Source organism: Lampetra fluviatilis, chromosome 2 (genome assembly GCF_964198595.1).
Source record: "Lampetra fluviatilis chromosome 2, kcLamFluv1.1, whole genome shotgun sequence".
Classification (NCBI taxonomy): Eukaryota; Metazoa; Chordata; class Hyperoartia; order Petromyzontiformes; family Petromyzontidae; genus Lampetra; species Lampetra fluviatilis.
In genome coordinates this window covers 7,044,775-7,166,670 of record NC_136276.1, presented here as the reverse complement: position 1 = coordinate 7,166,670, position 121,896 = coordinate 7,044,775, and the positions used below count along the sequence as shown (strand labels likewise).

Below are 121,896 nucleotides of genomic sequence, written 5' to 3'. Positions count from 1 at the left end.
TTGTGAATATCAATAGGACCGTTTTCACTGTCATAATGTAAAATGCCGCTTTCTTGACTAAATACCGTAATGTTATTCCAGCCAGACTTTATTATATTTTTTTGTATACATCAGTTCCGTTATAAATCGTTTAAGATGTCCTTTATACGTGCATTATTTTACAATCACTGAGAGTACACTGCGTGTTTCGTTCATTAAATTACAACATTGAGAAGCAAACAGCAGCATATGCTTGGCATTGTGATTTAGACCTCTTAAATAATTTCGTAATTGTCAGTATAGTGCTCTATTCGCTCGGTGTTATTTTATAAAAAAAATTCTATAAAAAAACATTAAAACCGAACTGCGTTACTTTTAGATGCAATAGTCGAACATTGCTAACACAAAACGAGGGGGATAGCTTAATATAAATAAACGGATGAGTACTGCAATTATATATGCAGTATATACCTCTTCATGAACACTATTCTTATTTCCCAGTTTGTATTCGGTCGACATCAAAACAATAATTGGCTTTGTTGTGGAGAATATAAGTTGCAAGTTAATAAGTAGACAACAATAATGCCTTCTTCCCATGTTTCTCCCTCCGCATAACATGAGAACAGACATAGCAAGGATGATTATGTATTTGGCTAAGTGTACATAAATGTGTTGGGTTATGGTAATGTTTTATTACCCGCCTCGGCAGTAAAACCTAGAGTTAACCTTTTTCGTATTTGCTGTAAAAATAAATCCGTGACAAATCGCACGGCGCACACTCGCTGCGGTCCGTTAATGATTAATGCGTCTCTAGTCAATTAAATCTGTTTTCTTTGTTGAATCTAAGGGGTTTCACTGTGACGACCGACCGCCACAGTGTTTGTGTTAGCACAAGTACGTTTTACACACTGCTGTGTTGTACCGCTAGTAGTAGACAACACATCTTTTGTCACTGCGAAGCGGTTGTGTGTGGCGTTCGGAGTTTAGAATATATTTAAACTGAGCAAGCCAGGACTTTAATTCTCCTTGGACGCTAGAAAACGGACATTACCGAGGACTTAAACCGTGTGTTGAATATCAGCATTGATGTTGAAGCTCAGGCGTGGCCCTGTTGTACTTGAGCAAGAGCACAGCAAGGTATAGTATACATTAAAACTAAAAATAGACTTACTCATATTATTTGTGTCTTTCGGTAAAGTCACGTAGATCGGTTAAAAGAAAATAAAAAAAAAACTAGACATACAATACGCCACTTTGCATGTTTGTGGATGATAAAGTCTCGTGTTGAATTTACAAGTTAAATGTTATTTCTAATAACTTGGTGGACAAGATAAAATACTTTTAACTGTCGGTCGTTTCATGACGAGTCGTTAAATGTCAAAAATAACAGCCTTCCTGGCACAATATTTGTTGTTAGCGTTGATATTTTTTGTGCATATGTTTGATTTTCCGCAATATATTTCATAATATCCTCATTTATCGGAAACATTAAAACACGTTCCTTCGGAGTGGGCAGGTAGGAACTTGGTTGGACAGCGCATTCGTGCACGACAGCCAGACAACTCCTACCTGGTGGGCAGTGTGGAACATTGTTCCTACCTGTATAACGTGTTTAATATTATTGGCAGAGGTGGGACAAAGTCATTGTTATGCAAGTCCAAGTCGAGTCGCAAGTCATCAAATTCATGACTCGAGTCTGACTCGAGTCCAAGTCACATGACTCGAGTCCACATCTCATAGGTGGGACAAAGTCATTGTTATGCAAGTCCAAGTCGAGTCGCAAGTCATCAAATTCATGACTCGAGTCTGACTCGAGTCCAAGTCACATGACTCGAGTCCACACCTCTGATTATTGGTTCTTTCGGTAAAATCACGTAGAAGGGAAACAATAAAATCATAAATAATATGAATCCCTGCAGTCACGAAAGCTTTAAATAAGAATGTAAAGTGTTTAATGTTGATAATGCGGGACATGTTAAATACATTCGTTACATACACAGCATTGCCAAAAAGTAAACATAACTAATCAAACACAGCGATGCTTCTTTTGAATGAAGTTATGCTTTCCAGTTGATGATATTCACTTGTTTCACACAATATGTTCGTTTTCCATTCCTTTCGGAGGTGAATGACAGATAGCCACTCACACTGCAACAGTAGAAATTACTACAATAATTATTAGAAATTTACCAGCAATTGCTGCGCATTATAGTGTTGTCTTTTATTGAATGTTTTCAGATTTTTTTTTGGTGCGGGACAGCTGCTACATTAGTGAATGCTTATTTGCAATCAATAAAATGCTGAATGAAGGCCTTCCCAGGCCATGAGAGTTGTTTGACCATACTTCACCAATCTGATCATCGTGGGTTGGTATAGAACGGGATCGAGGGCCGGTTCAGACATCACTCGCCACTGATTTTAACCGTGACTGGGAATCGAACACAACACAGTGAATGTTGGTGTGGTGATAACGTTTCTGCGGTGTTTTGTGTGTGTGTGTGTGTGCGTCAGCGGGCAACGCAGCTATGGAAGGTGGCACGCCAGGTGTGTGTGCTGTCCCAGGTGTGCCGACTCTTCCGCAGCAGCAATAGTGCCTTGCTCACGTACGAGGCGGTGGATGCGTCGTGTGCAGGAAAGCCATCCGCCTACAAAATAAACAAGGTATACATACACTGATCTCTACGGGGAGGTATACGGTATTTACGAGTATCACTACCTGACGAAAGTCAAATGAGTTTGAGCGAAACGTCCTATGCGTCATGTTAAGATCAGTCCTGAAAAGTCTTAAGCCAATGGCGAGGAGCTTTATTGGTCAGACTTTAAACAATACATTGGCACGAATAAGTCATATATTTGAGAATGTGACCATCTTGCAAGGGTTAATAACACTAATGATGGCATAAAACTACCATGTGGCCTAATCAAAAACAAATATGGATAAATGGATACACAGTGCCAAAACTTACATAAGAGCACTTGTGATGCGTGGAAGATTTTCATAGTTGCATGAACAATTGTGCAAGGAGCTCCTAAAGGTGTAATTCATTTATTCATATTGAGACACCAATTTTAGCTAGGTCGATGAAACTATACAAACACTTGGTGGAATAAGGATTTTATCATCCGAGATTGATTGTTCACACCTCTTAACCTCCGCATGTCTGTGCTGGCAAGACTCTTCGTATTAAGATTTCAGAGAATCCCAGGTGTTCAACAATCCACGTCTTAGGTGTGATTGTTTCGAATGCTTCTGTTATGTACTGTTGCATCCATTTCTCGAAGTGCCTCTGTGCTCGTTGCACATGACAAGGGTAGACACTGAGATGTTTACACGCGATTTAGTGAACTGTGCTATGAGAAATACCTAGGTCGATTCACAATTACTTAACAAAGGGTGAAAAACGTATGGCCACCCTAAAAAATATTAAATAATAACAAACAGTTCGGGTAGATTGTGTTATTAATGATTGTTACCACATCTCTTTCCCATGGCTTCTGTTGGCTCTCCAGACACCTGAAGAGCAAGATGTATCTGGAGATGATTTGCTGTTTGATCCAAACAATTTCAAAAGTCTTTATGAGGTTTGTAAGATATATGTTGCAGTGTTTAACAAAGGTTTTCATCTACAGTATTACCTTTAAACTTGTCTTAAATTGGCCTCACATACGGGAAAAAATATTTCCCATAATGAATAGCTACCAGTGACACATACATGACTGTGATACTGCATGCACATAGATTATGAAAAAGTATACATCAACCTAATGTTAAGTTTTATTGGAAAGGTCACTGTTAGACGTCTGTAATTGAATATTTACATTGTCAATCATGGTTATAATGTTTGAAAGTACAGTTTAATACAATATCACTCTAAATTACATTAATGTGGGGGACCAATACTGAAAATTGACTCCACTTATCCATAGGTAAACATTTGCGGATACTATGAAGTATAGGGCCATCAATAATGAAGTCTTGCAGACCCTACAGCTCCCCACAGATAATAGGAGTCAGGTGTAATAGAGTCGCAGAAAAGGATTCTCCTGTACCTTGTATTTTTCAACTCGAAGTTTTTTTTCACGTCGTTCTGGATTGCTTCGTATTTGTCTCGTGTTTCAGTTCACACTCCCAGAGAAGGCGGTGCGTGCGGCCCTTAAGCCACCCGGCGAGCGCTCGGACACAGAAGTTATCTTCTTGCGAGGGCTGCTGCGTGGCCTGAGCAGCTTCCGCCGATACACTGCGCACCTGCAGCTCATGCTGGCCGGTGTCGTTCGCTACGAAAAGTAGGGGCCTTGCCAGGGCTGCACAACACCTGCATCGACAGCAGGAGCCTTCGGACCGAATAACATGAGCTCAATTATTGTTGCTTTCACTCAAATAATGAACTTATGCATTTACTATTGAATATCAATTTTTTGGTGGAATGTTGTACAAGTGGGCAAGTAAACTCTTGTTCAGGCGGGAGTTTAAAAACGTTTGGTTAATTAAGGCTTGTGGCCAAATAACTTGATTATTTAACATTGGTTATGAACAGGGAATCATTTCAGCCAAATCTCTCCAGGTTGGAAACCGGGAAAATATTTCCACCACTGGCACACATCACATCCAGTATTCCTCTCGCTATGGCTGTGGTTACTTGTCACGTGTCTACTTTAGCCTACCAACGACCCTGAAAATATTCAGTGGGAAAATAGGCCCTGGTTATGAACAGTTTGCTAAGAACATAAAAGTATTTGTTTCATCACTTTCTAAATATCGTGCAATATATACTCTTATTTCATTCTATCAGGTTTGGCAAGAGACGCGCTATTGTGACACACTGAAGGTTGTTCATAACTAAAAGTTTTTTTAGCATCCGAATAGCATAAAAACATCTCCAATTTGCATGATGAGTTAATAAAGCAAATGTGCAACCTAGATTTAAGCTTCTTTATCACACCCTGTGTTCTAACCTCACAACATTGCTATGCAGGTTTGGAAGGCGGCGCGTGATCGTTAAAAAGGGCCACTACGGGCGGCGCTTTTACTTCGTGTTTTCGGGGCTCGTGGCCGTGACCAAAGACAACGATGGCAGCAGCGCGTTCATCGACCCCGAGCCAATTCTCCTGCGCAAGGGGGCTGGCTTCGGGGTTCGTCGAGTCTGCCCGTCCGACTGCTCACATTGTCCCACCGGTTCGAAAAAAACTGTTCATGAGGAAGATTGTAATACGTGGAAGTCAGCGGCCATGTGCATCAATCGTCAGCGATGATAATGATGATGATGCGAGATAGACATTCACCGTGGGAGGCAAGCAACACAAATCCGCTCTGGATTGTGGGAACGTGTAGTAAGCAACTTTAAACATGCAGCCAAGGTCTAGCATGGCACACACGTGTACCAGAATTTTCTTAGGATATATAATGCCAACATGCAGCATTTCATTTTAAAATAATTGTATAGTCCACAGCTCTTTGTCCATTATTTACTGGATAGACTCCCCGTGCTGTATCAGTCACGGAGGCTGTTTTGCCATACTTCACCACACTGGTGAAGGGTGTGTCCAGGACCAGTGCAGATATTACTTGCCACTGATATTATCCATCAAATTCAGGTCACAGGGTTTATAGCACAGCGCAGGGTCCACTGCACCACCACCACCCCATAATTGAATAACAAAGGTCAATGCAAGGAATTATTCTGTGCACTTCCTGAATGTCGTCCTCACTCTCCTGTGCTGACAAAGCATCCTGTGTCACTACAACACAGGAGATCGCCCTTCTGAAGGACCTGAGCAGGAACGCCACCATCGTGTGCATGGAGGAGACCGAGCTGCTGGTCGTCGACAAGGAAGATTTCTTCGCGTATAAGTTGGACCAGGAGCTCAGAAAGGAGTTTCAGTATCGGTACAACTTTTTTAGGTAATTTGTTTACATTTTGTTTAAGATTTCTTTAAAATGCATCCCTTGCTACACATCACTGATGGGGGAGCTGCTGTACCTATACCGTGCCATCATTTGTCGTGACAAAACTTACTAATACACAACATGAAACAAATCGTTTTTTAACGCTGTAATGGTTGGGGGGGGGGCACGAGAATCAGTGATCTGGATGACGGGGTGTGGGTGGTGGCTACCATACCAAAACGGTTGAAGACCATTGCATTAGTGTATTTATAATATTTGGTCAATTATATGGATTGTGTTTCAAATTCAGCGTAAGTAAGTAGGCTGCATTTCGGTCTCGTCATGTGCAGATCGTTGGAGCTCTTCTCCACGTGGTCGGACGAATCACTGGAAACGATGGCCGACCACTGCAAGATCGAGGAGTTCAACCATGGACAGGTGGTGACTGGCGACACCAGCGAAACAAAGAGCATCATCTTTGTAATCAAGGTAGCGTTGTTTATGGTTGGGCAAATCTTTATTGGCAGTGAAACAATTGCGAGTCATTTTTTGAGCATAAGTGACTTAAATTGTTATATAATCTCGTACAATATCACATTTGTGTACAGCCATATACTTTATCACATAAATGTACATGGTCTTTATGTAAAAGTGAGCATAAAAACCCTAACATGTGGGCAGTGTTAATATTATTTATTAACACTGCACTATGAACCTGATGAGTTGTGTTCATTTCCTGGCTACAGCTGACAATGGCAAATGAAAACCTAAACGGACTTTGGGTCCCCCCTTTATCAACCCACACTGACCGAGCAATGTTGTCTAAATAATCCCCATTACTTACACGGCATGGATAAGCCTTCATCAAGCGGTGGATTGACAAAGGGCTGTTTTTTATTATTCATGTGATTTTATCAACTAATAGCAGTGTACATGCCCAGTCAAATTTGAATGATGCTATTGTGCCTAAGCACCCCTGCCACCCTTCTCATCTGTTTCTTCAGGGCTGCTGCGATGTCTTGCGTTTAGTTGACCTGAGTGCATGTCCCAGCTACCACGACTGGCTACAGCAGCAGGTCAAAATACAGGAGAAGAACATCGCTGGTACACATTTTAATGTTTACTTACATGATGCATCTTTTTAAAGTCAGATAAAATACAATTAGTCAAACAAAGTCTTGCTCACTTAACTTGTTAACTGTAAAACTTATTTCCCATGTTTATCTATACGTCCACAGATATCTATATGGATACCAGGTCAATGCTGAGGGATGGATACCGAAATGAGTATAAGGAGCCTGGTTCTGGAGATGAAGATGAGTCAGTCTTTTAATAAGATATTCCTGTTCTCTAGATTTACCAACCTCTTCAGTGTAATGCCACGTTGTTTTGAGTGATAAAATCCAGTGACATGTAAATGCCGCTGGCGATATTTAATTGTAATGTATCAAAAGGAGTGAAAGCTTAAAAAGAAATAGATTTAAACTTCTCTCACCCTCCTCTCCCCAAGCAAACATTACTGCAGAATAAAGGGACCATTCACAAACTCCACCAAGACAAGACAAAGTAGTGGCAGTGATGAGAATTTAAAGTACAGTGTTATCACTGAAAGGTTACAGGTCATTGAACAGACAAGTAAAACAGTGAACGCAAACACCATTAATACGAACCCAGCATTAAACCTGTCAGGTGCAGATGCTCAGAAACGTAATGGCCTTCTGTTTATTTTTTGCAGACCCAGAAGGTTGTCTCTAAAGAGTGTTGGGTATGGCCCCAGCAGCCTCCAGCCACCTGCTACATTATTGGATGACTACAAGGCAGCTGTTTACATCAGAGTGGATGCAATTCGGCCTGGGCAGTACTTTGTAAGCACGGAAACCGATGAGTTAATTTGTCGCATTCGCTACTTGGTGCACGCGTAATGCAAGTGTTTTTCTTGGGCGAACGCAATGTTTATCCATTCATTTTGTTAGCACAATGATATTTGCACCTGACCTTTGTTTTGGGGGAAAACAAATACACCTTTTCCCACACACATTAGGTCTGTTTCATATCATTACTGTACATTAATCCTGTAAAACTTTACAGAAAGGTGTCAACATGAACGTACTTGAAGACATCCTGGAGAAAGACGGAAAGCTCGTGAAAGAGACGGTAGGGATGGCAGATGTTTATTTCCACCACGCGTTAACATTCTGTTTAATTTTTGATTTTACACAAAAAAATATATTTACAATTAGTTTGTACTGCAAAGTGAGGGAAGAATCCTGCACTGAGTACCTAAGAAATCACTTCAATCAATTGTTTTTCCACAGGCAATGCCTGAAGAGTTATGCTCTAGTATTTTAAGAACATGTATAATAGGTATGTCTCATTACACTTCCCAAATTACTTCCAAGGCCATAATTAACTCCCAGGCAGATTGTATTTACAATAACAAAACATGGCTCAGGCACAATCTTTACTATGCAGGCCTAAACCTCATCTAAACCTCTTCCTCCATACACAAAACACTCGCGTGGATAATCAACTCAGGAATAAAAAAATAAATTAGTTTCAGAGCTCAACAATGCACGCCACACTGGACAAGGCAATGTAATAATAAAGACCTACGGTGCATTATTCGAGGACATCAATTGCCAAAAAGACACTTGGGCAGGAATGAGGTCGAGGTTTGTAAATGCCGTATGTACGGAGAGCGTCGTGTTTGTCAGCAGGGCTTGAAGCAGTTCCTCGTTCCGGAGTTCCACAGAGACGGCCGACCGATGGTGATCACCAGCCAAGGGGCAAAAGTCCTGCGTGTCAGGCTGGACAAGTTCGGCGAGCTCATGAACGACGCCACCTTGAAGGAGTTGAAAAAGCAAAGCGAACCATACCCAAAGTAAGATGCCACATTGTGCATAGGGTGGCCACCTGTCCTGGTTTTCCCAAGATTATATTCTTCTTTAAGGTAGTTGTAAAAGTGTCAGTTTTTGTTCGTTGCACAGTTATATAACACTCAAGACGATGCATGCTATGTCCTGATTTTTTTGTACATTAGAGGTGGCAACCTTGCAGTGTGCCCAACCCAAAGATATACATTGGTGCTGTGTGTTAAGGGTTTGAGGAAATACAAATTAAAGTGTGTTGCTAAAACAATATCACCAACAAATAGGGTTGTCAGTAACAAAGGGCCTGTCTGCCTGTGTGCTGTGTATCTAGGGATGATGCTCTTTGCCAGATATTCTTAGAGCAGAATCAATGGAAGCTCTACAAGCGTGAGCTTGCGTGGGCAGCTGCCAAGGGAGGTAAAAGTGACTGGAGGCTGAGGGCCAGCAAGAAAGAGGATGCTCGCCACAAAGATCTGTATTCGTAAGTGCTCTTATTTGCATTTCCGACACTTCATGCTTATTCAAGGTCACGATAAATGATGGTAGCATGACTACCGGCTGCAGGGGTGCGTGAACCACTTACAACTTATTTTAAAAAAAAACATTAATTCTTTACACACGTGATTCAATGTGTGTTTTGTGGGCTTGAAAATGTTTATATGCCTGACAGCCAGAATTCTACGAAACAAATTTTTTTTTAATATTAAGACTTGATTGAAAATCCCATGTTAACATAACTCTTTTATATTCAGTGCATGAGGGTCAAATTACTGGCAACCTGGGCACCCAGCTCATTAAGGGAGCCTCCAGTTTGCTTGTGAATATGGCTGTGCAAAACAGTCAGCAGTTGTTCATTGGTTTTGCTATAGGGCAGATCTTTTTTAGATTTTTTTTTTATTATCAAGTGATTCTTAGTAGTACAGAATGAAAAAAGCACAGCAGACATACATGCATCGACTTATGCAAGTTTCAATTGCTGAAGTCGAAACTACTGATTTGATTAAACATCCACCAATGGCTGCCTTACAAAATAGGTGCAGTAATACTGAATTTAATGTATCTGGGCAGCATGGTGGCATAAATACTTTGCCTGGTGTACAGATCGCAGATTCGCTCCCAACCCTGACAACTGGATAATTGGAGTTTGCATGTCCTCCCCGTGGCCGTGTGAATTTTTCTCCGGGTCTTCGTTTTTTTCCACATTTAGAAACATGCGTTTATAGTATTTGGCTGCAATACATTTCCACATAAGCCACTTCGTTGAGCTATCATTTGTGGCCAGATCGCTTCTGAAAAAGAGCTGTATAGCCAAGTGGGCCTTACCTGATAAAATTCCAATTGGTTTATAGTTTAGTAGCATTTTATTTTAACTCCTAATATCTCATGTGTATCAATTTACAAAAAAAATGTGTATTAAAAACAGATTCAAAACACTATTTTAAAATGTTTCTTAAAAGCAAGCAGAAAAATAATTAAGAAATATTATGCGTGCAGCGAGTGGGATGCAGAGAGTGCTGGAATAATGGAGCTTGGCTCGCCACTCGACAGTGGAAAGAGAGTGTGGATGGCTCGGTCCACTGTCGGCGACCTCCTATCCGCTCAGGCTGGGGGCAGAAGAGAAATGCGACTGGAAACAGCTGAAGAGGTTCCAGATGCCGGGTCAAAACGACACGGTCCCAGGCTCATTCACAGCATACTCGTCAAAGGCCCCAACTATAGATAGAGTATACTACTGTTATATATTAATCTTACATGAACGTACTGCTCACCAAATATTGGGATATGGACTATACAGCAACGGAATTACAGCAAGGGTCACAGAATCCTGATAATTACATTTACATGTTTGAGAGTTGTATCTGCTGTATCCTAACACCTACCTTGTTCTTGTGATTTACTTCGTGGAATTGGCCATTTATGAAATTCTTCATCAGTATTGGTCAATCCACTGCTCGATAAATGCCTCCCAAAAATGCCACTCTCTAAAGATCCTGCAATGCAATAACCCATCCAGCACGTGGCTACTATAAATTAACCGTTTCGTTATGTATGCCTTCTTTCGTGTATTATGGTCTTCATTTACATGTATGACTCTACATTCATTCGGCGTTGCTATAGTTTTATTGAACTACATACTAGTTAATATTCAACTAAAAATACACAGATCATTAACCAGTTACTGAAGGAACATTTGGGGTTCCACATCAACAACGTTGTATACTGTAACACACTCAACCCATGAAAAACAAGTACTTTTTAATATTGTACATTTTATTTCACAAGAATTAAAGAATCGCATGATACCACATTTCCATTCACCAAGTTAGAGAATACACTTTAATCAATTCGGAATGCACTGTAATTTATGTGAATTAATTTTTTTAAGAAAGTGCTTGTTGCCACATGCATTATTTAGATAATTTGGACTTGCAACTCAACTGTAAACAGTTACAAATCTGCTGAAACTACACAGAATGTTCACTCATTTTTGCTTTCTCTGGAATATGAACGTTTTACTGTGCTTGTGTCCAAAATCAGTATTAACATTAATAAACATTGATTTGAGAGTTATTAAACATGAATTTAAGTCTAAAAGGTGTATGTCATATGTAAATAATGTCAAGGATGTAAAAACTATAATTGTACGTTGTTTCAATGTATGTTTTAAGTATTAGACCACGTATAACATCCGTATACAGCCTTTGAATACAACGATCTCATTTTGGTGCAAACTGCTGTACAGCAATAAACGTATTAGTTTCAAAATAACGTATTGAAAAAATTATAATTATAGTGTTTAGCAATGAACATTCCTTAAACTCCAAAAATATAGCAATTCAAGATTGGTTGATGAATTTCATTTCAAAATAAATGTTAACACCATTAGCATAAACAACCGAGAAACTACACAAGTGGAAACTGCAGCCTACTTTAATTGTATCTTACGGCATAGATGATTTGATACTGGCTATGCATAGTGTGACACTGGTTGGATTGTTCCTGTCGAATAATTGATGGAGAGTTATGAAAGCAGTGATGTTTTCAGAGAAGGGATGCAATGCTCATTTATGGGCCAGCAGGAAGCTGAAGTCTGTGCCAACATCATGCTCTGTGGGTTCCTTCGATCTGGATACAAGAAAAAAAAATGTATATTTAATACAATGAGTCAATATCTATTGTAATACATTTGGCACATGTTTCCCTTGCATACTGCTCGATAGAAGTGACTGCTGGGAAATGCTTTCCTTACTTGGGGCCAAATAGAACTTCCAAATACCTTTGGCAGGCTACACATTAACAAACACCTGAGTCACCTCTGTCAATGCAAGATGCCCTTAAAGTAATATGTGACTGAGCATACTAAAATTATAAAAACAAGTTTTGCCAGATTGAAAAGTCACCCTCTCATACCAGTTTAGTTGGGTCACGATGCTTGTAGTGATGGGATATATAGCTTTTTCTGGCTGTTTTGAAGTAATCAGCCACATGTCGCCATAGGCCATATGGAATTAAGCCACGAGCCAAATTTGGTTTGTGGGTTGTAGGATTTCCCACTCATGCCCTACAGGACCCTGTCCTTATACATCACCTTAAAAAAAGTCGTGCTTTAGTACAGCCGAGCAGTGTGGCTTTGTCACCCTCCACGAGCAACATGCAACCTTCACGCAAAGCCTGTGATAAGACATTACAAATGTTAATCATTCTGAGATTTCCACCAATTCAATAATCATCAATGTAACAGCTATACAAATGTGTTTAATCACCGTAATTTGTAATGGTGCACGCCTATTACTCCGGTGTGGATGTATGAATGTAGGACTAACCAGTACAGGTGGGGTGTCAGGCTCCTCATGATATTGCACAATTCTCTGCTGTCGAGTTTCCTTTGGGTGAAAAGAACAAAAAAAACATCCATTGATGGTAAACAATAAAAATATGACAATGTATATTTTGCTGGAATTGAAGAAATACAATTTTTAAGATCTCTCAAATACAACTTTTTTACTTTCACGTTCCACAAGGGCTCAGTTTAGTGCTGAAGGTTCGTGTTCAATAAATAATGGTCAGGATAATCACCACGGCAAGGGAAGGCCCTCATCCTGCATTGGATTGATAAAAGGGCTGTACATGTACATACCCCCATGTGCTTGCTGTTGAGGTCAGTGTCCAGGTAGTGTGGGTTGATGTTGAAGGGCACCAAATCGAGAGCATTGAGTGAAGGAGGGTACACGATGGGCATGTCATTGGTTGTGTTGATGCCGACTGTTGCAACATTTGTACCAGCGCTGGAGCCAATGTAGGGAATGCCATCCTGCAGAGGACAACATTGCAACTGGAATAAGAGGGTGCAGTAAATGTTCAAATATTATGGTTTTAAAGGTCTCAAATATCAGAAGGAAAAATAAAAGTATGATTTAACATAACTCTATTTAATCTGACAAAAAAATAAGTACTCGATGTAATAAGCATTGCACATGTATTTGGTTTGTTGCACAACAACACAGATGCGAAGTGAATCGGGTCGATACGGTACCTCAAGGACACGTTTCCTAATCTCGGCAACGAGTCTTTTGTCGTATAGCATTTTCAAAAGGCGGAAAGTGTTTCCTCCACCTGCAGTAGATAAAACAAGCTTTAAAGAAATGAATCGTGTTGAGAGTTATTTTTTTATCTCAGTGCTTTGAAAGTGCACTGAGTGATGCGACGCAACTGATGAGATCAACCAAACTTGGCTCGCTGGAATAAAAGGCTGTGCAAGTCCCAATTATGTTGACAGAGAAAGTCAATCTGAACGTGGCGTCCTCACCTATAAATATGCCTTGGGCATTTTTCACTGCTTCCACAGGATCCGCTGCTTTGTGAATGCCGTCGATTTCGTAACCTGAAAAACAAATGTACCTCATGCAGCAGCATACAGTACGATAAGAGGTTGATGACAACTGCAATTGACACTGGTTACGTTTGAAACGTTTATTTAACAATGTGTAAATGTTGCCCTCTTATCATTTCACCTTCATAAGCTGCTGTAATAAAAAAAAAAGAGTACTGTACACATTTTCTACCCGACTCGATATTCAAATAATTCAATGATACCGCCAGGAGATGGTGGTAAAGAATGGAATTCTTGATTTTGTGCAGAGTTCCAGTACACCATTGTTATGTTATGCATGGTGGGTATTTTTTTCCGGCTGCTCCGGTTTCTGCCACACGAAGCCAATGACGGACCTAGTCAAAAGGCTCTAAGCAAGATTATCCCTCCTGAAAAAGTACTGCAACTCGGTGAGAACCTTTTCCTGAGTACTTCAAATGGTGTTACAGTACAAATCGAAATAACTAATCTGCCAACCAATGTACAACAGTGGAAATTGCACCTCGACACACATCATCTTGCACGTTAGCCATTACGTGGACATTGAAGTTCAAAGCACAAGCGGGTAAAATACTGACCCAAACTTTGAAATTTTGTTCTGGCCGTGGTGGTGTAGGCATCGTGATCCTGCAGGGCGTACGGAATGAAGAGCACCCTGCTTACAGCGCTGCGTTCAGAAAGAGACAAAAGCCAGGGCCTTGAACAAACTGTTGGCGGGAAGTGCTGTTAGCGAGGACCAATTCAGGTCTCCGCGACACAGAGGGGGATGGCGTAGCCAGCACCACGCCCGGCCACCTTTGTCTCCCCAGTGATGCTATTTACACACCGCACCAGGTTGAGTCGACCGAGGGAAAACCCAGAATCGGATTGGTCGTGAATGGGAATCGAACTCAGGTCACCGGATTCCTCGTGCAGTGTGCTAACCACTGCACAACCACTCCCCATGAAAAGAAAACACAGGCCAGACAGAACACGTATCTGTGAAAGTCAACTTTTTTGTGAAACACGTCAATGTCATGTCAAAATTTAAGATTGTCATGAGAATGTTCGCGATGAGATCCTGTCATGTGCAGGAGGAGTGAGATGGATGGTAGCAGAAACTTGACTATTTTGTGTTCTTTCCCCGAGCACCTTACAATGTGCAATTTAAAAAAATCTAATTTGGCCCCACGATGTAAAGTGCAGTCTCCAACGCATATCAAATATATCCCTCTGGCCTCTCGAGTTATGTGCTATGGTGAGAAAGAGCCGTTGCCCGAAACGTCGCACTTGTATTATTGACGAATACGTTCGAGTGCTTTTGTTCCAAGATCATCGTCATCATCACCGGGAGATCCTATTCCATACCTGTCAACCCCCTTATCAGTGCCCTACCTTATATTGAACAATTCAGACCTTATTGGTCACCGCGTGCCCTTCTAAATCTCAATGTTCATCCTACAAAGTCCCATCCACAAGGTGGAAACACAAAGTCTTAGCACAAAGTCTTAGCCCGTATTGAAACGGCTGTACGGTGTATGGACCTGAAAACTCAAACACCCTGTACAAGAATACGCGGTCAAATCGTATGGCTATGACAATGCCAATGGTATTGTCCCCCTGGTGATTCCGGCCAGGAAGTGACATTTTTGGGGTCTTGAGAGGCGTTAAAAGAATGAGTTGGGAGACTCGTGGAGGTGGGGGGTGTCTATATTCAACATTTAGCTCAAGCCAAATCCATTTCGCCCACTCGACGCTCACCCTTTTGCCTTTAACGTGCCAAAGAATAATAAGTAATATTAAAAAAAAACTTTTTTTAAACACGCTTTAATGAAATGTATCGTACTCGTAATGGAAGAACTCCACGACTCCAGGAAGTGGCCACGAAGCTTGCCATAACCTAAGGGGCCCTGATCAATTACAGCCAACGTCAATTTCCCGTGGACAATTAGACCCAAGCCGAAACATAACATATAAAAAATGTTTTTAAAAAAATATTTTATTTTTTATATTGTGAGCAGTATGACATAAGTATACCAAGTTTGCAGTCGATACCACATTGGGAAGTGGGTTAAAATTGAGTTACAATATTTGAGGATACAACAACAGAGTGAGTTAAATAAAAGCATGTAATAATAAAAGCGTGTCAAATAAAAAAAGAGTGCGAGACGGGCAACGCACGAAATCGGCGCTTCTCGTCATCCATCCACCCTCCTCGTCTCAACTCCTTCCCTTCTTCTCACCTCCCCAAGAAGTCTCGCAGCTGCTGCTCGCAGTGGTCCAGGTAACCGCCGCCGTGCAGCGTCGAGTTCGACACCAGCAAGAGGCGCCGCATGTTTCACCGTGAAATCCGCGGCGGGCGGCAGCGTGTGGCAAAAGGAGGTCGGGGGGGGGGGGTCCAACCAACGACCTCGGGGGGGAGGGGGGAATGGGGTCCAACCAACGACCCCGGGGGGAGGGGGGGGGTCCAACCAACGACCTCGGGGAGGAGGGGGGAATGGGGTCCAACCAACGACCCCTGGGGGGGGGGGGTCCAACCAACGACCCCGGGGGGTTCGGAGTTGGGCCTCGGGGGTTCAAAAGTTCACCCGCCCGTGGCGCAGGACGCGAGGTACGAGAAGGCCGCGGAGAGCAGCAGCATCAGCGCCGCGTTCACCAGCCCGTAGCGACAGGCGCCGTCAAGGATGGCCACGATGTCCGCGCGGCGCGCTCCCTGCGATGCCCTCGTCCAGCAGCGGGTAGAGAATGAGCCGCGCATCGCACGGAAGCATCGGGGGGGGGGGGTGGTGGGGTGGGGGGAGGAAGGAGACTTTGAAACTTGGACGGACGAAAACTTCCTCCGTGAGTCGATTCGATGTGAAGGGGTTGTGCGATTCCGATTTGCTGTCAATCGGAATGTGAACTTTATCTTGGAGGAATCCGATGAGCTGTGAAGCTCTTCCCCGCCCCCCCCCCATAGATGTCCAGTGGAGATCAATGCGGTCCATTGCGTGATGATGTATTACAACAAAAATTGAAAATCGGATTCGGTTCCCTTTAAAAAATAAATCGTTAACGAAGCTTCCACCCGAGCGATTTCGCGATCCAGGAATCGGTCCTCGTCTCGTTCATGTCTCGCGTCTCGTTATTCGCGGTACGACGTGCAAAATGTATTTCGTTTTCCCACGAGCAGAAACGTGCAATTATTTAGCACGAGCTGTCCTACCCGGCTTCGCCCGGGACTTGGATCCACCACGCCCGGCCGCCTTTGTCTGCCCAGTGGCGATGTTCACACACCACAGCAGTTACTCGTTTGAGGCTGAGTCGACCTAGGAGAGGCCCAGGACCGGTTCAAATAATCGTCACCGGTGGTGGCCGCGAGCGGGAATCGAACTCGGGTCGCCGGGTTCGTAGCGCAGCGCGCTACCCACTACACGACAATGCGCCACGCTTCCACGTGCGCGGGTCACGTGACAGATGTGACGTCGCAGGTCACTTGCCGTGCAAAAAAATATATGCATTATTGAGCTCCCCCCCCCCAAAAAAGTGTATTTTTATAATTTTTGCATGGTGTACAGTCTGGAAAGTACCCACATGGCAAATTTCAAGTTTGTTGCATGTCGGGAAGTACGCTAAACATTTTGAACAGACACACATAATCACAACTTTGCCTTTTATATATATGGAGATATCCCTGGTGCACAACCGCAATGAATTTGAACGGGGACGATCTTGTGAACTTATCCGAATTTGACAATTTCATTCGATGAATGAACGCCTCAGATGCCGGGTCTACTCATTCACAGATTTGAATGAATATGTGGCTAATGGTTGAAAGAGATCGTGAATGTTAGCTCTTGCTATCTGGATACCCGTCAAGCCCTTATTGGTGCTTACTTTCTTACAGACCAACTCAGACTTTCTTGGTCACCCCGTGCCCTTATAAATCTCAACGTGCATCCTACAAAGTCCCATCACAAAGGAGAAACACAAATACACATTTGTTTTTATTTGCCCGTCTTGAAACGGCTGTACGCCGTATGGAACTGAAAACTCAATTTCCCTGTATAAAAATACGGATACACCGTATTGGTTTGACACGGTATGTCTGTAACATTGGGTCCCCATAACTCCCATAAAGATGAACATTTATCGTGACCCCCATGTCACAGACAGATGGAAAGAGTGAACGCAGTGACATTCATGTTTGTATAAGGCTGTGATGCTATCCGGTACTTGTACGGTACTATAAAAAAAACGCCAGTCAATAACAATGCATTACACGGGACAAATATGAATAAGTGACGTTTTGGGCAATGGCCCTTCATAGCACATAAACTAGATAAACGTGTTGTAGTTTTTATTTGCATGGGTGTGTGATCGTGCATCATTTCCAAAGCGGCACCACCAAATAAATGCATATAAAACCAGCCATTTTGATCAAAAGGTTATCCAATACTTTGTATAAAAGACCCAAAAACAATGAATAAGCCTTTTCGACCAAGGCGATGATGTCACACGGCATGCTACATTATTATTATTTTTTTAAACACCGTTGCCGAGCACGGGCCTAATGGGTCACGCAATAAACTGCACTGTCCAAATTTTAACGTATAAGAGTTTGAAATCAGAATATTTATACTGGAGGAATCTGATGAGCTATAAAGCTCTTTTTCACAGATGTCCAATAGGGGCGGATAATAACGTTACAAAACAAAACAAAAACCACGATAGCAGTGCAAAATACAAGCTAAACAAATCACCCAAAAACATACAAATAAAACGAATCCATCCCCATCCTACCAGGTAAAGCCCAAAGGTATTAACTTATATTTTAGAAGCGACCTGGCCACAAATAAAAGCTCAAAGTAACTAATCATAGCTTTGGAAAATATACGATGGGAAGAAATTACAAAGTCGAGCAGTGCAAGGGGAAAATCAGAAAGACAAGTGTTGTGACCTGCAGTGTGGAGGTTGAACATTGTGGTGTGGATGAGATGAAATTACAAAGTCGAGCAGTGCAAGGGGAAAATCTGAAAGGCAAGTATTGTGACCTGCAGTGTGGAGGTTGAACATTGTGGTGTGGATGAGATGAAACAGTCCGGTAGACCCGAGTCCCCAACATGGGTGAATAAATCCATGAAAAGTTTAAATAAAATAGTAACCAGAGTAGTTGTGACAGAAGAGTAATGACGCATCTGACCGCAAGAGACAAGCATCACTGCAAGTGATTGTAGTGAGTGATGGATTATCAACCTTGACTGCTATACATTTAATTATATTACAGTTAGGTAGGAACCGGGTGCTTCATCCCAGAAGACAATATTCTAACTTCAGCTGATTTTTTTACATTGTACTCTAGCAATAATTGTTCAGAATTAGAAAAATGCTTTGGCACAGGAAATAAAACCAAGCTTCTTGAATGCCTCCTTGGTCAGATTATTCACAGACCATATAAAATGCATGTGCCAAACAGATTTATGGTTTTACGATGGATAACGTCATTCTAAAACAATACGAGGAACTGTGGAATTGTCAGTAATACTTTATATTATCGTTGACCAAGCTTTTCTTTAGTTGAATGCAACAAAGATTTGTCGCCCATATCAAAAATTGTATCAGTATTGGTGATGGATATTTCACAGCTTTGTCTCTCCCGAGTTGTCACCATCCCCTCAATGGAATAAATGAGCACGAGGCAATGAAGAGTATTGGCAGTCCTCTTGAGGCAGTCTAGTTTAAGGATTGCGATTTTCATTTGGCACAAATGTCTTACAAATACAATAAAAATACGGAACACTAATGGAAGAAAATATGGGAACAAGATGAAAAATAGCAATGCATTTTGAATTACGGAGAAAGTTAAAATGAACCCCCCCCCTCCCACACACAAAGCAGAGCAAAAGGCACCCAAGTTCATCACTGATGACATTTCTGAAAAAATTAGCAATTTGGGATCAAAGGCCAGTCCAACATGCTATCAAGTTGGCCATCCACATCAGCCACTCAATTCAATAAAAAAAACACGGCTCATATGCCTCTCCCTGTGCCCACCCCCAAGAACTGTTTCAACAGAGGCGAAATGCAGCACAAGCTGATTCCAAGCAGACCACATGCCACCACAAATATTGGGCAGGCCTCAGGGTCAACACTGCACCACAATGACACAGCTCAGGCCCTGCACTACTAACATTTAGTTCGAGCAGGCCCTGAAGAGACCTTGTGCTACCACACCGAAGCACGGGAAAGGCAGGAAACAGCCAGGAACTGGAGAAAACAAGGCCTAATCCAAAATAGCCATATATATATTTTTAAATTTGTATCAATTCAAAGTAGGGGGGGGGTAATCAGGGAAAAGTAGCTATGTATGGATACATAAACTTGCTCAAATCAAGAAATCAATTCATACCTGTTACGAATTTGATAGTGCTGTTTGTTGCTGGCTGTTTGACGTTTTGGGCTTTTGCTCAGCAATTGTATATATTTTTTATTTGAACCCAATGTGATATGGAAAAGACCCAAAAAGAAGCAGATAACAGGTATACCAACACGGCAGTAATCTCCCTAGTCTGACATGCAAAGAACATGACAGCAAAAGGCCGAATCATGTGTTAACATTCCTGCGGAGGGAGCTGGTAGGAACGTTGGGTTGCTCGGTCAATGGCCAGGGTCAACGGCGGCGTGGTGTATTCCGCAAATATGGCCGACTGAGGGCGGGCACAAGCCGGCTTGAGTAGGTTAAACGTTGAGTTTTATAAGGGCACATCGAGGCGAGCAGCCCCTCCCCACCCAGCCCCACCCTCCCCCTCCCATTTTTGGATGCACGACGGACGGACACAATAATCCCCTGTGGGCTGGTGTAACTAGGAGGTTCCTACCAGTATAATCAAGAATATACGTTTAACACAACAGTTCTGCTTTCCCACCAAATAGTGCAGCCTCACCTCATCTCCTGACTAGAAAGTCCACGCATGACCTTGTGATTGAGCTATTTTGCCATACAAAGATAATACATATCCACACGTTGCCTATTTAGCAACATGAGAACCCAGTGAAATGAAATTCATATTTCCATGTTTAACTGGATAGGATAGTTTAATACGTTTCCTTAACATGGGCAAAAAACACAGGGTAATTCCATTTGTCAGTTTATTTACAAAAAAATATAGCCAATGCCTAAAATCTACTGTGAAGACGTTACAATATTTACTGTAAATTGACAGAGATTTCAGTAAAAATTAGGCTCAATACAAATGCGTCAAGACAGAAATTAGTAGAAAGTGAAGATGCAGAATTTGTCATTCATTATGAGAATGCTGTGGTGCAGACTTTTCATCTTCATCGGAATTCCCCTTCATGTTCTGCTTTATCTTCTCCATCTTAGCAATCAGTTCTGAGGTGACAAATTAAACACATCAGACAATATTGTTAAACCAATTGCAATCACATTATTTTATCATGAACAATGAGGCCACCATAATGCTATTTTCTAAAATGAAACTAATTACAACACGACCAAGTGGCAATGTTTAAAATAACGTGTTAATTCAAACCAACGTTTTTGAATTAGCACAACAATATTTTAGGTAGTGTTAAATAAATATCATTGAGAACCTTTAGCTGGGTTGAACACTCCCATTGTTTGTTGTCCACATACAAAACACCTCTTGGACTTTTTGTAATGCTGAAGGGCGCATTTTTCACAAAAGTAATGCTTGCACCTGTGAAGTACAAACAATTGAGTAGAATTACACTGGTTAGGAATGAAATGGATGAAGTGCTCTTCACAATGAAAATGCACATCATTTATGTATTTTTAAATGTCACGTAATCATATACAGCATAACCATTAGGTTCTTGAAGGCAATGCAAACGTCAGCTTACTTTGTGATAACTGGGTGTTGGAATGACTCCCTGCAGATGAAACATTTGAAAGGAAGATCCTCATCCCCACTGCTGACTTCATAATTTTCTTCCGCTGTTGACAAACACAGGATTAAGTTGTCACAATTGTTGGTAGAAGTGATATTGCTCAATTTAAACGAATGTACGGTAATGCAATTATGACCAAAAGTTGCAAGCTTCCTCAAGGTTTTATTTTTAAACATAACCTGATCCTTAGGGGGAAATACAGAACAATAACCCATAAGAGAAATATAATCTTAAAATAGCGCATTTCCCTCTGTAAAAAATGCATTTACCCCAGGATTCAGACCAACTCTCAAATAAAGAGGAAGACATTGTAGATGCTATATGTGAAGTAAACTCTGCTCCTTTGTCATTGAATAGGGGAAAGCTCCTAGACAAAATGGTATAAATGTGGACATCCTCAAACAAGCAGGGCCAACTGCCGAAACAATTAGCGGACTTTTTCACGAAATGTTTACAGAGAAACTAAATACCGCAATCATGGAATGGTGTAGTGGCAGGTCCAATGAGGTGCGATGCGGGTTTTGTGCCTAGCCTTTGTAGACTTTGAAAATGCATTTGGCTAAGTAAACATTGATGCCTTCATCCAAGTTAACAAAAACAAAATATATTCAGAAATACTCTTTGGTTCTTTCGGTAAAGTCACGTAGGTGAGTATGGATTCCTGCAGTCAAGAAAGCTTAAAATCAAGATATTGAGAAATATATGAAAAAAATTGGATTGTATGAAGACATTACCAACATACATATTAAAAGGAGTCAGACAAGGTGACATGCTTTCTCCAAGGTGATTCACAGCAACAGAAGATAGTTTCCAAAAATGTAATAGGATAAACAAAGGCATACATAATATTAATGCGGCTAATATTGATCATTTCAGATTTTCTGATGACAGTCATTGAATGAGAACGAAATGCAGAAAATGTTAAAAGAACTTAACAGAGAAGGGTGCAAGGTTGGGCTCAGGATAAATGAAGATAAAAGTCATATACCATAAGTTCGTGAAACAATTTGAGATAATTTCCAGGGGGACACAACTGGAAATTACAGCAATTGAAATGGACTAAAATCTAAAAGAGGAGATAAAGAAGCGGTCAAGAGCAAGTTGGAGTGCCTTTGGAGAGCTGAAATTTATAATGAAAAGAAACACACCAATATGCCTAAAGAAGAACACGTTTAATCACTGTGTACTACCTGCTATGACAAAAGGTCAAAACTTTATTAATGGAAAATAAACATCGATTATATAACATATACAGGGTTAATTAAATCATCCAAACCATTGAGAAAAGTGAGTTTGGGCAGGATGTATTGCTATAATGGATGATAGATGGTGAAGAATAATAACGGATTGGCAACAAATGTATGGAACGTGCCTCAGAGAATGTTCAAAAAGATGGGGCAATTAAATCAGTTCCTGTAAAGGTTCTGGATGAACCGTTGCATCGCAAGATTATGAGTGGTGGTTGCGGCTTGGGAAGACATTAATCTAGCAGTGGATTGACCATGACTGATGACAATAATGACATACAGTATGTAGTATTATTCAGTGTAAATAACAAGACATTTGGCTAACACATTGGCTAAAATGTTATTATTTTCACCAACCTGTAGCTCCATAGCGGCCTTCCTCCAGCTCCCGCTCGATTTGCCAGCCATGCTTATAGTCTGAGCGGTCGTGCAGAAACTTGCAACTATCTGTGTAATGAGAGAATGACAAAGCAAGTGATCAATAAAGCTTCGCCATTTGAGTGTGTTTTAATGGACAGGACAACCACTGCCAAAAATATCAAATAACACAGCTCAGCAAATCACAGCAGCTGATGATGGGAACAGGCTTTGCAAAACTGCACAATCACACGCAATTTCCTCCACGCAATTTTCTGTATATTATTGATGAATGCGTTACGTAAAAACTTGGCCGCATCTTACCACCAAAGCCACAGAATCCAGTTTCCTTATAATCTTTACAGATGTCAGGTTGGTAGTCCCACCGTACTGTAGCTCGCAAGTGCTCAGGAGCCCGGATAGGCCCTTTTCTGCAAGTAATGAAAAGAAAAACATTACAGATAGAGCGTGTGTAATAAACAACATTCGATTTTAATACAAAATTATCAATGTCTACTTCATACATAGGTCTCTCTCAACATGAAAATAATAAAAGTATTTCTTACACAACCCATCAAGCTACACGGCCTTCCGGGAGTGTATAATTCCAGCTGCATTGATTCAAGACAAGCAAACTCTGGACCAGTTTCAACATAGTGTCTCATCAGCAGTCAGCCTTGCATCAAAAAATGCTGGTGAACTGCAGATCTTACAGGCAAGGACCCTCCCTTTCTGCTATAGGTCCTAGTTTGATGCAACATTCGAGAATACATAACTCAACATAATCATTAGTATTGTTATGGAGAAAAAAAATAACACGCTAAATAAGCTTGTCTTTGAAAGATCAGTCAAAAATTACCCTGCTGATCTTTTCAGACCTTGCAGCTATACCAAATTAAATACAAGCACATGTTTTGGTTGCAGCTCACATGTTGGCAAAGGGCTATTTCAGTCTGGTGGAGCAAATGTAAAAAAACAATGCCAAGATGGACCACTATCAGGATTAAATGGTCTTGTGCTAACGTTTATCATGCCCATTATATTTGCAGTCAGTGTTGAATTGTCCAAGTCACCAACGACTCCAAAGTTGGTAGTAAATGACCACTAGTTGTTACTTGGTTTGGCAACCAGCACTACAATCTATGATTTGGGTATTACTGCACTCTGCTGTGAAACTATTGTGTCCTTTCAAATACACTGCTGAAGGAAATCACTCTTGTTTTTTATATTCACCTGACCATGCCAGACGATGCATTTCCCATTGCCGTTTCCTTCGGTTTGATGAATTTTGTGTAGTTATGTATTCCACGGTAGACTTTGTCATCTTCTTTTCCTTTTATCTCCTGAAAAATACATTCTGCAATTAATCCTTGTATGTAATGTTTAAATCAAAAGGACTAAAGCTGCACTCCCATATTAGGTGTAATTGCATAAAAGTTGCCCAAATATACTCCAATAGTATATGCAATCACACTATTATCAGCCGTGGTCTCGGGCTAGTCTGGCTAGAGACATACCTCTTGTATCTGTTGACTTCTCTCAAATATGGCCTGTGCATCGTTGACCTTCTCTGTATCCAGCTCATATGTGGCAGTGGCACCCATGTCATCTGGTCCCAGTGGTTTCTGTAAAGCAAATCACAGACAAGTACCACAACATTAGCATTATTGCAGCACTTGGGTTTCTAATCGTGTAAAAGGATTTTGACATATTGGCTTGTTAAGAGCAGTTTTCCAGATAACAAAAAAAAAGTCTAAATAAAATAACTTACTGCTGAGCGTGAAGACTTGTAGGCCACAGTTATTCCTCGATCCTCCTCGCTCTCACTGCTGCTGTACTTTTGCTTTTCACGGGTTACTCGCTTAGTCTGTAATGATTCAGAGTATATACAAATACAGTTAAGCAATTATATACTGTGTTTGTATGCACAAACACAATCGCGGACCAGAGGAACCGAGATATATTCAATATATGCATATGAACCTTATGGCGGGACCCCGGGGTCCCATAGTACCCCGGCTCTCACATAATGTCCGTGATGCAGTCATTTTTAGTCTGTTGATGGTCAGCGATGCGGCAATCGACTCATCTCGTCGCGCTGTACACGATGTACTATGGTGCATACGAGCATTCAGGGTTTCAGCGCAATTGTCCTCGCTGCGTTTCGACATCGCGGCGTAGCACTGATTTCGGATTGATTGGTACCCCAGTCGCAGAGTTGAGTACACCCCTGGAAAAAAGTGTCCCAGAAATAACATATTTAATTGCCTCAGCCATTTTGCATTACTTGGTACCCTGGGGTACCACCATAAGGATCATATGTCCACAGTAAATTCAGCGAATGTGCTCACCTTACAAGCAGGAATACAAATTTTCGTGACAGCTATTCACCAAAGTTCCTTTGGAATGTGTTTCAATGTTCTCTTTCATAACCGTACTTAAGAAAAGGGTACAAAACGCACCATGGGAACATTCACGTTGTTTTTAATTCTATGACCAAACCATTAATATATCAGATCTTCTAAGAGCTGAGAAGTTAAGCAGGTTTGACACAGGACATAATTTGGATGGGAGCTTCTCTGGGAATACCAATACCAAGTATTGTAGGCTTAGGCTGCAAGGTGACCAGGTTATGGTATAAGAGCAATGGGATCATGAGTCTATTTTTGCAGAGCTTTATATGTACCCCTTCTTATGGATTGGTTTTATCCATGTATGTCCTCCCACATGTCAATTTACTCCCACATGTCTCCACATATTAATGGAAGTGGCTGGACATTCCAATGCAGGACCCCACGTAAAAAAATATTTTGAGATTCAGTGAGGCTTCCCTGGGTAAATAGTTATTTAAAAAAAATTACATTTACAAATTATAGATTGTATTTTCAACCAAAATATGCTACATTTAAAAAATATATAAGTTGTTCAATGTTTTCATAGGATCATTTTTTTTGTAATATCTTAGAATTAGCTCCCTGTAATATACAATACTTATATGTCAGAACACACGGATGGGATGGCAGGCTATTTTTTTTTGTTTGTTTTTTTTTTGTTTTAATTTAAAGAGTGCCTACTTTAACAACAAATGTTTTATTTCATATGCACAGGTGTGCAAATTACTAATTTTCAACGAATGTTGAAAACATTTCGGCATTAGCTCTTTCCATAAGAGAGATCGAGTGGTGGGGGGGGGGTCACTACAACTCTCAAAGATGAAGAAACAACGTCTACCAAGTCTGTGTTTATATAAAGGGACTTCCAATATTTAAAACTGGGAAACATCAACCATAGGGTTGCCTAAACATAGGAGATACAAACTACTCCTGTATTTACAAAAAAGCAGATGCATTTGTCCCCAACAGCTAAACGTTGGTTTAGATACTGATAATTAAATACTGTACGTCCAAAGACAAAAACGAAGGTTGTAAAGTGTTAAATAATATAATCATTACCATTCGCATTTTCCCCCTAAATTGTTCTTAATTGTAAATTGTCCTGAGATGAAAATATTTAACAAAGCAAAGTCAATATATGGGCGTCCATGTGTATATAACATACAGTGTATGTAAACCACTGTAAATGTTGAGTCTATGCTGGCAGACGTATAAAATGTATAAAAAAATATATATTTGGGGGAAAAAATTTAATCGATTTTTTTATTATTGGAGCAAAAACTCGCATTAAAATCTAATTATATTATCACGTATGACAATCTGCCTTAAGAGGAAAAAAATATAATAGGCAACGTTTTGGGTAATGGCCCTTCTTCAAAGCACATACAAGCCAGAGGAGTGAATAGCACTTGGGAAACTGCACCATAAACCATGAGGCTCTGATGAAAATTTTATTTATAAACATTGTAGATATACATTTCCCTTTTAAGGCACTATTATTGATGGATATGTTGACTGTTATTTGTGCTTGTGCACCACTGCCAAAGTAGAATCACCAATGTTTGTACGATGAATTGCAATTATCTGGCATACAAACATAATTGGTAAATGTTCGCTTTCATTAGTTATCTACTGCAACATGTAATATCTGCAAATGCATTATGCACAATGTATTATGGATACAATATTAAACATTGTGATCTTAAGATGAAACGGCAATGAACATCTGCTGTTAATTTCCAAATAATAAACGAATGAATACTGCCCTATATACATTTATATCTGCACAACACAACAAATACTACGTATAGCATACAATATAAACTGCACTGTAGCAACCAGCAGTGACATCATGCAATGAAATTAGGATTCTGTGCACATAGATTTCAATTCGTGGAAGTAAACAACGCAGTCGCAGAGAAAACAAAAACCCACGTGTTAAACGCAGAACCTCTCCTTGGATTATCTTCAGCCGATAAAATGCAAAACCTTTCAATGTCAACATCGTATCGCAAAACCTAAAACACACGACGCGAAGAAACAGCATAAAAATGTTCAAATAAATCAAGTCTGCATACGATTAAGCACTGCTGCGCACGGATATGATGGAGGGAAGAAAAAAAGACTTACGCCTTGAACCATGGGGTTTGCAGCCTGCTGCTTTCGCTCAGGCCTGAACACTGCTGCGCCATCCTCATCGCTGCTCTCTGGTTCGGGAAGAATGCAGAAAATGTCCGAGAATGAAAAATCCATTGCCTACTGGCCCTATAGCAAGGCTTCAAAACAAGCAAAGAAGGTCAGTGGCGCACACCACGACGAAAGTGAGGTCCTCCCCCCACGCGGCACAGCAGCAGATGCCAAACAGAGGCATTGTGCGGTTGTCTTTTCCCCCCCCTCGATATTTTTTCCCCTCTTTGCTCTCCACCCCCTAGGAGCATTATTCATTTAGACAAATGCAGTCTCTAAATCAATTATCAATTTCTTATACCGCGCGACATTAGTGCGGGTTATTTATTTATTTTGTATTTCACAAGCACTGGCACAATGCAGCCAGCTGTGATTAACAAAATTATCTTTTTACAAAAAATTACATCAATAAAATGATTGATTTTAAAATGCAAAGCATGTAATACATCCTTTAGTAACACTTTTGTACATTTTCAATCACATTTGACAAAAGCAACAATGTGCAATAAAATAATCCGAATATTCCTACATTTAGGGTAGGCTTGTTGTATACCCATATCGAATCTTTATATTTTATAACCGTTATTATGCAGATCATCACATTTTGAACAATTATAAAAATCGTATGGCCAAAGTAAAAAAAAAAGGTTTATCCTTAGTGTAGTAACGTTATTACAATCAATGAAGCCAATAGGCTCATCAAGCGAATGATTTGGCATTTGTGCTAGCTGAGGGGGTCTGTGTTTTTGTCATGCGACATGAGAAACATGCCGATTTTAAACGATGCAGTCTCATACCTATGACATCACTACATGCACACCGGGATGAGCCCAAGCCTGTGACTTTTGACCATACCTGTCAACCCATACGGTTTACCCGTATTCTTGTGCAGGGAAATTAAGTTTTCAGGCCCATACGGCATACAGGCATTTCAATAAGGGCTTTTTAGAATGAACGTTGAGATTTCTAAGGGCACGGGGTGACCAATAAGGTCTGAATTGGTCTGTAATAAGGTAGGGCACTGATAAGGGGTTTGGCAAGTTATCCCACAAGCTTTATAGGATATATTACTAATTGTGGTATCCACAAAAGAAACAACAATATTTAAGAAAACGTGTTGATCATAACGTAATGGAACATTAAGTCTCATGCCACAAGATGTCACCGTAATCAATAAAGAATTTATATATATATACACGGTGACGTATCATGTCAATCGGAGGTTGGTACTGAAATATCAAAAACTATACAGTGCAGCCACAATCACCCACATTTAACACTATATATCCACAGGTATAACAGATCAGGCAGCAATAGCTACTCCTATAACTATTAAAAACATATTGTACTCTATATACCATACATTTATGTCAACATGTAAACATTGTGGTTAATGTGGTGGCGACTATTGGCTACAAGGGGTCATGTGAAAGCATTACAAACAATCCACATGAATACAAAAACATCGATTCATATACGTCTGATTTCACGGATATTTTAATAGCTTAGAATAAAGATTCACTGATAAATGAATCGTTACACCCCTACTTGGAACGCGTATGGAAACCTGTTGTGCGCCATATTATGATTTTTTCTTTATAAACGAGGGCATGTTTATGGCAGAGCTAATTCTGTTGCCCCACTATTTTAGATACCACAACATCTGAACGCAGATTCAGCTCAACTCCATTTGTATCTCTTACATTATATCCTCTGGCAGTGAGTCATCGTGTTTGTACCTGCTATGGAACACGATGAAATATTTAAAGCAGTGTTTATTTCCATTAACTATGAAATCTGTTAGTTTGCTCACTGCTTATTCATAACCATGTAGCACGAACCTCATTATAAAGTACACATGAACAGGTACTGTAATTTGAAAGAGATCAAATACAATACTGTAATTGTGTTTAACTAACTTATTAAGCCATAATTCTGTATCATTTTAAAGTACACTGAACCATAATCCTGTTTTGTTGAATACTAATTATATTTAGCCATGATCCATTTAACCATGATCCATTTAGCCACGAGCCATTTAACTTAACCTTGTCTTATATAACCATACACAATATAGCTTTAACAACGACCCACGATGATAACTTTATCACGGAACTCTAACCCATGTAACCATTACACATCTATTGCCATTACCCCATTTAACTCTAAGTGCCCTAACACAATCATTTTATCCTTACTCATCTCACTTAATCCCAACAACCACAATCATATCAATTTCATCCCAACCCTGGCCCATTTAAACCACAGCTCAACCACTATGGCTGATGGCTTTAACTCCAACACAAAACCTAACCAATATAACCAAAAACACAATCTAAATCCTTAACCAATTTCATCCCTCCCTGTAAATTTTAAACATTACCGCAACCCTAACCACTACCCCATCTAATTCTACCCAAACATCCATAAACACATGTACAATAACTCAAACTAAAGTCTTCACCCTCAAAAGCTACCGTAATATTTCACTTTGTGCAAAAAAAATTCACGGAATCTTATGAATATTTTTCAGAAACGTCCGGCATTGGGAAGTCTAGCCGATTCAATGCATGCATGTTGGTAAAATAAAGCCAGAGTACCCAGAGAAACCTCAAGAATAATAAGGGATAACATTGAAAGATCTGTGCATATGGATTCAATCCTTTAATGTACTGACATCTCCTGGCTTTTTCTAAAAACACAACTACAATTAAACCACAGTGTCAAAATGAATCCGAACCCATTTAATTCTAACACAACATCTACCCAGGACATCTTTAACCATAACCAATATAATCCTAACAAAAGAATAGGCCCTAACACGGACTACATTTTAACCCTGACCCTAAAGCAACCATAATCACCGACCACTTTCCAACCCTGACCCAATTCCGATGACCACTTTGAGACCCCTTTGACTGCAACGCAATACCAATAACTGACCCAAACATTTATCACATTATTATTGGCTACTTTCGCTCTAATCACGTCCCTAATAACCACGGACACTACAATACGAGCATCAATTCCCAATCAGAATATTTATTTATACTGAAGGAATCCAATGAACTATATACATCTATTTTTGACAGATGTTCAGTAATACAAAAACATGATAGGCGTGCAAATTATAGGCAAGGTAAACAAATCACTTTAATATATATACAAACAAATAAAACTAGTCACTGTCACCAAGAAATCAATTACCAACACCACCGTTACCACCAGTTTCATAAATCACTACCACCACAGCTACTATCACATGGCGAATACCACACGGCAATCAACAACAGCCAACATTCGCCACTAAGTGGCGGTGACGTCCCCACGGTGCTTGTGCCAGGCCAGGTGCACTTCGAGGCCACAAAAAGTGTCGGAAGGTTCGTTGACAGGATGTCACGAGACCCAGGTGCTATAGGTGTCCCCTACTGTACCAACTTTCTATATTTTATCCGCCCGGCGCTCTGTTCGTTGTTATGAGCGTCGCTCCTCTGCACTCCGCTGTTGTTGGGAGGGCGACTGCTTCCAACTATCCAGGAGCCTCCTCCATCACCGCCACAGCCAACAACAACAACCACATCACTACCACCATCACCAGATCACAATCACCACCACCTCCTACACCATTACAAGGCACCATCAAAAGATCACCCGTGTAGCCTCAACAGACTGTAGCAAGTGCCGTGTAAGCGAGCACCTATGAAGGCCGGCACGGCACAATTGAGTGCTCACCGAGTCGATCTAGGGGGAGGCCCAGGAACGGTTCAGGTAAATCGTCGCTGGTGTTGTTGACCTCGAGCCCGAATCTAACCCGGATGGCCGTGTTCGTAACGCGGCGTTGCACAAACAACTGCAACTATACAGCTCCACGCATCACACAAGGCACCACCACGAACCCCATTAACTACTACACCGCTGCCACCGATATTAGATTAAGATCGCAATCAAACTTCTACACCATTACAGCTCCCATCGTCGTACATCACCAACCACCGCTTCCACGTGCGCGGTTTGAAGCCGGTGGTGGTGGCAACACGCGCGATTCAACTTTTAATCACTTGTGCGTGTCGAACACCAACACAACACCTCCCGTTCGCGCACCCGTGCGGTCGCCGCTGGCTGGCCGCTTCCTCGGGTTGAACCTCCTTCTCCTGGAGCTGCTACCGCCGGCGTCTCCTCCACTCCCGCCGCCGACGGCCGCCTTGAAGCCGCGCTCCGCCATGAGCGACTCCTCTCCTCCTCCCCCTGAAGCCCCACCCCCTCCCCCTGAAGCCCCACCCCCTCCCCCTGAAGCCCCACCCCCTCCCCCTGAAGCCCCACCCCCTCCCCCTGATGCCCCACCCCCTCCCCCTGAAGCCCCACCTCCTCCTCCCGAAGCCCCACCCCCTCCTCCCGAAGCCCCACCTCCTCCCCCCGAAGCCCCACCCCCTCCTCCCGAAGCCCCACCACTCCCCCTGAAGCCCCACCCCTTCCCTGAAGCCCCACCCCCTCCTCCCGAAGCCCCACCCCCTCCTCCCGAAGCCCCACCACTCCCCCTGAAGCCCCACCCCTTCCCTGAAGCCCCACCCCCTCCTCCCGAAGCCCCACCTCCTCCCCCCGAAGCCCCACCCCCTTCTCCCGAAGCCCCACCCCCTCCTCCCGAAGCCCCACCACTCCCCCTGAAGCCCCACCCCTTCCCTGAAGCCCCACCCCCTCCTCCCGAAGCCCCACCCCTCCCCCTGAAACCCCACCCCCTCCTCTTGAAGCCCCACCCCCTCCCCCTGAAGCCCCACCCCCTCCTCTTGAAGCCCCTCCCCCTGAAGCCCCACCCCCTCCCCCTGAAGCCCCACCCCCTCCCCATGAAGCCCCACCCCCTCCTCCCGAAGCCCCACCCCCTCCTCTTGAAGCCCCACCCCTCCCCCCGAAGCCCCACCCCCTTCCCCACCGAATTCACACTCGCACGAAGTCCTTGACGCCAGCCAAATCCCTGATTGATTCTAGATTTGAAGCTTTCGTGACTGCAAGGATTCATACTCTTAGGTTATTTCGGTAAAGTCACGTAGGTAAAAAAAGAAGAAGAATAAAATGATAATAATAAATGAAAATAACTAAATTAAATCACAGTGATTTCATTTAGTTATTTTAAAATTAAATCACAGTGATTTAATTTAGTTATTTTAATTTATTATTTTTTTTACCTCCGTGACTTTTCCGAAAGAACCTAAGAGTATGAATCCCTGATTGGTTTGGCGGGCGCGTCACGATCCCGTCAGCCAATCGGCACGTAGATGCGAGTAACAATAACATGATCACGGACCTCATTAACATAATCGCGAGTTATAATTAGCATAAAGGTGAACGCAACCTTAATACTGTACCAACAACAACCGACAGCCGCCATTCGCCACGAAGATACTGTGACGTCACGGCCCCATGTGCCAGGCCACGTGCACTTTGAGGCAGCATTACGGGACAGCAGACCCAGCAGGTGCCATGGGTTGCCCGATTGAGATGACTGGCAGATGCACCAGCTGTGCCCCCTCCTATACAATGGCAACTTTACTTCAATAATATTTTAATAGTACTTTAATAATATAGTATATCGGCAAATAAACCTCGCCACGACCCGCACGACTTGTGGAGGCCTTTATCCCCAGTGCATTGACAGAAATGCTGCGCCATATGTTCCAGCAATCTAACACCTGCACGCAAGCTGATTTAATCGCTCCATCTCATTGTTGGACGTTCCTCTCCAAACAGGTCCATCCCAAGGCTGCCACTCCGTTATTATTCTTGACCAGCATCACACTAATTGTGTGGTTATATTATTGATTATGCAATGCTGTATTTATTTAACGTGTACATCATTAGCTCCCCCCCCCACCCCGCAACAGAATTGTAGGAATATCGAGTACAATAATAGAAGTACTTATGGATAAGCCTACCTTGTACCCGACTTGGCAGTGCCTTAGGCCGATAATTCATACTCCTAGCCACATACCTGTCAACCCCTTATCAGTGCCTGCCTTATTACAGACCAATTCAGACCTTATTGGTCACCTCGTGCCCTTATAAATCGCAGCGTTCATCCTATAAAGCCCCATCACAAGCGAGAAACAAACAAATATACAAACAAAAAAGTGCCCTATTGAAACGGCTGTACGCCGCATGGACCTGAAAACTAAATTTGCCTGTACATGAATACGGGGTTTTGTACTGGAACATCTAAAGTGAGAAATCAAGTCCTAAGTTATCATGCGCTGATTGAAAAACTTTCCTCGCTGGATGGAGTGCTGCTTTTTTAAATCCTTTATATTAAGTTCACTTGCTTGCTTGCTTGCGCGCTTACGACCGTGCAGATCTTTCGGTCGTTTTTTAATCCACTTCCCGTGATCCAATCGAGCTGACATTTTGCACACAGACTCGTTGTGCGTGACAATTTATTTTCGTGAACTTTTTATTCCAAAACTTTACACTTTTTAGGAATTTTTTTTTATTTTTAATTACCAATTGCTTAATGGTGGCAGGCAATCATCTGACCCATAGGTGGTATCCATCTCAAGCCGGAGGACGAGAGGACTCTAGCCGCCCGTTTCAAATACCAATGTGGGCTGGGTTGTGGCCCATTGAACACGCATATAAAGGATTTATAGTGAAAAACTTTGTTTTTACGGGTAATTTTTTTTACATTGCATTGATATGGCACATACTTAACATAATCTCGCAACCCCCCCCCCCCTCATTAACATGTTCTCGCGAGACTTGCCTGCAGTTGGCGACGCGCGGGTCCCGTAGCTTCGGGAGACGTTCTCCGAAAACTCCGCCTCACGCTGCCCCAGATTTAATTGTAAATAACAGTTAACGAGTCACATCAATCGGTTTCTCGTCCGACACCTCTAATCGCCTCAAGTAGGACGCGAGGTAAGACAAAACAAACTTCCCGCGCTTTTCTTCCCTTTATTTAGCACGACGCACTGAGATGAAGCCTTGCCTTGCCTGGATCTCCTGCCGGGGAAGCCAGCCCGAGGCCCGCACGGCCGCTAAGTCGAGATTCGGGGGCCTAAGCAACAAAGGCCTCCGAGTTTAGAAGACGCGTGTGCACTTGGATAATATTGTTCGTATTATTAAAACGTTGTTTAATAATAATAAGAAACAATTCAACAAATTTCAGCCAGTGGGGAGTGTTCGACTGAAGGAGGGAAGCCTTGTGAGGGGGGAGCGCGTGGGTAGTTGCACGGATACTGTGCAGGATAACTGTAGAATTCGCGCTGCGAACGTAAGCGTAACTTTTAGTATTCGTGCGTAAAAACGCACTCATGCACGACGTGAACAATTGCGTTACAGCGCGTTGACCAGAGGAGTGTGTGATTTATCTCGCTATCGTGTCCTTGGTAAACGTGGGGTTGGGGGGGGTTGGCTTGGGCCAGTGTTCTTCATTGGGGGGCCGCCATACCAAAAAGGTTGAAAACCATTGCGCTCAATTGTCGTGCACAGCTCATTTGTCAATCCATTGCTGGCTGGGGGCCTCCCCACGCCGAACGGGTCATGGAAAAGGGGTGTTTTGATCACCGGCCACGCTGGTCAGTGCTGCTTGGTGAACACGGAGACCACTTTTAAGCACAGATCAACAATGCACTTTGCTGGGCTGTCCACATAGCGTTTCAGACGCCCATTAGAACCAGGCGTGCGTGGTGGTCTTCTATTCAAGCACTATCCCGGCTCATCGCTGCTTAGCTTTCAAGAGCTGGCGTATTGTGTATGCATGTGCAATTGTTGAATACTGTTTATCGGCCGCGTGCTGATGTGGTTATAAATATGCCCAATCAGTACGGTGGTTGCGAGTTCAAATCCTTACAATCATCCCATCAGATACTCGCTTTGTGAGAAGGAAACTGGCTGTGCAATGGATGGACTTTTCCCCACTTGGATATTAGAGTTTCCATCATTGTCTAATCGTTAACAGGATAATACCACCTTAGTTGGCACGGGAAGCTCACACTTGCAAATGCGTCACGAAGTAAGTTTTTGTTGTTGTTTCAACTCGGTAGCATTATCCAAGAGCTGAAGATTTGCTTTTTGGAGACGTGCCATCAAGTGACAACCTTCGAGCACACTGACTGCATCTTAAACCAAGGAGGAGAAAACATTTTATTTGGTTTTCTATTTTATAGAATCACTTGTAAGTAAATGTCACTGACAGGCGCTGCTAATATTACGACAATTGGCTTTTAATGTACACTTTGAAGCTGTTAGACTTTGTGTTGTTACCAGAACAATAACTGTACTGTTTCACATTTCAGTACAACCGTGAGGATGAATTGGAATAAAGGAGGCCCTGGCCAAAAGAGGGGATTTGGGTTTGGAGGCTTTGCCATGGGCGGCGCGAAGAAGGAAGAGCCGAAACAACTTCCAAACGACTTGCATACGTCGTTTGTATCGTCTTCCTCTTCTGGAGGTTATGGAAACCCTCAGACTGCACCAAACACATCATTCTTCAAAATAGGGTCCAAGCGGCCAACATTTGACGACGAAAGCTCGTAAGACTTGTTTAATACGTTTTTTTCTGTTATTTTGGCAGAATATTTAGAAATTATTTTTTGCATTTTTATTAATTTGTGATAAATTTGTACTTTAAATGTTGGTTGGTATGCATTATTATTGCAGGTACTTTGAAGAGGATGAGGAGGAAGATTCTTCATCAAAGTATTCTGGCCTGCCTTACATCCCTGCAGAGAACTCTCCCTCCCGCAAGCAGCTTAACTCTGACAGTGATGATGACCCACTGGATGCTTTCATGGCCCAAGTGGAGGTACAATTATGTCTTGCAATACAAAATGCCAGGCAGGGTGTTTGAATTTGCCCTAAATAAAGCGGAAGACAAGTTAAAAGTAGTCTTACTGATTTTTATTCTAGTATAAAATGAATTGTTGTACCTGTATCTTTACAGACATTGTATTTTATATCAAATATTTACAATACTTGTGCTATATAAATACAAGCTGGAGTGTTTTACTGGCATTTTAGTGTGACGGTATATACGAATGCATTCTTTATATTTTAAAGAATCAAGCTGCAAGAGACATGAAAGCTTTGGAGGAAAAAGAAGTCACCAAGAAAGATGACAAGTGAGATAACCTTATTTTTTGTTGGAATGTCCAATTTTATCATGTGGGCACTGCACAGGCTAGGGATTGAAAGTGGACAACTTCTAAAAGCTGAATAGTTATATTTGGAATCATGAATGGAATCATTAATTGGCAAAGTTCAAATCAAACAGCTGATGTGCTCTGAATTGCTGTGCTATCACTGATTTACTTAGTGGTAGAGAATTGTGCACCAGCCTGATCTAGGAGCTGAAACACAAAACTATATGCACAATTACATAACGCAATGTGCATCATAACCCAAACACCGAAATCAACATCAATCTCCTGGTTCACTGATCTGGTGAACAGTCTGCCACCAAATATCTGCAGAGACACACAAACTGCAAGGAAGTTCGCACATTTTTTTGCCAACAACATCAACCAATACTTCAACTATGTACTTTACCGCCAACTCAAGACTCGATCCCCTTTCTGGGATCATGCTGTCACCACCCTAGATAGATTCTTACCCAGATTCCGATGAATGGTGGCAAACAGTGAAACAATGCAGACATCCAGAGTAAACACCTTATTCGAGACCAAAACATTGCACATTCTACCTTGGTTATTCCTCAAACTATGGTGTACCATCAATCACAACATCAACAGGCCGATGGGTAAAGCTTCATAAATGGAGAATTGAAGGCAAGCTACAGTGCGATTATGGCTATGTAACCCAAACTATGGATCATAGAGTAACCACGAGTCCTATCGTAGCTAAAAGACCTCGACATTGGCATTTAGCTCCTGAAAATATTTCCACGCGCAAGAATATAATTGGCCAATGCTTTAGATCAGTGGTTCTCAACTCGTGGTCTCTGTCGTGGTCTGAAAGGCCATGGGATGTGATCTGTGGAACTTGGAGATACACATTTTTGACAAAACACCATATTCCTGTATTTTGGTTCACAAAAATATTTTGGGCATTTCTTTGAGTAGTTTGCGGTTAAAGAAAAGTTGTGAATCACTGCTTTAGATGATAGTCCAGACCATGCAGTTCGATATTGCGAAACAGATAGCCTTTCTACTGCTTCCGCAAGGTCTCCACAAGATGGTGGTTGTAATAGTGCAGGCTCTGTAGCTGTAATAAAAGGGTCTCTTTGAACAGACGCAGGGAAGTTTTGTGTTTTTCCTTTGTGTTTCTACAGGGGTGTAAGAGATGACATTGAAGAGGAGGATGGACAAGTGAGTGTGTTACCTTTGCAACCCTTGGCTCTCTTATATTTATACTCTTCTCTTTTTATCATGGTGTAGTTCTTCCAGTGATGGTCAGTGGAAAGTGCCAGCAGTGAGCACTTGTCATTATTATATGAGCCACTGAGAGGCTCTTCAATAACACTATCTGTATATTGATTTTTAATGGCGATAAGTTGTAGTTAACCTGTCCACTCGACATTGCAGAGGTATTCACAGTGCCGTCATTTATTTCATGGTATTTTAGAGTAATCAGGACTACATTTGATTCTTTTATAGACCTCAATTCCTTTTTTCTTGATAGGAGGAGTTATTTATCACTTGCATGAAAAGGGTAGCCACAAACTGGCAGATATGATGTGTTAAAGTGTTTCAATAAAAACTTCGTAATTGTTAATGTACTAAACTACCTTTCACATTTAAAATATATTTTGAAAAGGATGAGGGTGATAGTGTGTAAAATATCTACGAGGAATTAAGTGTTTTTTTTATGCATGCTGCCATAAGTAGTGGTGAGGTTGTGTATTTTTTGTTAAAAAAATACCTGATGGAAGAGTGAATGTTCATATACACTCAGCTCAAGATAACAGATGTGAATTACATATGACTTTGCTCTAATGGGCTGATTAGGTCATTGATATCCATTTGATTTTAAAGCAAAATAAAAAACGTTTATATTGTACTCTTAAATTTGACTCGATTTACTGTGCAAATCCCATCTATTCTTAAGATTATTTGCAGCTTCAGCCCATGAGATTGAGGTCAACACATAAAAAATATGAAGCTAATTTACATATTTACATTCCTGTGTCATATTTTTGTGGATTGTTCGTATACTGTGCACAGCATGGTTTTGTAAGCTTGTGCCACTTCATATTGGACTGCAAGTGGCCATGGCGTCTTGCTGGTTAACTGGTGATGGACCATTACTGTGCCGCGTGTTGTGCAGGAAGCCTACTTCCGCTACATGGAGGAGAACCCCACCGCTGGACTGCTGCCTGTTGACGAGGAAGACCCCATGGACTATGACAGTGATGGGAACCCAATTCCTCCAGAAAAGAACAAAGTCATTGATCCTCTGCCTTCCATTGATCACTCAGAGGTGGTGGACAGACTTTTAAACAAATGTTTTCTTAAAAATATTTTTTTAATACTTCAATTACAATAATTGTATTTGAATATTTACCATCCACTTTATTTAATAGTTTCTTAAATATATTTAATTTTTTGTCAGTCTGAAATTGTGTTCATAAGGTGTCTGCTTTTAAACTAGTTTTGTTCAGTATTCAGGGAATTGTGTACACCAGTCGCTGATTTTTTTAATTTAATCTGCAGATCGAGTACGAACCATTTGATAAGAACTTTTATGTAGAGCATGAAGAAATTTCATCACTTGGTGCATCAGAGGCTCACGAACTGAGGAACAAGCTCAACTTAAAGGTATTATGCTATTTTATATTTGTTTTAAGCATTGAATAAACAGAAAAATGTTTGGACATTGTCTTGTTTGGACATTGTCTTACCTTTGGTGGTGTTTTTGCCCTGCACAGGTGTCTGGTGCTGCTCCTCCCAAGCCTTGCTCAAGTTTTGGTCACTTTGGCTTTGATGAACAGCTCCTTAATCTGATTCGCAAATCAGAGTTCACTCAACCCACACCTATCCAGTGCCAGGTGGGGATCTTTAGATATGCACAATAATTGATTATGTACTACAGGAAGCTCAGAACTTCACAGTGACATGCCTGTTTGCATATTGTTGGTATAGTATTACATCGTCAAACCAATGTGCGGGTAATTTTGTAAATATACTGTATCTTAATTTCAAAATACAGGAAATCTATATGGACATCGTATATCATTCTCATTAGGTGTTTGTGTTATTCAGCATTTGTTACCATAAAGAGATAAGAGTACATCTGTAATATAATAATATTTATCTGTAAGTTTCTGCTTGATTTAATTTGGGTGACGTGATTTTTCTGGCCTAGGGCATCCCCATAGCGCTGAGCGGCCGAGACATAATCGGTATCGCAAAAACCGGCAGCGGAAAAACAGCCTCGTTCATTTGGCCAATGCTGGTACACATCATGGCACAGAAAGAACTGAAGCCAGGAGACGGTCCCATTGGTCTCATCTGCGTGCCCACCCGGGAGCTCTGTCAGCAGGTAATGTGTGCGACCACGTGTGCGAATATTTTTGTCGTTTATGATCTGCCTCTAAACCTTAGATATTATTACTCTTTGTTTGAATTCCTTTTGCAATATGTACAAAAATGTGTGTATAAACATTAGATTTGTGTGAAGTAACTTTCACGATCAAATGATAGTTGTTGCATGCCTACGCTATAAAATATACTGGAGTATAACTTTTAGTTTATTACAAAAATGCACCAACCAGGAAGTTAACTAATTTTTGCAGTTCAGCTTACTGTAACCGATTTGTATTTCTAGAGACATGTCCGGCATGAGTGATGCTGTATTTTATAGCAGCTCAATACATTCCATTGATGTGAACTCTACAGATCAATGTGGAGTGCAAACGGTTCGGAAAGGCGTACAACCTGCACTCTGTTGCTGTGTACGGTGGTGGCAGCATGTGGGAGCAGGCAAAGGCGCTGCAGGAGGGTGCTGAGATCGTGGTGTGCACGCCCGTGAGTCCAAACCACAAGACACACAATGCCACTGTGGTATGGAAGATGTGCCCTTTCCATCAAACCCTGCCTCCCTTCCCCCAATGCTTGTTTTGCATTCAGTATATATATTTTTCAATGCAGTGACTACTGTCTTTTCATTGGTAAATGTGCCTAGCCATGTCAATCTAGAAACATATTGTTGCGTGATATATTTCTCGTATAAACGTCTATCATGGTGGCATATTGTAATGCCACTGGGATTCACATCTTTAAAAAAAACACTTCTGTAGTATCTCAATATCGTGCCTTGTTTTTACTGGTTTCTCTGTCCAGCAGTGGTTTTAGCCATGTTAGCATTTGTGTAACTAGAATACCTTCCACAGGGCCGTTTGATTGACCATGTCAAAAAGAAGGCGACAAATCTTCAACGGGTTACCTACCTGGTGTTTGATGAAGCCGACCGCATGTTTGACATGGGATTTGGTATGTGCTTAGTATAGCAACATGAGTGTGTAGTTTTTTTTTACATTATTACAGAGTAAGCCTTTAATTGCTGTCTTACATGGAAGTTTACTTTTCTGTGCAAAACGCTTTGAATGTATTTTGCAGAATATCAAGTCCGTTCAATTGCCAACCATGTCCGCCCAGACAGACAAAGTAAGTCGTGGATGTACAGTGCCAATGGTTATGCAGATTGGAAGTACATTTTATTCAGTGAATGAAGTTCAATTTTTATAGTAATTATAATACACTTTAAAGGGATTGACTAGTTTTGGGACCATAGTATTACAATGTCTGTAAAACACAGTTTATATGTTTTTTGTTGTCTACTGTCTATACTCATTAGCATAATATTTTAAAGCTATATTTCTGTTACAGCGTGTCTTAATTTCTGAACATGTTTTGAATACCACGTGACATTTCTGCATTTACAACCTACAAAGAGAAATTGTACTGCATTGACTCGTGCTTATGAAGTATGTAATTAAGAACATTTGTGCAACTCTTGATTTGCAGCAATGCTCTACAGTGCCACGTTCAGGATGAGGGTTGAAAAGTTGGCTCGGGATATTTTGATTGACCCCATTCGAGTGGTGCAAGGAGATATCGGAGAGGTGAATGTCTTTTTCAGTCCTGTGCCTTTGTGTTTTATAAAGATTCACTTCAACTATGAATATAGTTACCTTCACGTTAAATAAAGATTCTACTTGTATGTAATTCACTAAAAACATGTTTACAGTTGTACTTAATTACATATTGAACTAAATCATGTCAAGCATTGGTTGGATGAGCTGCAACCTGCATTGCAACAAATTTCTTCAAAATTGCTTTTTGTCTTTAGTTTGTTGTCCTGCCCCCGCACCTGTGATTAGCGCGATTGGCTACGTACGATGCGAAATAAGTTCAAAATACATACCTCTAGCCACTTCTTAAATGGCTCAAAATACTTCATTTAAAATGATCCAGATTTAGAAGTGTGTACTGCCTTTTAATTACCCAACAGGCCAACGAAGATGTTACGCAGAGGGTAGAGATCTTTTCCAATGGAGCAGCAAAGTGGAACTGGCTATGCAGTCATCTGGTGGAGTTCACCTCCAGTGGAAGCGTGCTCATCTTTGTCACACGGAAGGACAACTCTGAGGAACTGTCAAACGACTTAGAGCAGGAGGGCTTCCAGGTTGGGCTGCTGCACGGAGACATGGACCAGAGTGAGAGAAACAAGGTCATCTCTGACTTCAAGAAGAAGGTCATACCAATCATGGTTGCCACAGATGTTGCTGGTAAGTTGTTGCAGATATTAAAATGGTATTTAGAACTGATTCAATTGTGTATTATTTAATTTGTGTATTATTTAATTTGTGAATCATCGTAAACCATTTACAAGCCACTGATACAATCTGATCGATCACTGTCACCCATGTCAATGTCCGTTCCCCCACTTCCAGTGTAGTTTTACTCATGATCCCAGTTTCCTTCTTTAAATGTTGTTTGGTTTGCCCCCCTTTGGCTTTCCCTTATTTCATGCCGAGAAGAGCATGGTCTCCCTCTATCTTAGTAATATCAGAAACGGCTCTGCATCGGCTAAAGATGCATTGTGTTGAATGTTTACATTATTTTTATAGTATTGCTGATCATAAGTAATATAAAATTTGTGCTGTGGTGCAGGATTCTTAATTAAAAGTATTGACCCGTAACTTGATTATATTGAATGTGTTTCTTGTATCGCAGCCCGTGGGTTGGACATTCCTTCAATCAAGACTGTGGTGAATTACGATGTGGCAAGAGATATTGATACACACACGCATAGAGTAGGAAGGACAGGCAGAGCAGGTAAGGGTACATGCGTGCCTTTTTTTGGGCACCCATAATGGATAATATCTAATTCTAAGGCAAAAGTAAAGTAACTGTATTATTAGTCGGTGATGGTCTTTGTTATTTTAACAGAAAGGGAGGACACTTCGCTGTGGCTGCATCTTGACACGTGGATATGTAATGTGAACATTGTACAGCTTCGTGACGATTATAAAGATGGTCAGACATTTAATTTAATTCATCCTGTTTTTTTTTTTATCCATAGGCGAAAAGGGAACGGCGTTCACACTAATGACCCACAAAGACATGAACTTTGCCGGGGATCTGGTGAGAAACCTGGAAGGTGCCAACCAGCATGTCCACAAGGAGCTAATGGACCTAGCCATGCAAGTATGTATTGTGAACGCATGTCATATGTTCCATGTAAGAAGTCCACCACAGCTCATTAGGCTCATCTCTTCGTGTACAGTCTCCACATTTTATTGTACTCTCAAAAATAGTTGCACTCCCTTTTATCTCATGCACCATTAATAAGAAGGCAATATACTTGGTTTTAATATTCTTTACTTGGTTCTGACAGCACAAGGTATTGTATGAATAAACAACTCGAGGAAAAACGACACTTGTTTTTTTAACACTGGCACCACCTTGTATAACCCTTACCTTAACATGCACTCGCGTTTACCATACGACAACAGTTAACCATTAATGATGGCGAACCAAAAGTGTTTGGTCATGGTAAGTGATCGTGTGTTATTAAGATATGGTTGTTTTATCATTTATTATGCAATTTTATACATAAAACGTGAAAATTATACCAAGTTGTTGCAATAAATGTAACATTCACATTTGGTGCTCCATATAATTGTTACTTTTATTTGGGCTTTTTAATGGCATTGTATGTATTAAGAGGACCCATGAAGATTTGACCCTTTCCTACAGAATCCTTGGTTTAGGAAAACGCGCTTCAAGGGTGGCCGCGGTCGGAAGCTCAACGTGGGTGGAGGTGGCCTGGGCTACAGGGAGAGGCCTGGCCTTGGCTCAGAGTCTTCAGTGAGTGCGGTGTTTTAACTTTATTTTTCCTATCAAAGTAGCTCATGCATGGCCGTTGTGCGTGTTCACAATGATCAGTCACTAGTTTTTTTACAACTCAAAATAGACGAACAAAAAATCATCAGTAACTCTGCTTTGTAATGTAAATGTATACAGTGGTTTTCCTATTAAGAGGATGGGCCCAATCAGGGTGAATTCAAAATTATCACCAATAGTTCAAGATTACCATCAATGATGAGCACCAATTAATACTATTTTTACTTGTCTGTGGAAATTATTAATCCGCATCAGCCATCGTCAATCCACTAGTTGACAATGTATCAATATAGAAATATATGTAACGTACTTTTGCAAAAAAAAAATCTGGAAATATGGTGTTAACCAGTTAAAGAAAATTTAAGTACTTGGTGGTACATGTTGTTTGTCGTTTATTGTGAAAATTCGGTCCCAGTTCCTATGATCACTGTTACATTGCTTTTATGGCTTTATTTTGATGATTTAGAAAAGTTTTTTGGTTTGGCCATGTTTTGTTTGTTGTAGTACGGAGTTAGACTGATGGCCTTAATCTAAGTTGTCTTGTGGTTGTTGTTGTTTGACTTGAATCCCACTGGGATTTTTGCACACAGCGTTGGTGTACGGTGCTTTTTCTGGAAGACTTGGAAGTTTTTTCCTGGATTGTCTGTTTGCACGTAGTCACATAGTCACTTTAAGATGTTTCTTGTTCATGTTTTTGTCTTTTGTTTGTTGCGGTTGCACCCGATTCAAGAGCCGAATGGCTCACAGGGCTATACCAAATAAATGTAACTGAAATTGTTTGTTTTTCAGGGTTCAGGTGGCAGCATGAAAAGCATCACAAGTCTGCCACAAAGTTTTGAACCTATAAAGCCACCCACAGGAGCCATGGGTGACAGGCTGTCTTCCATGAGAGAAGCCTTCAAGGTGCAGTGCCACTTATCTTTCCTTGTCTGTACTGAATGTGTCATCTCAAAATTGCACATTCTTGGTAAAATATCCTTCATTGCTCTAAGTCAATGCAAGAAGATAGTATTTAATGGAAAACATTTATAATTTCCGTCAGGGAAAATGTATGTACTTTTATTCTTTATGGATGGTTGGTATAAAAAAATTATGGAATCTATTTTGTATCTTTTGTATTAATTGCTTTCCTTTTGCCTCCCAGGCTCAATACAAGTCACAGTTTGTGGCAGCGAGTCCTGGGGTGTCTACAAAAGCCCAGAGTAGCAGCAGTGAGAGTGCAAGTGGAGGTGGCAGCTCTTCCAGTGGGGGGTTGAGTGGCTGGAAGAGCGCGGGCAGCCTGCAGAGTGTCCCTTCTGGCACTCATCCTGCCGAGGTGTGCGAAAAAAGCAACTCACCCCCTAAAAGCTTTGCGGTCCCTGCTGATCCGCCAAGGCGTAAAAAGACTAGATGGGATAAGTAAACTAGAACTTTGGAAGACAAGAACCTCTTACCAGCAGATTGCGTGAGACTGCTTCCAAAACATCGAGAGGTTTTAAGTTTCAGTGAGGGATACAATGTTAAAGTGGGTGATTGTATGTGTTCAGGTTATACGTATAATGTATTGTACTAGTGACTTCTTCATCAATCCTGGGTTTAGTGCTGTTGAAGATGCTTAAATATTTGTGTAAAACGTGTGCAGTCATACAGTTTTGGAACGAATATTGTTTGTGTGCTGAAAATAGCGCATCATCAGAGTGAATTTACTCACTGACAAATACTTTCAGTATGAATTTATATTTTGAATTAAACTGGTTTCAAGGCTTATTGTACACGTGCACATATCTGTTACTTAATGTACACTTTTTAAATGAACATAATTGTGATCAATACTGTCTCCATTTGTTATTGTATTGCTTTCAAGTCCATTCAAATAGAAGTGAACAAGCGATATATTGTCAAACGCCACCTCATTGAACAAGGTTGTGCATATTTAGTCAATTAAATAATTGTTTAGACATGTTGGAATGAATATATCTTCCACAAATGTGTACCCGTTTTTCAGGAGAACATTTTGATTGTTAGCTAGTTTAGGTTCATGGTTATCCTTCGTGTTACTTTATTGACAAGGATGTACATTGAGCCACTTTTTTCACTGGCAAAACATTTTTCTCCAAAGTTTGTTTAAATGTACATCATGAAATAAATGACTGATTTGTCAGTTGGGATAACAGTCCAGTCGTAGTATGTGTTAATCGGATATGACAACATGTCCACAATTTTCTTGTCTGGTCAGTGACCTGTAATGTCTGATAAAATAATTACAATATTAAGAAATGCAGATTGCAATGACAGGCTCAGCCATAAAGATGTGATACTAAATATTGTGAAGTTTACATTCCGCAAATTACAACTTTTGTGCTTTTTTTTTTAAAAGGTGCCTTTTTGTAAAACGATTAATGTCTCCAAGCATAGCTTCTCGATAGTGAAAGTCAGTATCTCCATGCTTAATGAATTATTGATGTCGGCACCTCTGAGCCAGTGAATACAATTATACATGGCTCTGAAGTGCTTTCAGGTTGCAACTCATTTATTTACGTGGCTATTAACTTTTATCAATGTGACACATTGTATTAATCTTGGAGAGTTGTTGGGCTAACCCTAACTTTGGGATTTCAATTTGCAACTTTCCATGTCACTGCCATTGCCACCTGACTGTCAAAACATTTTCCTCCCTTGTGTCACCTGCTCAAGAACTTCAACAGATAAACTATTCACACTACCAACCTCACCTGAGAATACATTTCTATATTGAAAAAAAGCTATGCAGCATCATTTGTATAGACAACTTGATAGTATTCAGTTTTGCTGACGATAGTTTCGTCAGCCCCTTCCCCTGTCACATTCTGTAGTTCAATATGTAGTTAAACTGTAACAAAGTAGAAATTACTTTACGCACCTTTAAAAAATGGAGAATAAATCTAAACCATTCAGAATCGCGTAAAAATGAAAAGCAGAAATGTTGAGCCCGTGTGACAATGGACGAAGCATTTGCCTTGCCACTCTCCCTAAATGACTTCCAAGTGAGGCAGTGTGGTGATTCTAAAGTGTGAAGTTTATCGGAACTTTTTGTGGTGAGGCATGGTGGCACGGGTTTAAAGCAGGAATGGCCTGGGTTTGACTTCACTCAGGAGCCACTGGGTTTAATGTTATCCACCTTCTGTATGAATTTCCTCCGGGTTTTCCAGTTTCCTACCATAGATAAATATATATGTAACAGATATTGGCCAAACATCTCATTGCTGAAAGTTGACTTTGAATTTAATTGGGTTTACGCAGGAAAACAATGCATGATGTTCCTCACAAAAGTTGCTTAGGCTTTCCCGAATACAGAAGCGGAGTGATTACCCTAGTCACGGTGACAAGAGGGTCAAGTTTGTAAATCGATGCTTTCATGTACTCCACATTGCATTTGAACCTAACTAGCAACGCCACCAGCGATTGCCACTTGATGTAGGTCTTGATAACCATCAGTTATATTACAGTACTGATAAAAACGCGCCTTGTACGTGCTCTCTCTAGCTCGCAATGTCTTGCATCTCAGGTTTTTCAATTGCCCTTAATATTGAGGTGAACTGTAAGTGTCCTACACAGTCGATGTCACAAGAGAATAAACTTAATGTGCATAAGTCATTCATGTGCACACATCTCAAGATAAATATATTCATACTCAAGCAATCATTACATTTCAATACTGTTGTAAAACGGGTACACAGTCTAATCAAAGGACGAGAGGTGGCCTCCAACCACCATTTTGCACCTTGATCGGGCAGGGCAGCAGTCCTTGAAAACTTTTTGATGTCTGCCAGGCATAAGGCTACACAAACCCACGTCTGTGTTTTGCTGTGAAATTTACCTTGCCAAGAGATGAACACAAGGGCTTTACTTATTGTTCCTGGGACATGACCCCAACAGATGCCTTCACAAAATGCTTCCTGAAGCTGAGGAAAATGCAAGAATGACTCTACGAGCATGCTAATCGGGACCAGAGTACCCTGCAGCTCCGTTAAAAAAAAGTATTGCTTCGGGGCCGTCCATAAATTACGTCACGCACCTAGGGGGGGGGGGGTTGAGTAATGTGACATCACATCAAAATGCGCAACTTTGAATAGACACGTTCTACTTAATTAAATTGACTTTTTAATGTTTTCTTCTACAACATCAGATTGCAGCGCCACATTAAATACGCACTACAATGACTAGTTTAAAGCGATTTGAAGCATTTTTCTTTTGGGGGGGGGGGGCAGAGCTTTGTGACGTCGTGTTTGAGGGGAGGGGGTTCTGACTGACGCTGTGTGTCGGGGGGGGGGGGTCAAAAATCGTCCAAAATCGCGTGACGTCATTTATGGACGGCCCCTTAGCACAGACTCAAAACGCCTAACAGCCAGAAATAGTAAAACAGAATTTCTAAAGTTCTTCACCAAAAGCAAATCTCGCAAGATTCTATAGGACTTGATTATCAGAGCCATCACAGGATGGCTTCCAAGAAGCCCCTTTGCTCCTGTTTTATCAGGCTGCTCGCCACACCAATACGTGTGCATGAGCACATGGAAAACAAAGGTTCACAATGGCCCCGACATGCATAAAGATCATAGGAAGTCAAGTGACAAAAGCTCTTTTTAGCATGAACCAAGCAGAGCATGAGGGTCATAAGATGGTACGAGTTCTGCACCAAGACCACCCTGTACTTCAGGACGACTCGTCCACGCTAAACGATGAGACCCCCCCCCCTCCACTGCTGAGCTCGCCTAGATTGCGCAGGGGATGAGCCTGCAAGGTGCTCGGACTTTAAAATCGAGACACAGGCCTGTTTGACTAGCGTTGAAAAATACCATTCAGTGAACTGGAAGTGCTCTCAGGTAATTTTAGCTTCCATTAGACCTCGGAGGATTTACTTGAGAGCATTGTGCTGCAGCCTGCTGACAGCAATTATCATTTTTCTGGTGAGAGCTCCCAAGCAGGAGGTTCATCATGGGCAAGAAAGGCAGTTTTTTTTTGCGCTCAAATAATTTCCTCTCCATGTCACCACCACCCTCGTCGCTCCCATCTTGGAATTATGCCAAGCAGACTTGACACTTGCAGATGTGCAGAAAGAGGCCATTTGTGAGTGTCTACCCTGGTGCACATACTTTACTCGAGACAACTTAGCAGAACCACCCTGTGCTGCGGTGATAACTGCGTTAACACATTCCTGCGGAGGGAGCTGGTAGGAACGTTGGGTTGCTCGGTCAATGGCCAGGGTCAACGGCGGCGTGGTGTATTCCGCATATATGCCCGACTGAGGGCGGGCACAAGCCGGCGTGAGTAGGTTAAACGTTGAGTTTTATAAGGGCACCACGGGGTGACCAGTCCCTCCCCACCCCTCCCACCTCCCCTCCCCCCCACCCAGCCCCTCTCCCCCCACCCAGCTCCTCCCTGCACGACGGACACAATAATCCCCTGTGGGCTGGTGTAACCAGGAGGTTCCTACCAGTAAAAGTAGTATAATAACAAGTATAACCCGTAAAAACAAAGTTTTTCACTATAAATCCTTTATATGCGTGGCGGCTAGAGTCCTCTCGTCCTCTGGCTTGAGATGGCTGCCACCTATGGGTCAGATGATTGCATTGCACCATTAAGCAATTGGTAATTAAATATAATATTTTTGTCCTAAGAAGTGTAAAATTTTGGAAAATATTTTTCACGAACATTGTCACGCACAACGAGTCTGTGTGGAAAATGTCAGCTCGATTGGATCACGGGAAGTGGGTTAAAAAACGACCGAAAGATTTGCACGGTCCTAAGCAAGCAAGCAAGCGAACTTAATATAAAGGATAAAAAAAATAACAATTCACATTCATAAACAGCACTGCCTTCAAAAGGAAAATATATAAGACGTTTATGGGCAATGCGCGATGCATTGAAGTGCCGAGTTCTCATTTGAGACGGCTTGGATATACACAACTCTTGAAGGGAGCTTCCAATGAGGGCGCTTTACTTGGATACAATCACTGGACTGCAGCAGTCAACACGATAATATAGAGCATTTGATGCGTGCATCTAACACTGCGCAATTTCAACATTTTTATTTTGAAAATACTGAGATTCGTCTTTTAGTGAAAGAGTATCAGTTGTGGTTGGCATGAGTAGCGGTCGCAGGGATAAATCTGTAAAATTCCGATTATTCAAATGCATCTGTGGATGAAGCCACAACAAAGACACATTCCCAACGGGAGAATGCATCTTGTCCATAATTCGGTGAAAATACACCGCACGGTGCTTCATTTAACATCTGTAGCTGAAAATTTAAGTTTGGTGGAAACTCATTTTCCCTTGTGCATCAGGAACACTGGAATGGAATTTAACTTTTCATTGCAGGAAAAAAACCCCACAATGAGGCACCTGTCAAGATGCCTAAATGACATTGCAAAATAATGGAGATGAGACAGTGACTAATGTTGACAAACTATGATGGCTGATCATGATGGATGAAGGGTGTAGATTAAGTGATTACCATTGGCAGCAACATTAACTGGCTGCAGATGAAAACGATAATTGTCAGTCACCTATAATCATTCTCTATTATCCTGTATTCGAGCCATGAATGTTTTATAATTATTGACGTACAAAATTACAAGCATAAACAGGACCCCTAAAAGTCAAGCAAACATTTATTAATATGAGTGCATCATTACAGCAAACTCAAATGTAATAGAACACGATTAACCACATACTGAATGTACTAAACGAAATGTCAAGCAGTTTAATACATCAGTTTTTACATCTGACGTTTAACAAAATATTCAATGTACCAAAAACAATGAAATTTAAACATTTGTAAATAACTAATGCTTGGTATCAAATATCTGACAACTTCAAATCAACAAGTATGTTTTAACTTTACAGACGGGGAAAAATATTTAAAGTCTATGGCAACTACTTTATATATAATCAAGCAGGCAAGGACCTCACACTATATCAATGGCTGACAAACTCACTAAGGCTATGAGGTACCAGAATATGAAAGGTTATATACATCACCGAATCAAGGTAAGCAACCAACGTGGAACCGTAGAAATCTGGGCTTTAATGGCCTGTGTGTTATAAAGCACCCAGTTTACATTATCTTGAAGGAATTGTGGGTAATGTGTAGACCAAGCTAAAAAATACAACATCCAACCCACAACAGCTATAAGTAGCCAGTAACTCTAGAGGGAGGGGGGAGCTTGTGACGTCACTGCGGTGCTGGTGCCGCTGCAGCAGCTGGTGGAGTAGCCACATCCTCACTTGGAGCTGGATTTCCTTGCTCTACTGAAAACAAAAATAATTACCTGTAATGTCTTCATCATCTTTTGCGCAACACTCCACATGTCACACACCCGTAGACCAACATGACAGACTACAACGCATCATCAGAACTATAAACTATTATTACAAACATGGTATAAATATTTGTATTAAAATAGAGGGATTATGCCATGTGGGGGTGAGGGCAAACTGTTGTGGTTCCACCAATGGTAGCTGGAGTACCAGCAGCTCCTGGCTGACAGGCAAATATTCCACATGGAGCAGTTCAAGTAGGCGGAGATCACCAACATCATGATAAATATCATGATGATAACAATTAGCAACCTAGTGTAATTATGCATACAAACTAATGAGATAGATCATAATATAAACTGTAACAGTCTATCCCCGGTATAAACCAAAAGATTTCTGCACCAGGGCATTATTGATTGTACCGTTCCAACTAAATATTTGGCCAGCTCATGACTGGATTAAACTGAACCTTAGCCAAAATAGATACAAGTAATGTGCAAACATACACATATACACACTCATACACAAAAGGCATATACATCTATATATTCATACGTATCACACATACCCACAAACTCACACAGCAGCACATACGCACGCGCTCAAAAAAAGATTCACGACCATCACTCTCCGTAGCAAGCCTTGGTACCTGCATTGACGACAAACGACCAATGTAGGTGTGTACCTGGTGCTGGGCTGCTCTCCGTAGGGGTGCCATCTTGAGCAGAGGGGCCCATGGCTGGATTCTGGGTCCCTGTGGACACAGCTCCATTGGACGGCGATCCTGCACCACTGGAGCTGGCTGCTCCCGCCGATGACTGCTGCTCTACTGCAGCAGCTGTGAATGAAAGTGGCGCGATCAGTTCAGTCTGCGCCAAAGCCTCACAGGGAACCTTTGTTGAAACTTGTTGGTCCAAGAGATTTGCACAATACAGTAACAAATACAATAAAAAACTACACTACAGCACAATATTTTGAAAGTAATGGCAATACCCGCACTCTACCAAATCACACGCAATATGCTCATTGAATGTGTACCCATTTATAATGTGAGATGGCCAAGGTGGGGCACGATTTAGGAAACTTGACCATTGTTTCAACTGTCGTGCCGGGAGGTTGAATCAATGACCACTGGATTGTAAGTCCAGTGTGATAACCATTACAAGATGGGCAGCATTTGCATGGATGTTTGGCAACTCAATGCACGCATGTAGAACATAGCCGCTAAATATTTACCTTGTGCAGGTGTTGACGATTGGGCTATTGCAGACTGTGGCAGATTTTGCTGCTGAGCTCCTGAAGGCTGCGGCTGGGCATCAAGGACCGCAGTCCCACTCGGTGCCGCTGGCACGGTTCCGGCAGCGTTGGCGTTGGCAGGCTGCACGGTCGGGCTAGGCTGTGCACTGGACGTGCTGGGAGGGTTGCTCAGTGAAGGCTGCTGCACGTGGGGCGGGTGGATGGGTTGCGGTGGGGCGGCGGCTACAGGGCCTGGAGGAGGGAGGTGGTGCTGATGCTGCATCTGCTGGAAGTGATGCTGCCGGGCCCTCATCTCCGCATACTTGAGCTGCTCCATGTGGAAGGCCTGCCTGTCGGCCAGGAGCTGCTGCCGCTGGTACTCCAGCTGCCATCAGTGAAATAAAGTGTTTTTAGCAGATGCTCGTCAACAGACGGTGTTACGGGCACTTGTGCGAATCACGTCGACTCGAACACCTTTTGTTCACATTTGTCAATCAAGAGGCTAACAATGTGTGTAGCCATACACTCTAATTACTAGGTGAACTTCTGTCAACTGCGGACAACTATCTTAATATCCCAGTTGACTTAAAATGCTTTTCAAGTTAAGTTTATTTTGTTTAACCAGCTGAGAACTAACGAGTGATCTGGCTCACCAAAAGGATAAAGACAAAGTACAACAAAGAAGCAAACAAAACAGAGCAAAAATAACCAAATAAAAATGAAGAGCAAAAACTGTTAAAGACTAATCTAAATCCGCACACAAATGTATATCAAAATGTAGTCAAATAAATACCCAGTAACGAACACAACAAATTCTAGAATAAAATGGAATTAGGGTGATTCTTGCACAAGTATGTAAGCAGACAAAGATGTTTGTCGAATACAATTGCAAGTAAAGTTATACAGATTTGACAGCATGGGTATCAAATAATGATTTAGATACTAGAGTTAACCAAGGGCATTTTTGAGGTAATGGGATTCCAGGTGCGTGAGGCATTAACAGATAATTAATAATAACCATGTGATTTCTTTGTTCTAGGTACAATGCACTGTAGATTGAGGATTTCGTTCTTGTATAAACATACTTTAAAGAGACCAAGTTATGTGTATTCATTAAAGCTGCACTTGGCCCAATGCGTCTCCCTCCCGAGTTGAAAGTGGGTGATAACCGGTCATCAAGTACAGATAAGTGATGAGTGAAATAGTTTGTAAGAACGTGCAAGATGGATTGAAAGATAGGATTTTGCACATCTAAAGCAGATTTAGAAGGTTGATTTGTATATGATGTCAGCAGTCTAGGAGAGGCATAAGGGTAGCAGATAAAATACTTCTGTGTACATCAGAAACATAACAAAAAAATACTATTGAACTGCTTTTTATGTATTTCAGACTAGAGATTCCTCCTACAAAATTTACAGGGCAATTCGAAATCAATAATGTGCTTAAAATGTTAATATTGTAGTAAGGGAATTGCCACGGTGTTTCAAGCAGACTACAAAAAGATGGCTTTGTGCGTTTTGCTCACCGCTTCTCTCTCGCGATCCATAATGCTTTCAAGCTCTTCAAAGTGCCTCAACTTGATTTCAAGTTTCTTCATTTGCGTCTCCACCAGCAGAGCCACCAGTGACTTTATCTTCCGCTCTTCCACAGCCGCTAGATGCTGCAAATAAACAAGCATGCATGAGCACCGAGCTGAGAGGCGCGGACAGCATGGAGGTATACGTTTATGCCAATAGAATCACGGGAGAAGTGTAAACAATTAAACCGTGCCTTGGCTTTAACAGCAGCCGATGCGAGTGCAGAAGCAGCAGCAGTGGCAAGGTTTCCTTCTCCGATATCGCGCTCCATTTTCTTCTTTTCTCCATTCTCAGCCTTCTCCTTCTCAATGGCAGTCTCATTCTCTTTCTCTTCTGCGTCCTTTTCACTTTCTGTGGAGCAATTGCATGAGTTGTGACACTTGGTCGGGCGACAAGTGTAGGGACAAAACTGGCCAACCTGAAAAAACCCCAGAACTACCGCGTTCTCTCGCTCACCTTTGCTCTTGTCCTCCTTGTTCTGGTTTTCCCACTCCATGACACCATCCTCCGCTTTCTTCTCCCCCTCCGCTGCCTTTTCCTTAGGACCTTCCTCGGCACCCTCTGCTGCCTTTTCCTCCTGTACAGGAGATGACATTCAAAATGGTAACATTTATCCAGCATTTTAAACGCTTAAATATTTTTGTCAGTGGGTATAATGATGATAAAGTAATTTGGTGCGCTCCCAGCCCGCTTAAACCCAACGGGATGTGGTAATACGGATTATTTTATAATTTTAAATTAACCTTACATATACTCCGCTTTTGACAATTTGCAATAATATGAACTAAAATATGGACAGTTCGGAAGCAAAATATCATTAAATATGCAAGCTGCTCAATTAAACCATAAACTTCTCGAGACCAGTTCACTTTCTTTTTAACTTAAAACTTTCGTGACTGCAGGAATTCATATTCTTTGGTTGTTTTCGGCAAAGTCACGTAGATACTAAATTAAAATTCAAAATAAAAACAAAAAACCCACGACTATCTACGTGACTTTACTGAAAGAACCAAAGATTACAGTTCACTTTCTGTTTAAGGTTACAATACATTTTAACCTAGAAAGTGCTGTAATTATAACATTTACCTTTAACACTCTAATATGAACCGAAAGGCCAATTCTATAGCTATCAGAACAAAATAAGGTCAATGATAAAATGATGTATTTTATGTCACTTTAATTTGGTGTTAAACATCCTACACCTCGTCTCACATTACAAAGCTGGATTGCACCACCAACCAGCATGATTAAAAGATGCATTTAATCGACATCCCAATCTCACCTTATCATCTTTCTTTTCATCACTTATCTGGCTGTCAGCTTTAGGCTCCTCGGCGGGCTCCTCTGCACGCACACAACGGGGAATAATAAGTCTCTAACCTTCGCACACGACAACCAAATGTCTATCTCATAATCATGAAGATTACAAAACAGGGAGGTAAAAAAACACAAAGACATCCTTTACAAATGCCATACTATCAATCGTGTGAAATGCATAAGTTAAAGTTAAAAACCCCGTTTGGCTTCCTCCAGCACGCACGCAGCAACACGCGTACCAGTCTTCTCCTGCTGGTCGGGGGCCGTGCCCGCTATGCCACTGCTCTCCAACCCGAACGAGGGGTCGGCCTTGCCGGACGACTTTGCTGCCTCCTCCACTTTCTTCACGTGCGTCTCCACCAGGGCCGAGGGCACCTCCTCCTTCATCTTCTGGAACTCATCTGCAAAGCACACAATCAAGTGCACCAGGTAAGCCGAACGTTCCCCTTTATGCACACTTGCCATGACGCTCACGCTGGGCAATCAGGTGACATAAGCGCCACAGTAAGTACATTTATAAACGCGCAACTCTTATAAACCTAGGTGATCACGAGTGCGCAATATTCATATTGAAAGCTCTATTAAACAGTTCTCTCTTGTACTTTCTACTGAACTCATTAGATGTCTGGAAAGAGTGTCGAACATGTAGCGGCAGTCAGTTCCAGGCCATTTGACCGCTGACCGCAAAGCTGCGTGGTCCATATCTCAATTCCTCCAGCATATCAGCAGCACAATAAGTGTTTTTCCCAGGAATTATCCCATGGGGGGGGGGGGAAATACTTAAAAGGAGATGGCATTTCCATGCAATAAATGTAATTATCATCTGTTTTGGCTAGTGATATAACATGTCAAAAATAGACATATCTAAACATTTAACACAACAGTTTCTTTTTAAGTCTTTTTAATCAACGTTTTTGCACAAACTTAACTGTGTCGCACACTCCGGTAGACTATAAAAAATGTGCCCATTGACTTGATCTTCCACAATACTTCTCACCCCAGTGGTTCTAGCTTTCCATATACAACGGCCTTCTACACTGCGTCATGGATAAACCTGTACAGAAATACCTCTAATATCAACAACAAAAAAACTTCATTTATATTTTCCAAGTTTCTGTCCAACTGCCAAACATTTAAGCCCCCCCCCTTCTGTGACCCAACCTTCCCAGCGGACCCAACTTACCCAGGGCGGCCTTCGCTGCGGCGGTGGCGACGCGTGGGTCCACGACGGACGCGAGGAATGCCACGGTGCTCATGACGGGGTTGCCAACCTGGCTGAACGGAACGGGCTGGTAAGCGAGTGGTCCTAATGAGCTCAGAGAGCCCACACCCTCCTCCAAGTAAGGGTCCTCGATGGGCAGCCGCAGGAAGTGCAGAATGCACTCGTCCTGCGTGCGGCTGCCCACGTGCTCCGACACTTTGTTCCAGTCATCCTTGAACATCTCCAGGCCCTGCCGCAGAAACACGCCGAAAAACGCGAATGATTAAAGGCCCCAAAAGCAGATGCAGCTCCAATATGGCTTTATGTTATCGTAAAAAGGACGAGCAAATGAGGAATTCTTTATGCAGTTATACATTTTAAGTACAATACAACTTTTGGACACATTTTACTCACTTCAAGTAACAATAGAGTTTCCTGGTCAGTCCAGTCTCTGGCACCAGAACCAGCTATCTTTGACTGCCAAAAATGTAAACACAAAACACAACAGTTAGAAACAATTGAAACTGTTCAAATTCACTGTACCTTACAAGCGTACAAGTATTTGTTTTAGGCAAAGTTAGCAGTCGTACATTCACAATATTTTCTAATTATCCAATATTGTAGCAACATCTCATAGTTCCCTGGTTAAATAGGTAGCCCAGAATCAGTTTCACAATACCCTGGTGGCAGCTGTAAAACAGCCAACCCTTGCGCTTGTTACCTTAGCAGATGTGCCATCCTTTTTGGCATACATGTCTGACCGCAGTCCAAAGTTTTGTAGTTCTCCCGTCTTCTCCTTCGCTTTGTCCGAGTTGTTTGGGGTGGGTTGCACGGACGCCACCTAACAACCCACCAGACACCGATACCAGTGAGTACAGCATCATCTGAAGTATTCAAGTAGAGTAAGTTAAGAAATGCTACCCTCGAGGCAGACAGGTGAGCAGATGTTTTAAGTGAACTTTGTTCCAATCCCAATAGATATTATTACAAAATTCAGACATTAAGATTTCAAATAATGCATTCCAATGATGGATTTACTATAAAGCTTAGTATCATTATGACAATAAACTGTAAAAATTAGAAGCAATGCTTCATGTGAAACCAAAGCAGTCATTACATCCACTGCCTTTGCAAAAAAAGTATAACAGAATGAACATTTGTAATTAGAAGCACGTTGTTTCACCATTTGGAGCTGAAAAATGGGGGCAACAGCAATTTATGAATCCACTACTGGATGAAGACCACCCCACCACCATGTCGGTCATGGAAGCTGTTTGAAAATACTTCACCACGCTGGTCAGTGAGGTGGGGGGAGGGGACAGGACCTGTTCAGATACCACTCGCCACTGATATACTGGCTGTGGCTGGGAATCGAACTCAGGTCGCAGTGTTTGTGGTGTTTCGCTCTACTCCCTACACAGTGCGTACCGGAGTGGTTTTTGGTTGGAGGGGCACCAGGCCGGAGGGGGTGTCCACCAGCACGTGGAAGTGAGAAGTCGGTGGCGGTCCCATGGCTGCTGGTCGGCTATCAGTGTCCACCTGGTAGTTTATGAGGCCCCATTGCTCGAGGAATGCATGGGCTCTGCAATTTAAAACCCACAAAATAAGAATAAACATTCAAGATTAAACCATACGGGAAATTTTACATGATTCTACAAAGGTTATTTAAATTTCTAACTAAGGAGCATAATTTAGGTTTATATAGATATGTGATCACTTGTGATACTCACCTCATGATAGCACAGACGTCCCCAGCAAGGTTGCGACGGCAGGCGGTGCTGGTCAAGTACTCTTGGGGATTCAGCCGATACGTGTCGATCATGAAGTTACGGTATGCCAGGTACCTGTCCACACACCACAAGTAAAGTCATTCAATAAGGGACCTCCACTTGACTCGCTCGTACATATTACTCATTAAAGTTTCATCCAATGAATGTAAAAAGTAAATAAGCACATTTACATCACGCGTAAAACAATTTGTGAATTGCCGCTTACACTTCTGGAGTTTTGGACTTGTTTTTCCCATTGAAGAACTCGGGTAGGGCACGTCGTTCGATAGCATGAATGCTGAAGGAACATGAAAAACAGAGCCATGTAATGACATACATTTGCAATCAACATCTGTACTAGGGGGCATATAAAAATGGCACGTAATGGGCAAGCTACATTTGTGCAACTGCGTTTCATGCCCCACATTATAAGGTTTGTGTCGCAGTTTCGCTGGATCACCTGTTGTAGTCGAACCAGGCAGCGTAGCTGGGCACAACAATGTGGTGCATCTGGTCAGTTACGTTGTCCTCCAACTGGTCGGGGTTCTTTGCCTGATCAGGCTTGGGTCCCACAACAGTCTCGCCGCCCTCCTTCACGCAACCATTACAGCCACAACATCAGAAATTGTTTTGTAATTTTTTTAGACTGTTGATACAGAGATTAGACAAATATTACATATTGTAATGAAAATGGCCCTGGCTATTTACAAATGAACCATTGCGAAAGTATAGTTCAATTAAAGTGTACACCTTACCTTGGTTATAGACTCCACTGTTTTATCAGTCTGTTCTTCTGCAAACGAAAACAAGCAATACATGTAGCCAATTATGGTTAGCAGCAGGGAAATCAATGCTATTTGTGCACGTAATAAATACCAGAAAGCCAGGATATGTTGCTCTCTAAACATGATGCTCTTCAGAGTGTTCTCTCACCAGTCTTGGGAGGCTTGTTCTCTTCCACACTTGCCGCCTGCGACGAGTTGTCTCCATCACGACTGGAGTCCTCTTGGTCCTCCTCTCGCTGACCCCTCTTCTTACCTGACGGAGTAGCCGGCCTATACGGCAGGAAAAAAAACGCAAAACAAGCAAAGCAACATCAAACAAGAAAAATCATGCATTGCATAGATTCTTTAATGCTCCGAAACATGCATTTATCCTCAGAATCCTTTAACGAGCAATAAGAACATTATCTTCCACGCTGCACAAGATGCCGTCACATGTAATGACATGAACTGGAAGGGAGGCGTGGCCAGTGGCGTGTGATGTCATTGCCTTGGCTGGAGAGGATTAACCATTTTTCACTGCTCTTTAATTGCAAAGTTTTGGGCAACCCTGTGATCTATTGGCCTTTTTCTAAAGGCTAAGTCCTTAGTAGCAATACAACTTTATTATATTTACATCAGATCTTCACAAGATTATTGTGAGCATGTTATGGGATAGATAGATACAGCTGATACATCAGAGCTTTCAATCCATATTGGAAAGCTTTAATAATGCCGATTTTATCAGCAGAAATGTATGCAACTTTAAAATATTGCACAGCACCAGGAATATGAAAGATGAAAAGCATGCTGGTTAGACAAACCCTTTCTTGATGTTCTTTTTCTTGGTGTCTACAGGTGGTGGAGATGGCGAGCGTTTGCGCTTTTTCATGCTGCTGCCTCTTCTCTCCCTCCGGTCCGACTCAGGGCTGTTGGCCTGAGAGACAAACAAAATACAACCGTTATTCTCTATTGAATAAACCCAAAGGGCAAAACTCGTCCTCAAATAGAATTAAATATTATGCACATTTTAACAATGTCACCATAAAAGATGCACAATTTTATATTTATTGTTAGGTTTCTTCTTATAATACTATGAAGCATGTTATTATCATCTAAGCCTCACCTCATCACCAAGAGTCTTGGCAGAAATTTTTTTCCTGGTACTGACAGTATTCCTAGAGTCATCCACTTCGTAATCCTCCTCATTCATCCACTCATTAAACGTGTCTGTGTCCAAGATCCATTTGACGTGCACCTGGAAGTTAGCAACACAAAGCAGCGTTAATAACCATCTCAAAGAATTTTTTTTAACGTATTTAGGAACCATTGCCCCTAACAGAGAACATTTTCCCACCTTCCAGGGTCCATTCCGTGGGGGCATGTCCTCTACTTCAGCGTCAACCTCATTAGCCATCAGCCATGTGTCATAGCTGTGAAAAAAAATACATGTGCAGGTTAACTCTCGATTTACGAACGTTTAGTTTACAAAATTTCACGTGAACAAAATTGACAAACTATGGACACGTTTCGATGAACGAAATCGAATGTCTGTGTTCACGAAATTTTACATGGCAACGCACCATGACATCAAACAAGAACCACCTAGGAGGCTACATCATCTATCCGCAACAGTGTCACGGTATCCCGACATGCAGATCTTTTTGTGAGTTCCCTGAAAAGGTTATTTTTGTTTTAACTAAATTATTATTCAATAGTTTTTATATTTGTTCTTTATTATTTTGTATTGTGAAAAGTGATACATGTATATGTTTAGGTTAGGAGGTCGAATGACTGTCCGAAACACTTCCATAATTTTTTACTCTTCAATGAATGGGAAAAGCCATTCCGATTTACAAAATATCTGTACTGAAAGTGCAGAGATATTATTTATATCGACTTCTTGATACATTGCTGCTTCCATTTTAAGGAATATTTTGTGTTTGGGAGGAAACCAATGCAGATGGATTCAAAAATCCGCATACTGTACTGCCATCGTGTGGCCTGATATTCCCGCAGGTTTGAAAGTTTCACAAATCAATATGATCTACCCTGCACTTCATCCAGAGCAATGGTAGGTGGATGATACGCATGCTTTACCATGCTTTATGTTTCAGCATTTCAGCAAAGTCATGCACTCTTAACATTTTAATGAATGGGTATGAAACTGCAAGCACATGTTTACAAATGTAAAAACAGTCTGAATTACCTGTCAGGATAGAAGCCCCAGTGGAGGAGCATTTGGCGATCCTTTTTCATTACAGGTCGCACCCACTCATCTGCAAGATCAAGGCATTCAAGTGATCATAATGCTTTTGATAAGATGTACCAGATAAATTTCGATTTAAAGCTTTCGTGACTGCAGGGATTCATCTTCTTGGTTCTTTCGGTAAAGTCACGTAGAATGGAAATAATCAAATAATAAAAATAAAACATAAAATAATTCTCACGACGTTTCGGCCACAACGCAAGCAGCCGTCTGTCTTTCTGACAGACCTGTTCTTCACCTGAGGACGGCTGCTTGCGTTGTGGCCGAAACGTCGTGAGAATTATTTTATGTTTTATTTTTATTATTTTATTATTTCCATTCTACGTGACTTTACCGAAAGAACCAAGAAGATGTACCAGATAATTCCCACCATGAAGGGAATAACATGCACAAGTAAAACTATGAAAATAAACATGCTTTTGCAAATTCCATAATTGTATACCTTCATCGTGGTTGGCTGGAAGAGGAAAGACCACGTGGGAAGCATTTGATTTGTCATCCGTTAGCGATCCCTGTGGCAAGGTACACATCGACACCCGACTTTAGCAACTTACTCAAACAAAACTTGTGCATCATCTATCATCTACAAAAAAACTAAAATTTACTTGGTAAATATTTCAATAATAAAAGGTCAACATCTGAATGAATGTTAAGGATGATGTATACATCAAACATACCTGGTGTCGTTTCACTATATCCTTCAGTTTGCTAGCCAGCTTGTGATCAATATCAGGATGGAGGTAGATATTTGGCCTAGACAAGCAATTATTCTGTAAGGGATGAAAAAAACATATCAACCACAAATCAGAAACAGATATGATAGTGTTCAAACTTTGTTGTGAAAACAGTTGGGTAAAAAACACAAACCTGTACAAGCAGTTTTTCGATGGTCATGAACATCTCTACATTGCGGTCCATGCGAGATGGATTTTGAAAATCAAACCGCCTCCTGCACAAAAACGTAAACAAATTTGCAAATTAATTTACCACTAGACCAAACTTTCATAACATAAGCAATTCCTTATAAAATGTATCCAAACCAACCCAACCATGAGGTCCTTTACTGTAATTTGTAAATATATCAATTGTACTTACCATCCCTGGTCACTTTTAAATTTGTACACAGCGGCCAAGATTTGACACAGAGACCCTCCAGCTTTGAAATCCATGAAACACTTCATCTGCAAGAAAAAGCACAAACAAATATCTTCAAAACTACTTAAAATGTAAAGTTTGTAAATAGCGGTGGTGTTAGTCAGCATGCTGCAGTGACTGGAGTTTGATCCTAGCCAAGCTAACATCATTGGCAATTGATATCTAAATTAGTCTTGGGCTCCCTTTTTATCAACCTACACTGACCAACATGGTGAACTATGGTCAGTAGCCCCCATGACCACCATGGCATGGGAAGGCCATCATCTATCTATTGCAGTAAGATAATGTAATAGGTATCTAATTCATACTACTGTACATAAAACTGCACATTTCACTTGTGAGATAGTAATAGATGCGTTTGATGGAGTTCATGCGTGAACATTGTAATGTCTATGCTTAATTTATATTTGCTTGTGACTCTGCTAACAATTCTGGTCAGACTACTTTGTAAGTGGCATCCTTGTATCTTGATAAGTATTAAAGGGCACGGTAGATGCAAGACTCACCGGAATCCGAGTGAGAGGGGGATTGCTGACATGCTTTCCCATAACTTCCTCTTGAAACTGCAGCAGCTGAATCACCAGGCCAGCGAGAGATTTGTTGGTGGGAGGCTCTGCCTGTATGTACTGCACACAGAACCACACACCACCAATCCAGTACAATGTTGTCCCCAAAAGTGACTGTACAATACCAATCCCAGAAATCATAAAAGTAAAATTAAGTTTGTGTACGTAAACGGACAGTGAAAATCTTTCAATAATTCAGTGATCGCATTTAATGGATGAGCTTAACCAGGCTTTCCCATAGTGTCCTTTCCCTGAACATGTTTTTGGATATATACATTTTTCACTTTAGAACCTAATTAGATAGAAATAAGAGTTCCAATATTAATTTATAAAGTATCTGTATGAAGGTGGTCTCAAGAAGCTCAAACAATATTTGGGAAAATTGATGAGAAGATATCGGAAGACACTTACCGAGCTTGAACTCAAAAATGCAACTCCAAACCGTTATTTATAAGGCAAATTAGATCAACAATTGAATGTCACAGTAAAAAAAGGTTATAATTAGGCGGCCTGTCATGTGTTTACAGATATATCACTGCCCTGTATTATATATTACTGCCCTGCGCAATATATACAGTACATGATAAACAATTTTAAACAGGAATTAAAACACTGGAATATACAACATCGTTAATACTGCAAATACAGTGTAGTGTGTTTGCAAGTGAAAGTGTCCACATACTAACAACAGACGTGGGGACATTTTAAGTTCCTATGAATGCCTCTCCATAGCACGGCCGATATTGACATTATCTTTACCAACTAGTGATTATATTGTACTCAACCCAGAGATGATTAAAGGGCCGTGTCGACCTCGACTTAGATTTATATAAATATCCAACAGCAGAAAAGATGTTCCCGTCGCTTAACTTCCACACACATTCGCTTGTTATATTGCAGCCACAAGGCATAAACACCACTACTGCACAACGAAGAGATACTGCATATTTACATAGAAAAATTATTGATAATAATAAAAACACAACGAAATGAAAACAATACATCGAATAAAGAGCGATCATCCACCGCCGCTTTTGTTCCTGACGGATACAACTTGAACACAACAAAGGCAACAATAACACGAGCAGAACGTCAAAATAAAAGTTGACCTTACAATACAATTAACCAAAGCAAATCCTAAAAACACAGCCACAAACGAGGATGGGGGGGGGTACGCGCAACAACCCGACCCAGACAGACCACATCCACACGATCCCGCGCGTTTATCCCCACAACCACCCAGAGCTCACAAAGCTCCCCCAACGCATCCCCCGCCGTCATCGAACCTCGCGCCGCTCGCCTCAAACTCCCCGCCGCCCGACTTAAACGCAACACCGGAGCACATCAACAACAACCAATCGAACCAAATGAACGCGACCGTCTCGATAGAGAACAATGGGCGGCCTTGCGCAGGCTTCGCTCAGCACCACACTCCCAGCGGCTTGTGTCGGCGATTGTGTGGGATGGTGGTGGGGGGTGGGGGTTCACCTCGTCCCGTAGCCATGTCTCGGTCCCACACCGCCGCCTCCTCTCTAGCCCTCCCAGCGTCTCACCTTCTTGTAGTGCTTGCCCAGCCACTGGCGAACGTTGTCGAACTGCGCCACGGTGTCCGTAGACTCGAGGAACTTCACGTTGGGACCGCCGTCCTTCTTGCGCGCCGCCATGTTGTCCGCGCGTCTCGCCGCGCCGAGGACCCTCATAGCTGCCCGCGGCGCTGCCCGCGTAGGTGCCCGCCGCGCCGCCTGCTGCCTGTTGCCCCTAATTATTATTATTACTACCACCACTATAACACGAACACCAGGTTTATGTCGCGATTTAATTCGTGGTGTTTGTGGTAGTTGTAGTAATAATAATCATGATGATCCTGCGGGGAGGGGGTGGGGGTAATATGCATATGACTCATGAATAGCTGTGGGGAGGGGAAGAGCTTTATAGCTCATCGGATTTGCATGCCTGTTAAACCCCTTGTTCAGTGCCCGGACTGATTCCAGACCAATGCAGACCTCATTGGTCAGCCCGTAGCCCTTATAAATCTCAACATTCATCACACAAAGTCCCATCACAAGGGAGAAACAAAGAAATAGACAATCACCACTAGTACACTCACCACTACATACCTGTCAAACCCCTTGATCAGTGGCCTGACTTATTACAGACCAATGCAGACCTTATTGGTCACCCCGTGCCCCTTATACATCTCAACGTTCGTCCGACAAAGTCCCATCACAAGGCAGAAACACAAACAAAGAAACAAATACATTTTGTTTGTCCGAATTGAAACGGATGTTGACCGTATGGACCTGAAAACTCAATTTCCATGTACAAGAATGCCTGTAAACCGTATGGGTTGACATGGTATGGTATTGCTCCAGTATAAATCAATATTCTGATATACTGACGTTGCTCCTAATTGCGTTGTTTCTCCGTTGCAACGTCGCCAACAGAAAGTAATGCGATTTTTGTATTCACTCCAACGTCGTTTCGAAACGTTGGGTGATTTACCGGATACAATTTACCCGTTTCAGTTTAGTTTCAGTGTATTTATTAGGTATAGCCCTGTGAGCCATGCGGCTCTTGAATCGGGTGCAACCGCAACAAACAAAACACATGAACAAGAAAACATCTTAAAGTTACTACGCACAACATAAAAATCCAGGAAAAAACAGCAGAACGTGAGTGCAAAGACGACGAGCAAAGTGACGATATATGTTGTGTGTTGCCTCTCCATTGAAGGAGGTTAGGGAAAACAACCACCCCCAGCCTCTCATTAATTTAGAGGCGATAACGGATGTGTTCACGCGGTTTGATGTGAGAAAACGCGCCCTGGATACCGGCTATGCACTTGGCTTAGCTGCTGCGAATGTGAGAACAATGTGAGCTGAGGCTCGTACAATAGGAGGAGGTGCCCGAAGTGTGGCCCCGTTGAGTGCTGCTAGAATATGACGAGAGGCAGCAGATGAGGTGATGGACAATATGGAGAGTTTGTTCAGCGTCCGGATCGTACGTTTGGTGGCGATACAAGAAAACGCCAAATCGATATTTCAGGAGTATGGTGAGGGTTCAACTATCTCAGCTTTTTCAGCAAGCCGTGGTTTGTTGCAACAGTTTATGCGTTGTTCCAACCTGCATGACCTAAAACATGATTGGCGAGGCTGCCAATTGCTGACTTTGGAGGCGACAGAACAAGACAGTGCCCGCCACAATGTAAATCTATCATGGCACAAGGTGGGCTACTCTCCCCAGCAAGTGTTCAATGTTGACGAAACCGTACTCTTTGGTTCTTTCGGTAAAGTCACGTAGGTATAAAATAAATTAAATCACGACGTTTCGGGCGCAACACAAGCGTCCGTCATCAGGTGGGACAACCACAGCAAGAAACAATTGCTGAAGTGGGCTATTGTTTTTTTGTCCCACCTAATGATGGACGCTTGTGTTGCGCCGGAAACGTCGTGATTTAATTAATTTTATTTTATACCTACGTGACTTTACCGAAAGAACCAAAGAGTATGGATCCCTGCAGTCACGAAAACTTCAAATCCAGATTGACGAACCCGGTTTACATCTGCAAAGAATAAAATACAGATTTCGATTTAAAGCTTTCGTGACTGCAGGGATTCATCTTCTTGGTTCTTTCGGTAAAGTCTACGTTTCATGGTTCAAAGCTGCTAAATGATCGGCTGACTGTTCTGCTTGGTGGCAACGCCGAGGGGTAGATGCCTACCATGCAGATAATCCCCAGGGCCCTTTCCGAGTGGCTATTGCAAGAATAATCTCACTGCCATTTGGCGAGCAAATAAAACAGCTCGTGTGACGATGGCTCTGTTCCAGGATCGGTTCGCATCGTAGTTTTGCCCTTTTTGTGAAGGATTACCTAACTGTGCCAGAAACAACCTGAACCACAAAGCACTGCTAATCCTAGCTAATGCACCTAGACATCATGTGAACCTAGGCTGAAATGTACGTGTTGGTGGCTTTTTTTGCCACGAATCACGACGTCGTTATTACACCCGACGATGAACCGATGTGTAATTGCCACGACCATGGGCCAGCTGATTACTAAAACGGTGAAAATAAGCCAACAATCAGGGAGTTTTGGTGTGACTACAATATCAGGAAGTTCTATCGTTCTATCGAGAATATTGGGGTGTCGTGGCAACACACCACTCGGTAAACATGAGTGGTGTGTGAAAGTAAATCTGGCCTGAGTGTGTCAACGAGTTGGAGTGGTGGGGGAGGTTTGTAAAGACAGTGCCATAAATTCCACGTGAATTTGTTGGGCTGGTCAAACAAATTGGTTTTGACGAAGTTGCTCGAGTACCATGGCGAGGACTTATCTAACTAACAATGACTCGGTTCAACAACGAGCAGTGGAAGAAACTGATTTTGTTGAAATACAGCAACACCCCCTAAACAATGAAAAGTGAAAGGCGTTCAAATGTTTGTTTAAGTATTTATGGAAATCTCGATGGAGGATAACCCCAACATTAAACGAAGCTCTACATTTAAACGGGATTTTGAAAGTCGAATTCACTGCTACAAGGAGAAGGAGATGTCCAAAGCGACACACAAGCTAGATAAGGCCCAGTGGGTGGATAAAGGCATGTAGAGAAATGCACACTATGATTACTCCTACTACATACATTATGATACATATGCTGTACATGACCATGTGACTATGTGCATTTTTATATGCGTTATATGTGGGGAAGTATGGCCACACTACAACAGCCATGTCCTAGAAAGTGTGGGTGCAGCCTTATCCAGCAGTGTACGGATCAAGCCATGTAAAGGACCACGTATTACATACATGATGCCTATGCTCGACATGACGACATACACACGTGTATGTATATATACATCATGTGGTGAAGTATGGTCGAACGACGTGGGTTGGGGGGGGGCAACTTTCAACTAGCAGTGGATTATTAAAAGGAATGTATATACCAGGTGAACCACTAAAATACTTTAATAGAACTTACAGAGAAATCAACATTTTAATCAAGCCCCTACATGTCTCTCACACATCTCAAAACACGTATTACGTATTTTAGCACTCACCTCCCGCACTTTAACAATACAGACGGTATATAGTTTGTTTAAAACCTTCAACGAAGGAAGACGATCATTATAAATCAGTGGGGTATCGAAAACGGATAAACCTATATACCTTTTATTTCCAAGCCTGTACATGTATCTCACAAATATCAATACACGTATTAAACCTTTTAACTCGATAAAGATATAAAGCAATCAATCACCTGTTGAGACCAGTGCCATTCGAAATCAGTGGCATATCTATAAATTGTATATGTAGGATGCACATATGCAAAGACCTTTGCACACTGTGTGCATATTCATAGAGATACACTGACAGTGCATACAAGATGTACGTGTTAATATTTCAACTTTATGAAACTGTCAACTTTGTCGCCAGTTATTAAAGTCGCTGTCCCGGTCTCCATCGACCACAAAAGGAAAACGACAGGAATGGGAATGTAAACTGACGGTAAATGTTACCACTGAGGACAGATTTCATGCCCACAGTTCAGGATAAATTACAAATTGTTTGATGTAGATCACAGACGACTAGGTGGTTTGTATAGCAGCAGGAGAGGGATTGGGCAGCAGCAGATTGCACAGCGGCAGCAGATTGCACAGCGGCAGCAAGCGGCATTGTTTGATAACATTTACAATCTTGTTACATTCCTATTCCCCAAATTCGTTCTATGCCTTTGTGGCCTTTCGAGACGGCGTGGGTGGACGTCGGCCAACTTAAGCAACAACTGGTGACAAAGTCACACACACACAGTGATACTAGAATGAAGTTGAAATTGTAATCAAGGCTGTAGAAAACCTAAAATTTAAATTGTGTTTGCACATACGTGTTGTTTACATACCCCGACTGTGCATATACATATAAACGGACACATATATGTGCACATATCCATTGACGGATAAGGACATACAAATAATCCCACGCATACACACATCGGCAGGTAGACAAAGACAGCAAAGATGAATAAACTCAGTCAGCGTACACATTCACAGACAGCTAAATATATCCATCCAAACGAGATCCGGTCAGATCTCAGTTGAAAAAGAGGCACCCAGCAGTCATCAACTATCACTTACCTGGTTGTAAAGATTACTCACTGTATGCACGACATAAAGCCAGTCACTAAGCCATGGAGCCAGCCGTCCAAATCGTCATTCCACCCCCCCATCCAAGCAGCAGCCACTCCCGACCACCACCCCCTCCAGCCACTTGGCCAGCCAGCTGGTCAGCCAGCCAGCTGGGCAGCTAGCCACTTACACAACAGGCGCCGGACTGTACAAGGCACCAGCAGCACAAATGGAAATTGGCACCAACAATAATAATAATAGCGAGCGTTGGAGAGAGATGCAAGGTGAGATAGATGGAGGGGCAGAGAGAGAGAGCGCGGCTGGCTTTTAGCGTCACTGCGCTCGGTTCACCAGCAAACAACGCTGGCAGCGACAAGCGAGCGAGATATTAAACACCGGCTTTCTGTATCACATCCCGCTGATGTAAGTGGACACTTCATTTTCAGAAGTAGGCACCACCATCAGCAATAAAACGCAAGCAAAACAAACCGTGGCTTCAGGTCCACTCCTGCATTCCGAACCCACCCCAGAGAACAATGGCTTAAAATACACACCGTTGCTGGCTGTCTATTAAGGGCAGTTCACCGACCTCAGCAGCAGCCCTTCAACCACCTTAGCGCCTTCATTATACTCCTGGCTTCAGCAAGACTCGCTGCGTCAGCGAGAATCGCTGGCTGCAGTAGCAGCACTCGCTTCAGCAGCAGCACCGCCAGCAGGGATAGGACACGCGCGAGCACTGAAGGCTGATGCAGCAGAATTCACAATACACCAACCAGCAAGCCAGGGTGATATCGAGTGGCGTGAGCAAACGGACGAGCGAAAACACAATCCAGCAACAGCACAAGTGGCACAGAAGCAGCAGCAGTCGATTCTCCCTCAACCCGTGCTCACAGGAATCAGGAGCTTGGCCGACTCCCTGGCCCCTGGCCACACTCCGAGCGCGTCCAGAAGCAGAAGAGGTAATGGGTCAAGCAGCAGCTCCCTCGTGGTGGTTGGCGATTGGAGTGGGAATGTCCGGTAAGGGGTGGGGGGGAGGCTCACGCCGGGCACGGCGCATATATGCGAAGCTCTCCTTCGGGCGAGGTCAAGCGGGTGCTGGGTTGAACGGGAGAGGAGGGGGGAGGGCAGAGGAGGGGACGGGGACTGGAGGCCGAAGAGGAGGAGGTGGTGGAGGTGGGGAGCTTCGGGTTCCAAGCATTCCAACGGTGGGGAGGGGGGAGGGCTTTGCCCTGCGGGATGCTACACTGGCTGAAACTGAAAAAAAATAATCTCGTGGTTGTACGCACATGCCAGTGGTGGTGGCGAGGACAATTCAGTTCGTACCACGCGCGCAGGTTTCTCATCACGAACAGTGCGCGAAAACGCGTGGCTTGGCCCCTCTCGATTTGGATTCGTTTGTCATGCGCTCACGCTGTGGTTGTACCGAGATGCTCCGAGCGCCGCTGAATAATTTATAGACTGGATGGGTTTGCGCTCGAAACGCTCAAGGGGCTGCGCACACTGGGGTCTGGTTCGGCAGTTAATCTATAGAGGGCTTTGTTTAAAAAAAAAACTGCTTGCCAGAGCAGCCAAAAGTCAGTCTAGAGGTCAATGTATAGACACATCCATTTGTGTTGTCGATATACAGTACTGGAGCACACAGTGATGTTGTGTTCTTTGGTTAAGTTCGTAGGACGAATTCGGACAAAACAAACCCATTGGAATTTAGTTTTTCAGGAAGGTTGACAACTTATAAAAAAGCTTGTGTTCAAATGTATTGCAAGCAGGATGGCACACGGTGTTTTACGACTTTAATGTCAGTGGGTGGCGCAATTCTCCTATGAAGAGCTGTCCAATGTGGTAAAGTATGGTCAACGGCGTGATGGCCTTCATCCAAAAGGGGAATGACAAATCGTCTTCAGGTGGGAGACGATTGCTTGTGGCGATCGAAACGTCGTGATCTATTATTATTTTCTACCTACGTGACTTTACCGAAAGAACCAAAGAGTATGGATTCCTGCAGTCACGAAAGCTTCAAATCAAGAATGACAAAGATCTAAATATTACTATGACTCCTACGCAGTACGGCTTTACTGGTGTCCTTGAGTATTTCATCTGCTATTTGCGCAGTTTTAAGCACAAGATTCAACCGTGGCACGAGGTAACACCTTATTTTAGTTTAGCTATTGATGGCCCAATTCTTTTTTAATAAAAGCCATGAATCCGGACAACCCGCAATGACCAACGTAGTGAAGTATGGTCAACCACGTTGAAAAGCACCGCAGTAAAAAAGATAACATTGTCACGTGGTACACGCAAAGATCCACAACGCAGTCTGGCACGAGTACTCAATAATTAACACTAGGGGGAAGCAGTGGATTTTTTTTCGAAGCGCGTGTTAACTGTTCCCATTATCTGAACGGGTTGAGCGTTTTGGTTTGCTCATTGCTGTCTTAGCATTTCAATATTAATCGCATGCAAAGTAAGACGCAACTTAACATTTTACTAACTACACCTGTGGAAAAGCAAACACAAATCCTCTGCAACTTTTGAATACTTCGCCACAATTGTAATCACAGAATAACCCATGCATCTACATTGGCATGACATTTCAAATGTCTTAACTATATATCTATCAGTTCAAAAGCATAGCGAATGCCATGTTAGCTTAATACCAAATCACTCGGAATACGCCCGTTCCCATCAGACCTATAAATCTAAGCAGGCTTGAGCCAAGATTTGCTTTAATGGAAAACCGTTATGCACATATTAGGCCGTGGGCAATGCAAACACTAAAATCGATTGTTCTATATTCCATCTTCAACCATCAGCACTAACCAAGGTGGTGAAGTATGGTCAAATAACCCGAACGGCGTGGAGAAGCACTGATCCAGCAATGGATTAACAAACGTGCTTTACATGTACATCTGCATCGCCTCGCACGTGTAAGACCAGATGTGAAGCTGCACACCACACCATAACAGCGTGAGGTGGAGGAACAGCTTTATTTCAAAACATACAAAGCCACACTAATTAAAACAAGTGCAAATAACTGGGATAAAATCACACGGCAAAATGGGAAAGCCACATAGTCACTGTGCACGCAGATAATCCAATTCACAGTAAGCACTTCGGTTTCTTCACATTTCCTGGGAAGGGTTAGAACCGTCCTCGACTCCAATCGCCGTTTTCCCTTAACATACTCGCGTTGGGCAGCTGTTCGCCAAGCAAACTGTAGCCTAATGTGGTACATGAACTCCATTTTTCCACCTTGTATTACTTCACAATATATTCCACCCTTTATTGTCTGTTACTAAAAACATTCTGGAATCTACAAAACCTGTGGCATTTGCTTCGGTTGCAAGATTTGAGAAGTTGCCCGCAGTGTGCTTACTGAAGTGAAAGCATAATCAGGCAAATGCAGTGTTAAATTGACTTTTGCTTGTGTATACGTTATATACTTTGTAAACCTTGTTTCCAGACAATTTTCTTTTTCTCCAGACTGGATGCCTTCATGTGACAAATTATGGTGGAAAAGCAGAGACGTTACTACAATCCAAAATCACGCACCCTGCACCCACATCCCATCACCCTTCTTCTTTATCGGAACATGAAATCACGATTGATGTTTTTAAATATTGTTTGGATAACTTGGTTGTGCAAATTTTCTGCAATTCATTTCAACATGTCTAACAGTGGGGTCGTACCAATGTATTTCAGCACAGAATGTTTCATACTGCGCTTTCGTAAATCATACAATGTCCACCGATCGACATGTAAGTTTCCAGTGTACATGAATTACATTAAACGGAAATAAGAGCTCATACAATGGCCAAATATGACATTTCAACAAAACAATATACATCGTACTATTACCCTCGTCATTCTTCATTTGATTTAAAAAAGTATGGCAAACGAAAAAAACTACGTGTGAATATATGCGTATTCCATCTCGTTGTTTAAATGACTACAGAACTATGGTTGAGAATGCCTGCAAACCTACACCACACAATCAACATAGGCTAATCACGGAGCCGGCACTCAAGATCAGTCAAATATTATAGTTGTTCCATGCTAAACTGCATCATGTTTAGAATGAAGTGATTATGTGTAATAACTACAAATAGGATTGTTCAATGTGGCTTGTTAGGTGCAGTTTTTTGACGGCAAGTTACACAACAGCACCACAAATGACATGACGCACACAATGTTAACCCCACTCAGCTACAGCCATACCAATCTAACAGTAAAAAGCCACAAACTACTACATACATGCAGAACATCAGATTTTTCCTTCATTTAAAGATGGCAACAACGATTTATCAGCTATAAATTCATTACTGTAGACACATGGCTACATTTCGCTCATACTATAATACGTGAAATTGGCAACTACCCTTTTAAAACTAATTTTCAACTGATTTGCTGACGTGTAAGCGTCAACGAAATATTAACATCTACTAACACGGTTCATGTTTGCTTACCTACTGGATAGTATACTGCCTTAGCTAATAAGTTAAAAGGTTATTATAAATGCACGTTTTTCCACCGGTAGATAACACTTTTTCGATGTTATTGTTCTGCACCCAATACAATGCATTCAAATTTCACACGTACTTTAAGCGTATGTCTGCAACCTATAATGTTGCTTTCCCATACCTGTTTCAATTGTCATCATGTTTCAAAACTTATAAAATAGCAGCAATGAAAGGATGCCATTCCACCTCCGAATAAAACATGCTGCACACGTTTTCTACCATATTTGTGTGAATACCCACAGCCCAAGTAATGCATCCCTGTAAGCGATCTGCAGCCAATGGTATGCATGATATTACAATATGCAAACAAAAATGGCATGTAAGTGAACATCAGAGCAATATACTTTGTGATAGTGCATTAGTGCACAGGGCGTGTCATGTTAGAACGGCTCTTAATGCACTTGATTATCATAGGGTAACCATGCCTTCACAGAACCATATTGTCATGCTATAAATTAAATGTATACACACAACCTTCTCAACCATGTTATTTGCGAATATCGAAAGACCTGTTTACATGGGCCAGACAGATGCCAGCAAGCATCACACCCTGTGAAGATAAAGCAGCCACATCCAACTACTGTGCTAAGCTGCGTGATTGGTGTTGCCTGCAGCATTGAGAAGAATGTGGCCAATAGGCACAACGCTGCAACCAGTTCATTGTCAATGCGCACATGTAAGCAGGCTGCAAAATGGTGCAAATAAATACACTTACATTGTATACCCATCAGCACTGGAAGTTGTGACGTGTAAATATTTCAACACGTGTTGACTACTTATAGCACTTGCTATGCGGCTCAATACTATTCCAATAGACTTCCCTTGCTGTATGGGTTTGCACGAATGTGTGATGGTGTGTGCGTGCATGTGTAAATACTCGTGTTGCTGTGGAACAGATCACAGTCCCTGCTTGGCAAGGGCAGCTGTGACGTCGTCAGCCAGTGTCTCCAGCTGTGGCTCCACCATGTTTATACTGCCGGTGGAAGAGGCGTTGGAGTGGCGACGTTGTGGGGAGCCGCCCATCGAGTCGTTTGCCGACACAGTTATAATCTCGGCACCATGGTCCGTTCGCGCTCGGGCACTCTCGCGGAATTTCAGTTTGTGGCTTTCAATCTGCAAGGATGACGCTTCATATTACGGAGGCAAGGAGAAACGTGCCACATGCAATGAACTAGAGAAATGAAATGGTTTATGAATGGATTGATAAAACATAATGGAAGTGTTCCTATTATTTTCTTGCAAAGTGAGTCACCACTCTGTTTTACGAGCTGTATATTTTGTAAATTGTCAATAGGGTGCACATTTTCATGATAGAAAAGATAGTGCATTTGTAAAGCTGGTTGAAGTTTTTGTTTACCAGGTTTCTCAATGCAATGACATTATTGAGTATACTCTAATATAAGCGCACAACTTTATCTGTGATGAACGCTGCACTTTCCGTCGTTTTCATGCAGGGTCGCTGCAAACTTATGCGCCCCCTGCATGAACGATGGAGGTGCAGGGTCAGACGTTCGATTACGTTGGAATCGATCTGCAGACGGCAGTCTTCTCGCACGGCCAGCTCTATGTCGCCTTATTTCGATCCCGCAATCCCAAACAGGTGAAAGTCCGCATCAAACCGAACCCCCAGCAAGGCCATCTACTTGACGACGAGAGAAAATTAACACGAAATGTCCTTTTCAATATAGTCTTCCAGATGTAAAATTTTTAAGCTTTTAGTGAAGAAATAAAATGATCTAATTCAAAACATAATACAATTCAAAGACGTTCCATTTTAAAACTTCAAAACGGAGCATCGGGTGCTTGCGTGAATGCGTTGTTCGTGTGCAATTTTTTGTGACTTTCCTGGTCGAAGGCCGTAAATGGTTGTGAGGGGGCGCCATCGGCACCCCCGAACAACCCCTACTATTTTAATAATAAAATAAGCATTTTCTAAATATATTTTTCTAATACTTACATTATGTGTGACTCTGCTCTGCCTCAGCATCCTCGGAATACGTGGAGTGAACAATGATTGTTTCAACTACTGTTAACTCTTCATCTTTCATATCCTTTTAAAATAAAAACGTTATTTTGCAAAAGATGAAACAATAGCATGGTAAAAACACAACAAAAATGGGCATGAAAATTGAAAGCTAAATGAAATGTACAACACGAATTTTTAAGTGAAAACAATCGAAAAAAGAAAAGCTCACGTTTATATAAAATAATTTCCAAATTCAAGTTTGATGAGGGTATGCTTTTAAAAATAAAATTGAAAAAAATGTCATTTTTTCAGATGACAGTCCACCATTCAATTTGGAATTCTCCCATATTATTATTTTTATGTATAACCACAGAAAATTTGCTTTGTAATGCGTACAGAACTTTAATCAGAAATTAAGCAAAGTATATATGCAAACATTTTTGATAAAAAAAAACTAATTTGTAAGTAAAGACATCCTGGTCAACTAAGGGAGCTGTCCTACCTTCACAACGCCCCCACCAGGCATGTGATCCACATTTTCCATGGAGCCAACCTTCGACTGGGCCTTGTCCTTGAATTCCAGCTTGTGGTTCTCAATAGAAATGTGACCGCCACCTGCAAGAAGAATGAGCCTTCTTATAACCCGTTTCAAATTGCCTAATTCACTGAATAGAAATTACACCAATGTCCTCATAAATTGGAGCACAAACGCTTAGTGTCGACACAAAATTAAACATCACACTGCGTAAAATAGCTGTATCATAACTGCCAAAAGATAATCCTGTGGAGGAAATTAATGTAGAAATTAAGTTATATCCACTCAGATATGTTCTTGCTATGTACTGATCAAAGCCACGTTATCTTTGAAAGCTTCTCTGAACAAAGGCTAGGACTACATATCTACCTGTAGCAAGAAAACTACATGAAGTCAGTAGTATTTTGAAACACTGGTCACCATGTGACTACAATCACAGCAGAACCATCTCTGTGAACAAAAGTTCATGCTTGATTGATGTATTGCTCAGTCACAGGACATAAGGAATAATTTAATATATTCTGTAATTTTCCACTTTTTTGACCCATTAAATTTACAAGAGACAAATACATCAATTAAAAGTTTTATGACAATTCATTTTTTCACACCTTGGTTTCAGGTGTGTTTCAAGAAATCAAGTTAATTTAATTTACATTTCATACAAAGTTATATCTAATTTATTCCATAGCACAGGAATAAAACCAATTCCGAAAACTGTAATATACATTATCTAAATGATTGAAACATATTTCAGCGAATAATTTATTTCTAAGTAAATGTTACTTGACAAATGTATTTGAACTTACAGATGGATAAGATGTAATATCACCAGCACTCACCAGGTTTATGCTTAAGATTATCCTTTGAGCCACATTTGGATGTCACATGACTTAAGTCAATTTTCTTGCTGACAATCTGGACCTAAAGTTTAAACAAAGAATACATTCAGGTTTAAGAACAATCAAATAATACACATAAACATGAATACTTTGAATAACACAGAAATTCAAACACATAAAACAATATCTGCAATACCACACTACAGTACATTCATGGACTTGCAGTATAATACAGAAAAAGTCATTTTAATCATAGCATAGTATCTTAAATGCTTTTACGAGCAAAATGTGCGTTATTCAATACAGAAATGTTAGTTGGGACAGGTGTTAGTTTAATGACAATACAATGGCAGTCCAAACACATTTACAAATATATAAATGGTAACCACATGTATTACCAGCAGAGCATATATTTTGGTAATTATATGCATTACTAGAATACAGATGTAATTGATTAACTATCAAATGATATATGTAATATTTCTCTCAGTGATGTTGTAAAAACGAATTTCCCACACGTCACTGCCACCATCGCTAACAGAACTCAGATGCACTCCCAGACAATCTCGCAAAACAAAATGTTATAATTTCGGTAACTTTCCAATTTACACTTCTGCACTGTCTCGTCCCACAGTTTGTGCAGTCCTCTACCTCCCGACCTTGATGTGCGTATGACTCGGTCATTTGAAACCAGCAAATCCAGCCAGATAGGGAATGGTCACAAATAGGCAAGCGTCACTTGGAGGAATTGTACCCTGTTTCCCATTTTCCACAAGATGATTGGAGAAGCCACCACACCCCAGATATCTCTCCAGGAAGGTGGGTGGGATGCAAAGATGGCAGCAACAAGTGTGATAAATGAGTTTTGACATTTTAAGTGATGCAAAAAACAATTTTCCCCTCCGTATCACTGCCACCCTCGTCAATTTGGCGAAACAGTAAAACCTTTCCAGAGCTCTCATCTGGGAGTGAGTGGAGAACCGTCTTCACAACTGTCCTTCCAAAAGTTGCCCCCCTCTGCCATTTCACACCAAATCTTAACATTCTGGCTTCAACTTCCAACAATTGGCCTAAAACACGACCACCGCAGCGGGAAAATGCACCTATGGTGCCAATCACTACAAATACCACCTAAGCAAGTCAGAAGCGTGTGGTTTAGTGAATGCATCCCTACTCTTGCATGTCAATTAGCAATAGCCGGGCATCTGCAATTTGCCACCAAACAGCGATGATTTGAACCACGAATACTTTTGCCGGATATAATGCTGCATACGCCGCATCACTTGTGCCTGTGTCTCCCCTCTGTAGGGGCTGGTGCTATGGCCTCAGGAATAAACAACTTGGCATCTTGAGTGCCACTGTTGAACTGGCAAGGGTGACACTGGGGAAATGTTTCTGCAAATGATGACCACGACACATTAAGCAACAGTAAAACTGACGTCTTATAATTCTTTAAGTAATAATAAGCCACTTTTCACGTCACATAGGTACGTAATGCCAGGACTGACAACAGAGGCACATACATTCCCACCACCAGGGGCGTGTTTGATCTTGTCCTTGGAGCCACATTTTGACACAACATGAGTGACGTCCAAAGGCTTGTTCTCAATCTTGACCTGAAAAGTTAAACAAATTGCGGCATACCTCGAGTGGGCTTCTGTGTTCATGCCTTTATATAAATGCTAACATCACCCACGTAGGTAATACAACTGTACAAAAACAGAAACGCCAAAGCTGAAATTACTGTAACCATTGTCTCTTGATGTTTCAAAAACACAAATAGGTGTAAATTACACAGCCTGTGGGCGCATATGCAAACACCATAAGTATTTCTTGAGGTGTATTGTAGTCCTCTTGTCGTAAGGCACTATGAAAAAAAAATCTGAACAAATTTTACTGACAGGCAGCAGAGACAGAGATATGGAAATCATGGACCAGTTTCATCATCATTAAGACTCATCAGTATATTATAGTCACCAATGCTCACTGCCTCTGGAAACCACAGATACGGTGTAAATCACACACACACTCCAACCAAATATAGAAAAACACATATATGGTGTCCAAATGCAGAATTTGCATTGGCGAGCATGTGACTATACCATGCTGACGAGTCCTAATAATAAAGAAACCAGTCCACAATTTTACACCTCCATATCACTCCTGCCTGTCAATCGCTCACATTTTCTCACATTTCTTTTTAAGGTGACCTAAGACAAGAGGACCAGAATACATTTCTTCAGGAATTGCAGATAGTTTTACATATGCACAGAGGCTTTGTACTTTTCACACATCCCTGTGTGTTGTTTGAAACTCGTTTTCTGGCCTGCACTAGTATTCTGATTTGGGTTTTTCTCGTCTCTGAATGTGCAAAAAAGGTTCTGTAGTGGTGTGGTATTTTAAATTATTCGTTCCCAAACATGCTATCAGAAAAAAAGTACATGGCAAAAAACATCTATGGAGCCATATTTTAAAATACCAAGAGCAGCTTTCCAAAACATGTTAAAGTCTTCAGAAGAACCTCATGTATGGTGAATAATGAGCACATTTATGAAGCATCACATGATCAATTCAAACACTTGTTACACCAGCAACAGAGAATGACACACCTTGCCTCCTTTGGGCTGATGTTTCATGTTGTCGGTGGAACAGATCTTGGATTTGATGTTCTTCAGGTCAGGCATAGGGGCGGTAGTGATGGGGCGCGTCTGTCGCGAGGACCCCGGTGACTTAGGCGGTGTGCGTACAAGAGCCACCATGCGCTTCTCGCCAACGCGGTGTGTAGCAGGCTGTGTGCCCGAACCCCGTGAGCGGCTGCCAGGGGTGCCCCCTGTTTTTGGGGTCCCTGGTGTGGTGGGTGTAGTGATGCCACTCCCCTTATCCTTCTTCTCCTCTTTGTCTCTGTTGAACGTAGGTTTGGCTCGAACAGACATAGCCCCTGTTGGCCAAGACAAGCATTTATACGATGTAGGTTTTCACAGTTGTACCATACAGCTCTCAGATTTATTTTTTGGAAATCAAGCTCCCAGCACACAGAGCAAAATATCAGACAGTCAAACAACACGTGGTACAACCTGAAACCACATCAGTGAGCTACAAGTATTGAAATTTGCTTAACATTATCTTACAGTGCATCCCTTCTCCCCAGTAACAAATCAAACTAATATTTATATAAACAGGTCAAGGCAACTAAAGTTCTTCAAAACTATGAGATGCGACTGGTTATTCACCTGTAGCATTCGGGGACCTCTGCTGTATAGAATCGAGTTTCTTCTGGTCAGCCAGCTTGGGATCTGTTTTGAGATATACAGGTACATTATAAGTCTTTAAAAAATCACTGTAACATTAAAATACCATGTAATTTGCAAAATAATAAAGACACTAAATGTATTAGGATGACCAGCAGGATTGACATTGGCTCAATCTATAAGGTGTCTAAGGTACCAATTCCAATTTTTTTCAATAAACTGACAAGCATCTGCCTCTCACTCTTACTTGTGCCCATCTCCCTCTCACTTTCTCTGTCTCTCCCTATTGTGTTTGATGTCTGTGCCCATCCCAGGCTCCGTCCTTCTTTCACTCTCTTGAGTCTCCATCACCCTGTCTGTCTCTCCATCTTAGCTTGCCGTTTCTGTCCGTGTTTCACTGTATCACTCGTTTTCTACTCGTCTCCCTCTATCTCTGTGTATCTCCCTCTGTCGCATCTCTCCATCACCATGAGTTTGTGACAGGAGGTTTTTGTCATTTGCAACTCCTATCCACTGTGCTTAACCTTCCTTCCCCACCCTATTCATTCCAGTGGACTGTAGTGGTCACATGGCTACGGTGGGTGACCACCATATTAAGACTTGCATTTAATAATATTTCTTTAATTAGGCAAAATACGGATATTTAAAAAAAATCACATTTAAAGGCAGAGCAAATAGCTTATGTACCCATTCTAAATTTAGTTTCCGTAAAAAAAATATGAAAATAGCTATACACTGTTGACCTCACATTATTTATATTCTCTACAAATTATTTAATGATCAACAAACCTACTTGTTTTCAAATATCAATTTTTTTTTTCTTTTTATAGGACAGCAATCAAGATTATAGGCCACAATAAAACAAGCTGTCACCTTTACAAATGTAATACTGTGGTGTTTGTTATATTTTAAAACAGTTAAAATACAGTATCTCTATACAAACCAAAATAAAAGTTGCAGACGCTAAAATGTCAGTAAAATAGCACGAGGTATTTAACAAGTGCATGTAAAATAGCACGAGGTATTTTACATGCACTTATCATTCCCTTCCTTATTAACGAGGAAACATCACTTTGAACAGTCAATATACAGAATCAGAATATGTCTTTATACTTGAGGAATCCGATGAGTTATAAAGCTATTTTTGTACAGATGTCCAGTCGACAAGTGTAGGATAAGACTGGAGGTGTACCGAAATCCACAAATATTCACTTCTCCACATGACCCACCAGTTCTTTTTGGGATGCCAGAACTGGGAGCCTTGGACTTGAGCTCAGCTGGTTCGGTCTTTGGTTTCACAGCACTGGGTGGGGATGAGGATGGCTTGGCAGCAGATGGGTCTGGACACGTGGCTGGACTCTTCAGTGGGCTTTTGAGGTCTACAACCTGTCCACATATTAGTTTTATATTAAAACAAGTTCTTTATTAAAATATACGTGGTAGAGTATTATGTATATGTTAATGATAAAAAGACAAAACATAATTTCTAACATTTTCTAAAAACCAAACGTGATAAAAACATTAGAGCACTCATAATATGTATTCATAATGTTTAAAAATTGCAACTGCTGCTCAAGACTAATAACTGTAGTAAAATAGTATGCATTTTCATCCATGATTGGTTTCTAAATAGAATAAAAAGTTAAACATATAAATGTAAAAATGATATCCGTATCAAATGTACCCAAATAGTAAAAAGAGCATTAATACTAAAAACTCTTTTTTCACAAACTCTGTACTCAAGAGGATAATACAAACTATGTGTAGTCACTTTGTCACAAATGTTCCTATTAATAATGTGGTGGCCCATGCCTTGGTTTTAGCATATTTAATGTGATTTCAGCTTTTTTTCCTTACCTTAGTGTGAACTTTGATGCTGGCAGATGTAGGTCTAATGGCTACAGATGTATTTCTTGTGAAAGTGGTTGAAAGTTTAGAAAAGGTGGCAGCTCTAGGACTTGCACCTAAATCTCTTCTAAATTCAGGTGCAGTGCCGGGTCTAGTCCTTTCAGATTGGCTCGCTAGATGAGTTGCAGTAAATACTTTAGATTTGTAGCTTGAAATATTTTTCACATCTGCAGGTTTATTAAGGGGCACTTTTCCAGGTGTACTACCTATCGACTCACGCTTTTCAGTGGTTTTTATCACGGACTCTGCCGAATCAAACACTTGTTTTGGCCTACTTTTGTTAGAATTCGTTTTTGAAGGTCCCAACTTTTGTCTATCAGGTGTAACACTGGGAGTATTTTTCATAAGAGATATAGTCGGCTCTGCATTTTCAGTTGAATCCAATGTTTTTGCTGGAGTTTTAGTGGATGCAACATTTGCTGAGAATCGTGGCCTTATAGATGTCTTATCTCTTGAACTGGGGATCAGTTTTTTACTACTGGTGGGTGTTTCTGACACTTTTGAACTTGCTAATGTCTGAGAAGATTTACTGTCCAACTGGGTGATTGGCAATTTTGATGAATAAAATAAGGTGGAGCAATTTCTGGATGTTTTGTTTGATGCTAAAGAACCTTTGAGATACTTTCTTGGTTTGACTAAATCTATACTTGCAAGAGGAGCAGAGGTCTTTGCTACTGTTGTCTTGACAGGAAAGTAAACCAAAAAACATGCAAAAAATGAAAGTAATCACTGTCATTAAAACAACAAAATACAAAAATGAAATTAACAGCAAAAATTATAATTTAAACTAATACTATTCAAAGTAAACAACATTGTACATAAAAGAAAACAACACGAGATGTGGGCTTTAATTTTACGTTTTCCCTAACAAGTTGTGAATCTGAGCCTTTAAATAATGAATGTAAACGTTTACACGATATGCAATGTGCAGCATCTGGAAATATTAACGGCTGAATTTTTTGTTAAATATACATCTATATTATGTGGACATTATCAAGTAATGTGTTGTAATATGTGCATAAAATAGTATGATTTGCACTGAATATGATATTCAAACTTAAAAAATGTATATGTAAGTAGAAATGGATTGGTGGTGGGCAGTTTATCATCAGTTAGCATGAACCATTGGATGTGGCTAAAGATCCCTGCTTTAATAATAAATGAATATATTGATAATGCTTTCTACAAGCGCAGATATTGATGTTATACCTTCTCTGTTTCGGAACAACTCAAGGCTGGCTCCTCAATGGATGCATCTTTAGAAACCACTTCACTTTGAGCTCTGCTCTCTGTGGGGAACAACAATGCATTTTTAAACGGTTTTTTTTCTTTATACACTTGAGGAACATACGTGAGGATTTATTGACGAATATATCAAGTAAATTTAAACACCGGATCCATTAATCTGACGATATCAGCAAGCACCTCAGACCTTTTTCTAGCGGTGATGGATCTTCAGGGCTCCCTGCATCATCCTTGGTGTAGGCCTCGACAGCGTGCTCTGCTGCTATACGAGTGGGAAAAACCTGCACACTTTCTAATTTATCTTGCAGCTCCTTTTCTTCTTCTTCTGCTTTTATGGATGAGCTAGTGGCAAATGTGTCTGATGAACATCATAAAAGGGTCATAGGAAAAAAACACCAACATTCAGGAATCACAATGAGCTTACGAGAATGCACAAAACAATGGTCAAGTATAAAATGAGTACACAGTGAAAGGAAACAAATTAAACCACCACATACAATGCGGTGGTTGTACATATGGAATGAAAACATTCAATAGAAAGCTTGCCCCGGGCAATTTTAATCGAAGATACCTCAGAATAAAAACGATTATATTTTAAAAACAAAGTCCCTTTGCTGCAGAGAGCATGACTGGTATATTTCAAAAGGACACACCTTCTTGCCACACATGGGACAGCTGTTCAGGACTCTCCACTTCCCCCAAGAGCTCAGCTTCCTTAAGTGGCTGTCCTGCCTGAACAGTCTCCAAAAGAACCGCCTCTATGTGTTCTTCTGGGCTCAGTTGCACACCTAGCTCAGTGCTTGGGCTGCTGACAGACACGTCTACATGGGCACACGAGTGGTGGACCATGAGGACCACGTGACAGTGCAAACACCCACAATGCATTAAAATTAAATCTTAGTCAATTAATATGCAACGCACATACCAGCACCTTCGTGCATTACCGTATTTGGGAGAAAAAAAAACATGGCAATGCAAACTATGGCAGCGCAAGGGACAGAAATGGCATGCAGAGGTCTTTATTCAGCAGTGGAGACAATGGCTGATGATGCTGATGCCACGAAAAGATGCTGAAAATACATTATTAATGAAAAGGCATCATTCTTGAATTAAATATGGTGAGCTTTCTATATGTTTTGACCTTATGTTTTTTTTTTCAGAAACAATCTTGGCTAAGCCAAACACCAGGTTGGATTTTACCTACATTTTAAATTTGCACACTGACCTCCAACATCTCTACATTTATACATATGGATGCCATATACGGTCATCGTTTAAACTCGTGAATAAAAATAAGGAACATGAATGTGCCAAGATTTAATCACAATATTACTTGATAATGAGGAAGTTCTGATGAGAAAAAAAACACACTTGCATAGGACCTATCTAATGACTGTACAAGTAAACATGTTAGAAAATATTTTTTGAAATGTTAGATCTAAGATTAGAAAAACAGTTAAGAAGCAATGCCACAATCCGACATAAATGCCAGGGTTTTCAGGATGTAATTTTTAGCTAAGAAAATGCTTTATTTTCTTGGCCACGTCCTTTATGCTTCCAAGTGAGAGCATTGAAAGATGGGTTTAAGCTGGTGCATGTGTGCTGAAAAGTTAATTTAGCAGTATTTTATTGCTACACACACAAGTCAACGCATGTGCAAGAGTGAGGTCAAGGTTTTCAACGTTAAAATATAAACCAATGGTAAACAATCTTGATTTGAAGCTTTCGTGACTGCAGGAATCCATACTCTTTCGTTCTTTTGGTAAAGTCACGTAGGTAGAAAAGTCTATATATAAAGACTTGTTTCAGCAGCCTGTTTCTCTCTCCCACCTGAAGACGATTTCTCGTGTGGCGATCGAAACGTCGTGATCTATTATATTTTCTACCTACGTGACTTTACCGAAAGAACCAAAGAGTGATGGTAAACATTCGACTTTTATTAAGCACACAAATTGACTGAAATAGGAAGCATACAATACCTGCATAAAACTTAATTAACTTGGTAAATACACTATATATGATCCTTATGGCGGTACCCCGGGGTACAAAACAATACAAAATGGCCAAGGCAATTTAATATTTTATTTCTGGGACACTATTCTTTCCAGGGGTGTACTTAACTCTGCGACTGGGGTACCAATCAATCCGAAATGAGTGCTACTCCGCGATTTCGAAACGCTAAATATTAGCATAAAAAATTCGTTATCGAAAAATTATACTATTAATAGTGCATCGTGTACAGCTCGTCGAGATGCCTCGATTACCACATCGCCGACCATCAACAGACTAAAAATGATTGCATCACGGACATTATGCGAGAACCGGGATACTATGGTACCCCGGGGTACCGCCATAAGGTTCATATGTCTTGAGGAAACTGCAGTTCGATCTAGATTCCTGTAGAGGATCAACCTTGCTAATATAACATCTGAAATAAGTGGGTGATTTATATTCGAGGGTAAATGAGATTGAGGTCAAACTAAATATTAAAGACTGCTTGAGTGGTAACAATTGCAAAATGAAATGACAACATAGTCCCCAACTTAACATCCATCATACTATCTGATAATTTAATGTGAAAGGTAAACCTATTTATTTGTGTGTATATGTATGATATATTTGCAGGCAGGTGATTCCAATACTGGCTGATACTGTTATATCATTCTTCATCTCAAGAGGTGAAAAGGCCAGAGTGGAGTATACATATAAAAAATAACACACCAGCATGCAGTTCATTTCACAAACATCTCGACTCACGTTAGCAAATAAATAAGTGATTTTTTTTAATGATATTAGTTTGATCTTGACCAAACATTAGATCAAAATTATATTGCCGATCTAGAGTGTGGATCATCAATACGAAAAAAGGAACACGCCCTTTTGCACAATGGGCATACCATGCATTGATATCTTGTCTTCAGCAAAATTCACCATGTGGTTATTACAATTAAGGGATTGACAATGTGGTTGCATTGAAATAAACATTTCAAAAGCCACATTTATATATTTTGCAGTGAAATGATCAATGTTGCAAAAAATTATGCAATTCCTTTTATTACATGCAACCTTACAGAAAACAAATAAACATGGCTGAATATTGCTTTCACGTTTGAGTAAAAATCCTTTTTTAGAAATGCATTGCTAGAAAGCACACAAATAATACATGCGTTTTATGCAAAAAATATTACATTAACTACAATTAAAAAAAATCAGCATATAAGAGATACAAATAAAATTTAGAACCTATATAATTCTGCAGCCGAACAAAAATCAACGGTCCAGCTCTTGCTTACCGTCTATCTGCCCGGCAGCTGGGAGGTTCAGGGGAGGAGACAGTGGTGGTGATGGTGGCAGGTGGACCGGCACTGTCGTGGCTGGGTGGGAAACAAAAAGAGAAAAAAATGGTGAGCGTCCCCAATTTATCTGCGGAACAATACAGCCGAGGTGGTGCTGCTGCTTCACCCCGGCGTGGATCCATCCACTGGACTATTTTATATAAAATGCCACTACAGCAGTCTCCAATCGTCACACAATAAACGTAGCAGGCATATAATTCCACGTAGTCGGCTTAATGCTAAATCTGTAGGAATAAAACATAAATATTTGCAGGATATCTTGTCATGTCATGTTTGGAGTTAATCTCCATTTTGGAGTAATCAAATCGGCACAATGAATGTCAAACTACCAGGTTGTATTATTAGCCATCGATGATGGGTGGATCTTCCATTGACATTTTATACGTGACTCTTTGGATCAGATTTAAAAAATTGTGCAGGACTAAAAACGTAATAAAAAAAAATACTATTTTACAGGTTAAAACTGGATGTAACTGGAGGAAAAGAAACAGTGAAATGAATTATAAATGTAAATTGAAAGTAGCGCATACAAATAAAATGGCTGAATTATTTGATTCAGAGATGGCATCACTGACCTAATTCATACAATCAGCATTTTGCTGATGTGCAGAATAACCAAATGCAACAGTTAAATCATTATATTTTTTATGATCGTCGTACTAATAAAATGTAATTGATTTGTCTACATGAATAAATCAACTACAGATTATTTGCAATGTATATGGAGCAGGTGGCCTATAATTCACACATACCAACATGGTACTCTACATAAACTAGGTTGATGTGTCATGTGCCTCAATTTTGAAAAAACTCCAGTCAGCACCACAGCTTGACACAAACCGAGAAGCACAAAGCCTGCACACTAGGGACCCATGAAGCCAATTCCATAAAAAAAACCCAGCAGGATGGTCACCAATGGGGTTTGCAGACAGCCGTAATGTCGAGTGAGGTCAGTCTGGTTCAGGGTGGGCCCACGTGATCTGTCTACAAGCTCTCTGTTTTTTAACACATTGCTATGGCAACAGCAGCTCCACTGTAGAATAAAGCAGCCTCCCCAGCAAACTGGAGCGCTTGGCAGAGCAGCAAGGGAGCCGGTAATGAATGCACGCTCACGTCAGCTGCAGCCTCAAGGAGGTTACTCTGAGCAAAAGTACAGTATGCATGCAACGACTGCCCTATATTTGAACAATTTGCAAAAAAAAACATTTTTGTGCATTGTTTATCTTTAAAAAATATAAGCTTTTACCAGCTACATTTTATTCTCAGTATGCATGTAATGTTGTGTAAATGGACTGATAAAAGGATGGAGAAATGATGTAATGGTTCACTCACTGCATTACGAACCCGGAAACCCAAGTTAAATTTCATGCCCGGGCTAACATAAAAGGCGAAATGTATCTGAACCTTCACCTACCCGTACTGACCAGCATAGGTGAAGCATGGTCAAACAACACGGCATTCATGACTGACACGGCCTGGGAAAGCCTTCATCTAGCAGTGGATTGACAGAGCTGTACATTTTACATTATAAAAGCTCCTTAAACTTAGAAATATCTAGACCTGTACAGAACATATTTTGCTTTTACAATAGGCCATATACAAATCTGAGTTTGATAACATGTTAAAATATATAGTAAATTAACGGAATACAGGTTTCCCTAGCTTTGTAAATCTGAGTCTGTAAATTTGTGGATATCTGTGTAAGCCTATAGGTCTCTATGGGAGCATATGGGTCTCTATGGGAGTAGTTTTTCCTCGCTTTATGCGGGTTTGTTCTGTGCGATTTCGCATACACGCAGACAACCTATTTCGATGGAAAATTCGCTCTATGCATAATATAGGTTTTTGGGTCCGATCACGTTATTTATAAAAAATGTGTCACGTTTTCAAAGGACAAATTAATTGACTTTTTTAGCCCACCGGTGTGCTGAAGAGAGAATCAACAGCATTTTAAAATTTGAGTACGACGTTTCGCTGATAATTACAATCAGCTTCATCGGGCAAGAATGGAGAAGCTCTCCTGTTGCTTCCGGTCTTAAATAGAGCAGCATCAGGGTGATGTCATCATTTAATTCAATTCAATCTGGTGCAGTGATTCGAGGCAAGGAGGGTAATCATTCAATTGTTATTCATTGGGATTTGTTTCCCTTATAAGGAATTGTAATTGTATTTATTTGATAATACGCTTCCAGGCCGCACTGTTGAAATTTTAAAATGCTGTTGATTCTCTCTTCAGCACACCGGTGGGCTAAAGAAGTCAATTAATTTGTCCTTTGAAAATGTGACATTTTTTACTGTTTGGCCGTGTCGGGTGGTGGAGGGTTACGACACATTTATAAATAACGCTATCTGACCCAAAAACCTATATTATGAATATTGGTCGCGAAAGCCTACGTGTTAAATCGCTCTATGCGGTTTGAATTCACTCATAAGCTCTGCGGTAGGACGTGGGACAATAGTGTGTGCATACTGTAGGCCCTCCTCGTGGGATTTTGCTTTGTGTACCCCTTTTTTGGAACACATCTACCGCATAAAACCTGTGGTCCAATCAAATCATGACTCAATACAAACAAAAGCATTTAAACAGTCAACGAAGTGCACGTAAGTGCTGTATTACCCAACAATAGAAAGTGCATAATTTTACATTATAAATAATATGAATTAGGTTATTTCTGTTATGTGAAGTTTAAAATTGATGCTTCGCTCGAGTCAAATCAAATCATTTACAGTACTGCAAAATGTAGGCCAAGCCTACCGTAGTTATCAAACGCAATTATCTGTTGCCTGATAGAATCCCTGTTAGCATCAATGTGCAGCGCTCTGTGTAGGTGTAATTTATTTTGTGGAAATCAAATATTGTGGCCGTACACATTTAACAGCCTCCCCATGATCAATGTCATTTTTGTAGACGTTTAATAACTACTAGCTATAACACATGACAGCAGCAATTATATGATGCAATGTTTAACGAGTAACATATGCAGCAAACCAGGACCAAGAAATGATCTGGCCAACACTGCACAAACCTTGGTTCTCCATTTTTAATGGAGTTACTGCGTTAACTGAAGATAGGCTTCCCTCAACCCCATTTTGTTTAACATTTGGAAAGCTGTGCCCATTTTCATGGACGGGACTCTTCTCTGTCTCTGGCATGGACTTGTTCTCTTGTGCTTCAGGTGTGCCAACAGCGTGCTCCTTGGCTCCAGAGACATTGTGTGGCGACAGAAGAATGCCTCCCTCTGGTGCAAGCCCCAGTGGTGAGGCTCCTGGGCTGCTGTCCATGGGTTTCTGATGCATGTGCTGCAGCTGCTGCCAGTTTCCGTCTTCAGCCATGTCACCGAATGATTTCTGCTCTGCCTACTGAAGCCAAAACAAAAAAATCTGGTTAAAAAAGAAGCATATAGTTTAACATCATTTGGATAAAGTAAAAAAATACAATGGCAGTCTTTATTCCAAAAATATATCAGGTCTAATGTGGATACCTTAAAAACACAAGATAAGTCATACACAATAAATAAGCAACTTATTTGTGGGCCCACATTAAAACTACTGTACTAGAATATGAAAATGTAATAGAAGTATACCTAAAGTTTTACAAGATGTGAAACATTTAGTTGAAAAGCAATTCACTTAAATTATATCAATGTAAGTGGCATATACAACATATTGGATGGAAAATATGCAAGTGATGAACTCTTTTAACCTGTGCTTTTCGTTATAACTAATGCAGCGACTCAATTAGCCTAAAACATTTTCTCATGGGAGCTCTGTCCGCTGTATGTATGGTAGATTTATCAACCTCTCACATTGAGGATCAATCAGCTCCACCATCTGCAAGGACAGCCAAATATCCCAGAAAGGCTGGCAACAGTAAGTAGGCTGCATAGTAATAGGCGGGCCATTGTTATCTTAATCTTTCTTACAATTAAGATACTTAGTAAATTGGTGCAGCTGTGTTAAACATAATTTACTGACATGGATGTATTTTTTACAGATAAGGGAAACTATCAATTACATTAGGTTGCTAAATCAACTAAAGGCATAAAGGTAATGTTGGCTTTATGAGGGGCGTTTTCCACTTTAGATTTCATCAAGGGCATTTCCAAACCTTTTCTTTTTAATTTAAGCTATTAAAATTAGTGTTTTTAAAAATATATATTTGAATACTCTTCCTGCAGATGTTGGAAATAAACTGTTAAATGTCGGTCAGACACAATGACAGTTCATGCTTATCTATGCATGGGCCCTTCGGGTTAATTGTTCTCCGAACTGTAAATCTACACCCACCATTCAACTCCAGCATATTTTATCATCTGACCTCTTCAACATATACCTAAACTTTATTATGAACCTGTATTTGCTGATAACACTGTGACAAAATATATTGATGAAATATGCGTACAATTCAACTAAATGAAATGTAAAGTGTATTCAAAAAACATGTTCTTTAAAATCACATACATTTTGTACAACCACGGAACTAAGAGTCGATCTGCAAGGTTACATGTAGTAGGGTAAAGTGGGGGTACTACCATTGATTTAAAAAGTCTGGCGAGCATGGAAGAATAGGTCACAATACCCCCGAGTGGGGTTCTCTACCACTCCCTACAGTGGAATGAGCAAGCAATTGCAGGGCTGCACCTTTACCTTTTACAGTACTGACATGAATATATATCCACTTCCTGGATCTCTTCAATATCTATAAGATAGATTCATGACTAAATATTATATAAATGTTATACTGATAGGAACCTCCTGGTTACACCAGCCCACAGGGGATTATTTTGTCCGTCTGTCCTGCATCCAAAAATGGGAGGGGTGGGGCTGGGTGGGGAGGGTGGGGAGGGTGGGGCTGGGTGGTGTGGGGCTGGGTGGGGGGGGCTGGTCACCCCGTGGTGCCCTGATAAAATTCAACGTTTAACCTACTCACGCCGGCTTGTGCCCGCCCTCACAGTCGGCCATATTTGCGGAATACACCACGCCGCCGTTGACCCTGCCCATTGACCGAGCAACCCAACGTTCCTACCAGCTCCCTCCGCAGGAATGTGTTATACAATGTTAGTGGCATTGATCCCTGCGGTTGCACCGGATTCAAGAGCTGAATGGCTCACAGGAATATACCAAATAAATGAAACTGAAATGAAACTGAAAATGACATTCCATAACCCAATGTATTTTACTTAGTAAAAATTCATGTTCTCATAGCACAATTAGTAGATGTAATGTGGCTACAGCTTATAAATAACACAGCTTAGTGTTGCCATCTTAAACTACACACAACATTCAAGTAAAGTGGTGCATCAATACTTGCACTTGTTAAAATCTATTAACAACCAATCCGACGACTTCATGCAATGCCTACTTGTCTTGATTCAGGACTGATCCGACAGATATTTGTACGGGGGTGTGTTATCAAACATGAAGTGACTTTTTCTTGAATGCACTGTACCAAAGTTACTATAGGGCGAATATATTAATAATTACATTGTGATGAGTGTTAAATGTAACAAAATACCATGATAGACAATGCATCAAGTAAAGTTTCACACTTTGCTTTGTATTATGTTGCACCCCCAGCTCATTATATTTACCTGAACTTCAGCGTGACATTTGTGCACAATACTTTACTGTATTTTATTTTGGACATTTCTTAAATAAACGTCACTTCAAAAGTACACTCTACAATCTTAAGTCTAATCTTAAGTCCCATGCTCTGTGTATACGTAGATAAGCTGCACAACATGAACATATATTCCCAAATCAAATGTGTTAAGAGTTTTTAAATACATTTTACAGCAGTTATCAAATAAAGACATAAATACTTATAACTTCAAGTAATAAAATTACGAAAGCGCTGCTGAGTTGCACAAAAGGCTAGAACTGTGGGACTTTGGAAAATGGAGGTTTCCAAACTATGACCTGAAATATGGCATTTTCAGAATATAGACTGCATATAGTCGATACAAAATGACGTTATAAGGCACGGCATGGAGATTTAGATATGGGCATTCGTGAAGCAGGTTGCCCCTGATAAAATTAACCACTTCCCATATAGGAAATGCATATACAATTAGTGGGACATTTCATACTGCTGTTATGCAAAGGAAAAAACCAGACATGGTCTGCACTTAGTGTAATTTAATAATCAAGTCGTGTTCTTATGTAAGATTCAAATATTCCGGGTTTAGTTCACTGCCTTTACATTTTATTCACTCTATTAGGTCCTTTCTTTGTTAGACCTGATTGCACTAACAATATGCAAAACAAGATGGATTTATTTCACTTTTACAGCATTATAATATAAACGTTTGAGACATGTACACAACACATGAACAGGCAACAGAAAATATGCTGGAAACTAATGGGAAATGCCTTTTTCATGAACAAAACAAATGACACGAGTTTTGTAGACTTGTCCAGTGGGTTTGTTTGACCTGTTATACAGTAATGTAATAATTCCACGTGAAAATACGTGTAAAGGTGTGAAATAAAAACGTTATTATGCACGTGTACACCTCACTCTGCCTCTTGTGTTGTTGATAGCAGCTTCCCGTTTTTTGCGGTAAACTGTCGTCCCGCACAAACGTGCACAGATACAGTAAGGCAGACAATCTTACACATAGTCAACATTTTACTCCAGGAAGGACATAACTCGATTATGTACAGCAAACAAAACTGATGCGCATGTTAGCACTGCTTGGAATTATTACCAAATTATTACGCTATTAGGTTTTAAGCAAAATACATGAAAGTTGAATTTAGGAGGAAATCTGTCACAGTTGTCCACATAAAATATGGTTATCAACAGCTGTACAGTAATTAACGGAGTATACACCATATGCACAAAATGCTGCTGTGGTGTAACAAATTAGCACATTGGGCTTACAAGGTTGCCAGTTTTATTCTATCTCCTGGTGGGGCAGTAGAAACCATGGGCACATTTCTTAAATGTACCACAGTTGGTAGATTGCCTGGTCGTGTGTGGTGGGATAAATTGTGGGTACTTCCACCTTTTCCCAAGATGTCTAGCTAGGGTGGAACAGTAATCCAAATGCCCTGTAGAGGGGATATTGAGCTCCAGCTAGTGGAGGCCCTTCCACCAGAAGTGGTCAGCAAGCAGTTGCAGAGCTACACTTTAAGCTTTACATAGGCTGTCATTTTGCTGATGAGACCACTGCAAAACTCATCTTGCAGACACCAGTTATGTTGTGACTGGATGTTTCAATGTGGATAAAAACTGTCTCAAAAATAAAAACAATTAAAATCCGATTTTATCATTGCATATTCATAGCAAGATGGCAATTTGGTGATTTTCAGATACTACATTGGTGTTCCAAATGTTTTTTCCCTGACGGTTTCAACAAATCCATTAATGAGCAATTATGCCCAAACAGATCCAAATACATTTCCTCAATATAATTAGTTCAGAGATGTTTCAGTCTGGGTTATAATGAAGACTTGCATAGGAATTGTACAGCTGGCCAATTAGGAAAACTAATATTTTGAAATACAATTTTTCAATATGACCTTCACTCCTGCCATGTGAACAAAGATAAATCCACCTTATATAACAAGCAACAATTCTGTTTATAAATGAAACCATTTTTAAAACCTGCCGGTTAAAGCCAAATTGATTCAACAAATAGCGATGTAACAACATACCTCTTTAGCTGGCTTAACACAATTTATGTCTCGAATCTAACCTTATATATTCATTGGTGTGTAATCCAGTGTTTGATTATGAAACAAGGCTATGTTTTTCCTTTAAAACATAAATACCACTTATTTAAGAGAATGTACATCTTGGCAAAGCATAAATAAAATTAGCTTATTATATAGATAACATTTAGTGAGCCAATTTAATATTAATGGCAATAATGCAGTTCCTTAGCGAATGTTATGGCTGAATCACTTTAGACATTAGGACATGCCAAAACGCTTTCATAGTCAATACACAATGGCATAGAATGCACAATATTAAATCTGAGTCAAATATTAATCACGTGAAGATAATCTACAACGGGGAATATACTGGATGTGCAAATCGGTGACAGCACCCATATTCACACCACAAATATAAGCAAAAAGATCGTGAACAAATACAAATCTGAAGTAATGCCAATCCAGGATGACGGGGCACCACAAGAAAAAACACATTCCTGCGGAGGGAGCTGGTAGGAACTTTGGGTTGCTCAGTCAATGGCCAGGGTCAATGGCGGCGTGGTGTATTCCGCAAATATGCCCGACTGTGAGGGCGGGCACAAGCCGGCCCCGCCCCACCCTCCCCACCCAGCCCCTCAACACCCAGCCCCTCCCCACCCAGCCCCTCCCCACCCAGCCCCTCCCCACTCTCCCCTCTCCACCCAGCCCCACCCCTCCCATTTTTGGATGCACGACGGACGGACACAATAATCCCCTGTGGGCTGGTATAACCAGGAGGTTCCTACCAGTATAATTGTTGCGTCATCTCACGGACCTGAAAAGAATAGGCATTTAAAACTCTGCAAGTACATTAATCTAGATAAGCAAGTGAGATTGTGCTTGTACAGGAAGGAAATGGATTGTGAATTAAGCAGTATAGGGGGACAACAACTTAGACTTAAAGTGTGAGGCTAAGTGGACATCAGTGCCTCATCTAGATAGAAGCAAGACCTGATCTATAATAGATAAGACAACAATAAAGAAGAGAGCACAGGATAGCTCAAGCTGAGTGGTTTGAAACAAATTATTCATTATAGAAAATGGAATTTAATCTGCAAATTGCAAAACAAAAAAGCACGTGTCCCTGCAATGAAATTGAATAAAGTGCAATGCCAAGACATTTATGACATTAGTTGCTCACAAAGGGAGTCACAGTGGAACCCTATCAATCATGGAACAGTGGTTTGCATCGTGTATGTTGATTAACTACAGAATGATGTACCCGCACAAACAAAAGAAGCTGCGTCACGGTTGTCCAATTAATACCTAGTAATTGAAGGCGTGATACGTGACACTAAAATAGTCCATTATACATGTTTAATCACACGTACCGTTATGTAACACAACATATTACCATAAACCAATTAAAAAAAATTACAACACAGTAATAAGTGGACTGTATAACAATTGCCATCATCTACTCAGGAATGCGTCAACTCAGTCTCAAGACCTTTTCAGGAAGGCCCTGTATTGGCCAGCTCCTTTGTAACAAAGCCCGGAGAAAACCCACGAATATGAGGGGGAAACACCACTTTGATCATCCTTGGCCGGAAATCAAATTCGGATTCAAAGGTCGCCGGGTGAATGGCACAGATTTCGCAGTGCGCTAACCACTGCACCACCATTCCATCATAATTTGATCATTGAGATAATTCACCATTTAGGTATACAAGCGGTCGTTTCTACCGGTAAGTATCCATAACCGCCAATATATATTATTTTATCGTTACTTTACTTGCCATCTTGGGTATCCATAAAAAGCTTATCCCGAATGTACCGTGACTGACATCTGCCATCGGGCACTTTGGGGACACGGGCTGACGGATCACACAAATCTGTTCAAACACCCAAACCCACTGGGCTTCGCAGCTCGGTATGCGGCAGTACAGCAAGTGGGTTGTGAATCTTTTCACGGAGCATCGCGTTTCTATCCAATCTTGAGCGTGAAAAATGGCCAAATATTCCAAAATGTTGTTAAAACTCAGGATTCCTGAATAAACAAACATTATAAGAAACATCCACATGCTTAGTTCAAAATGCTACGACAGCACATCGATGCTCAAATGTATTCTAAACATGCAATTTGTCTTGATTTTATTTTATTTAACTCGAATAAATTAGTGTATTAGTACACGAATGCCTCTTGTCCAATGCGCCCTCTGCATTTAACCAGCCAAGACCCATTTATGAACAATCGCAAATGCAAATTTACACGAAGCTCGCCAAACTCGGCGTGAATTGTGTGCATAATTTTACGACATTTGTTGGGTTACCCATCAGTGTAAACAAAAGCCCGTAAATTGAGTTGTACAAATTATAACCGCTACAAAAAAGCGCTCCATAGAGACGCACCTCCCAGGCACCGCCCTAACATTCCCTAGAGCGCATAGGCAACCCGCACCTCCATACGCGCCTCCCATTGGCTCGCAGCCCCTCACGTGATGCAACCCCACCCAATGGGGACGAAGCAACGACTTAAGTGCGCTATGAAATTCAATTTCTGTTGAGGCTCCTTCAAAATTACTGCAAAATCCAACATGAGGCGATCATTAATCGTCGTCACGCAAATTACACAAAAATCCAACAACAAAAAAAACACCCAGCAAACAACTCAACGCGATAGCTGCAAACGTTGCTCAGCGATACGGTTGCACGCGCCTTTATCCGGAATAAAACAAACTTAATATTGTAAAATAAATTAACCGCGCTCGACGCACCTGCTGCTGCTGCCGCCGCCGCCGCTTTGCCTCGCAAAGTGCGCGAGGGTAGTCGCAGCCTCGCGCCGCGCTCACGTGACCCGGGGAAAGGGGGGGGGATTGGGTAGGGGGGAAGGGGAATAGGGGAGGGGTGGAATCGGGGACGAGGGGGAGAATGGACGAGGGGGATAATGGTGGAGGGGGGGAATGGGGGATGATCTAGGGGGATGGGGGGGTGAATCGGGGACAAGGGGGAGAATGGGGGAGGGAAAGAATGGGGGAGGGGGGGAATGGGGGAGGGAAAGAATGGGGGAGGGGGGGAATGGGGGAGGGGGGAATGATGTAGGGGGGATGGGGTGATGGGGGAGGAGGGGGGAATGGGGGAGGGGAGGAATGGGGGAGGGGGGGGGGGATGATGTTGGGGGGGTGGGGGATGGGGGGGAATGGGGGAGGAGGGGGGGAATGGGGGAGGGACGGGGAATGGGGGAATTGGGTAGGGGGGAAGGGGAATAGGGGAGGGGGGAATAGGGGAGGGGGGAATAGGGGGGTGGAATGGGGGAGGGGGGATAGGGGAGGGGTGGAATCGGGGACAAGGGGGAGAATGGGGGAGGGGGGGAATGGGGGATGATGTAGGGGGGATAGGGGGGGAATGGGGGAGGGAAGGGGAATGGGGGAATTGGGTAGGAGGAAGGGGAATATGAGTGGGGGGGGGGTGAAGGGGGCATGGTGGGCGACGCTCACAACAACGAGCGGAGCGCCGGGCGGTTAAAATACGGCAATTTGGCACAGTAGGGGGGATACAGCTGGTGGTGCAAAGATCTCAGTCAGCCAACCCATGGCACCTGCTGGGTCTATCCCGTGACCTCCTGCGAGCAGCGAGCCTTCGACACTTCACGTGGCCTCAAATTGGGCACCTAGCCTGGCACAGGCTAATATCCGACGAATGGCGGATATTGGTATTGGCGTTAGCGTTGTGAAGGGACCGCTGCTTAACTGGTCCTGTGGAAGCAGTTTAACACGCTGTAGGCTTACGCGACCAATATCCATAAGTAATATCGAATTTTTTTGGGGAGGGTCAGATCGCATGAATATAAATGTGCCCGAAGCGGGAGGATTTTTCCAACAACAGAAGGATTTCTCCACAACTCTGTAAATGTTCCAGGTTATTGGTAGACTGGAGTAGGTGGCATGTGGGGTTTATTCTCCAACACACCGGTGTGCTGAACTAGTGACAAACCTTACTAATTGGCTGTGTCGGATGGTGTCGGGTGGTGTCAGGTGGTGTCGGGTTTAACGACGCATTTATATTTACGCGATCTAACCCAAAAACATCTATTATGGGCAGTTGGAAGCACTCGCCCCTCCAAACAACAACGGAGGGCAAAGGAGCGACGCTCACAACAACCGAGCGGAGTGCCGGGCGGATAAAATACAGCGAGGTTGGCACAGGTATGGAGGCAACAGCTTGGTGCCAGTCATCTTAGTCAAGTCAACCCATGGTGGCCCCTGGGCAGGGACGTGCGGTCAGGGGAGGCAGGGGAGGCAGAGCCTCACCTGCCATACTCCAATGAAAATAGCTGTTACGAAAAAAAATATTAAGATTTTTCCACTGATCTGTGTTATAAATGTCATTTCTATACGATTCCAATCATTTTTATAGTCAAAATCGCCAAATCTGCGGAGCTCCGCTGCAAATACAGGAAGAGGCGAGAGGTGAGGCAGCGACGAGCTCAGCCTCCCCTCTGATTGCACAACCCCTCAGTAACAGGATGGAGCGTCGGCAATAAGCGCGTGCCTGTTACTATCTCAGTATGTCACCAATGTAATGTTTGTAGACCCCTTCATGTCCTTGCCTTCCATACTCCAGGTAACTAATTTCACGTATGTGTATAAAGATATTTAGGCTCGCTGGTCTCATCATGAAACTGCAATGAAAAAGCACCAGGGGAGGCAGCTATCACATATGCCTCACTGAGGGGGACGTGTCTAACACGCCCCCCTCAGTGAGGACACGCCCCCTCAGTGGGGCCACGCCCCCTCAATGGGGTCACGCCCCCGTAGTGTCACTAGCCAGTGCCTCCCCAGCCATTGACCTCACCGCACGTCACTGCACCTGGGTCTGGTCCAGTTGACCCCCCACTGTCAGTGAGCCTTCGACACTTCACGTGGACTCAAAGCGGTGCACCTGGCCTGGCACAGGCGCGGTGGTGACGTCACCGTAAGTTAGTGGCGAATGGTGGGTTCTGAGTTGGTATTTAAGTAAAGGAAGGCGTGGGCTGTCTTGAGCAGTGGTTCTTCTTAACCTGGGGTGCATGCCACCCCGGAGGGGTGCGAGATGCCCTTTCTGGGGGGTGCGAGACATGGCTAGAAGATTTTGTTTAAAAAGGTAAATAATCGAAAACACAAATTAGGCACGGGCACGTAAGTACAACTACTTTGTTTCATGAAACCTCCGATGTATTGATTAACATTATGCATATTTTGACGATTGAGAACCAAAAGGGGTTGCAAAGGCTGCAGTGAAGGTTGAGAACGACTGGTCTGGGAGATTGCAAGGGGCGGGGCGTGAGTTGGGGGCGGGGCATGAGGGAAGTGGGCGGGGCATGTAGAAAAAGGGGGCGGGGGCAAGTCTGCATGTACGGTAATCAATAAATATGTAGTGGTGGTATTGACGTGCGCCGACTGTGACAGTGATGGATCACGGGGCGGCGCGGGGTGCGGGGTTGGGCACGCGTTGTGGGCGTGGTGTGGACGCGCGCGCCGGGAGTGACAGATGACGAGGCGGCGCGGAGTGAGTGGTGAGGCACGATGAGATGTGGGAAAAGAGGATCGTAGCCAGCACCCGGCGATTGGTCGAATAAGTGGGTGCTCGCAGCGACGTCCGCAGGTGGGGTATAAAGGGGGACGCGCGAGAGCACTCGGGGAGAGTTACCCAGTTGAAGACCCGAAGACGGAGCTGAAGACCTAGTGAAGCCGAGTAGCTCAGTGGCGTTAGTCGCCGAGTAGCTAAGTGGATGTTGGTCATCCGAGTAGCTCAGTGGCGTTAGTCGCCGAGTAGCTAAGTGGATGTTGGTCATCCGAGTAGTTCAGTGGGCGTTAGTCGCCAAGTAGCTAAGTGGGTGTTTGTCACCCGAGTACTAAGTGGATGTTGGTCATCCGAGTAGCTCAGTGGCGTTAGTCGCCAAGTAGCTAAGAGGATGTTGGTCATCCGAGTAGCTCAGTGGGCGTTAGTCGCCAAGTAGCTAAGTGGGTGTTTGTCGCCCGAGTACTAAGTGGATGTTGGTCATCCGAGTAACTCAGTGGGCGTTAGTCGCCAAGTAGCTAAGTGGGTGTTTGTCACCCGAGTACTAAGTGGATGTTGGTCATCCGAGTAACTCAGTGGGCGTTAGTCGCCAAGTAGCGAAGTGGGTGTTTGTCACCCGAGATACAAAGTAGGTGTTAGTCACCTGTAACCAAGTTTGATAAAATAAAGAGTGTGTTACCCGTGAAGTCGTCTCCCGTGGAGTTACTACATTACAACTGGCGTCAGAAGTAAACCTGTCTTCAAGAAGTATGGACACAAGGAAGACTACCCGTACCCACGAGCGAGGTCGGGATGACGACGGCGTACCGGGGACACCGACCTCGGGAGTAGAGGACGAGGAGTTGCCGCCGATGCAGCACTTCGCGGTGATGGCCGACGCTCCGCTTGCCTCCGACACCGGCCTCCAGGACGCGCACGCCCGCTTGGCGGAGTTGCTACTCGCCGCCGCCGCTGTCTTGGCCGACATCTCCGTTCCGGCGAGCGGAAAAACGGCTGCGGGGGTCGTGGAGGAAGCGACGGTGGAGGATTCCCGCCAAAGGGCGCTTCGCGCCAAAAGCCTGGAAGTTGCCGCCGTTTTTGGGGGGCCGCCACCGATTGGCGGGAAAGACGGACGCCACGTGGCCGGACACCTCCGCGCAGCGCAGCCCACGTCATCGGCGCGCGCCGGAGCCCTCCATTTTGTGCCTGACAACCGAGCCGACATTTTACACAACTCCAGCGGAGCGCGGGAAAATCTCTCCGACGTCGACGACGATCGGGTCCTCCAGCAAAGATTGCCCGCGCTGTCGGCGTTCAAGGCGGATGGGGGCGACTGGGGAGCCTTCCAACGAAGGTTCCTCGCTCATCAGGAGATGTCGGGGTGGTCCGATACCACTGCCCTGCGTGCGTTGCCAGCGATGCTTGACGACGACGCGCTTGCAGCCTTCACATCTGCTGCAAGGTCGTCCCGCTCTACGCTCCAGGCCGCACTACACCTGATGGCGAAGGTGTTCGGGCCGCCCTCCACGTGCCGCCACCAGTTCTACGATCGGCGGAAGGTGGCTGGGGAAACGACGCTAGCCTACCGCACGGCACTGCTCGCCTTGGCGGACGCGGCTTTTCCCCGCATGGATAAGGAGGGGAAGGACGCCATGGTGACGGAGCAGCTGCTGGTGTTGGCCCACGAGTTGGGGGTCCCCATCAACGTGGCAGACGAGATGGAGATCTGCTCCCTGGCGATCGCCACGAGCATTCACGCGTACGAGGTCCTCAAACGCAAGCCGGGGGTCGTCTGCAAATGGCCGGGGAATGCGGCACTGGCCGCCACGATCGCCGAACCTCAGCCAGCTGCGGTGCAGGAGCGGGCCTTCGCTGCACCGTGTCCGGGGGAGTGGAGAACGGGAGGTCGTTCGCCCACACGTTCGCCCCGCAAGCTGGAGCAACCGAAACCTACGACGTCCGTTGTCTGCTACAACTGCGGCCTTCGGGGTCACGTCGCAGCCGGGTGCCAGGCCCCGCGTCCGCGCACCGCAGGACCACGTCGGGACGACGACCAGGGCCACAAGTCATCCCAACAAAACCCGGTGCCTCGGGCTTGACGGCTGCTGACCATCGAGAGCCTGAACCCCGGGGCACGCACGAGTCCTCGATGCCTGGCCGATGTCTTCCTGAACCGCCGGCACCACCGGACGTTCAACCGCGTCTGGTGCCGTACGACGGACCGGCAAGGCGGACTCGGGCTAGGTCTCAACAATTTTCATGAGGACGGGTTTTTTTTTTGTGCTCTACACCGAGCTCGCCCGGTGTTCCCCTCTGCCGGGATAATGTCCCGTTGTAGGGACGCTCGGAAGAAAAGGGGACACTGCACGAGTCGAAAAAAAAAAAAAAAATTTCCATTTATTTTTTTTGTATACACATTGCTATTGTCACTCGCCGGTTTGTATATATTGTTCTGTTGTCGCGGTGGCATTGGTTGAGGGTTGCGGATGGTGGTGTTCGCGTCGTGTTGTGTTGTTAGCTTAGTTGTTGTTCTTGTTGTTGTGTTGTGTTACGGGGCACACAGGGAGGGTTTGTAATTTTTGTAGCAGCCGGGGCGGCTGCGAGCTATGTGGTAGGGGGTGATGTAGTGGTGGTATTGACGTGCGCCGACTGTGACAGTGATGGATCACGGGGCGGCGCGGGGTGCGGGGTTGGGCACGCGTTGTGGGCGTGGTGTGGACGCGCGCGCCGGGAGTGACAGATGACGAGGCGGCGCGGAGTGAGTGGTGAGGCACGATGAGATGTGGGAAAAGAGGATCGTAGCCAGCACCCGGCGATTGGTCGAATAAGTGGGTGCTCGCAGCGACGTCCGCAGGTGGGGTATAAAGGGGGACGCGCGAGAGCACTCGGGGAGAGTTACCCAGTTGAAGACCCGAAGACGGAGCTGAAGACCTAGTGAAGCCGAGTAGCTCAGTGGCGTTAGTCGCCGAGTAGCTAAGTGGATGTTGGTCATCCGAGTAGCTCAGTGGCGTTAGTCGCCGAGTAGCTAAGTGGATGTTGGTCATCCGAGTAGTTCAGTGGGCGTTAGTCGCCAAGTAGCTAAGTGGGTGTTTGTCACCCGAGTACTAAGTGGATGTTGGTCATCCGAGTAGCTCAGTGGCGTTAGTCGCCAAGTAGCTAAGAGGATGTTGGTCATCCGAGTAGCTCAGTGGGCGTTAGTCGCCAAGTAGCTAAGTGGGTGTTTGTCGCCCGAGTACTAAGTGGATGTTGGTCATCCGAGTAACTCAGTGGGCGTTAGTCGCCAAGTAGCTAAGTGGGTGTTTGTCACCCGAGTACTAAGTGGATGTTGGTCATCCGAGTAACTCAGTGGGCGTTAGTCGCCAAGTAGCGAAGTGGGTGTTTGTCACCCGAGATACAAAGTAGGTGTTAGTCACCTGTAACCAAGTTTGATAAAATAAAGAGTGTGTTACCCGTGAAGTCGTCTCCCGTGGAGTTACTACATTACAAATACATATTGCTTGGGTGCTAAACTACCCGAGTCGAGCTCTGTGATGTTCAGTGTTTGGTCAATTATATTATATGCACATGAACAATAATTTATGAGTGTCAATATGACTCAGCCGACCCACGTGTGATCTCAGGGGCCGTCCATAAATGACGTCACGCACCTGGGGGGGGGGGGGGGTCAGACATTTGTGACGATGTGTGACAAGGGGGGGGGGGGGTTGAGAAATGTGACGTCATATCAAAATGCGCAACTTTAAATAAATGTAGACAACACGTTCTACTTAATTAAATAGACTTTTTAATAAACGTTTTGTCCTACAACATCAGAGTGCAGTGCCACATTAAATACGCACTACAATGACAAATAGTTTAAAGCGATTTGAAGCATGTTTTATTTGGGGAGGGGGGGGCAGAGCTTTGTGACGTCATATTTGAGGGAGGTCTGACTTTTTGTGACGCCGTGTGACGAAGAGGGGGGGGGTCAAAAATCGTCCAAAATCGCGTGACGTCATCTATGGACGGCCCCTCATTCATAATTGTGAAAATGGAAAACATGTATCTTTTTCTGGGAGCTCAAAGGTTAATTGTTACCATGCAGATGTCTCATTGTTTCATGTCTAGTATAGTAGGAATACTATTCTATTTGATTTGTGTTTAAAAAGCAACATTGTCCATCAATGATTATAATACAGCACAAGGTTCCCTTTGCAAAGGACAATTATATTGCTAACTCGCCTTTTGCTCGTCCAAGGACGGATGTATTGCAGTAAATCTGAAACTTGCAAGCGAAAAGCAGATCGCGACGTGATATTCATTGCATCAATGCGTGTGCAATTTGTAAGGGCGCGGTGACACAGACTTAATTCATTTAAGGTTATAATCCCTTGTTCATCATGACGCCCTTTTACTTTGATGTCTCAACAGCGTTACGGAGATCGCGTGACGTGAGGGTTCTTCCTTTGTAGTGAGGGTTGTAAGTTGACGCCGAGGAGGGGGGAGGAGGCGCCTCGCCCCCCATGTGGAGTGACGTCACCCGCTAATTAATATTAATGGCGGGGGTGTCCATTTGGGGGGCGTCACCTTATAATGATTATTAATGAGGGGGGCTGTTCGATGTGGAGGATGTAACCTGTTCATGATTATTAATGAGGGGGGCTGGTCGACGTGGAGTGACGTCACGCGCGTTACACACATATATTTGGTTAAATATAATAGTAAATAACCTTTACATGCATAATTAACATCAGCTATGGTCCATCCACTGCTGGATGGAGGCCTCCCCAAGCCGTCGTTACCTCTCACGATCCTGCAAAAATCATCCTTGCACCTTCACACGAATTGATTTCTCGGATGCGTTCCATTCGTTACATTCATTAATGCAATATATTGATATCGTAAGCGAATAACTATGCGGTGATTAATACATGCATTCAGGATATATTCTTTATATGTCCACCGACGACGTAAGAGGCACAATCAAAGAGGCCAACACAATGGATGAGGACATAACTGGGCTCATTACCTGCCCTCTTATTGATGATGGTCGTTAAGGACTGCAGAGGCTAATGGCACGAAGATGTGTCTTGACGTTAACCACATCCAGCATCATGTGCTGTGCACACCATTTGCACAGAGACACTGTGGACGCAGCTGCGCCTGCTTGTTACACTTCGGGCGAATTTACTCACTCACGCGTACGGTGGTCTCAAGGGCAAACAACCTCTCTCCTACCCCGCACGACAACAGAAACAAAACGATCAGTTTAGAAAATGGGAAGCCTCACTGTCCTGTCCTTGGGCAGACATTTTAGAAAGGCGAATTTATTCTCAAATGTCTTTAAGATACATTTGAAAAAGGTTGGCTCAGAGGTAAAGAACCTTGAGCTGGGCACCGCAGAGATCCACGGGTTTGAATACAGGCTGCTGCCCTTGATTAATGAGGGGTTTCAAGTGTAGTAGGTTGATCGCCTTAACCTGGTCACAAACGAGTGCACAAAACACCCATTACGTAAAATTTGGTTCTGCATTTAACATGACTAAATTCCAGCTCCGAGAATAAATATGTCGGTTTGACTGCTGTGCGACAAACGTTGAGGTGACTGGGTCGCAGAAATAAGTGGGAACATATTCAGGATAGTCGGGATGGTGCGGCCCTCGACTGTGCGGACCAGAAGTCACTTGAAGGGGTGTCAGAAGTAGCTCTGTGTTATCTGGTTCTACGAGCCGTTCTCTAATACGAAGGGTCACACTGCTCTGCGAGATATCCAAAAGGATACTGAGAATCTTGGCATAACGCCGATAACACAATCAGGATAACATTTAGGGAAAATGAAATATATTTTTTAAAGGAAAAAGTGCATAATCCTTAACAAAAAAAATTTGTTAAAGGAAACACTAAATCAGGGACCTGGGTCTTTTGGAGTGCAATATCATACGAGGTGATACTGGTAGGAACCTCCTGGTTACACCAGCCCACAGGGGATTATTGTGTCCGTCGTGCAGGGAGGGGATGGATGGGGAGGGGAGGGTGGGGAGGGGCTGGGTGGGGAGGGTGGGGGGGGCTGGGTGGGGAGAGTGGGGCTGGGTGGGGGGTGGGCGGGGTGGGGCTGGGTGGGGAGGGGCTGGTCACCCCGTGGTGCCCTTATAAAACTCAACGTTTAACCTACTCACGCCGGCTTGTGCCCGCCCTCACAGTCGGGCATATTTGCGGAATACACCACGCCGCCGTTGACCCTGGCCATTGACCGAGCAACCCAACGTTCCTACCAGCTCCCTCCGCAGGAATGCGATATTTGAATTTGCCACATCTCCATAATGCCAAGTTGGAGACTCTCCGAGGACATGCTTATCAGCAGAAACAAAGTGCAGAGTAGACCCTGATGGCCGTGGTTCTGAGGTCGAAATACAGAAATGAGAAGTCATGATAGTTTTGGCAGCTGTACATAGGCATTACAGTTCAGGAAGTTTATTTCCAGGGGATAAAAGCATTGAGTTTATTTTATAGGATGGTAATACGGTATGTCCAGATCAGAGCTTAATTTCAGCCGAGTCTGTCTAGGTCAGTGATCCTGAAAATATTCCCACACTCGGGACACAACATTCAGTATACTGTACCTCACTATGGCTGTGACTACTAATCACATGCCACCTATTCCAGTCTACTCACGATCGAGAAAACATTTAATTGATTGCGAATGATAGCTTTCGTGACTGCAGGGATTCATATTCTTGGTTCTTTCGGTAAAGTCACGTAGAAGGGAAATAATAAAATATAAAAAAATTAAACAATAAAACACAAGAAATCATCATCAGGTGTGAAAACCACAGCAAGAATATGATAGCAATACTGTATGCCCAGATAAAGACTTAATGTCAGTCGGGTCTATCTGTGTCAGCGAGTCAGAAAAAATGACCCCAATGGCACATCACAACCGGTATTCCTCTCACTATCCATGCAGCTACTAGTTACATGCCAGCTACTCCAGTCTATATCAGTAACCTCAAACATTTTCAGCGAGAAATTAAGCCAGTGCAGTTATAAGTAAAGCATAAAATCATGCACAGCCGCATACATATAATAATACACAAATCGTGTGTGGTTCACTGCTGCGTAAACCCTGGCTGTCGGTTTAATCTCGACTTGTGACACTGTCTGGTTAAATGAGTCACCTGCCTGCATTTGATTGCCTTCGGCTTATTTGTGCATTCATTCAAATGCAGGAGCACATCGTTGTTTTTGTCATGGTGTGTAGATGAAATGTCACAGCTTGCTTATAGTAATAGGAGCAATAATACATTTTAACATACTGTGCCACCTCAAAGATTTTCAAGTTGTTCTTACGATTAAAAAATTGCGACACAACCTCAGTTGGACATGAAGCTGCTTTCATTGCGTGCAGCGCATGATTGTACATTAACAAAGATAATCCTCTGAGCAGCTTCAAGCGCACTAAGTCATTATCCCTATATACAACTGGCTGTGCGGGTACAGGAAATTGTGAGTGTGGCATTGGAATTATGCACTGTATGCGGGTACGAGGTAGTCACGCAAAGTCCACTGTGAAACCTATAGCGAGCAATGCTGGGAATCAAACACATTCCACACGTTCTAAGCAGGACTGCACTAACCACACACATCTTCTTGGTTATTTCGGTAAAGTCACGTATTATGTTTAATTTTTATTATTTTATTACTTCCCTTCTACGTGACTTTACCGAAAGAACCAAGAAGATGAATCCCTGCAGTCACGAACGCTTTAAATCGAAATTTAACCACACACACATCAGAATGTACGGTGTCTGTTTCAACGTGTTGCCTTTTAGCACTTAATTGTGTACAACATGCTGTCCACGTACTTTTAAAATAGTTTGTTGTGACAACATGGGGAGGGATACCTTAATGGAATAGTAGATAGTGGCAAGTGATGCTGATGCATAAACCTCCTATAGTGTCGTGCTGTAACATTGCTCTAGATTTAGTGACAGGTGGTCAACTGCGCACCAAATACGTATGAATGACAAGAGAGTGAATAGCTTTGCTGCACATCATATGTTATATGGGCAAAGCCTTACCGTATTGAATCACCATTGACTGCAGTTTCTATGCGTGCATTATCACCGTTCAACGCTAGATGGCAACTTCTCTTTATTCACAGCTACCTTGGCGCTTAAAAATTGTAAATGGCGAGAAAACTCCGAAAATATATATTTAACAATAAATTTAACAACACACAAAGATGTGCCTTGCATGTACAAAATGTCTGAACCGTATCGAGACCACTAGTGTGGCCATTTTGTTGTTTGGACCACCAACTAAAAGAATTGTGAACATGTGACAGTGCCAACAGACAGCAGTAGACCTGTTTAGTCCTGATCAGGGCTCAATGTTCCCTGTTGCCATATCCATCTAGTAACACTATACGTACATGGAGAGATGTCATCTTTATGCTATTCGTGACTGCCGAACGGATCAAGGTAGTTAACATCTCGCCACAGTGGAGCCCCTAACTCTGGGCAATCCTAACTTTGGGGCATCTCTGGTGTAAGCAGGAGAGAGTCCCTCACCCTGGGTCCAAAGGATCAAGGTAGTTAATATCTTGTGGTTCTTGTGGTGTTGCTGTACGTGTACACTTCTTTGCACAGTAGCGTCTGGTCTGTATGGGGGGGCGGTATTGGGGTGGTGCCTCACCTAAAATTTGCTTTGAAAAAAAAATGTTTCCAAAGTGTAACAAAAAAGTGGGAAAGTTACGTTACTTTACTTACACTATAAAATCGACACAAGGGATTGATTCAAATATTTTTTTTACTTAAAACTTTCGCGTATATTCTTTGGTTCTTTCGGTAAAGTCACGTAGATAGAAATGCCAATACACTCACCAAGCTTAAAAACCAGGCTACATTATTGACTGCCAGTACACTCACTCCGATTAAGAACCAGGCTACAGTCTACATTAATGTTTTTTGTTTTTTTATTTGTATTACATTTTTATAATTAAAATTTGTATTCACTTTGTTTTTATTACTATTTTTCTATCTACGTGACTTTACCGAAATAACCAAATATTTTTTTTATTCAAAGTAGGCCTCGGCAAGGTAAGGTAACTTACCCTTTTTACCGGGTAAAGGTAAAGGGTAAAGGTGTCGACATGCCAAGGGGTAAGGTCAAGGGTAGGGTAAAGGTAGCTCGGAAGAATTACCCGGTAGGGTAAAGGTAGCGCGCAGTATTACCCGGTAAATACAGTACCTTGTTTACCGCTAGAAGCTCCGTGGCGCAGTCCGTGGCTTCCATTTAACAAGTAATATTTTTTTTTTACTTTTTGGGTTGCTCGGTCAATGGCCAGGGTCAACGGCGGCGTGGTGTATTCCGCAAATATGGCCGACTGTGAGGGCGGGCACAAGCCGGCGTGAGTAGGTTCAACGTTGAGTTTTATAAGGGCACCACGGGGTGACCAGCCCCTCCCCACCCAGCCCCACCCCACCCTCCCCACCCAGCCCCCACCCAGCCCCTCCCCACCCTCCCCTCCCCACCTAGCCCCTCCCCACCCTCCCCACCTAGCCCCTCCCTACCCAGCCCCTCCCTGCACGACGGACGGACGGACACAATAATCCCCTGTGGGCTGGTGTAACCAGGAGGTTCCTTCCAGTATAACCGATACGCTATATCGATTAGCTGCCGCGGTGTTTTTCACTGCAGTGCCACACGTATGTATGTTGAATTTCTTTCGCACCGTATGTAGCCAACCGTGCTAATCGGATGGGGCAGTGCCGCACGTACTCACACGTGCGCCTAGCAGTGTTCTTGAAAATATGGAGTGAGAAATTAAGCCCCGATCGTAGCTATACGATTGGTGGGATGATTTGGGTTTCTGTGAGGAAGGAGGGATTGGTTTGCATTCCTAAAGGTTTGCCGTTGGTAAAATAGAGTGCATGTTGTTTCATTTCCATTCTGACCTTTACTCTCTTGAAAACGAATTTCTCGAAATTGAAAGATTTTTAAAAAATAGCTTTTTGTGTTTAGTTTGTTGTCCTTCCCCCGCACCTCCGATTATCACGGTTGGCTACATACGGTGCGAAATAAGTTCAACATAATATGGTACAGTATCCAGTTCTATATTGGTAATTACATTTACATGTAAATCTAAAAACTACAATAATTAAATCCCCAAATGAAGGAAAAGTTTACCTACTATCTACTCGATGCACATATATGTTGTGTGTGTGGTTGTATAATTAGTTTTTACGAAGTAATGTAAAACAAATACAATACAGCACCATATTTCTGAATATTCTCCACAAACCCGATTATGTTTGTTTATTTCATAGGAAAATGTCTATCACAACCCGAACAAAATGAATATGTAAACGTGCTGTTGCATTTGTGCCAGGAGATTCACATAATTCCAATTTCATTTGTTACACAGGTAAGATTTTACATTCAAGAAACCAGTCCCTGGACATGTCACGGTGTGTATTGGTTTATTCATTAAAATCCCTTTTATGATTGACTCAATGTGGCTTAAATAATCTGTACATTGGACAATACATTAGCAGATGTAAAAGCTTGGATTGTTCTTTAATTGTTCTCTTTGTCCTTCGTAAGACATTGTTGGTCAAGTTTTTTTTTCCTAGAGCCTGCAAAATGAAAATGCGGCAATTAATGCAATGGACAGAGTGAACAAAAACGAATCTTATTTACACTCAATGCATGTACACAAGGATTAAAGTACACAAGCTAAATACATAATATGAGCTAGCTTAGACAAAACACATGCTTTATAGGACGTGTACCGAGGAGATGGAGCAATGAAATTGCTCCACCTCATATGCAGGAGCTCGATGGATTGTTGCTTCGTGAGTCCATGAGAAATGATTGCTTTGGGAGACTTCCATCCAGCAGTGGATGGATAATGACAGATCATAATTTTTTTGACGTAATTATTTTTTGTCATTTAAAAAAAAAAATCATCGTATCCTCAAATTTACACTTACCGCAAAAATCTATTTAACCAGCCATGACTCTTGTGATGAATTCTGTTCACAGAAAATACAAATTATTAATGTTTACACAGCATACACTAAAAAAAAAATCAGTATTCCCAGTTGCAATGGTAATAAAATACATTTTGATAAATTAACATTTGTGCAAGGTTTGCATACTTATTAATATAGCAATTTGTATGCAGATTTGTATATAATTAAATATATGAATATTGTAACAATTGGCTATGACATTTTACATTAACTGTTAGTTATGGTCAAATAACCCACGTAACTCAAACATCATGGGAAGCTATCACCCAGCAGTGGATTGACAAAAGGTTGTAAATTATAAAGTTGCAATAAATATACAGTACTTCATTAAAATGTTGTCTTGGTATTGGCAACTATAATATTTCCAGAATTGGGTCTTCACAAACTATCGTAATGAATTACAAAATGAAGTCATACCATCGATTTTCATATATCCTTCTGCATCTTCTAGGCCAGCGAGGAGAAAATCCACATCTTCCAGCGGCATCTTCTCTCCTGTACATATCAATAACAGAGCGAAAGTGAATAATGGAACGTAACACACAACAGTGGCTGTAAAGCTGCTGCTGTTTAAGTCAATAGATTACTTCATGTTTTAACACCTTTGTTGAGGACATCACACATTTCAAAAGTGTGCACTGTCAAGGGACTGAAATGGTCTACCCACCGAGAGTCACGAGGAACTGGCGCACCTCAGGGGCCAGCACTGTACCATTTCCCTCCTTGTCGAAGAGCTTCAGACCCTCCTTAAAGTCCTCGACGGTTCCCTCCTCTTTGAGGTTGACAATGAACTGAAGCATCACCAGAAACTGATCAAAGTCCACCAGTTTGCCCTCCATTTCTGTGGGTCAATGGGGTGGAGATTTTCATGGTGTGGGTGTCAGGGTGCAAGGGAAGGGAAGGTGGTGTAGACAGTATTGTTATTACAAATTCATTTGTAGAAAAAAATGCATGAAACTGCATCAACATCCAAAGCCAATTTGTCACGTTGAAGATGCACACTCAACAGCTGTTGCCATTGTACGCTCGGTGAACCACGAAGCAGCTTCCTTAATCGTCAAAGTGTAAACTCATTATTTGCTTGATAATCTAGACCAGTGGTTCCCAACCTGTGGTCTGCCGATCACCAGGTGGATGGGAAGTGGTCTGCGGCACTGTTGCAGTAACTAATTTTTTTCACAACAATTTATGTTTTAGGTGAGTCAATCAAAAGTAACTTAATAATTTTCGTGTAATTTAAATTGGAAAAAAAGCTATTGCTCCTTGGTGGTCTGCAATATATATATATTTTATCAAAGGTCTAGAAAGGTTGGTGAATCACCGGTCTAAAAGACGCTCACACTATACTCTTTGGTTATTTCGGTAAAGTCACGTATAAAATATCAAATAAATTAAATCACGACGTGTCGATTGCAACACAAGCAATCATCATCAGGTGTGAAAACTACAGCATGAAAACTTTTGCTGAAGTAGGAGAGATGCTGTGGTAAGGGGTTATATAACTACTATTGTCCATGGATAGCAATTGCCACAGGGGGGCACTGTTGCTAACATTTAAGGGCGATATGAGGGGTACAACACCACCGATTTACACACATACATGCATTCAGAGGGCCCGCAGTGAGCCGAACTTAGAATTCAGAGGGAAGTCTTACCAGGCAATTTTGTAAAATTATCTGCATTTAAGGTGCACCTACCCCCAGGTGGCCCAGCTTTTGTGGGTGTCGTGGGCGTCTGGACACCACCAACATTCTTTTAAATTGTGGCTTAGAGACACCCACAACATTTTTGAAAAAAATAATGGTATTTTTTTATTACGCATTTATATCCCTTCAATAAGGCCACTGGCAGAGCCAGGGGGGTGACACGTGCCCCCCAATGATCCGATCGAAATCCCTACTTACGATCGGATCATTGGGGTTTATCAGTCATAAATCGGCATTTTGCGACCCCCACTGTCACTGTGTAGCATATTGTTACGTGCCAAGAACTCTATGAGATGATAGGACAATCGTCTGAGTCCATAATTGGCAATAAGTAACGGCAAAGCGGTTATAAGTTACTCACAGAATTGTGCGCCGTTGCGTATACAGTCCACGACTTCCCTGAAGGCATTCACCTTCAGCGAGCGCGATGCCGATCACACAACGCGGTTCGAATTCGACCCTCGATCGATGGCTGCGCCATCGCCGCACACGCGTCGAATAAAAAGCAAGGGACAAGTCCTTACTTACTAACAACTCCTATCATTTTTCATTGCTGGAGGGGTTGCCCCTCCTACCTGAAAATCCCGGCTCCGCCATTGAATGAGGTGATACATTTAGTGATCTATCCGATGACGGGACCTTTAAATACTCAGTAGCACATGCACAGTAGGTTCAGTATCGATAAGCCATCCGCTGCTTTTATTTAATATAATTATAATATATCAGAACTCCTGTAATATATGATAAAGTGGGAGGCACATTTTGTTGATCCTATCTGCCATCTGCCCAATAACAACCGTGGACCATTTGAAAAAAAAGATACCCCCAACTTTCAGAGTGTGGCTGTTTCTCTGTATACACCTCATATTTTTTCTGGGATCTTTGGGTGGTCTTGCTCTTTCACAGAAGACAAGGACACGAAGCAAAAACGGACACACCGGGAACACACCTTCAGGCTTGAGCTTCCCTTGGATGATGCTGACTGAAAGGTTGGTGGGGTTAAACTTAAGGGCACGGATGACGTCGCCCACCATGTTTAGTGGGACCTTCATATTACCACTCTTGTCGAAGAGGACGAATGTGCCACTGAACTCTGAAAATAAATGAACGGCACCAGAACATTTATCACCATTATGCATTTACATAGATTGCCGTGACGTTGATTCGCATTGGATATAAACTTAAATCACAAATGAGTGATGGCTTTGCTGGTAAATGCCACCATCAGCTGTCATCATGCATTAGTATGGCATTAGACTTCCTTGCCATATTTCACCGCGTGTCAGGGTGTTTTCTCAATGAGCTTGTATGGTTATGTGGGGATATTTCAAGGTTGTCCCTTGGGCCCTTTCCACCAAAGAATGTCTTCTCCAAAAAAAGCCCTGCAGGTCAGCCATTTTGTTTATATATTCCACATTCGTTCATGTCTGCCATGACGACGAAAGTATTTTTAAATCTCAGCATATATAATAAAATTATGTCGAATCATAATTATCACAATTTCAAACACCGTACTTACGATTAATTTGTTCTTTCGTGAAAGTAACCTGTTAAAAAGAGAAATAAATAATCAAATACTTGTGTTTTGCGAATTACGAGGAATTATTTTTAATCATGTAGTGTTTTTTTTACTTACATATTTATGTAAATACAAAAAATACATTTCCAGGAACATATGCACACGTAAAAGGGTTGTACGCAAGTAGTATATAGCGTTGCTGTCTGTAGCAATCTGCGTGAATACATTTTGAGGCACGCTTTGGTTGTATACACTATGGCTTGTGAAATGTGTTCATGCTACATTGCCTTAATTTACTTAACGTATTGACTCACACAATGGCTATAAAAGAGAGCTCCACATTGATAATAAAAAAGTTCAACTTTGTCTTTTAAAAACTGCCAACTGTTATTGTTTGGTTGATGCGCAATGATCTTAGTAAGATTGTTTTTGGACACCAAACCGCACGCTCGCAGACACAAAAAGCATATTTAATCAAAACACATCTGAAGGTCAGCGCTTTTGCAGAAACTGCGCACGTAACACGGTTTGCAACGTACACAGCTCGCAAGGTGCATTAGTAAATTGATTTATAAACACAGACAAAAGGAGCACAACATGACACATTCGACGCATACCCATTCTGTTCAGCGAACGCACCTTGACAGCCTTGGCATCAAACACAGGCTCCTTTGGCTTTTCCGGCTCGACAGGTAGTGCCGCCTCCTTCTTCGCTGGCTCCTTCTTCGTAAACTTAGGAGGCATTCTGCTTCAGCTGTAGGAGCTCTACGGGTTGAGTCACGCTCTGTCTGTCGGCCACTGCACCACTTCCGCGCTACGTTCACGTTGAGCAGTTGCCGGTGTCCTGGAAGTGTACACATGGCGCTCGGAGCGACGCTTTATAGAGAAAGGCGACCTCAGCTCCCACAGCCACCAGGGACATGCTGCCAATTTGGGCAGGAGGTTCGCTCTGTGAGCCCGAGGGCCCAACACAGGGACAGGTGTGGGTGGGGCCTCTTGTAATTCATGACTAGATCACCATGTGGGGCTCTATCAGCAGGTCCAGCTATGAATGTTGCTGGATGTCTTGCAGATTGAGTGGCACAGCCTAAGCAATGGTTAACATTCAAAAAAGTAGAGTTTTGCTGGATCGCTGTATGTGTATATATATGTTGTGTTTTCGGGTCGTACTGTGTACTTTTTTGTCACGCTGTCCAACGATTTGCCCCACATCTTACACGAAGAACCCAGCACATGGAGCGAAACGTTAGACATGATGACGATCAACACGCAAAAACAACCAAAAACAGATCGGAGAGCTAAGAATTATATTAATTTCCCTGTCCATTCGTTTGGAAACAGCGATCAAAAAGTGGAAAATAAATGCATTTCTGGATGAAGAAACAGCGAAAATATTGGTACTGTAAACTAAACATTTAATAAAAATGCAAGATTTTATTATAAAACTTTGTCATGATTTTGTTAAAGTAACCATATTAGTCAAGCTTACAGCAGCAGCTGTGTAAGCATATTAACCCGTAAGCAATTGCGAACCTTGAGTATCGCAAGGGAATAATCTGACACCACGCGTTCATCGTGCTGCTGCCCGAAATACGCTCTCCCGAGACGGCGTGCCGACAGCTCAACTGCTCCACCACCGCCAATGCCGCACATACGCTTTGCGCTTTGTCTAATTAATGTGACCTAACAATGCCGTTTAGCTTTTGTTATTGTTGCATTTACATTGTGCGCTGCACTGGCAGTCTAGTGCGGCATGCGCTCTCGACAACATTATCAGGAAACTCCAAGTATTCGTGACATTGAGTCAGATTGCTTGGCCTGTCTGCACACTGTATTTCATCTACAGAGGTCAGCTAGAATCTGGAGATTGTGGTCTTTGCCCTCTCACCCAAAGCTAATGTTAACAGTGACTTGACAAATGGATTTTATATAACTGTTGGAAAAACACATGTGCAGCAATGTGATTGTGTTAGTTTCAGTGTGTGCCAGGTTGTGAAGTTTGTTCCAGTGTGAGCTCTGATTCCTCCAGGCTGGCAGATTCTCACTGAAGCAAAAAGGCTGAGAGGTAATTACCCTGAACAGTTTTTTTCTACAAGCAAGTTGAAAACTTAATAGTATTATTGGCAGACTGACCCTCTCAATAGGCAAACTTCAGGTTGCTTCTAAGGCCCCAATCTTTGTGTGGTACTAAAAATGTACCATATTCCAGACAAATTACAATTTAATAACAGGAGTGACTATTACAAATATAATACGAATATGCAAACATTGACATTGCTAATGTTTAGTTTAACCATCATTAATATACATGCTTTATTCTTAACCAAACACAACATTTTATAAATAAACACAACATCCATGCACTTTCCCAAATTTTAGGCCAGCACCAGCCAGTGTTTTAACATCCATGGTCAAATCAGGGCCAATGCCAAAACTCTAATAAAGGCTGTGGCTCGGAGTGCAGAGCTAGTCCTCGTGTCTGTCAGCGCCTGGACAGGCGGCCGGGTTTGCAGAAACGAGTGCCACTGCAGTTGCAGCACCAACCACAGCATGCAGCAACAGCAACAACGCCAGAGCTGGCCATGTTAGGCCATGGAGCGCGGTCTGACCAGAGCCGCCCCAGAGGAGCCCAGCTCTGAGCCGTGGGGATGCGACAGCGCTGAAGATAGCGCGGGGAGCAAACTCGGCGCGTTATGAAGGAGCCGTGCGACCAACGCCTGCTGGAAGTGCAAATTGCTCGCGAGTGTGGCCTTCGGTTTCTCTTAGACACAAGTTCGCTGGGTTTCCAATTAGAAATATATTGTTTTACTTTACTTATATAAGTGGCCTCCAAAATGTGTTTGAACAAACTAGGAATGGGTAAATGTATATATAGTCTTTGGCGAGTTACGTTGTTCAGGGAGATCTAGTTTTCACGTGTTCTATTGATGTTTATAGCACGTATTAATGTATAACACGTAACCCAATTGGAATCCCTGTGGTGTGCTGAATGGTACACGGTGTCTGCATACAAATGTGTTCTACAAGTGTTCAGGGCCTCTGCCGGAGCTCTCCATGTAGAGTTATTGATGCTTAGGTTGATTGCGATGGACATAACGAAGTTCTTGTTTTATTGTGTTTGTGCAAAGGTTTACTCATATATAGTCATATCCATAAGCCAATGTCGGTTCAATAAATTATTACTTTCTTAAACGTTTCATCCTTAATAATGCGTGTAAATACCGTTTAGATATTCGTATATTAGACTGTATGTATAATGTTTGCATGCGTGAAAACTACATTAAAATGTACAGACCGCATAGGTTTGATTTGGCCATACTTCACCACGCTGGGCAGTGCTTGTTGGTGATAGGCAGAAGTCGGGACAACTTTAGACATTACTCAGCACTGACGTCAGCCATGACCGGGAATACAACTTAGGTCGTTGGGATTATAGCGCATTGCGCAAACCACAGAGCCACAGCTCTACCACCCTGTATGGAGAGTATATATATACTACATTTGTCATAACGAATAACATTCATATGTTTGCTGTGAAGAAGGATCATTACATAAAACCTCAGCCCATGTGTCTGGTATTTGTTACAAGGCGCTGCTACATTGCTATTGCCGAATGTGGTGAGATTTCGTTTGTGTGTCACGTATCTGCACGCAATTAATTTGACAGAGTTCCAATTTCAACAAATGAGAGAACATTTCGTTGCTTTCATTATCATAAGGACCCTGCTCCCTGCACATTTAACAACACGGACATTAACGTGTGTGTGTTGACAAAGCCTTAATTAATATGCCACCTAATTACAAGTAATAGGTTTGTAATGGATAAAATATTTCCATTAGTGTGCGCCACAATATTGATCGAGGAGAATTTAAAATATCATTGTAGGAAACTCCGTGAAAACAATCTCTGCAGTGTAATGTATAATCCATCATCGTTATCATCAGTCACGTCGTTATTGCCCCTTCCACTCTGGTCCCGTGGTGCCGTGTTTCCGTGCAAGAAATGTAGCAGAAAAAGTCAAATGTAATATTTACCATTCAATGAAAAGCCCCCGGTGAGTTTCATCGCGACCTACTGTTTAATGATTCCCTGGAAACTGTGTACGGTAACTGGCTTTGGCCAGCTGACGGGTGTTAAGAGTAACGAAGCAGGTCAGCTTTTAATTTTTTTTAGTTTATTATACATTGCCCATTTGACGCTGCCAGAGTGGTGTAATCATTAGCAAACTGGACTTGCAATCCAGAGGTCTTCGGTTCGACCTCGCAGCACGGCAGTTGAAACAATGGGGAGAGGTTCTTCAACACTCCGGTCTCGATATACACCCAGCGATATTAATGGTTGCGCCGGTGAGACGATGGGCAGACTGCGTGTGACGCGGTGACGTGTGGTCACTCCCACCCCATCCATTTCGCCTGGCCAGCATGGAAGAAGTGGACAAAAATATCTTGTAGAGGCGCTCTCTAGACTAGTGGAAGCTATATTTGAAGTTTTCGTGACTGCAGGGATCCCATACTCTTTGGTTTTTTCGGTAAAGTCACGTAGGTAAAAAATCAAATTAATAAAAAATGAAACAACTAAATTAGTAATTTTGCTGGAGCGGTCACACCTGATGACGGATGCTTGTGTTGCTTCCGAAACGTCGTGATTTAATTTAGTTGTTTTCATTTTTTCTTTCTTTTATTTTTTACCTACGTGACTTTACCGAAAAAACCAAAGAGTATAGTGGAAGCTATTTCGCCAGCAGTGGAGTGAGCAAGCAATTGCAGGGCTGCAGCTGTTAACGTTGGCCTTTTACGAGAAACAACTCGTTTGCTGATAGTACTGGCAGTGGTGCACAAGCACAAGTAACAAAATAAACTCAATACATTGGCCAATAATAATGCCTTAGAAATAAACACATGTATAATAGGCGACGTTTCGGGCAACGGCCCTTCTTCACAGCCAGAGAGGTGAAGTGAATGGCGCCAGAGAAGTATGTTGCCTGTCTCTCTGGCCTCTCTCTCCGTGCTGTGTGCTGGTAGTCGCCTATCCAAGCACTATCCAGGCCAAAAAGCCGGCTTAGGGGCAGTCCATAAATGACGTCACGCGATTTTGGACGATTTTTGACCCCCCCCTCTCGTCACACGGCGTCATAAAAAGTCAGACCCCCCCCCCCCCAAAACCATATTTTCATTTTGAAAATAAAACATGCTTTAAATCTCTTTAAACGATTGTCCTTGTAGTGCGTATTTAATGTGGCGCTGCACTCTGATGTTGTAGGAGAACACATTTATTAAAACGTCTATTATATCAAGTAGAACGTGTTGTCTATATTTAATGTTGCGCATTTTGATGTGACATCACATTTCTCAACCCCCCCCCCTCGTCACACGTCGTCACAAATGTCTGACCCCCCCCCCCCCAGGAGCGTGACGTCATTTATGGACGGCCCCTTAGCTTACGAGATCTGGCGCATCACGTGTGATTTTGGTCGTATACGCACACACCTGGGCGGTTTTTTTTCTAATGCGGGAATCGCAAGCGGGTTTCAGACGAGAAACTCATCCATCTCCGACACGGAACATGGTGCGCTATAAAGAAGGGCCATTTCCTGAAAGCTCGCCAATTATATACACAGTATTTATTTTATGGCAGTATTGTTGACGACTGTCCTCAGTTTAGTGTTGTTAATTGTGCTTCTTTGTGCACCACTGCCAAGGGAGCATCACCAAATTATTTGTTGAATATTCCGACATATTCTGAGCTGTTTTGTTGCAGTGGTTGATTGTGCAGTTCGGCTGTGCCTACGGCCCGTTAAAAAAGAACATTGGCAAATAATGTACTGGTATAAGGCATTTAATGTAGCTGTCGCTTTGCTGTTTTGTTGAATTGAATTTTACTGGCAAAAAGGGCCCATTTTGTAGCTGCTCACCTCCAGATATGAATGCACTGATAGTGGCATTGTCATTGTACTGTTCGCCTTTTGGCGTTCTCTGGTCTGACACTGGTGAGACGAGGCCCTAAAGAAGGCTGTCTCTGGTGTAGGCCAATCAGTTTCAAAGACAATGCCATATATTATCAGAGCATGCTTGTTTGCATGTTCACCACAAGTACGTGTGGTTAATGCAGACATGAATCCTTGCAGAAGGCTTTTATTTGGTGTTTGAACATCTTAACATCTGTTTTATTGCCAGAAAGGGTCAAACATATTCTTAAATTCTCATAGATCAAAAACTATTGAGCAAAACCGCGAACAGTAGTACCAGCCAAGGAGTGTCCACCCACATGCACACATGTACGCCTCCTCACCTATTCACCTGCACACCTACTCACTTGAACACCTGTTCACATGCACACTTGTACACCTACTGACCTGCACACCTACTCACTTGAACACCTGTTCACATGCACACCTGTACACCTACTGACCTGCACACCTACTCACTTGAACACCTGTTCACATGAACACCTGTACACCTACTGACCTGCACACCTACTCACTTGAACACCTGTTCACCTGCACCCCTGCACACCTGTACACCTACTGACCTGCACACCTACTCACTTGAACACCTGCTCACATGAACACCTGTACACCTACTGACCTGCACACCTACTCACTTTAACACCTGCACACCTTTACACCTACTGACCTGCACACCTACTCACTTGAACACCTGTTCACCTGCACACCTGCTCACGTTGGCTCAATATAATTAAGGTATATACTGCACACCTATACACCAGGGACATGCGGTCAGGGGAGGCAGGGGGAGGCAGAGCCTCACTTGTCATACTCCAATGAAAATAGCTGTGACGAAAGTAAAGAAAAAGAATAATCAAATAAAATATTTTGATTTTTCCAGTGATCTGTGTTATAAATGTAATATCTGTACGATTCCAATCATTTTTATAGTCAAAATCGCCAAATTTGCGGAGCTCCGCTGCAAATACAGGAAGAGACGAGAGGTGAGGCAGTGACGAGCTTAGCCTCCCCTCTAATTGCACAACCCCTCAGTGACTGAATGGAGCGCGGGCAATAAGCGCGTGCCTGTTACTATCTCAGTATGTCACCAATGCAATGTTTGTAGACCCCTTCATGTCCTTGCCGTCCATACTCCAGGTAACGTATTTCACGTATGTGTATAAAGATATTTAGGCTCGCTGGTCCCGTCATGAAACTGCAATGAAAAAGCACCAAGGGAGGCAGCTATCACATCTATTCTAGATTTGAAGCTTTCGTGACTGCAAGGAATCATCTTCTTAGGTTTTTTTTTCGGTAAAGTCACGTAGGTAAAACATCTGCCTCACCGAGGGGGGCGTGTCTAGCACGCCCCCCTCAGTGAGGACACGCCCCCCTCGGTGTGTGAATCTGGCTCTGACACGAGCCAATGACCTCACCGCACGTCACTGCTATACACATGCACTCTTCTACACCTGTACACCTGCTCACCTGTACTGCTGTAAAGCTGGACCCTGCACGGTTTTGAACCGGCCACAAAGCGCTCGGTAGATGCACTTACATATCACACAAGCCATTTATAAGAGTGGGATAGACTTTATTGGAAAAAAAGAATACGTACACCACTGTTCACGTTGGCT

At 42.3% G+C, this 121,896-nt stretch overlaps 7 protein-coding genes across 14 annotated transcripts; 2 read left to right on the top strand and 5 right to left on the bottom strand.

The window, feature by feature from the left end:
* Positions 1-1,065: 1,065 nt before the first annotated feature.
* Positions 1,066-10,456, top strand: CNBD2 (cyclic nucleotide binding domain containing 2). Its single transcript, XM_078865119.1, has 14 exons — positions 1,066-1,116; positions 2,491-2,640; positions 3,490-3,561; positions 4,100-4,263; positions 4,953-5,109; positions 5,727-5,878; positions 6,214-6,352; positions 6,868-6,967; positions 7,102-7,183; positions 7,599-7,728; positions 7,952-8,017; positions 8,581-8,744; positions 9,065-9,214; positions 10,228-10,456. Exons 1-14 carry the CDS (start codon positions 1,066-1,068, stop codon positions 10,454-10,456), a joined length of 1,806 nt encoding a protein of 601 aa, XP_078721245.1.
* Positions 10,457-10,995: 539 nt separating this feature from the next.
* On the bottom strand, positions 10,996-16,423 carry LOC144940935 (alpha-aspartyl dipeptidase-like). Its single transcript, XM_078867448.1, has 8 exons — positions 15,826-16,423; positions 14,182-14,270; positions 13,541-13,615; positions 13,268-13,347; positions 12,872-13,045; positions 12,558-12,617; positions 12,323-12,405; positions 10,996-11,859 (listed from the first exon to the last, which is right to left on the bottom strand). Exons 1-8 carry the CDS (start codon positions 15,915-15,917, stop codon positions 11,796-11,798), a joined length of 717 nt encoding a protein of 238 aa, XP_078723574.1. The 5' UTR covers positions 15,918-16,423; the 3' UTR covers positions 10,996-11,795.
* Positions 16,424-20,696: 4,273 nt separating this feature from the next.
* Positions 20,697-31,932, bottom strand: RNF113A (ring finger protein 113A). The gene is made up of 10 exons (XM_078867437.1): positions 31,779-31,932; positions 27,621-27,697; positions 24,869-24,964; positions 24,615-24,722; positions 24,331-24,440; positions 23,422-23,528; positions 23,098-23,187; positions 21,446-21,539; positions 21,176-21,282; positions 20,697-20,954 (listed from the first exon to the last, which is right to left on the bottom strand). Exons 1-10 carry the CDS (start codon positions 31,897-31,899, stop codon positions 20,860-20,862), a joined length of 1,005 nt encoding a protein of 334 aa, XP_078723563.1. The 5' UTR covers positions 31,900-31,932; the 3' UTR covers positions 20,697-20,859.
* Positions 31,933-34,413: 2,481 nt separating this feature from the next.
* On the top strand, positions 34,414-46,321 carry DDX42 (DEAD-box helicase 42). Its single transcript, XM_078867425.1, has 19 exons — positions 34,414-34,577; positions 35,957-36,193; positions 36,321-36,465; positions 36,720-36,781; positions 37,951-37,987; positions 38,946-39,098; positions 39,332-39,436; positions 39,547-39,666; positions 39,984-40,160; positions 40,517-40,645; positions 41,011-41,110; positions 41,237-41,284; positions 41,645-41,742; positions 42,132-42,408; positions 42,857-42,958; positions 43,206-43,330; positions 43,883-43,993; positions 44,819-44,932; positions 45,174-46,321. The coding sequence occupies exons 2-19, from the start codon at positions 35,970-35,972 to the stop codon at positions 45,429-45,431; spliced, it is 2,385 nt and encodes a 794-aa protein (XP_078723551.1). The 5' UTR covers positions 34,414-34,577; positions 35,957-35,969; the 3' UTR covers positions 45,432-46,321.
* Positions 46,322-50,636: 4,315 nt separating this feature from the next.
* Positions 50,637-70,269, bottom strand: SMARCC2 (SWI/SNF related BAF chromatin remodeling complex subunit C2). 3 transcript variants are annotated; one of them, XM_078867404.1, is made up of 28 exons: positions 70,173-70,269; positions 64,712-65,022; positions 63,099-63,218; positions 62,533-62,618; positions 62,305-62,386; positions 62,115-62,207; positions 61,880-61,949; positions 61,378-61,447; positions 60,526-60,601; positions 60,295-60,426; positions 59,993-60,105; positions 59,341-59,462; positions 59,163-59,200; positions 58,868-58,998; positions 58,634-58,705; positions 58,369-58,482; positions 58,067-58,220; positions 57,360-57,479; positions 57,053-57,115; positions 56,621-56,888; positions 55,635-55,838; positions 55,403-55,464; positions 54,577-54,697; positions 54,314-54,471; positions 54,069-54,203; positions 52,544-52,928; positions 51,993-52,145; positions 50,637-51,295 (listed from the first exon to the last, which is right to left on the bottom strand). In XM_078867404.1, exons 2-28 carry the CDS (start codon positions 64,856-64,858, stop codon positions 51,222-51,224), a joined length of 3,363 nt encoding a protein of 1,120 aa, XP_078723530.1. In that variant the 5' UTR covers positions 64,859-65,022; positions 70,173-70,269; the 3' UTR covers positions 50,637-51,221. The 3 variants fall into 3 exon arrangements, with proteins under 3 accessions (XP_078723530.1, XP_078723539.1, XP_078723522.1); XM_078867413.1 differs by having other exon boundaries at positions 50,637-51,298; positions 55,677-55,838; XM_078867396.1 differs by having other exon boundaries at positions 50,637-51,298; positions 70,173-70,268.
* Positions 70,270-72,249: 1,980 nt separating this feature from the next.
* Positions 72,250-97,412, bottom strand: LOC144940852 (uncharacterized). Of its 6 annotated transcripts, XM_078867346.1 has the most exons (14): positions 97,314-97,412; positions 89,922-90,255; positions 86,833-86,913; positions 84,193-84,360; positions 83,727-83,897; positions 83,504-83,583; positions 82,244-82,975; positions 81,616-81,772; positions 80,369-80,431; positions 79,748-80,076; positions 78,662-78,754; positions 77,139-77,220; positions 76,267-76,379; positions 72,250-74,911 (listed from the first exon to the last, which is right to left on the bottom strand). In XM_078867346.1, the coding sequence occupies exons 2-14, from the start codon at positions 90,226-90,228 to the stop codon at positions 74,696-74,698; spliced, it is 2,592 nt and encodes an 863-aa protein (XP_078723472.1). In that variant the 5' UTR covers positions 90,229-90,255; positions 97,314-97,412; the 3' UTR covers positions 72,250-74,695. The 6 variants fall into 6 exon arrangements, with proteins under 6 accessions (XP_078723472.1, XP_078723480.1, XP_078723495.1 ...); XM_078867354.1 differs by lacking the exon at positions 78,662-78,754; XM_078867369.1 differs by lacking the exon at positions 83,727-83,897.
* Positions 97,413-110,517: 13,105 nt separating this feature from the next.
* On the bottom strand, positions 110,518-115,154 carry LOC144937689 (myosin light chain 3, skeletal muscle isoform-like). The gene is made up of 7 exons (XM_078865105.1): positions 114,954-115,154; positions 114,315-114,342; positions 113,745-113,888; positions 111,757-111,930; positions 111,507-111,584; positions 111,048-111,089; positions 110,518-110,690 (listed from the first exon to the last, which is right to left on the bottom strand). The coding sequence occupies exons 1-6, from the start codon at positions 115,056-115,058 to the stop codon at positions 111,061-111,063; spliced, it is 558 nt and encodes a 185-aa protein (XP_078721231.1). The 5' UTR covers positions 115,059-115,154; the 3' UTR covers positions 110,518-110,690; positions 111,048-111,060.
* Between the last annotated feature and the right edge of the window lie 6,742 nt (positions 115,155-121,896).

Coding starts and splice junctions, on each gene's coding strand:
- DDX42 (XM_078867425.1), top strand. CDS start 35,970: ATGAATTGGAATAAAGGAGGCCCTGGCCAAAAGAGGGGATTTGGGTTT. Junction 36,466..36,719: donor CTTTCATGGCCCAAGTGGAG/GTACAATTATGT, acceptor TATATTTTAAAG/AATCAAGCTGCAAGAGACAT. Junction 41,743..42,131: donor TGCAAGGAGATATCGGAGAG/GTGAATGTCTTT, acceptor ATTACCCAACAG/GCCAACGAAGATGTTACGCA.
- CNBD2 (XM_078865119.1), top strand. CDS start 1,066: ATGTTGAAGCTCAGGCGTGGCCCTGTTGTACTTGAGCAAGAGCACAGC. Junction 4,264..4,952: donor GGTGTCGTTCGCTACGAAAA/GTAGGGGCCTTG, acceptor ATTGCTATGCAG/GTTTGGAAGGCGGCGCGTGA. Junction 9,215..10,227: donor CGCCACAAAGATCTGTATTC/GTAAGTGCTCTT, acceptor TTATGCGTGCAG/CGAGTGGGATGCAGAGAGTG.
- RNF113A (XM_078867437.1), bottom strand. CDS start 31,899: ATGGCGGAGCGCGGCTTCAAGGCGGCCGTCGGCGGCGGGAGTGGAGGA. Junction 24,723..24,868: donor ACAAGTCTTCACGCTCAGCA/GTAAGTTATTTT, acceptor TTTGCTTTACAG/AAACCACTGGGACCAGATGA. Junction 23,188..23,421: donor TGGATTCTGTGGCTTTGGTG/GTAAGATGCGGC, acceptor CTCATTACACAG/ATAGTTGCAAGTTTCTGCAC.
- SMARCC2 (XM_078867396.1), bottom strand. CDS start 64,858: ATGAGGGTCCTCGGCGCGGCGAGACGCGCGGACAACATGGCGGCGCGC. Junction 57,480..58,066: donor TCCAACCAAAAACCACTCCG/GTACGCACTGTG, acceptor GTGGGTTGTTAG/GTGGCGTCCGTGCAACCCAC. Junction 54,472..54,576: donor CAAGGAGGACAAGAGCAAAG/GTGAGCGAGAGA, acceptor ATTGCTCCACAG/AAAGTGAAAAGGACGCAGAA.
- LOC144940935 (XM_078867448.1), bottom strand. CDS start 15,917: ATGCGGCGCCTCTTGCTGGTGTCGAACTCGACGCTGCACGGCGGCGGT. Junction 12,406..12,557: donor CTGACACCCCACCTGTACTG/GTTAGTCCTACA, acceptor GTCTTATCACAG/GCTTTGCGTGAAGGTTGCAT. Junction 11,860..12,322: donor AAAGCACGACTTTTTTTAAG/GTGATGTATAAG, acceptor TCTTGTATCCAG/ATCGAAGGAACCCACAGAGC.
- LOC144937689 (XM_078865105.1), bottom strand. CDS start 115,058: ATGCCTCCTAAGTTTACGAAGAAGGAGCCAGCGAAGAAGGAGGCGGCA. Junction 111,931..113,744: donor AGGGAAGCTCAAGCCTGAAG/GTGTGTTCCCGG, acceptor ATTGACCCACAG/AAATGGAGGGCAAACTGGTG. Junction 111,585..111,756: donor CCAGTTCCTCGTGACTCTCG/GTGGGTAGACCA, acceptor TGATATGTACAG/GAGAGAAGATGCCGCTGGAA.
- LOC144940852 (XM_078867346.1), bottom strand. CDS start 90,228: ATGGCTGAAGACGGAAACTGGCAGCAGCTGCAGCACATGCATCAGAAA. Junction 83,898..84,192: donor GTCCCATGTGTGGCAAGAAG/GTGTGTCCTTTT, acceptor GATGTTCATCAG/ACACATTTGCCACTAGCTCA. Junction 82,976..83,503: donor GTTGTTCCGAAACAGAGAAG/GTATAACATCAA, acceptor TTTCCTGTCAAG/ACAACAGTAGCAAAGACCTC.